General features: G+C 48.6%; 1 protein-coding gene across 1 annotated transcript; it reads right to left on the bottom strand.

The window, feature by feature from the left end:
• Positions 1 to 45,618: 45,618 nt before the first annotated feature.
• LOC147121258 (chitin synthase chs-1-like) lies at positions 45,619 to 140,734 on the bottom strand. Its single transcript, XM_085977741.1, is given in 10 exon segments — positions 45,619 to 45,709; positions 47,075 to 47,456; positions 49,924 to 50,106; positions 74,269 to 74,553; positions 121,141 to 121,341; positions 130,102 to 130,243; positions 131,535 to 131,639; positions 138,830 to 138,864; positions 138,867 to 139,009; positions 140,637 to 140,734. Coding segments are annotated over 10 exon segments (1,665 nt in total).
• Positions 140,735 to 144,179: the final 3,445 nt, after the last annotated feature.

The following is a 144,179-nucleotide window of genomic DNA, read 5'->3' as shown; positions in this document are numbered from 1 at the left end:
CAACAGGCCACCACACTGGCCAAGCTATTCGACCATGGGAGGCAGTGCACACAACAACAGGCCACCACACTGGCCAAGCTATTCGACCATGGGAGGCAGTGCACACAACAACAGGCCACCACACTGGCCAAGCTATTCGACCATGGGAGGCAGTGCACACAACAACAGGCCACCACACTGGCCAAGCTGTTCCACCATGGGAGGCAGTGCACACAACAACAGGCCACCACAATGTACTTAGAGGCCGTCCTTTCTCTTGCAGGCCAAGATGGCCCGGAACTTGAAGAGCCAGAATGTCACCGGGGGAGGCCGTGCCCAGTTCCAGGAGCTCAGTGAGCTGGAGGAGAGCGTGGCTCGACTCATGCGTGGCCGGGTGACTGGCCCTGTTGCCATTGGAGATGCCGACCCTGTGCTGCGACCCAATGGTAAGGACATGACCGTTTGGACCTCTCTTGTTCCCCTAGCGCATCAGATCTACATCCTTTGCCACTGTCCGACCAATGCGCTGAATGCCACCACTCATGCCTCCCTCGCTGACGCCCTGTCCTCACTCTAAAGCTACTCTTGTGCCTTCCTGCTTTCAGCTGGTGAGGAGGAGGTCCTTGAAGCTGAGAGTGCCAGTCCCTCGGAAGAGGAGGACGACGAGGACCAACAGGAAGGCGGCACATCGGGCGAAACCTCATCCGCGCCAGGGGATGGCAATGGAGGGGAGATGTCTTGCCTGGAGGAGAGCCAGGGGGAAGTGCTGCAGGGGGGTGTAGTTCCTGGGCCCAGTGGCGTCCAGGCACGTGGGAAGGGTCGGGCAGAACGGCGGCCTTCTCCCCAGAGGGGGCAAGTGTTGCAGGGGAGGCCAGTTCCTGGGCCCAGTGGCGTCCAGGCACGTGGGAAGGGTCGGGCAGAACGGCGGCCTTCTCCCCAGAGGGGGCAAGTGTTGCAGGGGAGGCCAGTTCCTGGGCCCAGTGGCATCCAGGCACGTGGGAAGGGTCGGGCAGAACGGCGGCCTTCTCCCCAGAGGAGGCAAGTGTTGCAGGGGAGGCCAGTTCCTGGGCCCAGTGGCGTCCAGGCACGTGGGAAGTGTCGGGCAGAACGGCAGCCTTCTCCCCAGAGGGAGAGTCCGGCCTCCAGTCCGGAGACGGTCCTCGCCCAGGAGGTGCGCCTCCTAGATGTAATGCCCGCGGATTCTGAGCGCCGCCACAAGGAGTTCATGGGGGTTGTGGGACAGTTGCCTCAGGCCATTGAGTCCCTGGCTCATAATGTGGCCGCTTTCGGGGACTCACAGGCCAGGGGTGTCGAACAACTCGCGGCAGCACAGGCCAGGGGTGTCGACCAACTCGTGGCAGCACAGGAAAGGGGTGTCCAGTAACTTGCGGCAGCGCAGGACGCGAGTCGCGAGTTCATGAGTGGTGCCGTGCAGACACTCACTGATCTGATGCGGGCACAGACCAGGGCAGTTCGGGCACTCACTTCTGCCACACTCGCTGTGTCGCGGAAGCATCGCCAGGGCACCCGCCGCCCTGCTACAGCACAGCGGTCTGGCCTCCACCAGATTGCTGCGCTTGCTGCACTGCCAGCCCGGCCGAGTGCCAGTGTCTCTGGCGACCAGCGAGCGCCTGGCATCAGCCAGCTTGCCCCCATTGCTGCAGCCGCCACTGCAACTCCCCCAGCCAAGGTGCGACGAGCTGCTGCAGAGACTGATGCTGCCCAGCCACAGCTGCAGCAGTCAGCAGCCGGCCCCTCCAGGGCCAGTCCTCGTCTAGGCCGACCCCCAAGGGCATCTGCCGTCACGCATTCTGCCCCTCAGGAGCCTTCCCCCAGCCTTGCAACACCCACAGGGCCCAGGTTGAGGCGGAGCAACAGGTCGGGCAGGGGCCGCACAAGGCTGCACAAGGACTCGCCCTCTCGGCACACCCAGTAGAGTGTGTTGGCAACGTTTTTTTTTATATGGGGGTGTTTGTGTTGTGGGGGGGGCTTATTTTGGTAAGGCCGAGGATGAAGGCCAATTGGATGGGCAAGTTTTGTTATTCCTCCCCAGGTTGTGGGAGTGAGATATTTTTGTGACTGTTTTTTGGGGGTCTTGTCTGTTTTTCTGTTTCATGTGGGAAGGGCCCTGAGTTTGTTAAATAAAGCTTTTTATTTATTCAGCTTGTCCAGGTGTCATGTTTCCAGTGGTTGTTGCGTTAAGCGGCTGAGGGCTTGCGGAGCGGCTGCATTCAGGTGCGTTCATTGCCACAAGCCATTCCCTGACAGGGGGCCTAGAAGTGTCGTTCAATAAGCCGCCGGCGGACGGCCCTTGGACCTTGTGGCTCCCTCCTGGGCTGGTACTCCTCCTCCTCCTCCTCCTCCTCCTCCTCCTCCTCCTCATGGTCCTCCTGCTCGTCCTCCTGAGGTGGTGGTCCAACGTGAGGTGGCAATGCCTGAGTCCTGCGGATAGCCAGGTTGTGCAGCATGCAGCAAACGACGACGAACTGGGAGACTCTATCCGGCGAATACTGTAGAGATCCGCCGGAGCGATCCAGGCAGCGGAACCGTTGCTTGAGGATGCCAATCGTTTGCTCTATGATGTTCCTTGTGGCTTGATGGCTTTCGTTGTATGCCTCCTCCGCAGGGGTCCTGGGCGCGTGGAGCGGGGTCATGAGCCATGTACACAAAGGGTAGCCCTTGTCCCCAATAAGCCATCCCCTTGGTGGAGGCTGTGCCTTGAACATGTCAGCCACAGTAGTCTGGCGCAGGATAAATGCATCGTGGCTGCTTTCTGGAAAGCGGGCATTGACAGCTAGGATGCGCTGCCTGTGGTCACACACCAGCTGTACATTGAGGGAATGGTAGCCCTTCCGGTTGCGGTAATTCTCGGCATTGTCGATAGGTGCCCGCATAGCCACATGCGTGCAGTCAATGGCACCCTGCACCATGGGGAGGTCCGCGATCCTGCCAAATCCGACTGCACGCTGCTCCTGCCTCTCTAGGGTCATGGGGAAGGAGATGAATTGGTGTCTCCTCGTGAAAAGGGCATCGGTGACCTGCCGGATGCAGCGATGCGCGGCGAACTGGGAGATGTTCGCTATGTCCCCAGCAGCGGCTTGGAAGGAGCCGCTTGCATAAAAGTTCAGAGCCACCGTGACCTTCACTTCCACCGAGAGAGACGTCCTGCACATCAGCTGTGGACGCAGATCTCTGTGAAGCAGCTGGCAGATCTCTGCAACCACCTCCCTTCTGAAGCGCAGCCTCTTAACACAATGCGCGGCAGTCATGGTGAGATAGGACACCTGCTGCCGGTATTCCCTGAGTGGGTAAGGCCTACGTTGCCGACGCCTGATGGCCCCTCTGCGTCTAGGCATGGCTGGCCCTCTCACACAGCGTCTGCGAGCCCTTCGCACATAATGCTGGAACTGAGGGTTGGAACCCCATACAGCCCCCATAATAAACTTGCAAACAGTTAAATCACAATGATTCAAATTTCCAAGCTCTGGCCAGAAGCCAAAAATACCTCTCCTATGTTGTCCCAAATCAGTAAGCTCTGTTCCTTGGTCTCTGTCCAGAAATCCAAAGCACTGAAGTCATTGCAGCAAAATGGCTGGGCTTTATAGGTCAGTGTAAGTGCCCTTTAATTAGCGCTCCCCGAGGCCCACAGGGCCTCTGTTGCGTTCCACTTCACAGTTCTTAACAGCGCCACGCCCACATTGGCCGGGCGCCACTGAATTTCCGGTTTGGGGCGCACAAACAGCGTTGCACGACGAAATGACGTCATAAGCTGCGCGCGCAGCTGAGCGGGCGCAAACACTTTGCGCCGGCGCTAAATGTCAACTGAAGTTGGGCGTAGGCGCAGATCGTTCTGCACCCGGGCGCTAAGTGCCTAGCGCTGCAAATCTACCCCTCTTATGGCGTTAGCGGCTGGCGAACACAACTGAATTTCTAGGCCTTTGAGTTTTGTGCACCAGGACCCCCAGATTCCTTTGTACTTCAGTACTTTCCAGTTTCTTGCCATTAAGATAATAACTTGCTCTACGATTTTTCCTGCCAAAGTGCATAACCTCACACTTTCCAGTATTGTATTCCATCTGCCAAATCTCTGCCCAGTTACTTAGCCTGTCTATGTCCCCTTGCAGGTTTTTTATGTCCTCCTCACTCACTACTTTCCCTCCCATCTTAGTATCATCTGCAAACTTTGATATGTTACACTTGGTCCCCTCCTCCAAATCGTTAATATAGATTGTAAAGAGTTGGGGACCCAGCACCGACCCCTGCGGAACACCACAAGTTACTGATTGCCATTCTGAGAATGAACCATTTATCCCAACTCTCTGCCTTCTGTTAGATAGCCAATCCTCTATCCATGCCAGAATATTACCCCCAATCCCGTGATTTTTTATCTTAAGCAATAATCTTTTGTGTGGCACCTTGTCAAATGCCTTTTGGAAGTCTAAATACACTACATCCACTGGTTCCCCTTTATCCACCCGATATGTTACTTCCTCAAAGAACTCCAGCAAATTTGTCAAACATGACTTCCCCTTCATAAAACCATGCTGATTTTGTCCTATTAAATGATGATCATCCAAATGTCCTGTTACTGTCTCCTTAATAATGGACTCCAAAGTTTTACCTACCACAGATGTTAGGCTAACTGGTCTATAGTTTCCAGCCTTCTGTCTACTGCCCTTTTTAAATAAGGGTGTTACATTAGCAGTTTTCCAGTCTGCCGGGACCTTTCCTGAGTCCAGGGAGTTTTGGAAAATTATTACCAATACATCCACAATCCCTACCGCCACTTCCCTCAAGACCCTAGGATGTAAGCCATCAGGTCCAGGTGATTTATCCGCCTTGAGTCCCATTATTTTACCGAGTACCACTTCCTTAGTGATTTTGATCGTGTTTAGCTCCTCTCCCGCTATAGCCCCCTGTTTGTCCAGTGTTGGGATATTCTTAGTGTCCTCTACTGTAAAGACTGATACAAAATATTCATTCTGTGTTTTTGCCAGCTCCATATTTCCCACCATTAATTTCCCAGTCTCATCCTCTAAGGGACCAACATTTACTTTAGCCACCCTTTTTCTTTTTATATAACTATAAAAACTCTTACTATCTGTTTTTATATCTTTTGCTAATTTACTTTCATAATCTATCTTCCCTTTCTTAATCAATCTTTTTGTTATTTTTTGCTGTCTTTTAAAGTTTTCCCAATCCTCTATCCTCCCACTAGATTTGGCTACCTTATATGCCCTTGTTTTTAGTCGAATGCTATCCTTAATTTCTTTACTTAGCCATGGATGGCTGTCTTTTCTTTTACACCCTTTTCTTCTCAGTGGAATATATATTTTTTGGAAGTTGTAAAATAACTCCTTAAATGTACACCACTGATCATGTATCATCTTGCCCTTTAATCTATCTTCCCAATCCACTCTACTCAATTCCGCTCTCATACCTTCATAGTCTCCTTTATTCAAGCTTAGCACACTTGTTTGAGATGCAACCTTCTCACCCTCTAATTGAATATGGAATTCAACCATGTTATGGTCACTCATTCCAAGGGGATCCTTTACTAGGACATTTTTAATTAATCTTGTCTCGTTACACAGGACCAGATCTAAGGTTGCTTGCCCCCTGGTCGGTTCAGTAACATACTGCTCAAGAAACCCATCCCTCATCCACTCAATGAACTCATCCTCAAGGCAGCCCTGCCCAATTTGATTTGTCCAATTAATATGATAGTTAAAATCCCCCATAATTATAGATGTTCCCTTATTACAAGCCTCAACTATTTCCTGATTGATACTCCGTCCAACAGAGTTGCAACTGTTCGGAGGCCTATAGACTACGCCCACTAGTGTTTTTTTCCCCTTATTATTCCTTACCTCCACCCAAACTGTTTCATTATCCTGATCTTTTGACCCAATATCATTTCTCTGTATTACAGTGATTCCTTCCTTTATTAACATAGCCACCCCACCTCCCCTTCCTTCCTGCCTGTCCTTCCTGATCGTTAAATAACCTGGTATGTTTAATTCCCAGGCATTGTCACCCTGCAGCCATGTTTCTGTAATGGCCACAAGATCATACCCATATGTAGTTATTTGTGCCATTAACTCGTCTATTTTGTTATGAATGCTACGTGCATTCAGATAGAGAACTTTCTCATATGTTTTGTGACACTTAGTTCCTGCTTTTGCCCTTTTCATTACTTTACCTTTTACTCCATACCTTCTGCCCCTTCCTGACACACTCTGGTTTTTAATTTCCCCACTGCTACCTAAGTCTATGACCTTCTCTGTTGTCATTTTTATTATTTGCTCTCTAGGAACCAAAATGGAGGATCACCAGACTATCTGGGTCATGCTCAAGATAGACGGAGTCCAAGTGAAAATGGAATTGGACACAGGATCAGCCCTAACAGTCATAAACCAAAGGGACTACAAGCGGCTATTCTCACATATACCCTTGAAAGCTACAGAGATTGTCTTGAAGACGTACACGGGGCAAAAAGTCTACCCCAAAGGAAAAATAAGGGTGAACGTGATATACAAAGGCCAGGAAATACCAAAAATTGACCTATATGTATTGCCAGATGGAGGACCACCACTACTAGGGCGTGAATAGATCCGGAAGATACAATTTAATTGGCATTCCATACAAGCACTGAAGGTTGAGGCCAAAAAGGATGACGACGTCACACCTGGACGACTGTCAAAAATGCTAACTGATGCACAAGAAGTGTTCCAGGAGGGATTTGGAACACTAAAAGGCATAACAGCGATGATTAAAATAGAGGAAATTCAAGCCCAAAGTTTTTTAAGGCCAGACTGGTGCCTTATGCGATCCGACCAGCCGTCGAAGCAGAGCTGGAAGGTTTGGAACATTCAGGAGTACTGTCCAAAATGGACTGGAGTGAGTGGGCTACACCCGTCATTCCTGTAATGAAGAGGTCGTTGAGTAATACGCCTGGGGAACCAAAGAAGGTCCGCATCTGTGGGGACTTTAAGGTGACAGTGAACCCAGTCCTTCACAGGTACAATATCCGCTTCCACGGATTGAAGATATTTTCGCCTCGCTTTCTGGAGGTAAACGCTTCACTAAGATTGATCTGGCCCAGGCGTACCTGCAAATGGAGGTAGAAGAAGCCTCGAAACAATACCTCACGATCAACACTCATAAAGGTCTCTACCAATACAACCGGCTGGTGTTCGGGGTATCATCGACTCCGGCTATTTGGCAAAGGGCAATGGATCAAGTCCTGCAAGGGATTTCAGGGACCCAGTGTTATTTGGATGACATCCTGGTCACGGGCGAAAATGACAGTGATCACCTCGCCAACCTGGAGAAGGTGCTCACTAGATTAAAGGAATATAGGCTACGAGCTAATCGCCACAAGTGTGAGTTTTTCCAGAAGCAGATCTCGTATTGCGGCCATGTTGTTGATGAAGAGGGGTTACATAAGTCCCCTGAAAAGATTGAGGCAGTAGTCAAGGCTCCAGCACCGGAAAATGTGTCACAACTGAGGTCGTTCCTCGGGCTGGTGAACTACTACCATAAGTTCTTACCAAATTTGTCTACAGTATTACACCCACTGAACACCCTACTGCAACAGGGGGTACCATGGAAGTGGAATGACGAATGTAAATGAGCTTTCCAGAAGTGCAAAGTATTGATCACATCAAAAGAGGTGTTGTCCCATTTCAACCCAGCACTACCAATTCGGTTGGCGTGTGATGCATCACCCTATGGTACTGGAGCGGTGCTGTCGCACAAATTCCCAGACGGGTTGGAGAGGCCAGTAGCCTTTGCGTCTCGGTCACTAACCTCAGCCGAGCGCAACTACGCCCAGATTGACAGGGAGGCCCTCAGCCTAGTATGGGGAGTAAAAAAATTCAACCACTATCTGCATGGGCAGAAGTTCACCTTGCTGACTGACCACCAACCACTTATTTCCATCTTTAATCCAAAGAAGGGCGTTCCGGTGATGACTGCACAACGGCTACAAAGATGGTCCCTTTTTCTAGGGGCGCACCAATATGAAATAGAGTATAAGGGCACAAAACAGCATGGCAACGCTGATGGGCTATCACGCCTGCCACTGCCTACTGTGGAGGAAACGCCAGCACTGGACCCTATCGAAATATTTTATTCGTCGATAATTGAACGCTTGCCAGTAACTAACGCGGATATAGAGAAGGAGACCCGAAATGATCCGACACTGTCTCGGGTATATGATTTGACGGTGAAGGGATGGCCAACACATGGCGACTCACTGTTGCCAGCATTCTCATCCAGAAGAGAACAGCTGTCAGTATGCCAGGGGACAGTGATGTGTGGATCCCGAGTGGTAATTCCACCCAAGTTAAGGGAGAGAGTGCTCAATGAGCTTCACGAAGGCCATCTGGGAGGGGTGAAAATGAAAAGCCTTGCTAGGGCTTATGTGTGGTGGCCGGGGATCGATCAACAAATCGAGGACCTAACAAAGAGCTGCTCAGGATGCCAGAAGGTCCAAAATGCACCACCACATGCCCCTCTACACCCATGGGAGTGGCCCTCCTCTCCATGGCAACAGGTACATATTGATTTTGCTGGTCCATTCATGGACTCAATGTTCTTAATAGCAGTGGATGCGCACTCGAAATGGCCTGAGGTGATCAAAATGTCCTCCACCACTACAGAGAAAACGATTGCAGTCCTACGGACCATATTTGCCAGGAACGGCTTGCCAGAGCAGATTTGCTCTGATAACGGACCACAGTTTGTGTCCGAAGAGTTTCGGAAATTTATGAGAAGGAATGGGGTAAGACATTACACATCCGCCCCGTATCATCCAGCCACAAATGGATTGGCTGAGAGGCTCGTACAAACCTTTAAAAAGGCAATAAGGGCCATGTGCGATGATGACATTCCACTACAGCATAAGGTGGACAATTTCCTGTTAGCCTACAGAAATGCGACACATGCAGTTACCAACCAGACCCCGGCCATGATGTTCTTTAACCGAAGGTTGAGATCTCGTCTGGATTTGCTCAGGCCAAATGTGCGAAGAAATGTTGAGGATAAGCAATTCCAGCACATCAATGAGAAGCCGACAAGGAGCTTCAATGTAGGACAACCAGTCTTGGCCCGCGACTACCGAACAGAGAAATGGCAACCCGGAACGATATGCAGATGGCAGGGGCCACTAATGTACACAGTGGATGTCGGGGAGAACATTGTGAGATGCCACGTCGACCAGATCCTAGCGTCACAGGAACGAGTCAACCCCATGTCTCGCGTACCTGGGGATGAACCCAACATACCGGTAGCATCTACCCCAGAAACAGTAGCAGCAGAAACTGATGAACTAACCGACGAAAGGGGGCCAGAATCGCCTCCGCACCAAGAACAAGACACTCAGGAAAGGCGCTATCCAGAAAGGATCAGGAAGCCGCCCCAAAGACTGAATCTATAAATGGGCTATTTCAGTTAAATGTGCATGTTAAAGTGTTAACTGTTATTTGAATGTTATGGGTACTGTTAATCTAAAAGGGGAGGAATTGTAGTGTATGTACCTTTAAGAGAGAACTACTTTTACGGCTCCTGTATACTGTAGTACCGGCAGTGACCACACCTGTATATAAGCCTTGAGCAGGCATCTGTACTGTTAGTCTTTAGACTACCCTCCTCCAGTAAACACCTGTTGATTGTTAATCTACAGCCTCCGTCTAGTTATTGAAGAACACCATACCTTAAGATTTACGGATTCAACACAAAGTAAGTACTGTATGAAGTTTCCATCACCCTCAATGTGATCCCCATTGCCTTTCCTCACCAGCACTCAGCTTTAGCAATATCTTCCTGCACATCCCACTAGACACTCATATCCATGCACCCTTCCCCATTCCCTCTCTCTCTCTGCTCACATTCACAGAACTATTCCATCATGCAGCCCTCACACTCCCTCTCACTCTCACGGTGGCATAGTGGTTAGCACTGTTGCCTCACAGCACCAGGGACCCGGGTTCGAATCCGGCCTCGGGTGACTGTCTGTGTGGAGTTTGCACATTCTCCCCGTGTTTGCGTGGGTTTTCTCCGGGTGCTCCGACTTCCTCCCACAGTCCAAAGATGTGCGGGTTAGATTGATTGGCTATGATAAATTGACCCTTAGTGTTAGGGGGATTAAATACGTGGGGTTATGTGTTGGTGTTGGTGTAGGGGTTACGGGGATCGGGTGGGATATGTGTCGGTGCAGGCTCGATGGGCCGAAATGGCCTCTATCTGCACTGTGGGGTTTCTGTGATTCTGTGACTACACACAGGGGGGGCCCTTGGTCTTGCAACCTGACTCAATCTTTGTCCCCTTCTAAGTATCTATGCTATGCAATCTCTGCACTCACTCCTTCATTCTCACTCAACCTCCACTTGTCTCCCTCATTGCAGGAAAAAAGAGCTCACAACAGGGAGAGCAAGCCAGGACAGGAGGAGGGCCGCCCTCATTAGCCCAGCTCACCCCCTGGGAGGAAGGCTTCCTGGAGATTGCCGGGGCTGACCGAGATGTGGAAGTTGGGGAAGGACAGAAAGGAGCATCCCCGCAAGCTGGTGACAGAATAGTTTTTCCTCTCTCTCATTGGCATTGCATGAGTCGCTGATAATGATTCTGAAGCTACATCATATGGGCTTATGATCATCTGCAAAATGAATGTGCATGTAACCTTGGCATCACATCTCTAACTTTTTCCTTGACTCCCCCCCCAGGACCATCGAGAGCCCCCGTCCCCACTGTGCAGGAGGAAGAGCCTGAGCAGCCAGACTCCTCAGAGGAATCTGCGACCTTTGAGGGCACAGCGTCAGCAGAAATAAGCGCAGCCAGCACCAGCGCAGACACTCACACCTCGGTGGGACCTTTGGGACATAGAGTAGAGTTGTCAACTGGTGTATCACAGCTCACAAGTGAGCATCAGCAGATTGTGCAGACAGGGACAGCAGTGGAGAGTCCTCGTCAGAGGGCGCAGGTCTCTGCCAGCTCGGCTCAGCTGCATGTCGACCCTCTGCCTCTGGGTCCATCCGTAAGATGAGAGGTGATGGAACTCCATGCACAGATGCAGGAGTCTCTGGCAGGTTTTGTCTCCAGGGTCGCTGCAAGTGTGGAGCGAATGGAGGAGTCCATAGCGAACATGAGCAGAGCCTTTGTGGAGTCAGTGGCGCATGAACGCATCAACACGGAAAGGATGGCTACCTATGTGGAAATGATTGCTGCCTCCGTGGTAAGGCTGGCTACAGTAGAGGAGAGGAGGGCTACTGCCATGGAGGAGGTTAGTCGCCAGGGTATGGAAAACATGGTGAGTGTTCAGAATAGAATGACATCTCTTGAGTAGTGATGGGCATCTATTGAGCAGAGAAACCAGACCTTCATGGAAGTCCTTCTGAGTAGGACTGCCATTGTAGATACGGGTCCCCGTGGCCCCCCTGATGTGCAGCAAGCTGCTCTCAAGCCACTTGCAGGCACTGAGGGGGACCTGACCCATGCGAGGGAGGTTGGTGGCAGACCTCAAGGAAGTGGGGGTTCCTCTCCAAGCGCTCACACTTCCATGCCACTGCCGAGCCCTCGGTCAGAGCCCCGCCAGAGTCCACACCCAACAGAGATAGAGGTCTCAACCCCTCCACAGCCGCAGGAGCAGCAGACTGCTGGCGAGCCCTCACAGGCTCGCCACCCCAGAGGACGCCTGCCAAAGTTGTCGAGACAGGAGCAGCAGGAAAGTGAGCAAGGGGCCTCCACATCTGTTGAAGCCACAGGGGAACCATTATGTAGGAACACGTGTAAGGGGAAAATAAACCACAAATAGTCACAAGGGTAGTCACTTGGGTGAAATGCTATGTATTTTGAAAAAATTCCATCAGTTTGTTTTTCATAAAAATTCTGATGGCAACTTCTGCAGTTGTGGCGTGTGTCATTTCGTGAATGGGGCTGGAGTTCCTCTAATGCCAAGAGGGGAAGGAAAAAAAGGCCTCCCATGCTTCTGGTGGATGCCTCAGTTGAGGAAGCGCTGAGTGAGGGTGGCGAGAGGGGTCTCGCAGGAGGTCACACTGGAGAAGTGTGTGAGGCTCCAACCTTCCACAGGTGTGGTTAGGCCTGGTAAAAGTTCCCCCAGACCTGAGACAACAAAGTCCTGCCACCTGCAAATGATGGCTGATCAAATCTCTCTCCTCTTTAATGTTGGACCTGCAGCTGATAGTCAGCAAGCCAATAGTGTTCACGCCAGGTTTCACAGGCGTGATCCCTACCAGGCGTGTTTTACGTGGGAAAAGGGTTAAACAGTCAAGCGCCTGTTAAAATGGGATTATAAAGGCCAATGTGTGCTGTTTAAGGGCCCTAAAGACCCTGTTGCAGGCGGGACTGATTCGGGTCCATCAGACACACCTAGGTTAAAATGACGTGGAGGCGGGAACAAGGCGGGAGGGGTCCCGACCCCCAGGTTTTGCGATTTTAACCCCCCACACGCCTAAAAGCCTGCCTGTCGGCTGCGTTAAAATCGAGCCTGGTGTATCTGTTAGTAAAAGATGAAATCAGAGCTCTCAGTAACCTGGACATCTAATCGGTTAATGGCATTGTAGTTGGTTACACTGCTGGTAAAACACATATAAATGCTAACAGAAACACTATCATACCTCTTCCATTACATCTTCAGTGAAATATGTACATGGCATTCATTGTGTTTGTTAATTCAGGGATCCAACCTGGAAAATATAACAGTAACAGAAAAAGCTTCCATGACTTCTGCACATTCTAGATGACTTGTTCCAGGTATGGTAACCTTGTTTGCTACCCACAGGATTACTAGGAATATCTTGTCTATGCTATAGAATGACTCATCAATGGAAGGCTTTGACATCCATTGCCTACAGACTTGAGTTGGTGATTAATCAGCTGAAACATGAGAACTTCGTAATAGACTTTAGTACTTAATTTAATTAGCGTCGTAAATCTTGAAAAAGGTGTGGTAATATAAAAACTCGCAGGAAATGTGTTTAAAATCAATGGCCTAGAAATTCGGTGGGGTTAGCGCCCAATTAGAGGCGTTAGAGGGTCTTGCGCCGGAATTATAGCTGGTAACGAAATTGCGTTGGGCCCTACCATCGGCGTTAGCCGGTAGCGCTGCGCCGGCACCGATGACGTCATCGGTGTGCGCAGCGTCCCGGTTGCCGTGGTAACCCGGCCCCAAGCCCAAATTCAGTTGCGGCCGCCTCGCCCGTGACAGCCGCAACCAACAATTGTTGAAAGGGATGTTACACACCTTTGCGCCGGCGCATAAAGGTGGAGCGGCGGCCGGCCGCTTTCCCGGCGGCCGCCTGCCCGCACCTCCCTCCCCGGACTCCTCCACCACCCCCCCGCGGCACTGATGTGTGTGGCCCGCGAGCCCGGCTCTTCCCCGAGGTGCCGGGCTCATTTGTCGGGCCAATCGACCGGCCAGCGGTCGGCTGCAGGCAGCTCCTCCTTAACAGAAGGAGGAGGCCTGCAGTGCCCCAGCCTGCCGCACCGCCTCGGGTGCCGCAGCGGGGGATTAGCGCCTCAAAACTGCACTGAACGCCCATAGTGAGGCGCAAAAACCCTCCATTAGCGCCCGCCGCCGTCTGGGCCCGGGGCAACCGAATTTTCGTCGGGCGCAGCGGCATTAACGCCGGCGCAAAATTTCGGGCGCTAAAGCCCTGGCGGACCCACAACCGAACTTCTAGGCCAATGTCTGTGGTCTGGTCAAAGTGGCCTTAAATTCAGAAATAGTCGCCATAATATACAAGTGCAACTTAGCTCATTAAAGGGCAGCTTATCGGTGATAGATGTTTGCCCAACATATATGAGATTATTCTCACTACCAGGTGTGGTAAACCACTTTTATCGTTCACTATCGTTACACTATGGTTATCACTGTTTATATCGTTACACTATGGTTATCACTGTTATATCGTTACACTATGGTTATCACTGTTTACACTGTTGTATCACTACACAAGGTCACCTCTTGTCACGCTGTTATACCTGGGCTGACCACAGCTGACTCCGCCCATGGCTCCGCCTGCTTGCCCAGGTATAAAGGTGGTCGACTGGCTGGTATTCCTCCTTGTTGGACCCGATCACCCACGAGGGTGGGCTCTGTCATTTAGCCAATAAAAACCTATAGTTACTATCTTAACTCGTCGCTTTTCATTGGATGAATTGATAGGTATATCAATTTTATTGGCTAAATTTTGAAATGAGTGGACCGGAGCAGCCAAACGACCAGCCAAATGGCCAGCTACAACAGCCACAGCAGCCGGCCTGGCTGCGAGCCCTCCGACCGCCGTACTTGGATCTAAACCCACAGGCAGCGAACTCAGCCCTCGACTTCAAACACTGGCTGAGCTGTTTCGAATCCTACCTGGGAGAATCCGGCGTGCCTCCGGGATCCAAACTAAGAGTTCTGACCGCCCAAGTGAGCCCTAAAGTATTTGCATTCATCCAGGACCTTACTACATACGAGGACGCCCTCAATCTGCTGAAAGAGCAGTACCGGAGCCCGGTAAATTCTATGTATGCCAGACATCTCCTAAGATCCCGCTCGCAACAGCCAGGAGAGTCTGTAGATGAATTTTTACGGGCGCTACAAACACTCGGCAGGGACTGTGACTTTAAAGCTGTAACGGCGGCAGAAAATACTGAAGGGAATATCCACGATGCCTTCGTGAAAGGCCTTCAGTCCGACTACTCACGGCAAAGACTGCTCGAATCAAAGGACCTCGACCTGAATACAACTGCAGCCCTCGCTCGCTCTCTGGAAGTGGCCCATCGGGACCTCGAGGCGTATTCCAGGTACTGTGCTGCGCGACCCTGGGACTCGGGCCCGACTCCGGCCGCAATACCCCTCGCACCGCCGCCTCTGGGACGTACCTCAGCATCGGCGTCCCAGAACCGATCGGGACCGCCACCCCCGGTACCGGCTGCGACATCAGAGCCCCGCGATCGGGCCGCCGGCTGCTTCTTCTGTGGCCAGGCGAAACACCCGAGGACGCGCTGCCCTGCAAGAAACGCGAACTGCTCCGATTGCCATAAGAAAGGCCACTTCGCAAAGGCCTGCAGGGGGAGAGCCACAGACGCCAGCAGTGCCTCATGTGAGTTGTGGGGGCGGCCATCTTTCATCAAGGCCACAGATGCCAGTATCCCCTCGTGTGAGTCGTGGGGCGGCCATCTTTGATCAAGGCCACCAACGCCAGCAGGGCCTCATGTGAGTTGTGGGGGCGGCCATCTTCTCCGCCATTTTATTCAATGTCGTGGGCGCCGCCATTTTGTCCACCACACTCGTCCGCCACCTTGTCTCCAGACCCGACCACCGCCTCACCCGCAGACTACAGCAGCTCGCTCAGCCATACACTAGCCTCCGTCACACTGGACCAAGCTCGCCCGCATCACCTGTCCAAGTCCATGATGGACATCAAAGTAAACGGCCACGCCACGACCTGCCTGTTCGACAGCGGAAGCACGGAGAGTTTCATCCATCCAGACACGGTGAGCCACTACTCTCTCACTGTCCGGCCAACGTGCAACCGGATCTCGATGGCGTCGAGGTCCCATTCTACAGACATCAGCGGCTACTGTGTTGTGACCCTGTCGGTTAGGGGCACGGAGTATAAAAATTTTAAACTCCTCGTCCTGCCCCAGCTCTGCGCTGCCATCCTACTAGGGCTGGACTTCCAATCCCACCTTCAAAGTGTCACTTTGGCATACGGTGGACCCCTCCCCCCACTCACAGTCGACAACCAGCAGCCTTTAAACCGCCCACCGCGTACCACCTGCGGCCTATCCACCCTCAAGGTCCCGCCCCCCTCCCTGTTCGCTAACCTCACCCGCGACTGTAAACCCGTTGCCACCAAGAGCAGGCGGTACAGCGCCGGGGACAGAGCTTTTATTAGCTCTGAGGAGCAGCGTCTCCTGAAGGAGGGCATCATCGAGAGGAGCAACAGCCCCTGGCGTGCCCAGGTCGTAGTCGTTAAGACCGGCAATAAAAACCGCCTGGTCATCGACTACAGCCAAACCATAAACCGGTACACCCAGCTGGACGCATACCCCCTTCCCCGCATATCTGATATGGTCAATCAGATTGCACAGTACCGGGTATTCTCCACCATCGACCTTAAGTCGGCCTATCACCAACTCCCTATCTGCCCTGAGGACCGCCAGTATACCGCCTTCGAGGCGAATGGCCGCCTCTACCACTTCCTTAGGGTTCCCTTCGGCGTCACCAACGGGGTTTCGGTCTTCCAAAGGGAGATGGACCGGATGGTTGACCAGAACGGGCTGCAGGCCACGTTCCCTTATCTAGATAACGTCACCATCTGCGGCCGCGACCGGCAGGACCACGATGTTAATCTGGAGAAATTCCTCCGTACGGCCGAACGGCTGAACCTCACTTACAATAAGGAGAAATGTGTGTTTAACACCTCGCGTCTTGCCATCCTTGGCTGCGTAGTAGAGAGCGGAGTCATCGGCCCCAACCCCGAAAGAATGCGCCCCCTCATGGAGCTTCCCCTCCCCCACTGTCCAAAGGCACTGAAGAGAACCCTGGGGCTCTTCGCTTACTATGCCCAATGGGTGCCGAATTATGCGGACAAAGCCAGACCCCTCATGAAGTCCACCTCCTTCCCCCTGACGGCAGAAGCGTGCGCAGCCTTCTGCCTCATAAAGTGAGACATTGCTAAGGCCACAATGCACGCGGTAGATGAGTCTATCCCTTTCCAAGTGGAGAGCGATGCATCCGACTTCGCCCTAGCTGCAACCCTTAACCAGGCAGGGAGACCTGTGGCCTTCTTCTCAAGGACCCTCCAGGGCCCTGAGATCCGACACTCTTCGGTCGAGAAGGAGGCCCAGGCGATTGTGGAGGCAGTACGACGCTGGAGGCATTACCTGGCAGGCAAACGATTTACCCTCCTCACCGACCAGCGTTCGGTCGCTTTTATGTTTAATAACAAGCTGAGGGGCAAAATCAAGAACGACAAGATCTTGAGGTGGAGAATCGAGCTCTCCACCTATGATTATGATATCTTGTACCGGCCTGGTAAACTGAACGAACCCCCAGATGCTCTATCACAAAGTACATGCGCCAACGCGCAAATTGATAGACTGCAGACCCTCCACAACGACCTCTGCCACCCCGGGGTCACCAGACTTTACCACTTCATTAAGGCCCGCAACCTGCCGTACCCCATCGAGGAGGTCAGGACCATGACCAGGAACTGCCAAACCTGTGCCGAATGCAAACCGCATTTCTTTAGGCCGGACAGAGCAAGCCTGATCAAGGCCACCCGCCCCTTCGAGCGCTTGCGCATCGATTTTAAGGGGCCCCTCCCGTCCTCTGACCGTAATGTGTACTTCCTCAACATCATTGATGAGTACTCCCGTTTCCCCTTTGCCTTCCCCTGCCCAGACATGACCAGTACCACGGTCATCAAATGCCTGAACGACCTCTTCGCCTTGTTCGGGTTCCCGAACTATATACATAGCGACCGGGGCTCATCCTTCATGAGCGAGGAACTTCGCCAGTTCCTACTAGCGAGAGGCATTGCTGCAAGCAGGACCACCAGCTACAACCCCCGAGGGAACGGCCAGGTGGAAAGAGAGAACGCGACTGTCTGGAAGGCCGTTCTCTTAGCCTTAAAGTCTAAGGGCCTGCCAACCTCTCGCTGGCAGGAAGTCCTCCCGGCAGCGCTGCATTCCATCTGGTCACTGCTTTGCACGGCCATTAACGCCACCCCCCATGAATGAATGTTTGTTTTCCCCAGGAAGTCGACTACGGGAACCTCGCTACCAACATGGCTGACTTCTCCGGGGCCCGTCTTTCTGCGAAAGCACGTGAGGGCCCATAAAATGGACCCCCTGGTCGAGAGGGTGGACCTCCTGCACGCCAACCCCCAGTACGCCTATGTGGCATACCCAGACGGGCGGGAGGACACAGTCTCCTTACGAGACCTTGCACCCTCGGGCACCCCTGAGACACCACCGTTACCCCCCACCACCCCCACAAATCCAGCCCAGGTAGACGGCATGCCGGAACCCCACGAGCCTTCGCCGACCACGCAGACACCAGCATTAACATCGGATACTGCATCACCGCCACCGCTGCTGCGCCGATCAGAAAGACTTACGAGACCTCCGGACAGACTGACATACCCGAACTGGTAGTACACTTCACCCCACCGGACTCAAATCTAAACAAGGGGTGAATGTGGTAAACCACTTTTATCGTTCACTATCGTTACACTATGGTTATCACTGTTTATATCGTTACACTATGGTTATCACTGTTTACACTGTTGTATCACTACACAAAGTCACCTCTTGTCACGCTGTTATACCTGGGCTGACCACAGCTGACTCCGCCCATGGCTCCGCCTGCTTGCCCAGGTATAAAGGTGGTCGACTGGCTGGTATTCCTCCTTGTTGGAACCGATCATCCACGAGGGTGGGCTCTGTCATTTCGCCAATAAAAACCTATAGTTACTATCTTAACTCGTCGCTTTTCATTGGATGAATTGATAGGTATATCACCAGGTCAGTTAGAAGTGCTAAAAATATTTAATGTGTGCTTTACTCAGTGTTCCAGAGGTGGATCTTCTTCTTTGATTGTATCTGTCTTTGTACTGGGAAAGTGGGAGAATGTGTTAATCGAAAATATTTGTAACAAAACAGCTAACTGCAGGCATCATGGTGTTTGACTTATCCTATTTATGTGATTCAATATAAAACATAAGTGTAATGATCAATTACATGTCATTCTATAGTGGACACTAGGTGGAGCCGTAGAGCTGTGTAGAGCTGTATATAAGACTACACTACCCAGCTGTATATATATTAAGACTACATTAACCATGAGGCACTAGGCTACCCACAAGGCAGTAGTCAAGATGGAAGCCTCTACAGATACTGTACCTAGTCCACAAGTGCAATAAAGTAACTAGCAAAAGCTAGCTGTGTTCATAATAAGAATGTTTATTTATTAATGAACATAAGATTGTACCAGGGTGGTGAAGATCTGCTGAAAATTGTGAAAAGCGACATGGAGAATTTGAAGCCACCAGAGCGTTTGAAACTCACAGAAAAAATCGACTACAATTGGCAGACTTTTAAACAACAATTCGAACTCTACATTGCAGCCATTGGATTCGGTACGAAGCCAGATGCAAGGAAGATAGCGTTGCTGCTCATGGTTGCAGGCCCACAGGTGATAGAGGTATTTAATACATTTGTATTTAATCCAGCGGAGAACAGAGAAAAATTAGAAGATGTGCTAAAAAAAATTGATGCACATTGCTCTCCCAAAAAGAATGAGACGTATGAAAGATACAACTTCCGTTCTCGGACACAGCAACAAAATGAGACTTTTGATAGCTTTATAACTGATCTGAAACTGAAAGCACAGACATGTAATTTCTCTGAGCTCAAAGCATCCATGATTCATGACCAGATTGTGTTTGGTATTCATGATAAAGTCAGGGAACGTCTGTTGAGAGAAACCGAACTAAATTTGGAAAATGCGGTGAAAATATGCCAAGCCAGCGAGCGAGCTCGAAAGCACGCGAAGACTTTCAGTGAAATCAATAATGATGCGATTGTAATGAGTGATAATGCTGCTGTCGGTGCTGTGTCCTACAAGGGGAAGAAACGTGGGCAGAACAGAAATGAAAAGCAATCGGAGGATGACATTTTTAATTGTAAACGCTGTGGTTACAAACACCAGTTAAGACAATGCCCAGCGTTTGGAAAAATGTGCACAAAGTGTAATGGAAATAATCACTTTGCCAAACAATGGTTTCCAAAAGTACAAACTAAGAAAGGGCAACAAGTTAATGTAATTGAGGACACTGATTTAAGTGAGACATTTTTTGTAGGAATGGTGTCATGTGACAATATCAAAAAGGATACAGAAAATGTGCAGCCCTCAGAAATGGACAATGCTGAACATAAAGTTAATGCAGTAAAAGAGGACAAATGGATGATCCCACTGCAGTTAAATGGAGCATTAGTTACCTTGAAACTAGACACTGGGGCAAAAGCAAACTTAATCAGTATGAGTGACATTAACAATATGAAAGAAAAGCCCAAAATACAGGAAAAGTCAGTACTACTGAAGGACTATAATGGACAAAAAATAGATAGCTTAGGTGTATGCAGACTTAAAGTGACAGTCAAAGACAAAGTGCATCATCTCATGTTTTCTGTTGTGGCTGAAAGACTTGATTCACTACTGGGTGACAAAGCTTGTGAAGACTTAGAACTGGTCAAGAGAGTCTACCGTATAAACTGTGCCATAAGCAGACCAGATGACTCGGTGGATTCTGTAGTGAATAATTTCCAGGATGTGTTCAAAGGATTTGGAGTTCTATCATTCACTTGCAAGATCCAGCTAAAGGAGAATGCTCAGCCAGTGGTACATGCTCCACGAAGAGTTCCAGCACTCCTGCGTGACCGGCTCAAGAATGAACTGGACAGAATGACCACACTAGGAGTCATCAGGAAAGTCAAAGAGCCAACAGACTGGGTTAACTCCATGGTATGTGTAAAGAAAAAGAACAACGATCTAAGAATATGCATGGATCCAAAGGACTTAAATGCAAACATAAAACGTGAACACTACCAGATTCCCAAGCGAGAAGAAATCACCAGTGAAATGTCAGAAGCTCGATGCCTCACAAGGATTTTTGCAACTAAAACTGGATGAAGAGAGCACCAAATACTGTACCTTCAACACACCATTTGGCAGGTATTGTTTCCTCAGAATGCCTTTCGGGATAATATCTGCATCTGAAATCTTTCATAGAGCGATGGAACACATAATTGAAGGTCTGGAAGGAGTTTGGGTCTATGTTGATGACATCATCATCTGGGGCTCCACACTGAAAGAACACAATGAGAGACTGACTAAAGTGCTACAGAGCATACGCCGGAATGGACTGAAGCTCAACAAAGCCAAGTGTCAGTTTGGCGTCCAGGAGGTCACTTTCCTAGAAGATAATCTATCTGGTAAAGGAATAGAGCCAGATATGGAAAAAGTAAACGCCATACTCAAAATGCCCCGACCCACTGACAAAAAAGGAGTGCTACGCATCATGGGGATGATAAACTTCATTGGAAAGTTCATTCCTAACTTGTCAGCCAAGACAGCCTGTCTGCGAGACCTGCTACATAAAACAAATGAGTTTGCATGGACAGAAAGACATGAACAAGACTGGATAAACCTCAAAACAGTGCTGACAACCACACCTGTACTCAGCTTCTTTGACCCAACAAAAAGAATCAAAGTGTCAACGGATGCATCAAAAGATGGCCTAGGTGCGGTCTTGCTACAAGCAGAGGGTGAAGATTGGAAGCCTGTTGCCTATGCCTCCAGGTCTATGACTGATACTGAGTGTCGATACGCCCAGATTGAAAAGGAATGTCTAGGCTTGGTAGTTGGACTAGAAAAGTTTCATGGCTACATATATGGACTTCCTGTTAAGTCCGTGAATGATTGAGACATGGACTAGCAGGAGAGAAAACAAAACGATCTTTACTGGTGGAAGGCATAAACAAATCTAACAAAACAGAGGCTCTCTAGCGCCTTTTATACAGGGGTGGTCACTGCCGGTACTGCAGTCTGAGACCAGTTATTCTCTTAAAGGTACATACACAACAATTCCTCCCCTTTTAGATAAACAGTACATAACATTCATTTAACAACTAATGATAACGAATTACAATCACAATTACTGTTGCTAGATACATTGGTTAAGTTTAAGCAATTATAAGTTCAGTCTTTGAGGAGGCTTCCTGATTCTGTCTGGATAACGCCTCTTTTGGGTATCAGGTTCTTCTGGCAATGTTGAGTCGGAATCAATGTCGTTGTTTGGTTCATCTGCTTCCAATATTACCGGTTCTGCGGTAGTTGCAATTGGAACGTCGATTTCATTACCAGGTGTATCAGATCGTGGTGTGGAGTTGACGTTTTCCAGTGACTCTAGAACCTGGTCAACATGGCATCTTACAATGCTCTCCCCAACGTCCACGGTATACATGAGAGGTCCTTGTCGTGTACAAATCGTTCCTGGCTGCCATTTCTCAGTGCGGTAGTCCCGGGCCAAAACTGGTTGACCTATCTTAAAACTCCTGGTCGGCCTTTCATTCATATTCTGAAACTGCCTGTTCTCCACATCTCTTCAGACGTTTGGCTTAACCAAATCCAAGCGGCATCATAGTCTTCGATTGAAGAATATCATGGCTGGAGTTTGGTTGGTAACCGCATGTGTCGCATTCCGGTAGGCAAGCAAGAAGTTGTCCACCTTGTGTTGTCGGGGTATATCTTCATTACACATTGCCTTGATAGCCTTCTTGAATGTTTGGACAAACCTCTCGGCCAATCCATTAGTGGCTGGATGATATGGGGCAGGTGTGTAATGCTTAACACCATTGTTCTTTAAGAACCTCCGGAACTCTTCAAACACAAACTGTGGTCCATTGTCAGAGCAAATCTGTTCAGGCAGCCCATTTCTGGCGAATATGGTTCGTAAAACTGTGATAGTTTTTTCCATGGTGGTTGAGGACATTTTTATTACCTCTGGCCACTTTGAATGTGCATCCACCGCAATTAAAAACATCGAGTCCATAAATGGACCAGCAAAATCAATATGCACCCTTTGCCATGGAGATGAGGGCCACTCCTATGGATGCAGAGGAGCTTGTGGTGGGGCGTTTTGGACCTTCTGGCATCCTATACAGCTCTTGGTCATCTCTTCGATTTCTCTATCGATTCCCGGCCACCACACAAACGCTCTGGCTAAGCTCTTCATTTTTACCCCACCCAGATGACCCTCATGAAGCTCATTGAGCACTCTATCCGTCAACTTAGGTGGAATTACTACTCTGGATCCACACATCAAAGTTCCTCTGCACACTGACAGCTGTTCTCTTCTCGGCAAGAATGCTGGCAGCAGTGGTTCGCCATGTGCTGGCCATCTCTTCACCGTTAAATCATAGACCCGTGATAGTGTCGGGTCATTCCGTGTTTCCTTTTCTATGTTTGCATTCGTCACAGGGAGACATTCGACTATGGTCGAGTGGAATAACTCCATTGGATCCACTGCAAGGTCTTCTTCTTCCACCGTCGGCAACGGTAGACGTGACAATCCATCAGCATTTCCATGCTGTTTAGTTCCTTTGTACTCGATGTCATATTGGTGTGCCCTAGGAAAAGGGACCATCTCTGCAGCCGTTGTGCTGTCATTATCGGTACGCCCTTCTGAGGGTTGAAAATAGAGACAAGAGGTTGATGATCGGTTAGTAGAGTAAATCTTTGACCGTGCAGATAGTGACTGAACTTCTTCACCCCCCACATTAGGCTGAGGGCCTCTCTGTCAATCTGGGCGTAGTTACGCTCGGCAGAAGTTAACGAGCGTGACGCAAAAGCTATCGGCCTCTCCAAACCATCAAGGAATTTATGTGACATTACCGCCCCAATGCCGTAGGGAGACGCATCACACGCCAGCCTGATTGGGAGTGCTGGGTTGTAGTGAGCCAATACTTCCTTTGAAGTGATTAAGTCCTTACTCTTCTGAAAAGCACGTTTACAATCATCGCTCCATTTCCATGCTACCCCCATTCGTAGCAGGGCGTTCAGCGGGTGCAGAATTGTCGACAAATTCGGCAAAAACTTATGATAGTAATTCACCAACCCGAGGAATGACCTCAGTTGCGACACATTTTCAGGCGCTGGGGCCTTAACAACCGCTTCAATTTTGTCAGGGGACTTATGTAACCCCTCTTCATCAATCACGTGGCCACAATCCGATATCTGTTTCTTAAAAAATTCGCACTTGGGGCGGTTGGCTCGCAGTCCATGTTCCCGTAGTCTAGTGAGCACCTGTTCTAGGTTGTTAAGGTGTTCACTGTCATCTTCACCTGTTACAAGGATGTCGTCCAAGTAACACTGAGTCCCCGGAATCCCTTGCAGGACTTGTTCCATCGCTCTTTGCCATATCGCCGGAGCCGATGCTACTCCGAATATCAATCGATGATGCTGGTAAAGACCTTTGTGAGTGTTTATCGTGAGATACTTCCTAGAGGACTCTTCAACCTCCATCTGCAAATATGCTTGTGCTAGGTCAGTTTTTGTAAAACGCTTCCCTCCAGACAGCAAGATGAAGATGTCTTCTATCCTTGGAAGAGGATATTGTACTGTGTGAAGGACAGGGTTCACCGTCACCTTGAAATCCCCACAGATGCGAATCTTCCTTGGCTCTCCGGACTTATTGCTTAACGTTTTCTTCATGATAGGAACGATGGGTGTCGCCCACTCGCTCCAGTCGACCTTAGACAACACGCCCGCGTTCTCCAGATTCTCCAGCTCTGCCTCGACGGCTGGGCGAATTACATATGGTACCGGTCTTGCTTTGAAAAACTTGGGAACTGCACTCTCTTCTATTTTTATCGAGGCGATTACGCCTTTAAGCGTGCCCAGTTCTTGTTGAAATACCTCTTTGGCGTTAGCTAAGATTGTTGACAATCGTCCAGGAGTGACGTCTTCATCTTTTTTACCGTCCACCGTCATTGCATGAATGGAATGCCAATCTAACTTTATCTTCCTGATCCATTCCCGTCCCAATAACGGTGGTCCACCATTTGGCAGTATGTAGAGATACAATTTCCGTATTTTCTTGCCATTGTATTCGACAGGCACCCTTATTTTTCCTCTGGGGTATACTTTTTGCCCCGTATACATCGTCAAGATGATGGATGTCTCTCTCAAGGGTATGTGTGAAAATAGCCGCTCGTAGTCTCGTCGATTCATGACGGTTAGCGCTGATCCTGTATCCAATTCCATTTTAACTTGGGACCCTGCTATCGTGAGGGTGACCCAAATGGTTCGGTGATCCCCTTTTGCGAATACATTGTGAAGTTTGAGACAGCTTAATCTCCTGTTCTCAGATTCACTATCGCTCATCTGGTCTTTGGAACTACTGTCCGTCACCTTTTGTACTTTCTTCTACGGTTCCTTAGTAGCCTTTTTGTTGTCGCTGGTCTTCTTCCCAGACCTACAAACTCGTGCAATGTGTCCAATCTTCCTGCATTGTCTGCATATTTTGTCTTTGGACCAGCAGTCCTTCTGGTCATGGTTAGTTCTGCCGCAGCGATAACATTTTGCAAATCCCCGTGTCATTTCGTGGGTGCCGTATTCCTGTGGTTTTTGTTGAATTTCTGCAGCTCCCCTGGCTGCTGCTTCATACGATACTGCCACGCTGAAAGCCTTATCTAGCGTCAGCTCTTTTTCTGAGAGTAACTTCTTCTGTGTTCCTTCACTCAGGAGTCCACAGACAAATTTGTCCCGTAGGGTATCTGCCAGTCCTGCTCCGAACTGGCAGTGCTTTGATAGCTTGCGTAGTTCCGTAAGATACTCAGCATTGCTCTCATCTTTGTGCTGAGTTCTCCTGTGGAATTTAAATCTTTCTGCTATCAACAGCGGTGCAGGGTTTAAGTGCTCCTGTAGAACAGCAACAATTTTGTTAAAACTCTTCGCCTTCGGTTTGGCTGGAGTAATCAGATCCCGCAATAGGCCGTACGTTCTAGCGCCCATTAAGTTTAGCGATATTGATGCCTTTTTCCCCTCCGCTATTTCATTTGCCTCGAAATATACCTCGACTCTTTCCACATACGTGATCCAGTCCTCTAATGTATTATCAAAAGCAGTGATACAGCCAGTCTTCGGCATCTTGCAAATCTAAAATGGCACCTCCCGCGCTTTGCCTTCTTCCCCGCTGTTGTTAGCGCTGCTTTCCATGGTTTCTTGCGCGTATTCTTTTTCTTTTATTATTTTCCCGTCGTGGAGCGGACCCTCTGGGACACTTCCCTCCCTCTTCTGAGGTCCGAACGCTGCCCAGCTTCGAAACACCGGCCGCGCCCTGTATGCTCCACCCTCTCTCTCTCTCCTCGCTGCCCGGCCCCGTTGAAAGGCCACCCGATCGAGCTTCAGCCCGCCGCAGCCCAGGAAGGATCAGAGCACTACCTGCCACCAGCCCGATTAGCTGGGAAACCACGGACCGAGGAACCCAGCCTGGCTCTGGACAGTCTCTCCTGCAAAGCCTTGAACCCGATGATTGACGGTCGACGCCCGTTCCTCGAGTTTCAATGGACTCTTTTTTTTTTTCTTCCGACCTTCAACAATGTCGTCGGAGCTGCTGCCGAGTTGCAGGTAAGTACGTTTCTTACTCGTCGCCAGTGTTAAGTCCGTGAATGATTGAGACACGGACTAGCAGGAAAGAAAACAAAACGATCTTTACTGGTGGAAGGCATAAACGAATCTAACAAAACAGGGGCTCTCTAGCGCCTTTTATACAGGGGTGGTCACTGCCGGTACTGCAGTCTGAGACCAGTTATTCTCTTAAAGGTACATACACAAAACTTCCCACCTTCACAGTTGAGACAGACCACAGCCCTCTGGTTGCCATCATAAAAAAAAACCTGAATGAGATGTCTCCAAGGATTCAACGACTCATGATGAAGCTGCAAAGATATGACTTTGAACTGATCTACACACCAGGCAAACACATAGTGTTAGCAGATGCACTATCCCGAGCACCCACAATGAGTCATGTGAGCTCTACTGAGGAAGACGTGTATGTTCATGTGAGTATGGTCACTGCTGCGCTGCCCATGTCAGACACAAAATCAAAGCAAATAGCAGAAGAAACAGTAAAAGATACAGTATTACAAACAGTAATAGAGAACATTCATCATGGTTGGCCAAAAGGTTCCTGTCCAAAATATTTTCACATAAGGTCAGAATTGAGTGTCGCAAGTGGACTATTACTAAAACAGAACAGAATAGTAATTCCACAGGCTCTACGTCAAGACATGCTCAAAAGGATTCATGAGGGACACCTCGGAATTGAAAAATGCAAAAGGAGAGCAAGAGACACTGTTTATTGGCCTGGCATAAATAAGGACATTGAGAACATGATAGGCAAATGTGAGACATGTCAGAAACACCAAAACAAAGAAGCAAAGGAACCAATGATAGTAGCTGACATACCAACAGCAGCATGGCAAAAGGTTGGTATGGACCTTTTTCATTTAAATGGTAAAGACTATCTAATAGTGATTGACTACTATTCTAACTATCCTGAGATGACGCTGCTCTCAAGCACCACAGCAAGCAGTGTCATAATGCATGTGAAATCCATCTTCGCCAGACATGGAATTCCCAGGATTGCCATTAGCGACAATGGTCCGTGCTCCAACTGTAAGGAGTGGCAACAGTTTGCAGCACATTATGACTTTCAGCACATCACATCCAGTCCTTTGTATGCTCAGTCAAATGGTAAGGCAGAGAAAGGTGTTCAAGTTCTCAAGCAGCTACTGAAGAAAGCGACAGAAAGCAAGTCTGATCCTTATCTTGCCCTGCTGAGCTACCGAGCCTCACCTTTAGACTGTGGTTCTTCACCTGCTGAACTACTAATGGGTCGCAAGTTGCGCACCATGCTACCCTGCTGTGCAAAAGAACAGCAAAGTGAGGAACTGAGACAGAGACTTCAACTGTTAAAGCTGAATCAGAAATCATACTATGACAAGTCATCCAAAACTCTAAAACCATTGACAAGGGATGATGTTGTCAGGATTGAGGATCCAGATGCATGGAACAGGAAAGCTACAGTTCTTGAGGAACTGGGACCAAGGTCATACACTGTTAGAACTGAGAAAGGACAGATTCTCAGGAGGAACCGCCGTTCCCTCCTAAAAACACAAGAGACTATTCAAGACCAGATTGATGACAATGCCGCAATTGCATCTTGTCATTCACCGCCAGAACAATCTCATGAAGACACATCAGACTTACCCGTGTTGAGAAGATCCACACGTGAAGTAAAAGAGCCTGATAGACTTAATCTTTGAGTACAATGTAAAGCTTTGAAAATGTGTTGACTGTTTTGAAAATGTTTGTTTATAGAGCACTAACAAAAGTGTTACTGATATTATCTTTATTGTTTTCTTGAAAGTTGATTGATATTGATTTTGTTAAACCTCAAAGAAAGGGGGATGTAATGATCAATAACATGTCATTCTATAGTGGACACTAGGTGGAGCCATAGAGCTGTGTAGAGCTGTATATAAGACTACACTACCCAGCTGTATATATATTAAGACTACATTACCCATGAGGCACTAGGCTATCCACAAGGCAGTCGTCAAGATGGAAGCCTCTACAGATACTGTACCTAGTCCACATGTGCTCAATAAAGTAACTAGCAAAAGCTAGCTGTGTTCATAATAAGAATGTTTATTTATTAATGAACATAAGAATAAGTGGGGGTAATTTTAACTTTGTGCGATAGTGTAAAACGGACACTATTGGATCGGCTGCCCATTATACATCTCTCCCGGTTTTCATTATATTATGTGGGCAGGGACCGAGGTGGACAGGAAGCCATCTGGCCGTCCACATTGTGAGGAGATTCGGTCTCCTTGCAGGGGCCCCATCAGTCTCCTGGTCGGTGGGAACGCGATTTCAGATGGCAAAACTTTTCCGTCAGGAACCCAAATGTAAGGTCCATGGCAATCAGTTAAGTGTTATGTGGGGGGGGAGTCGGGTGGGGCATCACGGTCGGGAGAGGGAAGCCCAGGGCATCGGTATCAGAGGAGTAAATAGTTCCGGCTGGGCGGTCAAGGTTACAATTGGCCCTATAGGCAAGAGCCACAAATAATCACAGGGATAGAGAACACCATAAATACACAGCGATATAGAGTGCCATGATGTACTCAAGGATAGAGAGAGATAGGGCTGGATTTTAATTCAGGGGCGGGTTGGGGTCGTGTAATCCGCATTTCGTGTTATCCACACAAATCTAAATCGATTTGGGAGATTGATGCGAATTTAACTTAATTGGCCAATTGAGTTCCAGCGTGTGGGAACCCATGGCAAATGAGTTTTTCCAGTCTGAAAGTCACTTCTGATGATGTCATCATTGCTGCTCCATTTAAGGTCCGCAACAAGCCTTGCTTCTTCTGCAGACTGCCAACCTTTTGGCCTTTGCTGCTACAGGGAGCTGGAGGCAGAATGGCCAGTGAAAAACCTAGGTCTGCTCCAAGGTTTGACGACGTTGCCCTGCAGGCTCTGGTTGAGGGAGCAAGAGCTCATAAGGAGGTGCTCTTCCCTTCATCAAGGAGGAAGAAGCCTCCCCAGCAGACCAAGGCTGTGTGGCTGCAAGTGGCTGAGGAGGTCAACTCCTTATCGGTAACCTGCAGAACAGGAATACAGTGCAGGAAGCGATTTCATGACCTTCTGCGCACTGGAAAAGTGAGTGTGAATTTCCCATCACCCTCAATCTGATCCCCATTGCCATTCCTCACCAGCACTCAGCTTTAGCAATCTCTTCCTTCACATCCCACTTGACACTGACATCCATGCACCCTTACCCATTCCCTTTCTCTCTATGGTCACATTCACCGAACTATTCGACTATGCAGCCCTCACACTCCCTATCTCTGTGATGCTATGAAAACAACTGACAACACACAGGGAGGGCCCTTGGTCTTGCCACCTCACTCCATCTTTGTCTCCTTCTAAGTATCTATGCTATGGAATTTCTACACTCACTCCTTCATTCTCACTCGACCTCCACTTGTCTCCCTCATTGCAGAAAAAGAGAGCTCACAATAAGCGAGAGAGTGAGGACAGGAGGAGGGCCAACCTCAGTAGCCCACCTCACCCCCTGGGAGGAGGCGGTCCTGGAGATCGTAGGAGTGGAGGACGATGCACAAGTTGGGGATGGACAGAGGGGTGCATCACAGCAAGCTGGTGACAGAATACTTTTCCATCTCTCTCATTGACATTGCATGAGTCGCTGATAATGATTCTGAAGCTCTAACAGATGGACTAATGATCATCTGCAATGTGCATGTGACCTTGGCACCCCATCTCTGACTCTTTCCTTTACTCCCCCACAGGACCATCGCAAGCACCCGTCCCCACTAGCCAGGAGGAAGAGCCTGAACATCAAGGGCAGGATTTTCATTGTGCCGTGGAGTCGGGATTGGAGGCCTTGGGGAGGGGTGTTAAAATCTCGAAATCAGGGGTCCCGACCCCTTCCCGCACCCAAACCCGCCTCCATGCCAGTGTCAAAGAAGGTGGGTACCCGCCCTGCACTGGGACCCGTCTACCCGAGGTGGGAAGTGATTAGTGCCAATTAACTGCCTGTTAATTCTAACAGGACTAGACAGACTAGATGCAGGAAGGATGTTCCCGATGGTCGGGGAGTCGAGAACCAGGGGTCACAGTCTAAGGATAAGGGGTAAGCCATTTAGGACAGAAATGAGGAGGAATTTCTTCACCCAGAGAGTGGTGAACCTGTGGAATTCTCTGCCACAGAAGGCAGTTGAGGCCAATTCATTAAATATATTCAAGAAGGAGTTAGATATATTTCTTAAGGCTAAAGGGATCAAGGGATATGGGGAGAAGGCAGGGACAGGGTACTGAGTTTGGATGATCCGCCATGATCTCATTGAATGGCGGAGCAGGCTCGAGGGGCCGAATGGCCTACTCCTGCTCCTATCTTCTATGTTTCTTCTATGTTAACAGGTAGTTAACAGGCAGTTTTTAGCCGAATCCCTATTTTTGATGTTGAAGTGTGGGATTCCCGACAGCTCCAAACCACGCCAAGTTAGAGGAGGCGGGCCGTCGGGTTGAAGGACTTGGAGGGGTCGAGATGTCAGTGTTCAGGTGAGTGATGTGTGCATGAGTGCAAAGGTAAGTGTGTTTGGTGTGTCTAAAGTGATTAAATAAGTTTTACATACCTTTTCTTACCTTTTCAGCCTTCCTTCCTTTAGGTTCCGGGAGTCCCTCATCTCATCGGCACAGAAAGCAGAATGGCTGCAAACTGTCAAAAGTGACAGCCTTCAGCTTTCTGTGCAGGAGAGATTTCTAACTGAGTCTGTGGAGAAGGACTCAGGTTAGAAGTAAGAGTGTCAGTGTTTCACAGTTTCAAACAGCTGTGAAACACTGATATTTCATCTGTCAAGAGCTCTTGACAGATGAAATTCAGTCTGTGACGTCACCTGTTGCCAGGTGGCCCTTAATTGGCCTGCTGAGCCCGCTGGGCGGGCTCAACAAGGTCAATCAAGTTATCATTGCGTGAATTGGCCGCATCTCGATGGAGGCGGGACTAAAACCCTGAAAGTTGTAGTCCCGCCTCCAACCCGACTACTGAGTTAAATTTCTGCCCCAAGGCTCCTCAGAGGAAGCTGCAACCTCTGAGGGCGCAGCATAAGCAGAATACAGCACACCCAGCACCAGCGCAGACACTCACACCTCGGTGGGACCTTCGGGACATAGAATATTGTTGTCACCTGGTGTATCACAGCTCACAAGTGAGCATCAGCAGATTGTGGAGACAGGGACAGCAATGGAGAGTCCTAGTCGGAGGGCACAGGACTCTGCCAACTCGGCTCAGCTGCATGTCGACCCTCTGCCTCTGGGGCCATCCATAATATCAGCGGTGCTGGAACTCCAGGAACAGATGCTGCAGTCTCTGGCAGGTTTTGTCTCCAGGGCCACTGAGTGTGGAGCAAATGGAGGAGTCCATAGCAAACATGAGCAGAGCCTTTGTGGAGTCATTGGCGCATGAACGCATCACCATGGAAAGGATGGCAACCTCCATGGAGGTGATAAGTCGCCAGAGTGCAGAAAACATGAATGAATAGAATGACATCTCTGGAGGAGTGATGGCCATCTATTGAACAGAGAAACCAGACCTTCATGGAAGTCCTTCTGAGTAGGACTGCCAGTGCAGATACGGGTCCCCATGGCCCCCCTGAGGTGCAGCAAGCGCTGAGGGGGACCTGACCCATGAGAGGGAAGTTGGTGGCAGACATCAAGGAAGTGGGGCTCCTCTCCAAGCGCTCACACTTCCATGCCACTGCAGAGCCCTGTGGCTTTTGTAATCTATGCCTCTATTTAAAAAGCACAGAATCCCAAACGCTTTATTAACTGCTTTGTTAACCTGTCCAGCCACTTTCAAAGATTTGTGCACAAACACCCCCCAGGTCTCTGTGTTCTTGCACCCCCTTTAAAATTGTACCATTTAGTATGTATGGTCTCTCCTCATTCTTCCTACCAAAATGTATCACCTCACACTCTGCATTGCATTTCATCTGTCATGTGTCTGCCCATTCCACCAGCCTGTCTATGTCTTCTTGATGTCTTTTGTGATCTTCCTCACTGTTTACTACACTTCCAAGTTTCATGTCATCTGCAAATTATGAAATTGTGCCCTGTACCCCCAACTCCAAGTCATAAATGTACATCAAAAACAGCAGAGGTCCTAGTATTGAACTTGGGGAAGGCCAGTTGTTGTGTCTCCTTGTGTTCTATTACTATGTAATACAGACACTTTTAACTCATTTAGTTTAGGACTTTCATTCTGTTGTATTTTTGCTTTTATGATGTTGCTGCCGCATGGTGCGGAGTGATACAAGATGTCCGACCTAGCACTGCGCACTGCATTTCACAGTGTGCCACATAGCAATATAAATACACTAGCCAAAGTAGTTCCATATAACGATGTAACAAGTAGTTCCATTTAACGATGTAATAATATAACGATGTAACATCCATCTTTCTCAAAAACTAAAACATGAAATTTAATTTAATTTTAAAAATATTATATCTAAACTATTATTATCAAATACAAAGAATCGTGAGTTTTCTTATTCACGATATCGCTCAGGTGGTTGAATGTTGTCCCTCCATCTTGTGGATTTGATGGTGACCACTCCTCTCTGCGGTGTTTTGGTGTGTTCCGCTCTTCTTGTTGTTGTTGCTGTCGCACTTGGAGTTGGAGTGTGCATGCTCGCGGTTGTTTGATTTGTGGCGCTTGTTTCTGGCATTGTACTGCTTGTGGTAGCTGGTGTTGTCAATGTTGCTGATGTTGTCTGCTGCTTAACCAGTTCAGGTGAAGGTCTGATGTGGCGTCTGTTCCGTCTGTATTGGTTACCAGGTTCGGTCACTACGAAGTAGGATCTTGGAATATCAGCTTTTCCAATGACCTTGGCTGGATTCCAGGTTTTCAACACCGGGTCTTGCACTTGCACTGATTGCCCATTCAGCAATTCTGGTAGCATCTTTGCATGTTTGTTGTAATGTTTGCTCCCTATGACTTGTGCTTCTGCCAGCTTCCATCTGAAGTCCTCCTGGTCCTGGGGAGGATGTATTTTTGCTGGTAGGGTGGTCTTAAACTTCTTCCCATTCAGCAATTCCACAGGTGATTTCATGTCTGCTTTCAGTGGTGTTGATCTGAGTGATAGGAGGGCAAGGTCTTTGTAGTGTATGTACTTTGAAGAAGGAACTATATTCTGCAGCCCCTGTATACTGCAGTACCAGTAGTGACCACCCCTGTATATAACCCTGTGTAGTAACTTTGTATAGTAGTTCCAGTTTTGTCTCCACTCAGTAAACACCTGTTATAACCTACTCCTGCAGTCCGTGTCTCAATTACTCACGGACGTAACACTGGCGACGAACAGATCCGACCTTACCTACAGTTCTGCACCACCTCATGGGGATCCATCCCTGAAGCGAAGTTGTTAGAGGTCGAGGCCAGAAGGAAGAAAAAAAAACAAACAGAAGAAATGGGCGTTGACCGTGGGCAACCACCTCTGATTCATCGAATTCGATGATTTGCAGGAGAGGCTGTCGAGAGCGGGGCTTGGTTATCCTGTCTATGGTGTTCCAGCTAATCGGACTGGTGGCAGGTAGTACACTGATCCTTCCTGGGCTGCGGCGGGCTAGAGCTCGATCGGGTGGCTTTTCAACGGGGCCGAGCAGCGTTGTCGGGAAGAGGAGAGAGAGAGAGAGGGTGGAGCACACAGGGCGCGGCCGGTGCTACGAAGCCGGACAGCATACAGACCCGAGAAGAGGGAGGAAAGTGTCCCGTAGGGTTTGCTCTGACGACGGGAACAGTAATTAAAATAAAAGAAATTAGAAGCGCAGAAAGCCGCGAGGAGCTGCAGTTTGCCACGGGGACCGCGGAGAGCGGCGTTAGCAGCAGCGCGGGGGGGGAAGTGCGAGAAGACCATAGGGCATCGCCATCAAGGCATAAAAATGACAGCAACAGCACTAGCAGCAGCGGAGAAGACAGAAAGCACGGGAGGCGCCATCTTAATCCAGCGGGGAAGAAGGCAAAGCGTGGGAGGCGCCATTTTGTTCAATCGGGGAAGAAGGCAAAGCGCGGGAGGCGCCATCGTAGATCTCCAAGATGCCGAAGACTGGCAATATCACTGCCTTTGATAATGCAATAGAAGACTGGACCACGTATGTGGAAAGAGCCGAAGTATATTGCAAGGCAAATGAAGTAGCCGATGAGAAAAAGGCATCGGTACTACTAAACTTAATGGGCGCAAGAACGTACGGCCTATTGCGGAACCTGATCACTCCAGCCAAACCGATGGTGAAGAGTTTTAATGAAATTGTTGATATCCTACAGGAACACCTAAATCCTACACCGCTGCTGATAGCAGAAAGGTTTAAATTCCACAAGAGAAATCAGCATAAAGATGAGAGCAATGCTGATTACCTTACGGAACTACGCAAGCTATCAATGCACTGCCAGTTCGGAGCAGGACTGGCAGATACCCTATGGGACAAATTTGTCTGTGGACTCCTGAGTGAAGGAACCCAGAAAAGGTTACTCTCAGAGAAAGAGCTGACGCTAGATAAGGCTTTCAGCGTGGCAGTATCGTACAAAGCAGCAGCAAGGGGAGCTGTGGAAATACAGCAAAAGCCACAGGAATATGGCACCCATGAAATGACATGGGGATTTGAAAAATGTTATCGCTGCGGCAGAACAACCCATGACCAGAAGGACTGCTGGTCCAAGGACAAAATATGCAGGCAATGCGGGAAGATGGGACACATTGCACGAGTTTGCAGGTCCGGGAAGAAGACTAACGACAACAAAAAGGCTACTAAGGAACAGTACAGGAAAGTACAAAAGATGACGGACAGTAGTTCCGAAGACCAGAAGAGCGATAGTGAATCCGGGAACAAGAGACTAAGCTGTCTCAAACTTCACAACGTAATCGCAAAAGAGGATCACCGAACCATTTGGGTCACCCTCACGATAGCAGGGTCCCAAGTCAAAATGGAATTGGATACAGGATCAGCCCTGACCGTCATGAATCGACAAGACTACGAGCGGCTATTCTCACACATACCCTTGAAAGACACATCCATTGTCTTGAAGACGTATACAGGGCAGAAAGTATACCCCAGAGGGAAAATAAGGGTGCCTGTCGAATACAACGGCAAGGATATACAGAAATTGTATCTGTACATACTGCAAGATGGTGGACCACCGTTATTGGGATGTGAATGGATCAGAAAGATAAGTTTAGACTGGCACTCCATTCAGGCACTGACTGTGGCTGGTAAAAAGGATGACGACGTCACACCTGGACGATTGTCAAAAATCTTAGCTAACGCTAAAGAGGTATTTCAACAAGAACTGGGAACTCTTAAAGGCGTAACCGCCTCGATAAAAATAGAAGAGAATGCAATTCCCAAGTTTTTCAAAGCAGGACCGGTACCGTATGCAATTCGCCCAGCCATCGAGGCAGAGCTGGAGAATCTGGAGAATGCAGGCATGTTATCTAAGGCAGACTGGAGCATGTGGGCGACACCCATCATTCCTGTCATGAAGAAAACGTTAAACAATAAGTCTGAGGAGCCAAGGAAGGTTCGCATCTGTGGGGACTTCAAGGTGACGGTGAACCCAGTCCTTCACACAGTACAGTATCCTCTCCCGAGGATAGAAGATATTTTTGCCTCACTATCTGGAGGGAAGCGTTTTACAAAAATTGACCTAGCACAAGCATATTTGCAGATGGAGCTTGAAGAATCCTCTAGGAAGTATCTCACGATAAACACTCACAACGGTCTTTACCAGTATAATCAACTGGTATTCGGAGTAGCATCAGCTCCGGCGATATGGTAAAGAGCGATGGAACAAGTCCTGCAAGGGATTCCGGGGACTCAGTGTTACTTGGACGACATCCTAGTGACAGGTGAAAATGACAGTGAACACCTTGCCAACCTAGAGCAGGTGCTCACTAGACAAAGAGAACATGGGCTACGAGCCAATCGCCCCAAGTGCGAGTTTTTTAAGAAACAGATATCGTATTGTGGCCATGTGATTGATGAAGAGGGGTTACATAAGTCCCCTGACAAAATTGAAGCGGTAGTTAAGGCTCCAGCACCTGAAAATGTGTCGCAACTGAGGTCATTCCTCGGATTGGTGAATTACTACCATAAGTTTTTGCCGAATTTGTCCACAATTCTGCACCAACTGAACGCCCTACTACAAACTGGAGTAGCATGGAAATGGAGCGATGAATGTAAGCGGGCCTTTCAGAAGAGTAAAGACCTAACCACTTCAAGAGAAGTATTGGCTCACTACAACCCATCACTACCGATAAGACTGGCATGTGATGCGTCTCCCTACGGCCTTGGAGCGGTACTGTCACATAAATTCCTTGATGGTTCAGAGAGGCCAATAGCTTTTGCGTCGCGCTCGTTAACTTCAGCCGAGCGTAACTACGCCCAGATTGACAGAGAGGCCCTCAGCCTGGTGTGGGGAGTGAAGAAGTTCAATCACTACCTGCACGGTCAGAAATTTACTCTACTAACTGATCATCAACCTCTTGTCTCCATTTTCAACCCTCAGAAGGGCGTCCCGATAATGACAGCACAACGGCTACAGAGGTGGTCCCTTTTCCTAGGGGCACACCAATATGACATCGAGTACAAAGGAACTAAACAGCATGGGAATGCTGATGGATTGTCGTGCCTACCGTTGCCGACGGTGGAAGAAGCACCTGCAGTGGATCCTGTGGAGATATTCCACTCGACCATAGTCGAATGTCTACCTGTGACGAATGTAAATATAGAAAAGGAAACACGAAATGACCCGACACTCTCCAGGGTCTATGATTTAATGGTGAAGGGATGGCCAGCACATGGCGAACCACTGTTGCCAGCATTCTCGCCGAGAAGAGAACAGCTGTCAGTGTGCCGAGGAACCTTGATGTGTGGATCCAGAGTAGTAATTCCACCCAAATTGAAGGATAGAGTGCTCCATGAGCTTCATGAGGGTCATCTGGGAGGGGTAAAAATGAAGAACTTAGCTGGAGCGTTTGTGTGGTGGCCGGGAATCGATAGAGAAATCAAAGAAATGACCAAGAGCTGTACAGGATGCCAGAAGGTCCAAAACGCCCCACCACAAGCCCCTCTACATCCATGGGAGTGGCCCTCATCTCCATGGCAAAGGGTGCACATTGATTTTGCTGGTCCATTTATGGACTCGATGTTTTTAATTGCGGTGGATGCACATTCAAAGTGGCCAGAGGTAATAAAAATGTCCTCAACCACCACAGAAAAAACTATCACAGTCTTACGAACCATATTCGCTAGAAATGGGCTGCCTGAACAGATTTGCTCCGACAATGGACCACAGTTTGTGTCTGAAGAGTTCCGGAGGTTCTTAAAGAACAATGGTGTTAAGCATTACACATCCACCCCATATCATCCAGCCACCAATGGATTGGCTGAGAGGTTCGTTCAAACATTCAAGAAGACTATTAAGGCAATGGGTAATGAAGACATACCCCTGCAACACAAGGTGGATAACTTCTTGTTTGCCTACCGGAATGCGACACATGCGGTTACCAACCAAACTCCAGCCATGATGTTCTTCAATCAAAGACTATGATGCCGCTTGGATTTGGTTAAGCCAAACATCAGAAGAGATGTGGAGAACAGGCAGTTTCAGAATATGAATGAAAGACCGACCAGGAGTTTTAAGATAGGTCAACCAGTTTTGGCCCAGGACTACCGCACAGAGAAATGGCAGCCAGGAACGTTCTGCACACAGCAAGGACCTCTAATGTATACCGTGGACGTTGGAGAGAGCATTGTAAGACGCCATGCTGACCAGATTCTAGAGTCACTGGAAAACGTCAAATCCACACCACGATCCGATACACCTGGCGATGAAACCGAAGTACCAATTGCATCTACCTCAGAATCGGTGATATTGGAAGCAGACGAACCAAACAACGACGTTGATCCCGAATCAACTTTGCCAGAAGAACCTGATACCCCAAAGAGGTGTTCTCCAGACAGAATCAGGAAGCCTCCTCAAAGACTGAATTTATAATTGCTTAACTTCAGCTAATGTGTATAGCAACTGTAATTGTAAATATGTTATTTAATTATTAATCGAATGTTATGTACTGTTTAGCTAAAAGGGGAGGAATTGTAGTGTATGTACTTTGAAGAAGGAACTATATTCTGCAGCCCCTGTATACTGCAGTACCAGTAGTGACCACCCCTGTATATAAGCCTGTGTAGTAACTTTGTATAGTAGTTCCAGTTTTGTCTCCTTTCAGTAAACACCTGTTATAACCAACTTCTGCAGTCCGTGTCTCAATGACACACGGACGTAACAGTCTTGGTCTTCCCCCATCTCACTGCTTTTGATGAGAGCTCTCTTGACAGTCTGGATCTGTCTTTCGATGAATCTGTGTCCCCTTGGGAAATGTCGGGGTGAGGTTACTATTTTGAACCCATACTTTTCTGCCAGAGCTCTGAATTCACTCGATGTGAACTGGGTTCCATTGTCACAGATTACCTTTTCCGGGATTCCTTGTTCAGCAAACAAGCTCTTTGCAATTTTGGTGGTAGTTGTGGCTCTCAGATCTTTCATCCTTCTCATAAAAGGAAACTTGGAATAGTAATCTGTCACTATGAAATACCATTCTTGATTGCACATAAAGAGATCTGCCCCAACAGTGTGCCTTGTTCTTGATGGTATTTCACTTGATATCATCTCCTCTTTCTGTTGTGTATTTCTGGCATATACCACATGCAGAAACCATCTGTTCGATATTTTTGTACATGCCTATCCAGTATACAGCTGATCTGGCTCTCAGCTTGCATTTCTCCATTCCCATGTGGCCTTCGTGTATTAGATGGAGAAGTTCTGCCTGCATCATCTTTGGCACGATGATCCTCAATCCAGCAAGGAGAATACCGTCTTCTATTGCGATGTCGTCTCTAATCGTCCAGTATTGATGAATTGTCGCCTGTACTTGCTGGATTCTCTCCGGCCACCCCTGTATCACTTGTTGTGTGAGTAGTTGCAATTCCTCATCTTTGCAAGTCTCATCTCTGATTTGACTGAGCTTTGTAGGGGTAACATTCACTAGGTGGTGGATTTTTACTGTTAGACCCTCCACCCCATGTTTCTCATATGGTGACAATCGAGACAACGCATCTGCTAGCACCATTTCCTTTCCTGGCTTATATTTATGCGTGAAGTCGTAGCTTTGGAGCCTTAGGAGTAGTCTTTGCAGTCTTGTAGGTGCTTTGCACAGATTCTTCTTGTAGATCTGTTCTCGTGGACGATGGTCACTCTCTATTGTAAACTGTCTTCCATACAGGTATGTATGGAATTTCTCGCATCCATACACTACTGCTAATAGTTCTCTTTCTATGTTGGCGTATCTCGTCTCGGCTGACGTCAAGGCCATTGATGCGAAAGCTATTGGGTTTCCTTCCTGCACAAGAGCTGCCCCTAGTCCTCTGGTAGAAGCGTCTACTTGTAGAGTGACTGGTTTTCTTCTGTCATAATATGACAGACTTGTTTCTTTGCACAACAATTCTTTAAGTTGTTTGAAATGTCTTTCATGTGATTCAGACCACTGGTATTTGGCGTCTTCTTTCATTAGCTCTCTGAGATTTGTTGTATGTTCCGACATGTTTGGGATGAAAGAACTCATGTATTGGACCAAGCCGAGGTAACTCCTCAGCTCTTTCTTATCTTTGGGTGGTTTCATTTCAGCAATTGCCGCAATCTTCTCAGGACTTGGCTTGACTCCCTCTGGTGTGTAAACCATACCGAAGAATTGGCATTCCTTGACTTTAACTATGCACTTATCGGCATTTAACTTGATGCCAGCCTTCCTGGTACGCTCCATGGTAGGTGCATATCATGGTCTCTTTCATCTGCTCCATAGATCTGAATATCATCAGCTATTCCTATAGCTCCTCCACAGCCTCTGTATGTCTCGTCTACTTTCTGTTGAAAGATATCTTGACTGACCTTTAGCCCGAATGGTAGCCGCAGGAATTTGTAACGCCCAAATGGTGTGTTGAATGTTGTCAGTGTTGTTGATTCCTCATCCAACTTCACGTTCCAATATCCATTTCTGGCATCTAGTTTTGAGAAAACCTTGGCTCCTGCCAGTGATGGCGTAATCTCCTCTAGCGTTGGGGTGGGATAGTGGTCCCTCTTTATCGCCTGGTTTAGATCTTTGGGGTCCAAACATATTCTGAGACGCCCGTTTTGCTTTTCTCGTACCACAATTGAGTTTACCCAGTCTGTGGGTTCAGTGCCCTTTATGATCACTCCCTTTTCTTCCATCTCTTTTAGCTCTCTTTCAAGCTTTGTCTTCAGCTCGATGGGTATTTTTTGTGGAGCATGGATAACGGGCTTTACCTCTGGATCGATGGTGATGTGGTATTGGAAATCTCCGAAACATCCCACTGTATCGTCAAAACATTCCAGATACATGTCTACCAAGTCTTTTTTACTCTTGATTTGTGGGCGATTCTCCAGCGGGGTGTTGCTGTCTATCCTCAGTGACGTTTCCGTCAGCTCGTAATTCACTGAGATCAATCTCAACTTCTCGCAGCTGTTTAATTCCAGGATCGCTGGCCCCTCAGTGTCGGTGACATAGAACATGCAGTTGATGTTCTTTCTTTTATGTGTCCCTTTGACAAAGGTTGTTCCGAGTTGTTTAATCTCACTCCCCCCGTTTGCTGTCAGCGTGACCTTACTTGCCTTTAAACAACCCTTTTTCGGGTAGCCATCTTCTCAAGTTTTCGGGAAAGATCTGCTGGTACAGCCTGAATGGGAGAATGTTGCTCTGAGCCCCTGTGTCCAGCTTCAACTTTAAGTTGATGGTTGTGGGCTGACCTTTGACCCTCTTTTCGATTTGGATGATGGTGTGCAATTCTCTCTTCGGAGTATTTTCCACTCTGGACATCTCGTGAAGCTGTACCTTTATGGTTTTGATGTTTAGTGTATTGTCAAGACCATAATCATCATCATCCTGTTCATTCATGGCATGGGTATTATGTTTCTTTCTCTGGTTCTGCTGTCCGCCTTTGTTTTTGATGTATGTTCCTTCTTTCTTCGTTCTACACCTCTTTTCCCAGTGGTTTAGTTTGCCATATGCTGGACATTTCCTCCTGTCTGTATAATCATGCGGTCTTCCACAGTTTCTGCACGTGTTTCTCCCGTTGTCATGTGCATGTCTTTGTGTGTTGTACTTTTCTCTCACTGTATCCACTCTGTTGTCCATCTCAGAAGCCGTCCGCATGTCAGCCGTTTGAGAAATCAGCGTTCTCATTTGCTGCTTCATGGCTTCATGAGCTCTCGCAGTATCTATAGCCTCTGTTATTTCGAGCTTTTCTTTCCCTATCAGGGCTTTTTGTACCTCTGCATGCGCTGACCCCCATATCAGCTAGTTCACAAGCCTTTCCTCCATTTCCTTAAATGCACACTTGCTGGCTTCATTTCTCAGCCTTGTCAGGAAATTGTCAGCTGTTTCACCGGGTTTCTGTCTTAGACTCTGGAATTTGTATCTGTGTATACGGTGATTGGATTTAGGCTCTAGATGGTTGCTGAATTTCTCAAAGATTGTCGCAGGGTTTTCCTTTTCCTCTTCAGTCAAACTCCAGCTATTATACAAATCTAGACCTTTTTCTCCTGTCCACAATAGAATGTAACTAACCTTTTCTTCATTGGCAGTACCCTTCAGGAAGCTTTTGAATGTAAGGTCACATTTCTGTTTGAACTTGTGGAATGCCTCTACTATATCGTCGGCTTCCCAGTTCATGAGGGGTTGCATTTGTGCAGTCAGTGCAGCGGCAGCCACCATCTTAGTTGCCCATACGATTCATGCTCAATCACCACAGACACCGACACTCACGATCAGCTCATATATTCACTTTTTGTCTTATTCGTAGTTCGTATGGCACAAGATATACCGCTGCCACCATGTTGTGTCTCCTTGTGTTCTTATTACTATGTAATACAGACACTTTTAACTCATTTAGTTTACGACTTTCATTCTGTTGTATTCTTGCTTTTATGATGTTGCTGCCGCATGGTGCGGTGTGATACAAGATGTCCAACCTTGCACTGCGCACTGCATTTCACAGTGTGCCACATAGCAATATAAATACACTAACCAAAGTAGTTCCATTTAACAATGTAATAATATAACGATGTAACACCACTGTATTACTCCCTCCAATCCAAAAAACAGCTATTCACCACAACTCTGTTTTCTATCCCTTAGCCAATTTTGTATCCATGCTGCTGCTGCCCCTTTTATTGCATATGCCTCAATTTTCCTAACAAGCCAAATATGTGGTACTTTATCAAAAGCCTTTTGAAAGTCCACATACAAACATAAACTGCACTGTCCTCATCCACCCTCTCTGTTACCTTATCAAAAAACTCAATCAAGTTAGTTAATCATGATTTGCCCTTAAATCTGTGCTGGATCCTTATTAGTCCATGCTTGTCCAAGTGGTTGTTAAGGAAGATGGTTGTGGTGGTTGGAGGTCAACCATCACAGCCCCAGGACATCGCTGTAGGAGTTCCTCAGGGCAGTGTCCTAGGCCCAACCATCTTCAGCTGCTTCATCAATGACCTTCCCTCCAACATAAGGTCAGAAATGGGGATGTTCACTGATGACTGCACAGTGTTCAGTGCCATTCACAACTCCTTAGATAATGAAGCAGTCCATGCCCACATGCAACAAGACCTGGACGACATTCAGGCTTGGGCTGATAAGTGGCAGGTAACATTCACGCCACACAAGTGCCAGGCAATGACTATCTCCAACAAGCGAGAGTCTATCCACCGCCTCTTGACATTCAACGGCATTATCATCACCAAATCCCCCACCATCAACATCCTGGGGGTCACCATTGACCAGAAACTTAACTGGACCAGCCACATATATACTGTGGCAACAAGAGCAGGTCAGAGGCTGGGTATTTTGTGGCGAGTGTCTCACCTCCTGACTCCCCAAAGCCTTTCCACCATCTACAAAGCACAAGTAAGGAGTGTGATGGAATATTCTCCACTTGCTTGGATGAGCGCAGCTCCAACAACACTCAAGAAGCTTGACACCATCCAGGACAAAGTAGCCCGCTTGATTGGCACCCCATCCACCACCCTAAACATTCAGTCTCTCCACCACCGGCGTACCATGGCTGCAGTGTGTACCATCTACAAGATGCACTGCAGCAACTCGCCAAGGCTTCTTCGGCAGCACCTCCCAAACCCACAACCTCTTCCACCTAGAAGGATAAGGGCAGCAGGTGCATGGGCACACCACCACCTCCAAATTCCCCTCCAAGTCACACTCCATCCTGACTTGGAAGTATATCACCATTCCTTCATCATCGCTGGGTCAAAATCCTAGAACTCCCTCTCTAACAGTACTGTGGGAGTACCTTCACCACACGGACTGTAGCGGTTCAAGAAGGTGGATCACCACCACCTTCTCGGGGGCAATTGGGGATGGGCAATAAATGCTGGCCTTGCCAGCGACACCCACATCCCATGAAAGAATATATTTTTTAAAATTCTCCCGGATTATTGTTTCTAAAAGCTCCCCCACCACCGATGTTAAACCGAGTGGCCTATAATTGTCAGTTTTATCCTTCACCCCTTTATTGAACAAGGGTGTAACATTTGCAGTCCTCCAGTCCTTTGGCACCACCCCATATCTGAGGAAGATTGTGGCCAGCACCTCTGCAATTTCTACCCTTACTTCCCTCAGTAACCGAGGATGCATCCCATCTGGACCGGGTAACTTATCCACTTTAATTATTGCTGGCCTTTCCAGTACCTTCTCTTTATTTATTTTTAGCTCATCCATTATCCCAGCAACCTCCACACGACTGCAGTGGTTCAAGAAGACGGCTCACCACCACCTTCTCGAGGGCAATTGGGGATGAGCAATAAATGCTGGCCTTGCCAACGACGCCCACATCTCAGGAACGAATATAAAAAATAATACCGATCAAGAAAATTCTCCTGAACACACTTAAGAAATTTCTCCCCTTCTCTGCCCTTAACACAAACACTGCCCCATTCAATATTGAGATAGTTAAAATCTCCCATTATCACTACTCTATGTTCTTGCACCTCTCAGTAACTTCTTTGCAAATCTGCTCCTCTATCTCCTTTCCACTATTTGGTGGCCTATAAAATACACCAAGTAGCGCAATAGCTCTTTTATTATTTCTCATCTCCAACCAAATAGATTCTGTCTCTTTTTAGCACTGTAATATTTTCCTTAATCAAAACTGCTACTCCTTTTTTCTTTTCCCTACCAGGAATATTAAGCATCCAATCCTCTCCTTTTTTGAGCCTGGTCTCAGTTATTGCCACTACATCACATTCCCAGGTGGCTATTTGTGCTGGCAGCTCACCAACCTTATTTACCATGCTCTCCAAACCTAACTTAGACCTCTCTCTATTTTCTATGATCCCACCTAATTCTGTATTATTTCTAACTCTAACTGTCTCTCCCAGACCTCTGTGCACCTTGTTTCTACTTTTTAATACTACATCCTGGTGCCCATCCCCCTGGCGAATTAATTTAACCCCCCTCCTCACAGCTCTAGTTAACCGGATATTGGACCCAGCTTTGGTCAGGTGCAACCTGTCCATCTTAAACAGGTCCATCCTGGCACAGAACAGGTCCCAATGCCCCAGGACTCTGAAACCCTTCCTCCTGCACTATATCTCTAGCCATGCATTAACCTGCCATATCCTCCTATTTCTATTCTCACTAGTGTGGGGGTAATCCAGAGATTACTACTTTTGAGGTCCTGCTTTTTAACTTCCTCCCTCGCTCCTTAAGCTCTGACTGCAGGAACTCAACTCTCTTCCTCCCTATGTTGTTGGTTCCGACATGGTCCATGACTTCTGGCTCTTCCTCTTTGCCCCGCAGAATGTTCTGCACCCTCTCCATGATGTCCGTGAAGTATGATTATTACTGGTGCTATTACAGGAAACTTTGTGCTATCCGGCACCGACGGGACCAAGCTGTTGCCGTTCCCTCAAAACTGCCGGACAAACCAGCGTTAATGTTGAAGCATACGGAGGTTTTCATCTCCGTATCTGGCAACAAACACTGTTGCTTAGCAACAGCTTCTAAACAGTCGGCCGTACCTTGGAAGCATCTCTGTCGCTTAGCAACAGCTTCAGAGAGACTTTGCAGAGCCTGACTGTTGGAAAAAAAAGCCACGAGAAGAAAAAAAACCTAACAAAACGGCTCCTGATTTTTGCCGGTGGCTCGAGCTTGCCGGACATTTAGCCTCCGGAACACAAAGTTTCCTGTAGTAAACATTCCAGCTGATTTTATGCTAAAATAGAGCACCTTGAGCAGATGAATCAATTTTGCAGTGTCCAGTGGTTTAATTAGACCAGTTCCTAATTCCAATGTAAAACATATTGTAATATTCATTGTTACTTTTAATCATTTCGGAATTGTGCAATCGGTGACCAAATAATTTTGACCATGGAATATGCAGCCCCGAATATAAAACTGCTTTGAGCTGAGAGCTTCTCTAAAATATGAAGTTACAGTAAAACATAATGGGGCTCATATTCAGACTGTTAGGTAGTTTTATCCCCACTTACAGCTATGCTGGAAATAGCAGTTCAGGTGTTTAAAGCTATTCTGGGCAACATAAATTATATTTGTAAATGTTGACATAGATTTAATGTTGCCAATTGTTTTATGCTGGGGCCCAAAATCTCTAATTGAGACAATTAATTAGGGGGATGATGACAGGAAATATATTTTAAGAGAAGAATTACTTGTGAGGATTTCTTTTAACCATATAGTGTCAGTGGTTACACCTCTGAGTCAGAAGGTTGCAGGTTCAAGCCCCACTCCAGCGGCCTGAGCACATAATCCAGGCTGACATTCAGGGCAGTGCTGTGGGAGTGCTGTAATGTTGGAGGCAACGTTCCCTCTAAGCTGTTCAGCCACGTGGCTGTGCAGCTGTCTGCCGGTCCCGCGCAGCCCGGTATTAGCTTTTCCAATGTGAAATTTTGCAGATGTGCGAAATTCTGAATGGGCCACGCAGCCTGTTAAAGGGGCTGCGCACCCAAAAAAGAATTAGGGGGAACATCGGATGGAGGTACTGTTTTTCGGATGAGATGTTAAACCAAGGCTAAATGCAAATTCTTTCTTTTTATGAACCCTTGAAATGCCGCTGACAAGTTATATCATCTGGACACCATTGTGCTGCTGAGGTCACCAGCAAGACTACTCATGGTGCTGTGTTACTCCCTTGTGATGCATGAAAATCAAGCTTAAAGTTGGCCTGGTTGTGTCACAGATTGGACTATGTGTCTCAAACCATACACTCATGAACCTCAAATGGCAAAAAAAGACCATCAAAGCTGGTGTTCAGCCAATCAGAAGTGAGGTTTTACAATGTATATCCCACGACCAAAATAGATGGTGTGGGCCTTGAGGTAGAGAAAGCAACTATGGAAGGAGGTCATAGTTCAATTGGGGAAAAAAATAGTAATTAGAGTCAGAGTCCTTCTCAATAAAGTAAAAAGAAAAGCTAAATAATAAAACTAGTAGAAAGGGAGAAAGATGGGGAAGAAGAAAGATTGGAAGGCATGGCAATGTCTATTTTTTTCTCCATTTCTTGCCTCTCCCAGGAGATTACATGTCTGTGGGGCCTGGGAGGGGGAATGGAGAGAGGAAGTGTTTAGTCATGATGCTCCAGCCACCATGAGTGTGGGGCAGGCTTAATTGACCACCTGGTCTTTTCCTGCCCGTCAACTTTATATGTTCGTATTGGCATTCTAAGGATTCAATCGTAAGGGACTTAGGATGCTTAAACGGCCTGATCAATAAACAACAATGTCTCCACATGAAATATAATAAAAAGTATATCAATAATAAGTACCTTTCTCGAGTTTCCTGGAAAACAGATTCAGTAGGTTTCTGGACAGCTCGTTTATGAACTAATATACAATGAATATACCAGGAGTAGTATTTCCACTGCTTATGGATTATTTCTTTAATTGTTGAGCCATTGTCTTCTGCATCTTCACTTTGGGTCTTTACTACAGACTCTCTTGTGCCCCAAGAAGTGACATTCATGTTTACAAATGTATAAATAGAGAGGATAAGTGAGCCACAGGGGATACATATCAAGTAGAGTGGACCATATGCCATAAGCAAGAACTCATTGGGGCGCAGTGGTGCAGTGATAAAATAAACAAGAACCATCGATGTAATAAAAATACCAGTTGGCGAGAAAATTGTTCCTGCCGCAACTATTGTACCTATAAAAGCAAAAATAGGTTTATGTTAAATAAAAGTAATTTTGACGTAAAGGAATAACCAGTTGAAAAGGTAACTACACAGCAACATGCAGATTCAAATGGAGATAATTTTAACCACAAGAAATGCTTGGGTTGGAGTTGGGTCCAACCCACCCACTTCCGGTTTTAATGGAGGCGAGACAGGGGGCGGGCAACCAACCCGCTCCCAGGAAGTGGGTTGACCATTAAGCTGCGTGCCTCGTATTTAAACTGTTTTCCAGGTTTAACCCTGGCCGGCTGGGTTTCCTGGGCCTTGGGAAATCTGGTAGCTGAGGGGAGGCGAGGACTGCTTCATGGAAAAGGTAAGTGCCTTTACTGCACTACTTGTGGGCCAGGAGGATCAGGAGTGCATACTCCCAGCAAACCAAGCTTACCTCCTTCCCTGCTCGCCATCCAAAGACGCCCCGTGATCGGACCTCCAGGGTCAGGAATCGGACATGTCCCCGGGATCAGACCCTGCCCCCTCACCGGGATCCAATCCACCGTCGGGATCGGGATCAGACCCACCCCCCCATGACCTTCCGACGCAGAATTCAGTGTGCTACCACTGAGCCAAGGCTAATCCCACTGCCTTGCCTTCTTCCCATATCTCTGTATCTTTCTCTGCTTCAATTATTTATCTACTTTTCCCTTGATAGTTCTAATGGTCTCTGCCTCTACCATTCACTGTGGCAAAGCATTCCACACCCCTACAACAGCATTTCTCCAAACCTCACTCATCACTCACTTAATGACAATCTTAAATCGATGACTTCCCAACTAGAGGAAGTAGTCTTTCCCTATTCACTCTGTCAAAACGTTCACACTTTTTAAAACTTCTAGTAAATCTCCTGTTTGTCTTCTCGGCTCATGCGGAAAAAGTTTCAGTATCTCAAGTCTCTCATAGTTTCCCATTCTTGTATCATCTTGGTGAATCTACGCTGTATGCTCTCTAAGGCTTTAATGTGCTTTCTATAATGGGGCATCCAACATTGCACACAGTACTCTTATTGTGACCGAACCATGGGCTTGTACAAATTTATCATAACTGCTTTGCTCTCCTACTGCTGTATTTGTACAAAGGCTTAATGTGTTTGTATAACATTACTTTGGCCACTATGTTAATGGGGCCATTAATTGTTTTGAAATCCTGGAATCACAGGGCTGAACTTGCTGGGATCCCCTCCAAATGTGCAGTGGAGCAGGACTTCCAGCCACCGACTGCTGAGGATGTCGACCCCATCCCAAATTCCAGGCAGAGTCATCCCTAATATCCGGGGTGAGCAAGCATGCGCCTATAGAGGTGCCTGCCATGAAGAAGTGCCGGGATATTGGAGCAGTACACTGGAGTCATAGGCCCCTAATGGAGCAAAGTTAAAAAAATTTAAAGTTTTATTCCCCCAAAGAAAAACAAAACCAACATACTGAGATGATTTATCTCCTCTGGGATCGATTACCATTGCTCCTTAAGATCTCTGGGGCCCTCAGCTGGCCAAATATGATACCCACACGGTCTCAGTAGGCATGGCTTCTGCTAGGCCTAAGGAGGGCATGCTGGGCAGACATCTGAGGGTAGCCCAGAAACACCCACAGACATGCCCCCAAAGCTAACTGCAGATATAGGGGGCAGGCATGAGAATTGCTCGTCACACCCTACTATTCCAGATGACCTTAAATGGGGCAGAAATTCATAAGATCTAGGTCCAACTCCAAATTCCTGCTCCCCGCCCCACAAGCGCGCCTCCTGAGCTACGTCAACCTGCACCATAGAAATTTCAGCATGAAGGATCAATTCAGCCCATCTTGCCTGTGTTGGTGCTAACTCCACATTGGAGCTCTCTACTCTCGTCCAATTACCTTGCACTTTCCCCAGATGCTTTGATTTTCATTTTATTCAAGTGTTTATCTAATTCTTTCTTGAATGCTGTAAATGTCTGAGCTCCATTGGTCACTTGCATTTCACACTCGAATTACCCTTGCAAGAAAAAAAATCTACTGACCCTCATCCCTTTGTGTTCCTTACACTAGCCCTAATTTGATGTCCTCTTGTTACCGAGTGTATTAAAAGCATGAAAAGATCTTCAGACGTGGTTGCAGATATACTCAAAATTTGGCATATATGTCACTTATAAGATTAGATTTCTCTGTTAGCAAGGTAGTGCAGTAGAGCTTTTTGGAGCTCCCACATTCTACATTACAAGTTGTAGGACTATTGTCAGAGTGTTCTCACATTCTGAGATCCTGATCTCGGCATGCTTTCTGGGGAGATGAAAAGCAAAGATAAACTGCTGTTAAGTTGACTAAGCAAGCAGCCATTTGAGATTATTGAAATCCATGAGATTTGGTATTTATAGAACTTTTCTGACTGACTTAAAGGCACAAGATTAAATGATTTTTTGGAAATAAAATGGGAATTGAAGGGAAAATTGCATTTAAGTTGCACACTCACCAATTATGGTGAAAAACGCTGCAGTCATTAGAAAGGCGTACATCAAGCTTAGAAATGCTCCCACAATGATCTGTGTGTCTGGCTTCGCCATGTAGCAGATAATTAGGTAGCATATAGGAATGATGACTATTGAAAATATCAAAGCACCAATAGGATTCCAGTGAAATACAAAAGTCATGACAGCTGCAGAGTCAAACAGGAAGAATTACTGAGTGTTGGGAAAACATTTTAAAGCAATTTCTCCTCAGTGTTGGAATCGACACAGACCCATTTATTTGCCTTTGTACACTTGGCTTTTTCATCCCTAACCTGCCCTTTATATGCACATATATATACATCATAATATATGGCCTTGATTGCTGCACAGTTTCAGCCGTATGATGCACACATTGGATAGTCAGTGTGAATGTACAAAATAGAATAGACATAGAAGGTAATAATTTCTCCATCCCATTCTTCCTTTGTGTGCATTGTGTTTTTGGTTTATACTCAGAAGAACCCAGGTCTAATGTGTGCCCTGTTTTTAAACCCAGGCACATTTGTTGAACTGGCAGGTTCCTATTTAGACTGAGAAGATGTTGAACAAATCTACATCTGATCTTTGTGATATTTAATTTAAAAAGTCATAACAAAATGATTTTAACAACAATATTTTTCATAAGTCATGGAAGAAAAACTTTAAAGAATTATTAATCCAAAACCAATTAATTTTGAAAAGTATATAGAATATTGTCTGAATTCTAAAACTAAAATGAAAATCCATCCATCTGCATAATTTTATAAAATTAACAAAAAAAGCTAAACCTCTCATGCTATATTAAACAATAATGTATTTCACATAATTTACTAATTCTTTAATCAACCTTTAAATTGTGACTTTCATTCTGTGGGCTTTTCTAGGGGATGATCTATGACTAAGTGAATAATCCATTGATGATCTTTCTGTAGATGTTTCAGGGTAAGCTGCCTTCATTTAGGTGGGTCCTGATAGAGAAAGCCGAACCACCTCCACTTGACATTCAATGGCATTACCATCACCGAGTCCATCACCATCAATATCCCAGTGGTGACCATTGACTAGAAACTCAACTGGAGCAGCTACGTAAATGTCGTGACTATGAGTGGGGCAGGGGATCGGTAGTCTGCAACGGGTGGCTCACCTGCTGATATTTCAATGTCTATCCACCAATTATAAGGCTCAAGCTGCACTTCACCAGTTGTTGAGAAGCAGCTGTCAAGGGGTAAGAATAGCCTAGGCTCTTTGGATGTTCCTCTACTGCTCCATAATGCACTGAAACACCTGCCTTGGTACAGTAGGGATGTAGGCTCATATCGTTCATTAACATATATTTAAAGACCAGACAGAAGATAGTTGTTTCAGACAATATCAACACATCACAGGTAATTCTGTCATATTGTGCTATAAGCAACCCATCGAATATTTACCTTCTAAAATTAGTAGCTTGCTGCATTTTTGACAGCTTAGAACTACCAAGATACCATAAATTGAGACCTCTCTTCAACAAAAATAAAACCCATGTCAGTGTTATTGCTAGGATTTCAGTAAAGCATAATGAGGAGTATGTGAAATGCTCATACTGTGTCCTCTTGAACTGTGAAAAACACGAGCAATTATAGCTTTTGTCCTTCCAAACTTGGGTTGTGTCCGTGGAGGTCATTTTGAGGCACACAATATTAGTGTGAAGTGTTGGTTCCAGGTTTATTATTAGAGTCAGTCGAAAAACTTGCATTTATGCAGGAACTTATCGCATTTCTCAGAAGCATCTAAAAAGTGCTTCATGCACAATGAGTTACTCTCAGAGTGCAAATGCAGCAACCATTTGGCACATAGCAAGATCCCACAAGCCGTAGTGAGGTGAATGCTCAGCCAGTAAGGTACTGTCTAAAGGAGGAATTTTGGTCAGGGCTTTCAGCTCTTCCTCAATTAGTGCCATGGGATCGATGACATCTAAACAAAGGAGAGCACTTCCAACAATGCCACACTCCTTCACTATTGACCTGGAATATCATCTAAGATTATGGCCCTGATATTTATGGAGAGACTGGGCGGGTGCGGGGGTGAGGGAAATCTGCTGAGGCCAAGGACGCGTTGATCCAGCCGAATTTAATGGCAGAACCTCAATATTTTTCTTCCGTGTCATGCCCGGCAGCCAGCCAAATTGACAGGCTGGCCGACTACCGGGCAGGAAAAACATCTGCAGGAGGCAGTAGCCAGGGACCTTTGTGTTAGATCCGTGTATCTTGATGTTAGGTTTCCTTCAATAATGAGACGAGACTGCAGGGAACAATCAACAGGTGTTTACTGGATGAAGGTTACTGTAAAACTAACTGTACAGATCCCTACTCTGGGTTTATATACAGGTGTGGTCACTGCCGGTACTACAGTATACAGGAGCTGTAAAAAGTAGTTCTCCCCTTAAAGGTACATACACTACAATTCCTCCCCTTTTAGATTAACAGTACCATAACATTCATTTAACAATTAAATATCAACTAATTACAATTAACACTTTTAACATGCAACATTAACTGAAAATAGTCTATTTATAAATTCAGTCTTTGGGGAGGCTTTCTGATCCTTTCTGGATAGCGCCTTTCCCAAGTGTCTTGCTCTTGGTGTGGAGGTGATTCTGGCCCCCTGTCGTCAGTTGGTTCATCAGCTTCCGATGCCACTGTTTCTGGGGTAGATGCTACCAGTATGTCGGGTTCATCACCAGGTACGTATGGGCGAGACATGGGGTTGACTCGTTCCTGTGAGTCTAGGATCTGGTCAACATGGCATCTCACAATGTTCTCCCCAACATCCACTGTGTACATTAGTGGCCCCTGCCGTGTGCATATCGTTCCTGGTTGCCATTTCTCTGTTCGGTAGCCACGGGCCAAGACTGGTTGCCCTACATTGAAGCTCCTTGTCGGCTTCTCATTGATGTGCTGGAATTGCTTATTCTCAACATCTCTTCGTACATTTGGTCTGAGCAAATCCATACGAGATCTCAACCTTCGGTTAAAGAACATCATGGCCGGGGTCTGGTTGGTGACTGCATGTGTCGCATTTCTGTAGGCTAACAGGAAATTGTCCACCTTATGCTGCAGTGGAATGTCGTCATTGCACATGGCCCTTATTGCTTTCTTAAAGGTTTGTACGAACCTCTCAGCCAATCCATTTGTGGCTGGATGATACGGGGTGGATGTGTAATGCCTTACCCCATTCCTCTTCATAAATCTTCGAAACTCCTCGGACACAAACTATGGTCCGTTATCAGAGCAAATCTGCTCTGACAAGCCGTTCCTGGCAAATATGGTCCGTAGGACTGCAATAGATTTCTCCGTGGTGGTGGAGGACATTTTGATCACCTCAGGCCATTTCGAGTGCGCATCCATGGCTATTAAAAACATTGAGTCCATGAATGGACCAGCAAAATCAATATGCACCCGTTGCCATGGAGATGAGGGCCACTCCCATGGGTGTAGAGGGGCATGTGGTGGTGCATTTTGGACCTTCTGGCATCCTGAGCAGCTCTTTGTCAGGTCCTCGATTTGCTGATCGATCCCCGGCCACAACACATAAGCCCTAGCAAGGCTTTTCATTTTCACCCCTCCCAGATGGCTTTCGTGAAGCTCATTGAGCACTCTCTCCCTTAACTTGGGTGGAATTACCACTCGGGACCCACACATCAAGGTCCCCTGGCATACTGACAGCTGTTCTCTTCTGGATGAGAATTGTAGTGTCCGTGTGTAGATAAAGACACTGAAGACAGGAGTTGGTTCATAGGTATTTACTAAGCAAGTCTGGGGGTGGGGGTGGGGGTGGGGGTGGGGGTGGGGGTGGGGGTGGGGGTGGGGGTGGGGGTGGGGGTGGGGGTGGGGGTGGGGGGGGTTTCTAAAGGATATACACAATACACAGGCTTATATAGCCCAAGTGGCAATTACCGGCATTACGCACACCTGGGGCTCTTAAAGGCACATACACCATAATTGCTCTTAAAGGCACATACACCACAATTCCTCCCCTTCTAGCTAACTAGTACATCATATTTTAAGTAATTATTAATTACATGTTATATGCAAAATAATATACATTGCTGTATTAATTAATTATAAGTTAGTCTCTCAGGAGGCTTCCTGACTCAGTCCGGATAACACCTCGGGGGTGTAGTAGTTTCTGGTGGTGTAGTAGGTTCTTCTGGCAAGGCTGATTCGGCTTGAAGGCCAGTGTCGGGTTCATCGGGCTCCAGTATCACCGGATCGGAGGTAGATATGGGTATCTCTACTTCATCGTTAGATGTATAGAGTGGTGGTGTAGGTTGTCCCTTTTCGGATGACTTGATGATTTGGTCAGCATGGCGCCTTATTATGCTGTCTCCGATGTCCACGGTATACATCAGTGGTCCTAATCGTGTGCAGATAGTTCCAGGCTGCCATTTCTCGGTACGGTAGTCCCGGGCCAAAACCGGTTGGCCTATCTGGAAGGCCCTAGTTGGCCTTTCATTCATGCCCTGAAACTGCCGGTTCTCCACGTCCCTTCGGATGTTGGGCTTGACCAAATCCAGCCGGCATCTTAGGTTTCTATTGTAGAACATCATGGCGGGAGTTTGGTTAGTAACCATATGCGTTGCATTCCTATATGCAAATAAGAAGTTATCCACCTTGTGCTGAAGTTTTATGTCTTCATTACCCATGGCCTTGATGGCCTTCTTGAAGGTCTGGACAAACCTTTCAGCCAATCCATTGGTGGCGGGATGGTATGGGGCGGACGTGTAGTGCTTTACCCCATTGTTCTTTAAGAACTTTCTGAATTCTTCGGACACAAATTGCGGTCCATTATCACAACATATCTGCTCCGGCAGCCCATTCCTGGCAAATATGGTCCTTAATACTGTGATGGTTTTTTCCGTGGTGGTGGAGGACATCTTTATTACCTCCGGCCACTTGGAGTGTGCATCAACTGCGATTAAGAACATTGAGTCCATAAATGGACCAGCAAAGTCGATGTGCACCCTTTGCCAGGGAGATGAGGGCCACTCCCATGGATGTAGAGGGGCCTGTGGCGGAGCATTTTGGACCTTCTGGCATCCTAGGCAGCTCTTGGTCATGTCTTCGATGTCTCCATCGATACCTGGCCACCATACAAACGCCCTAGCTAGGTTCTTCATTTTCACTCCACCCAGATGCCTCTCGTGAAGCTCCTTTAGCACTTTATCCTGGAGTTTGGGTGGAATCACCACTCTGGATCCACACATCAAGGTTCCTCGGCACACTGACAGCTGTTCTCTTCTTTGCGAGAATGCTGGCAACAGTGGTTCGCTGTGTGCTGGCCATCCCTTCACTGTTAAATCGTAGACCCGTGAGAGAGTAGGGTCATTTCTTGTCTCCCTTTCAATGGCAGAATTTGTCACCGGTAGACATTCCACTATGGTAGAGTGGAATATCTCTACTGGGTCTACTGTAGGTGCCTCTTCTATCGTTGGCAACGGTAGGCGTGATAAACCGTCAGCATTCCCGTGCTGTTTTGACCCTTTGTATTCAATGTTGTATTGGTGTGCCCCTAGAAAAAGGGACCACCTCTGTAGTCTTTGTGCCGTCATAATGGGGACACCTTTTTTAGGGTTGAATATGGAGATGAGGGGTTGATGGTCAGTCAGCAAGGTAAATTTTTGTCCGTGTAGGTAATGGTTGAATTTCTTCACTCCCCATACCAGGCTGAGTGCTTCCCTGTCTATCTGGGCATAGTTACGCTCAGCTGAGTTCAATGAGCGTGACGCAAAAGCTATCGGCCGTTCCGAGCCATCAGGGAATCTATGGGACAATACCGCTCCTATGCCGTAAGGGGATGCATCGCACGCCAGTCTGATTGGTAGTGATGGGTTGTAATGAGCCAAAATTTTCTCGGATGTGATTAAGTCTTTACATTTATGGAAGGCACGTTTACAGTCTTCGTTCCATTTCCAAATCACTCCTGTCTGTAGAAGATCATTAAGAGGGTGTAGAATAGTTGATAAGTTCGGTAAAAATTTATGATAGTAATTTATTAATCCCAGGAATGACCTTAATTGTGAAACATTTTCAGGTGCTGGGGCTTTTATAACTGCTTCAATTTTTTCAGGTGACTTATGCAACCCTTCCTTATTAATTATTTGGCCACAATATGATATCTGATTTTGGAAAAATTCGCACTTGGGGCGATTTGCTCGTAGGCCCCGTTCTTTCAGCCTAGTGAGCACCTTCTCCAAATTGGCAAGGTGCTCGTTGTCGTTTTCTCCTGTTATAAGGATGTCGTCTAGGTAGCATTGAGTCCCCGGAATCCCTTGCAGGACTTGCTCCATAGCTCTTTGCCAGATAGCTGGAGCTGATGCTATTCCAAAAACCAGTCAATTGTACTGGTACAGGCCTTTGTGTGTGTTTATTGTGAGATACTTTTTAGAGGTCTCCTCAACCTCCATCTGTAGATATGCTTGTGCCAAGTCAATTTTTGTGAAACGTTTCCCTCCAGATAGTGAGGCGAAAATATCTTCTATCCTCGGAACTGTACCGTGTGAAGGACCGGGTTTACAGTCACCTTGAAGTCCCCACAGATGCGAATTTTTTTTCTGTTCCTGTGGTAAACCACTGTTATTGTATATTGTTACCTCTGGGTGGCGCTGTGTACCAAGGCATGCCTCAGCTGACTCCGCCCACATGACCAGGTATAAAGGTGGGGGTTTCACCGACTCACTTCCTTCTTGGAACCAGCCACCCACGAGAGGCATGCTCTGTTCTCTATTTAATAAAAGCCTTTTCATCACCTTCCTGATTCATCGTCTTTTATGGAGTAATTGATAAGCGTATCAATTTTATTAACTAGAAGTAAAATGGCGACACCTGAACAGCAACAACAGCAGGCGTTGCTGCGAGCCCTCAGACCGGCATGCCTGGACCTCGACCCTCAAGCAGCGGGTTCATCAACCAATTTCGAACACTGGCTGAGCTGCTTTGAATCCTTCCTAGGAGCCTCCGCCGTGACATCGGAGGAGAACAAACTAAAAGTTTTGACCGTCCAGGTGAGCCCTCAAGTATATACGCTCATCCGGGACGCTACTACGTACACGGCGGCCCTTGAACTACTAAAAGGGCAATACACGCGCTGAGTGAACACGATTTACGCCAGACACCTCTTGGGATCCCGCAGGCAGCAACCGGGGGAATCGGTAGAGGCATTTTTACAGGCGTTACAGACACTCTGCAGAGACTGCGACTGTAAGGAGGTAACGGCTGCGGGGCACGCGGAGGGACTTACTTGTGATGCCTTCGTCAGGGGCCTCCAGTCCGACTACTCCCGGCAGAGACTGCTCGAAAGCAAGGAGCTCGACCTGAAGACGGCCGTAGCCCTTGCGCTCTCGCTAGATGTGGCCCACCGAAACCTCGAAGCATACTCACGTAACGGCGCCGCGCCATGGCCATCGCGACCGTGGGACATGGGACCGCCGCCCCCGGCACCAACTGCTGCAGCGATGTCCCGAAATCAACTGGGACAGCCGCCCCCGGTAAGAACCGCAGCGATGCCCCGTAACCAGGCCCAAAAATGCTATTTCTGTGGCCAGTTAAAACACCCTAGAGCGCACTGCCCGGCTAAGACCGCTACCTGCTCGGGCTGCGGGAAGAAAGGCCATGGTCCATCTCCCTTTGGAAGACCGAAACCCCGTTGGTGACGCCGAAGGGAACCCTAAGGAAGTGGTAGAGGCGGCCGTTCGCCTCGAAGGCAGTATACTGGCGGTCCTCATGGCGGATGGGGAGCTGGTGGTATGCTGACTTAAGGTCAATGGTGGAGAATACTTTGTATTGCGCAATCTGGTTGACCATATCAGATATGCGAGGAAGGGGGTATGCGTCCAGCTGAGTGTACCGGTTTATGGTTTGGCTGTAGTCAATGACCAGGCGGCGTTTATCAGTGGTTTTAACGACTACAACCTGGGCTCGCCAGGGGCTAGTGCTCCCTTCGATAATGCCCTCCTTCAAGAGCCGCTCCACCTCAGAGCTAATGAAAGCTCTGTCCCCGACGCTGTACCGCCTGCTCTTGGTAGCGATGGGTTTACAGTCATGGGTGAGGTTAGCGAACAAGGGAGGGGGGGACTTTTAGTGTGGAAAGGCTGCAGGTGGTTTGCTGCGGGCGATTTAAAAGGTGTTGGTTGCAGACTGTGAGTGGGGGGAGGGGTCCACAGTATGCTAATGTGACACTTTTAAGGTGGCACTGAAAATCCAACCCTAGCAGCACGGCAGCGCAGAGACGGGGCAGGACTAGAAGTTTAAAATTTTTATATTCTGTGCCCCCAACCGAAAGGGTCACCACACAGTAGCCGCCGACGTCCATTGAATGGGACTTGGACACCATAGAAATCCGATGGCGCGTCGGCAGGACCGTGAGGGAGTGGCTACGTACCGTGTCTGGGTGAATAAAACTCTCTGTGCTCCCGCTGTCGATTAGGCAAGTGGTGGCGCGGCCGTTTACCGTGATATCCATCATGGAGCTGGATAGATGATGAGGGAGGTATTGCTACGAGCAGAACCACCAGCTACAACCCCCGGGGGAACGGCCAGGTGGAAAGAGAGAACGCGACGGTTTGGAAGGCCGTCCTCTTAGCCTTAAAATCTAAGGGCCTTCCGACCTCTCGCTTGCAGGAGGTCCTCCCTGCGGCGCTCCACTCCATCCGGTCACTGCTTTGTACTGCCACTAATGCCACCCCTCATGAGCAAATGTTCATTTTCCCCAGGAAGTCCACATCGGGAACCTCGCTACCGGCATGGCTGACTTCTCCTGGGCCCATCCTACTGCGGAGGCACGTAAGGACCCATAAAACGGACCCCCTGGTCGAGAGGGTGCACCTCCTACATGCCAACCCCCAGTATGCCTGGGTGACATACCCAGACGGGCGGGAGGACACGGTCTCCATACGAGATCTCGCACCCTCGGGTACCCCTGAACTACCACCGTTATCCCCCACCACCCCTCCCAATCCAACCCCTGTAGACAACATGCCGGAGCCCCAGGACCCTTCGTTGACCACCCAGACACCAGATCCGACGTTGGATGCTGCAACGCCGCCGCCACCACGACGATCAGGACGTCAGACAAGGCCTCCTGATAGACTTAACTACACGAACTTGTAGTACCCTTCACCCCGCCGGACTTAATTTTAAACAAGGGGTGAATGTGGTAAACCACTGTTATTGCATATTGTTACCTCTGGGTGGCGCTGTGTACCAAGGCATGCCTCAGCTGACTCCGCCCACATGACCAGGTATAAAGGTGGGGGTTTCGCCGACTCACTTCCTTCTTGGAACCAGCCACCCACGAGAGGCATGCTCTGTTCTCTAGTTAATAAAAGCCTTTTCACCACCTTCCTGATTCATCGTCTTTTATGGAGTAATTGATAAGCGTATCAATTTTATTAACTAGAAGTAAAATGGCGACACCTGAACAGCAACAACAGCAGGCGTTGCTGCGAGCCCTCAGACCGGCATGCCTGGACCTCGACCCTCAAGCAGCGGGTTCATCAACCAATTTCGAACACTGGCTGAGCTGCTTTGAATCCTTCCTAGGAGCCTCCGCCGTGACATCGGAGGAGAACAAACTAAAAGTTTTGACCGTCCAGGTGAGCCCTCAAGTATATACGCTCATCCGGGACGCTACTACGTACACGGCGGCCCTTGAACTACTAAAAGGGCAATACACGCGCTGAGTGAACACGATTTACGCCAGACACCTCTTGGGATCCCGCAGGCAGCAACCGGGGGAATCGGTAGAGGCATTTTTACAGGCGTTACAGACACTCTGCAGAGACTGCGACTGTAAGGAGGTAACGGCTGCGGGGCACGCGGAGGGACTTACTTGTGATGCCTTCGTCAGGGGCCTCCAGTCCGACTACTCCCGGCAGAGACTGCTCGAAAGCAAGGAGCTCGACCTGAAGACGGCCGTAGCCCTTGCGCTCTCGCTAGATGCGGCCCACCGAAACCTCGAAGCATACTCACGTAACGGCGCCGCGCCATGGCCATCGCGACCGTGGGACATGGGACCGCCGCCCCCGGCACCAACTGCTGCAGCGATGTCCCGAAATCAACTGGGACAGCCGCCCCCGGTAAGAACCGCAGCGATGCCCCGTAACCAGGCCCAAAAATGCTATTTCTGTGGCCAGTTAAAACACCCTAGAGCGCACTGCCCGGCTAAGACCGCTACCTGCTCGGGCTGCGGGAAGAAAGGCCATGGTCCATCTCCCTTTGGAAGACCGAAACCCCGTTGGTGACGCCGAAGGGAACCCTAAGGAAGTGGTAGAAGCGGCCGTTCGCCTCGAAGGCAGTATACTGGCGGTCCTCATGGCGGATGGGGAGCTGGTGGTATGCTGACTTAAGGTCAATGGTGGAGAATACTTTGTATTGCGCAATCTGGTTGACCATATCAGATATGCGAGGAAGGGGGTATGCGTCCAGCTGAGTGTACCGGTTTATGGTTTGGCTGTAGTCAATGACCAGGCGGCGTTTATCAGTGGTTTTAACGACTACAACCTGGGCTCGCCAGGGGCTAGTGCTCCCTTCGATAATGCCCTCCTTCAAGAGCCGCTCCACCTCAGAGCTAATGAAAGCTCTGTCCCCGGCGCTGTACCACCTGCTCTTGGTAGCGATGGGTTTACAGTCATGGGTGAGGTTAGCGAACAAGGGAGGGGGGGGACTTTTAGTGTGGAAAGGCTGCAGGTGGTTTGCTGCGGGCGATTTAAAAGGTGTTGGTTGCAGACTGTGAGTGGGGGGAGGGGTCCACAGTATGCTAATGTGACACTTTTAAGGTGGCACTGAAAATCCAACCCTAGCAGCACGGCAGCGCAGAGACGGGGCAGGACTAGAAGTTTAAAATTTTTATATTCTGTGCCCCCAACCGAAAGGGTCACCACACAGTAGCCGCCGACGTCCATTGAATGGGACTTGGACGCCATAGAAATCCGATGGCGCGTCGGCAGGACCGTGAGGGAGTGGCTACGTACCGTGTCTGGGTGAATAAAACTCTCTGTGCTCCCGCTGTCGATTAGGCAAGTGGTGGCGCGGCCGTTTACCGTGATATCCATCATGGAGCTGGATAGATGATGAGGGAGGTATTGCTACGAGCAGAACCACCAGCTACAACCCCCGGGGGAACGGCCAGGTGGAAAGAGAGAACGCGACGGTTTGGAAGGCCGTCCTCTTAGCCTTAAAATCTAAGGGCCTTCCGACCTCTCGCTTGCAGGAGGTCCTCCCTGCGGCGCTCCACTCCATCCGGTCACTGCTTTGTACTGCCACTAATGCCACCCCTCATGAGCAAATGTTCGTTTTCCCCAGGAAGTCCACATCGGGAACCTCGCTACCGGCATGGCTGACTTCTCCTGGGCCCATCCTACTGCGGAGGCACGTAAGGACCCATAAAACGGACCCCCTGGTCGAGAGGGTGCACCTCCTACATGCCAACCCCCAGTATGCCTGGGTGACATACCCAGACGGGCGGGAGGACACGGTCTCCATACGAGATCTCGCACCCTCGGGTACCCCTGAACTACCACCGTTATCCCCCACCACCCCTCCCAATCCAACCCCTGTAGACGACATGCCGGAGCCCCAGGACCCTTCGTTGACCACCCAGACACCAGATCCGACGTTGGATGCTGCAACGCCGCCGCCACCACGACGATCAGGACGTCAGACAAGGCCTCCTGATAGACTTAACTACACGAACTTGTAGTACCCTTCACCCCGCCGGACTTAATTTTAAACAAGGGGTGAATGTGGTAAACCACTGTTATTGCATATTGTTACCTCTGGGTGGCGCTGTGTACCAAGGCATGCCTCAGCTGACTCCGCCCACATGACCAGGTATAAAGGTGGGGGTTTCGCCGACTCACTTCCTTCTTGGAACCAGCCACCCACGAGAGGCATGCTCTGTTCTCTAGTTAATAAAAGCCTTTTCACCACCTTCCTGATTCATCGTCTTTTATGGAGTAATTGATAAGCGTATCAGTTCCTCAGAGTTATTTTTCAATGTTTTTTTCATGACTGGAACGATGGGTGTTGCCCATTCGCTCCAATCTATTTTGGATAATACGCCTGCCTTTTCCAAATTCTTCAGCTCTGCCTCGACTGCCGGATGTATTGCGTATGGCACCGGTCTTGCCTTAAAATTTTTTGGAATTGCTGTATCTTCCACTTTTATTGAGGCGGTGATGCCTTTCAAGGTTCCTAGTTTCTCTTGAAACACTTCTTTGGCGTTGGCCAAGATGTCTTTTAATCGTTCAGGTATGATGTCTTCATTGTTTTTTTCCTTACTGGTCACCGTCAGTGCCTGAATGGAGTGCCAGTCTAAACGTATCTTCCTTATCCATTCACGTCCCAACAACGGTGGACCACCATCTTGTAGAATGTATAAATACAACTTTTGTATTTCTTTGCCGTTGTATACCACAGGCACCCTTATTTTTCCTTTGGGGTAGACTTTCTGCCCCGTATATGTTTTTAAGATAATGGATGTGTCTTTTAGAGGTATATGCGGAAATAGCCTCTCATAATCTCATCGATTTATTACGGTTAGAGCTGATCCTGTATCTAGCTCCATTTTAACTGGGGACCTGCTATTGTGAGGGTAACCCAAATGGTTTGGTAATCCTCTTTGGCAAGTACATTATGTAATTTGAGACAGCTTAGTCTCTTGTTTCCGGAGTCGCTATCGCTATTCTGGTCTTCGGAGCTATTGTCCGTCATCATTTGTACCTTCCTGTACTTTTCTTTATTGATTTTTTGTTTTCTGTCAGTGGATTTATTTTGTCCAGATTGGCATACCCGTGCAATGTGTCCAATCTTACCACATTGCCTGCATGCTTTGCCCTTGAACCAGCAGTCCCTCTGCTTATGGGTGGATCTGCCGCAGCGATAACATCTTCCGAACTCCTGTGTCATTTTATGGGTGCCGAAGTCCTGTGTCTCTTGTATCTCTGCAGCTCCTTTTGCTGCTGCTTCGTATGATACAGCCATACTGAAAGCTTTGTCCAATGTTAAATCTTTTTCAGAAAGCAGTCTTTTTTTGTGTTCCTTCACTTAAGAGACCGCAAACAAATTTGTCTTGAAGATAATCCGATAGTCCGGCTCCGAATTGGCAGTACTTTGATAGCTTTCTTAATTCGTTTAGGTAATCAGCGTTACTTTCATTCTTGTGTTGATTTCTCTTGAAGAACTTGAATCGTTCCGCTATCACCAGCGGTGTTGGGTTTAAATGCTCCTGCAGGGTATCAACAATTTCTTTAAAAGTCTTGTCCTTTGGTTTGGCTGGAGTGATTAAATTTCGTAACAGCCCGTATGTCTTCGCGCCCATTAAGTTCAGAAGTACTGAAGCTTTTTTTTCATCTGTTATTCCATTTGCAGTGCAATAAACCTCTACTCTTTCCACGTATGTGGTCCAATCTTCTATTTCGCCATCAAAAGCCGCCATATTACCAGATTTAGGCATTTCAGAAAAGATATGGTGCTTCCCGCGCTTTTTTAAAAAATTTTCTCTCTGTAGCAACGATATGGCGCTTCCCGCGCTTTCCCGCCGCTGCTACCGATAACAACGCTGTTTTACTGTGGTTTCCGTTTATTCACTGTTGGCGACTCGTTCCCGACGGAGGTCTAAACGCTGACCTGCTTGCCGCGCCGGCCGTCTCTTGAGTGCACCCTCCCAGTCCGTTATTGCTTGCCTCCGATTTCGCTGCCTGTCTCGGCTGTAGAGCCCGCCGCTGGAGCTCCAGCCTGACGCCCAGGAAGGATTAGCGCAGTACCTGTCACCAGCTTGGCCAGCTGGTGAAACCACAGTTTCTCTTACTTCCTTGAGTCTTCTGGTGGAATCGATGTCCTTGAGGTGCTGCCGAATTGCAGGTAAGTCCGTTTCCACTTCGTCGCCACTGTAGTGTCCGTGTGTAGACAAAGACACTGAAGACAGGAGTTGGTTCATAGGTATTTACTAAGCAAGTCTGGGGGGGGTTTCTAAAGGATATACACAATAAACAGGCTTATATAGCCCAAGTGGCAATTACCGGCATTACGCACACCTGGGGCTCTTAAAGGCACATACACCATAATTGCTCTTAAAGGCACATACACCACAAGAATGCTGGCAACAGTGAGTCACCATGTGTTGGCCATCTCTTCACCGTCAATTCATATACCCGAGACAGTGTCGGGTCATTTCGGGTCTCCTTCTCTATATCAGCGTTAGTTACAGGCAAGTGTTCAATTATAGTCGAATGAAATATTTCGACAGGGTCCACTGCTGGTGCTTCCTCCGCAGTAGGCAGTGGCAGGCGTGATAGCCCATTAGGGTTTCCATGCTGTTTCGTGCCCTTATACTCAATTTCATATTGGTTCGCCCCTAGAAAAAGGGACCATCTTTGTAGCCGTTGCGCAGACATCACCGGAACGCCCTTCTTTGGATTAAAGATGGAGAGAAGTGGTTGGTGGTCAGTCAGTAAGGTGAACTTCTGCCCGTGCAGATAGTGGTTGAACTTTTTCACTCCCCACACTAGGCTGAGGGCCTCCCTGTCAATCTGGGCGTAGTTACGCTCGGCTGAGGTTAGTGATCATGACGCAAAGGCTATTGGCCTCTCTGAGCCGTCCGAGAATTTGTGCGACAGCACCGCTCCAATGCCATAGGGTGATGCATCACACGCCAACCGAATTGATAGTGCTGGGTTGAAATGAGCCAACACCTCTTTTGATGTGATCAATTCTTTGCTCTTCTGGAAAGCTCGTTTACATTCGTCATTCCACTTCCATGGTACCCCCGTTTGCAGTAGGGTGTTCAGTGGGTGCAGTACGGTAGACAAATTTGGCAAGAACTTATGGTAGTAGTTCACCAGCCCGAGGAACGACCTCAGTAGTGACACATTTGCTGGTGCTGGAGCCATGACTACTGCCTCAATCTTTTCAGGGGACTTATGTAACCCCTCTTCATCAATAACGTGGCCACAGTACGAGATCTGCTTCTGGAAAAACTCGCATTTGTGGCGATTAGCTTGGAGCCCATATTCCTTCAATCTAGTGAGCACCTGCTCCAGGTTGGCGAGGTGATCACTGTCATTTTCGCCAGTGACCAGGATATCATCCAAATAACACTGGGTCCCTGGAATCCCTTGCAGGACTTGATCCATTGCCCTTTGCCAAATAGCCGGAGCTGATGCTACCCCGAACACCAGCTGATTGTATTGGTAGAGACCTTTATGAGTGTTGATCGTGAGGTACTGTTTCGAGGCTTCTTCTACCTCCATTTGCAGGTACGCCTGGGCCAGATCAATCTTAGTGAAGCATTTCCCTCCAGATAGCGAGGCGAAAATATCTTCAATCCGCGGAAGCGGATATTGTACCGTGTGAACGACTGGGTTCACTGTCACCTTAAAGTCCCCACAGATGCGAACCTTCTTTGGTTCCCCAGGCGTATTACTCAATGACCTCTTCATTACAGGAACGATGGGTGTAGCCCGCTCGCTCCAGTCCACTTTGGACAGTACTCCTGAACGTTCCAAACCTTCCAGCTCTGCTTCGACGGCTGGGCGGATCGCATAAGGCACCGGTCTGGCCTTAAAAAACTTTGGGCTTGCATTTTCCTCTATTTTGATCATCGCTGTTATGCCTTTTCGTGTTCCGAGTCCCTCCTGGAACACTTCTTGTGCATCAGTTAGCATTTTTGACAGTCGTCCCGGTGTGACGTCGTCATCCTTTTTGGCATCTACAGTCAGTGCTTGTATGGAATGCCAATCTATCTGTATCTTCCGGATCCATTCACGTCCTAGTAGTGGTGGTCCTCCCTCTGGTAATACATATAGGTCCATTTTTGGGGTTTCCTTGCCGTTATATATAACGTTCACCCTTATTTTTCCTTTGGGGTAGACTTTTTGCCCCGTGTACGTCTTCAAGACGATCTCTGTATCTCTCAAGGGTATATGTGAGAATAGCCGCTTGTAGTCCCTTTGGTTTATGACTGTTAGGGCTGATCCTGTGTCCAATTCCATTTTCTCTTGGACTCCGGCTATCTTGAGCGTGACCCAGATAGTTTGGTGATCCTCCATTTTGATCACATTATGTAGTTTCAGACAACCCAGCTCCTTGCTTCCGGAGTCTGTATCCCTTTTCTGTTCATCTGAACTACTCTCCGTCACCTTATGTACCTTCTTGTACTGCTCCTGTGGAGATTTCTTGCTGCTGGTTTTCTTTTCTGACCTGCAGACTCTTGCTATGTGTCCTACTTTTCCACACTGTCTGCACACTTGGTCCTTGAACCAGCAATCCTTATGGTCGTGTGTTGTTCTGCCGCAGCGATAGCACTTCACTGTTCCGTTTGACATTTCATTTGTGCCATATTCTTGCGGTATCCGTTGTATCACTGCCGCACCCCGTGCTGCTGCTTCGTGTGATACTGCCATGCTGAAAGCCTTGTCCAGCGTAAGATCCTTTTCTGATAGAAGCCGTTTCTGGTTTCCTTCACTTTGAAGCCCACACACGAACTTGTCCCTCAAAGTATCTGCTAGTCCCGTTCCAAACTGGCAGTGTTTCGCTAGCTTGCGCAGTTCCGTTAAATACTCAGCTTTACTTTCATCTTTATGCTGGTTCCTTTTGTGAAACTTAAATCTTTCTGCTATCAGCAGCGGTGTGGGGTTTAAGTGGTCCTGTAGGATTGACACTATGTTTTCAAAATTCTTTTCTGCTGGTTTCTCTGGGGTTACTAGGTTTCGCAGTAAGCCATACGTTTTTGCACCCATTGAATTCAACAATACCAGCGCTTTCTTGTCATCTGGCACTTCATTCGCCTTGCAGTATACTTCAATGCGTTCGACATATGTCGTCCAATCTTCGACTTCATTATCGAACGCTGTGATACTGCCACTCTTCGGCATTTTTGGGTGTGGTTAGACTGGCTCAAAATGGCATCTCCCGCGCTCTCCCTACTTCTCCGCTGCGTCTCAAAATGGCGTCTCCCGCGCTCTCCCTTCTTCTCCGCTGCGGCTTGGCCCTTCAACACCGGCTGCACTCTGCGCGTTTTCCTGCGCGCCTCTCTCTCTTGTTGCCGCTGCTCGGCCCTTGAACACCGGCTGCACTCTGTGCGCTCTACCCTCTTCTCCCGTCGACGCCGCTCGGTCCTGAACACCGGCTGCACCCTGTGTGCTCTACCCTCTCTCTTCTCCCGTCGATGCTGCTCGGCCTTTTCTGTGCCGTTGGTCAGCTCTAGCCGCCGCTGTCCGGGAAGGGTCTGCACCGTACCTGCTGCCAGCCCATTTAGCTGGACCACCGTGACTGGAGAACCAAGCCCAGCTCTCAACAGCCTCCCCTGCGATGCTCAAATCTCCGCTGGATGGTCGACGCCCGTGCTTCTGGACTCGGCCTTCTTCTTTCACTGTTCTCCAGGAGCGAATCCCTGGGAGGTGATGCAGAGTTGCAGGTAGGTTTGAATCGTCTCATTGCCACTGTTAGATCCGTGTATCTTGATGTTAGGTTTCCTTCAATAATGAGACAAGAGACTGCAGGGAACAATCAACAGGTGTTTACTGGATGAGGGTTACTCTAAAACAGCTGTACACATCCCTACTCAGGGTTTATATACAGGTGTGGTCACTGCCGGTACTACAGTATACAGGAGCTGTAAGAAGTAGTTCTCCCCTTAAAGGTACATACACTACACTTTGGGGACGGTAATCATGATCGTAGGGCAGGCTTCAGTTGGGGGGGGGGTCAGCAGATCCCAGGGCAGACGTCAATGGGGAGTGTCGACAGATTGCGGGGCAGGTTTCAGTTGGGTGGTCAACCAATATAACAGGCCATTAAGAATCTCGCACATTAAAGCATATTGGCTTAAGTTCAGTTTTTCCTGTAACATATTGGTGCCAACTTCATAGGATCATAGACTGGTTACAGCATGGAAGAAGGCCATTTGGCCCGTCAAGCCCATGCTGGCTCTCTGCAAGAGCACTTCAGCTAGTCCCACTCCCCACCCTTTCCCTGTAGCCCTGCAAATTTTTTTCCTTCAGATACTTATCCAACGTCCTTTTGAAAGCAGTGATTGAGTCTGCCTCCACCACCCTTTCAGGCATTGCAATCCAGATCCTAACCACTCACTGAGTAAAAGAGTTTTACCCCGTGTCACCTTTGGTTCTTCTGTCAATCACCTTAAATCTGTGTCCTCTGGTTCTCGATCCTTCTGCCAAGAACCAACTGATGGCATTTTTACAATATACACATTTCACCCAAGTGATCCCAAGAAAGCTGCCCAACATCCAAATGTGTCTGCTAACCAAGTTGCACACCAGTTGCTCCTAAATGGAAAAATCAACAAGAAACAACCAAGAGCACAACTAGATAGGAAGAAGTACAGCGATGATCCTGGCTTCACTAGACCATTCACCATGGAAGAGGTGGAAACTGGTACATCTAATTATTATGTCCGTGAATGATTGAGACACGGACAGCAGGAGTTGAACAAAACAAGTCTTTACTGAATGAAGTCAATCGGGAAACTGAAACTACAGAGGCTCACTAGCGCCTTTTATACAGGGGTGGTCACTGCCGGTACTGCTGTCTGAGACCAGTTATTCTCTTAAAGGTACATACACAACACTAATCTAAAACACGGGAAAGCAATTGGTCTTGACAACATAGCAACGGAGCAGATAAAGCATTTTGGACAGCAAGCAAAGAAGTGGCTCCTACAATTGTTCAACCACTGTCTGGCAACACACAAGCCACCTAATATCTGGCAGAAGGCACATGTAATAGCACTATTAAAGCCTGGAAAAGATCCCTCAGATCTTAAGAGTTTTCGGCCAATTTCACTGCTTTGCCACACCTATAAGCTGTTTGAACGCCTGATACTCAATAGGATAGCACCAACTGTAGATGAGAAGATCATTCCAGAGCAAGCAGGTTTCCGCCCCGGCAAATCAACAACAAGCCAACTGCTCAGCCTCACACAACACATCGAAGATGGTTTTGAGCAATGGATGGTAACAGGTGCTGTTTTTGTAGACCTGTCAGCAGCATACGATACAGTGAACCATAGACGTCTCCTCTGCAAGATTCTAGAGATGACAAAAGACATTCACTTAACAGAGCTGTTAGAACCGGCGATTCTGAAGCATGCTTTCTATGTTGAACTAGGTGGGAAGTGCAGCAGGTGGCGTATTCAGAAGAATGGTCTTCCTCAGGGAAGCGTGCTTGCACCGCTGCTGTACAACATCTACACGAATGACCAACCTATAGACGGTGTCACACGCCGTTTTATATATGCTGATGACTTATGTATCACTGCCCAAAGCACTGATTTTAACACTGTGGAGAAAACGCTTTCTGAGGCCTTGGAGGGACTAAAATCCTACTACAGGTAGACTACCTTTTATCCGAACTTCCGAAAACCGAAACCTTCTAAAAACCGAAGGTTTTTTCGTTCAGCGTAAGTTGTGCGCACGACATGACCAGAGTGGCGCACGACTTGCGCTGAGCAGAGGGTCAGCGTAAGTCGTGCGCACGACCCCCACCCCCCCCGCCGACCCCGACCCCCGCCGACCCCGACCCCCCGCCGACCCCCCCGCCGACCCTGACCCCCGCCGACCCACCCCCGACAAATTTCCCAGTCTTATAAAATACCTTCCGAAATCCGAAATTTTCCGAAAACCGAAACACGGCTGGTCCCGAGGTTTTCGGATAAAGGATAGTCTACCTGTATGAAGAAAACCACCTTCGCGCAAACCCATCAAAGACGCAAGTTTGTGCATTCCACCTCAGAAACTGTGAAGCCAAACGCCAGTTGAAAGTAACCTGGTGTGGAGCAACACTGACGCATTGCGAGCACCCGATCTACTTAGGAGTCACCCTTGACCGATGCCTCACCTGCAAGAACCACATCGAGACGACAAAGGCAAAAGTGAGCGCACGAAACAACATCCTGAATAAGCTCACTAACACAAGATGGGGAGCAAGCCCGAAAACATTGCGAACCAGTGCACTTGCTCTTTGCTATTCCACTGCCGAATACGCCTGCCCTGCATGGGAAAGGTCTACTCATGCCAAGAAGATGGATGCCGTTCTGAATGCAAGCTGCCGATTTATCACAGGTTGCTTAAAACCAACAAACACCAATAGCCTATATATCCTGGCGAGTATCGCTCCCCCTGATATAAGAAGAATGGTAGCCAGCAAGAAAGAGCGACTCCGTCAAACATCAGATGAGAGGCACCCTCTGCATTGTCATACACCTACACCAGGCTGCCTAAAGTCAAGGAAGAGCTTCATGAATAGTGTTGTTCCATTACAATCAACCTCATCTGAAGCCCGCATCACCTTGTGGAAAGACCGGCTCGCCAGTCTTGAACAACCCCCAGCGATGGAAATTTTACCTGATGAAAGCCTTCCCCCAGGAGCTAATTGCAACTGGGCAATCTGGAAGTGCCTTAACAGACTTAGGACCGGTGTAGGTTGCTCAAAGGTGCCACTAAACAAATGGGGATATACAACCAGCCCGACAACTTGTGAATGTGGAACTGAGGCACAGACTATGCAAACCTCTCCTGCAATGCCCATCATTAGAGGAACCCTGCACTGTTGCAGATCTTGCCGAATCCAACAACAAGGCGCAAAAATGTGTCCAGTTCTGGCTGGGCTATGTATAGACTGTCCGTGGACACGATAAGAAGAAGACCCAAGTGACTACCCTTGTGACTACTTGTGCTTTATTTTCCGCTTATGCGTGCTCCTACGTAATGGTTCCCCTGTGGCTTCAGCAGATGTGGAGGCCCCTTGCTCACTTTCCTGCTGCTCCTGTCTCGGCACCTTTGGCGGGCGTCCTCTGGGGTGGTGAGCCTGTGAGGGCTCATCAGCAGTCTGCTGCTCCTGCAGCTGTGCAGGGGTTGAGACCTCTATCTCACTTGTGTGTGGACACCGGCGGGGCTCTGACCAAGGGCTCTGCAGTGGCATGGAAGTGTGAGCGCTTGGTGAGGAACCCCCACTTCCTTGAGGCCTGCCACCAACCTCCCTCTCATGGGTCAGCTCCCCCTCCGCGCCTGCAAGTGGCTTGAGAGCACCTTGCTGCACATCAGGGGGGCCATGGGGACCCATATCTGCAATGGCAGTCCTACTCAGAAGGACTTCCATGAAGGTCTGGTTTCTCTGTTCAATAGATGCCCATCACTCCTCCAGAGATGTCATTCTATTCGGAACACTCACCATGTTTTCCATACCCTGGCGACTAACCTCCTTCATGGCCGTAGCCCTCCTCTCCTCTACCGTAGCCAGCCTTACCACAGAGGCAGCAATCATTTCCACGTAGGTAGCCATCCTTTCCGTGTTGATGTGTTCATGCGCCAATGACTCCACAAAGGCTCTGCTCATGTTCGCAATGGACTCCTCCATTCGCTCCACACTCACAGCGGCCCTGGAGACAAAACCTGCCAGAGACTCCTGCATCTGTGCATGGAGTTCCATCACCTCTGATCTTATGGATGGACCCAGAAGCAAAGGGTCGACATGCAGCTGAGCCGAGCTGGCAGTCCTGTGCCCTCCAACGAGGACTCTCCACTGCTGTCCCTGTCTCCACAATCTGCTGATGCTCACTTGTGAGCTGTGATACACCAGGTGACAACACTACTCTATGTCCCGAAGGTCCCCCCGAGGTGTGAGTGTCTGCGCTGGTGCTGGGTGCGCCTATTTCTGCTGACGCTGCGCCCTCAGAGGTTGCAGATTCCTCTGAGGAGTCTGGAATCTCAGGCTCTTCCCCCTGCACAGTGGGGACGGGGGCTCTCGATGGTCCTGTGGGGGAGTCAAGGAAAAAGTTAGAGATGTGATGCCAAGGTTACATGCACATTGCATTTTGCAGATGATCATAAGTCCATATGATGTAACTTCAGAATCATTATCAGCGACTCATGCAATGTCAATGAGAGAGATGGAAAACTATTCTGTCACCAGCTTGCGGGGATGCACCTGTCTGTCCTTCCCCAACTTCCGCATCTGTATCAGCCCCGACAATCTCCAGGACGGCTTCCTCCCAGGGGGTGAGCTGGGCTAATGAGGGTGGTCCTCCTCCTGTCCTGGCTCGCTCTCTCCTGTTGTGAGCTCTCTTCTCCTGCAATGAGGGAGACAAGTGGAGGTTGAGTGAGAATGAAGGAGTGAGTGTAGAGATTGCATAGCATAGATACTTAGAAGGAGACAAAGATGCAGTGAGGTTGCAATACCAAGGGCCCTCCTTGTGTGTTGTCAGTTGTGTTCAAAGCATCAGAGTGAGAGGGAGTGTGAGGGCTGCATGTCCGAATAGTTAGGTGAATGTGAGCATAGAGAGAGAGGGAATGGCTAAGGGTGCATGGATGTGAGTGTCAAGTGGGATGTGGAGGAAGAGATTGCTAAAGCTGAGTGCTGGTGAGGAAAGGCAATGGGGATCAGATTCGGGGTGATGGAAACTTCATACTTACTTTTCCAGTGCGTTGAACGTCATAGAATCTTTTCCTGCACTGCATCCAGGTGCGCCGTGTGAGCCCCAAGGAGTTGACTTCCCCAGCCACCTGTAGCCACACAGCCTTGGTCTGACTGGGAGGCCTCTTCCTCCCTGAAGAAGGGAACAGGACCTCCCTGTGGGCCCTAGCCCCATCCAACAATGCCTGCAGTGATGCCTCATCAAATTTAGGCGCAGCTCTTGCCCTCCCACTGGCCATTGTTCCTGCAGGCTCCTGTGCCATCATAAGGGGAAAGCTTGGAAGCCTGCAGAGGAAGCAAGGCTTGCTGTGGACCTTAAATGCAGCAGAAATGATGACATCATCGGAGGGGACTTGCAGTCATGAAAAACCCATTTGCAAAGGCTTCCCACACGTTGGAAATCAATTGGCCAATTGAGTTAAAATTGCATCAATCTCACACATCCATTTAGATTCATGTGGTAATCGCGAAATTCGGGGAACCCGACAATTGCCCGTACCTGAGTTAAAATCGACCCCTTATATCCAGGAATATTTAATACCCTATCCTGCCCTTTTTAGAGCCCATTATTGCCACATCATATTCCCATGTGGCTATTTATGCCTGCAGATCACCAACCTTGTTTACTATGCTTCGTGCGTTCATATACATAACTTGTAAACCTATCTTAGACCATCCTGTGTTCTCTCATACCTATTTCTTACTTTAGTGCTATCCGTCGCTCCAAATCCTTTGTTTCTCCTTTCTAATGCTACATCCTGGTGCCCATCCCCCTGCCAACTTAGTTTAAACCCTCCCCAACAGCACTAGCAAACCTCCCTCTGTTGAGGTGCAACCTGTCCAGCCTGTACAGGTCCCACCATCCCCAGAACTAGCCCCAATGCCCAAGGAATTGGAAGCCCTCCCTCCTGCAACATCTCTCCAGTCACGCATTCATCTGCTCTATCCTCCTTTTTCTATACTCACTCACGCGTGGCACTGGGAGTAATCCAGAGATTACTACCTTTGAGGTCCTGCTTTTTAATCTCTTTCCTAGCTCCCTGAAATCTGCCTGCAGGACCTCATCCCTCTTTCTACCTATGTCGTTGGTACCGATATGGACCACGACCTCTGGCTGTTCACCCTCCCCCCTCAGAATGTTCTGCAGCCACTCAGTGACATCCTTAACCCTGGCACCAAGGGAGGCAATATACCATCCTGGAGCCACGTCTGCGGAAGCAGAAACACCTGCTTGCTCCCTTACTATCGAATCCCCTCCCACTATTGCTTTCCCTATCTTCCTCCTCCACCCCCCCCCCCACCCGCCCCTGTACAGCTGAGCCACCCATGGTGTCGTGGACTTGGTTCTGGCTGTACTCCCCAGAGGAACCATCGCCCTCACCAGTACTCAGAATAGAATACTGGTTGGAGAGCGAGATGCACTCAGGGGACTCCTGCACTATCTGCCTGGTCCTCCTCTTCTGTCTGGTGGTTACCCATTCCCTCTCTGCCTGCACATTCCTTAGCTGCGGGGTGACCACCTCTAGAAACGTGCTATCCTCAGCCTCGTGGATGCACCGCAGTGACGCCAGCTGCTGCTCAAGCTCTGAAACCCGGAGCTCGATCTCCTCCAGCTGATGACACTTCCTGCACATGTGGTTGTCCAGGACAAGGGAAGTGTCCTGGATTTCCCACATGGTACACGGTGCGCATTCCACGGGACTGAGCTGCCCTGCCATGCCTTTATTTATTCGACTATTAAATAACCTTACAGAAACTTAAGACTAAGATGTACCTAATTCAAGTTATTAATATAATATAACTTGCTAAAAAAATCAACTTGTGACAACATTGTATGATACAAATTAAAGGGATAACACTTACCAGCTACCATCAAACAAATTGTAGATGGCCCTATAACAGTTGCTATCATATAGACGATTTGATAGAAGAGAAATAGTTTTGAAATACATGGGTTTTTTCTTGATGTTTGCAATCCATTTCCTAACAGGTCAATGGTATTTGCTATTTTTGATGGATCCCAGTGTCGGCGTTGATTGAAGAACTCCTTGAATTCTTGAGGGGCATTGGTGTATGAGTCTGATCCTGCACAGTATTCGATATGCCAACCTTGCTGCAGCAGCAAGAGGCAAAGCCACCTGTCTTCACCTGTAAGGCACATTCAAGTCACATGATGATAACAGTGAAGAACAAACTAGAGCTGGTAAGAAAGAACTTGCATTTATATAGCGCATTTCTCAATCTCAGGATGTCTCAATGTGCTTAACAGCCAAGGAAGTACTTTTGAAGTGTAGTCATTGTTATCATATCGGAAAGCGGCAACCAAATTGTGCACAGCAAGATCCCATAAATAGCAATGAGGTAATGACTGGATAGTTTGTTTTTGTTGCTGGCTGAGATATAATTATTGGCCAGGACACCAGGAAGAACAGCCCTGCTTTTTTTCAAATAGTATTATAAGATCCTTTACATCCACCTGAGAGGGCAGACAAGACCTTGGTTTAAAATCTCATTCGACAGACACACCTCCAGCAGTGTAACATTCCCTCAGTGCTGCACTGGAATGTCAGCCTGGATTATGTGGAGGGGGCTTGAACCCATGACCTTCTGACTCCGGGGTGAGAGTGCTACTACTGAGCCAAGGACAACACATCGACTGTCAGGAGTGACAATAAGAACAATAGATTCTCACATCTTGGAAGGTTTTGCTGAAGCTAAGATTTAGGAGCCTTTTTTGTGGGTCTGGATTCAGTTCCAGATTATGTCCAAAAGTTTTTTTTTCATTTCCCCCAATGTTCAATGTGTCATTGAAAGCAGTGACACATGCTGGGGAATGGACTCATGGGTGTCAGCGGCCCTTTAGTACCTTGCTTTAGTGTCTGTCCTTCGTATGTGAGCCTAGACAGTGATCTGTGGCAGGCTCTTGGAACTCACTCCTGTCCTCATTTGACATTCATATTGGTGCATTTTGCAGCACAGGATAGTAATCAGAAGCTTCTCTCTAACCCAAGGACAATTAGCCTCATTCTAGTGCCTCACTGCCACCTTGTCTGAGATACACTGGCCACAATATTTTTGGGGAGGGAGCGGGTGAGTGTGGTTGCAGGGGAAAAACACGGAACGCGGAGGTACAACCGGATTTAACGGTAGTACCCCATTATCAGTTTTTAATTTTGGACGCAAATTGGGCTCAAAATTGCGCTTTTCTTTGCTCAAGTTACCGCTCAAACACATTTGCATATCGCTGAACGTAAAATCTTTCATGAACCAGCGCAATTGGGCAGTGTCTTCAAACATAATTTTTTTTAAAAATTTGCATTAAAAATACTCCTTGATATATTTCAGAGTGGTAACTTGTTGCAGTTTGATTAATACAGCTGAAAATTAGTTTATCACAAAAATAAGTATTTTTAATCAGAGTGTCTAGTCCACCACCTGTGAGTAACCTGGTTTTAAATAAAAGAAAATGACTTTAAAAAACTATTCAGAACCATTTACTAGTTACATTGGTGTGTAGTAGTCACTTTCTTAGTAAATTAAATAAATAATATTTAAAAGCTTTTGAAAGGTACCTATTTGTGCGCTCATGCCTAAAAAAACAGCTTAATTAAAAGAGCCTCTTGGAAGGCCCGCAAACAGCTGCAATTAGCAAAAACTCTCCATGGAGATTACATCGATCCGGGGGCATTGCCAGTTTTGTGGGGGGCTGATGTCATGTTTTTTAAACCAGAGCAATAGATCATAGAAACTCTATTTGCGCTGAACATAATTTGCGCTTGAAATCCTTAGATCTTTTGCGCTCGTTTGGCCAATTTTGGGCGAATGGCACTGGAACTACTAGTGCAACCTAGTGGAAACTCCAGGCTAAGGTGTGGAAAGTCGCAGACAATGTGTGGAAGGTCACAGACAATGTGTGGAAGGTCACAGACAATGTGTGGAAGGTCACAGACAATGTGTGGAAGGTCGCCGACAATGTGTGGAAGGTCGCCGACAATGTGTGGAAGGTCACAGACAATGTGTGGAAGGTCACAGACAATGTGTGGAAGGTCACAGATAATGTGTGGAAGGTCACAGACAATCTGTGGAAGGTCACAGACAATGTGTGGAAGGTCACAGATAATGTGTGGAAGGTCGCCGACAATGTGTGGAAGGTCGCCGACAATGTGTGGAAGGTCGCCGACAATGTGTGGAAGGTCACAGACAATGGGCTGGATTTTGCTAGGGCCGGGGAGGCGGGATTGGAGGCGTGTGGGGGATAAAAATCACAAAACTGGCGTGCGGGCCCAAACCCGCCTCCATCCCGCCTCCACGCAATTTTCCTAAATACGTGTCTGCTGGTCCCGACTCCGTCCCGCCTCCAGGAGGCGGGATAGGCCCTTAAGGCCCTTAACAAGCCCTCAATTGGCTCTATAATCCCATTTTCCTAACCACTTGCAAGTTTACTCATTTTCCCACGTGAAACACGCCTGGTGGGAAACACACATCTGAAACCTGGCGGGAGCACAACTGGCTTGCGGAGTAGCAGCTGCAGCTCAACCATTAAATGGCAGATTTGAACAGGCTTTAATTGCAGGTGGCATAACTTTGCTCTCTCAGGTCTGGGGGATCTTTCAGAAGGCATACCCACAGCTCTGGAAGTTTGCAACCTGACAACCATCTCCAGTGTGACCTCCTGGGAAACCCCTCTCGCCACCTTCACTGAGCGCTTCCTCAACTGAGGCATCTACCAGAAGCATGGGAGCCATTTTTGTCCTGCCCTTCTGGATATTACATGAGGCCGCCCAACAGCAGCAGCAACAACAGTTGCGCCAAGCTGCTGCTGCCCCACCTGAGGATGCACAGGCCAGAAGGGGCCAGCGCATGGAAGGCCGTCGGCGCAGGAGATACCCCCCAAACAGGGTCTACAGACGCAGGGTCAGCTACCTAACATGTCTGAGCAGCAGTGCCAAAGGCGGCTCCGACTTTCGTGAGAGATAGTGGCTGACATCTGCGCAATGCTGCAGCAAGACCTGGAGCCCAGAGGAGCAGCTGGACACCCCTTATCAGTGGCCGTCAAAGTCACCATCGCACTCAACTTTTTTGCCTCAGGCTCATTCCAGGGATCAGCAGCAGACATCAGCGGCATCTCCCAGGCGGCCGCACACACCTGCATCAAGCGGGTAACCGATGCCCTCTTTGCCATCGCGCACAATCACATCCATTTCACCAAGGATCGAGCAAGTGTCATGGCGAGAGCGGTTGGATTTGCTAATCTTGCAGGCTTTCCAAGGGTGCAGGGCATCGTTGATTGCACACATGTGGCCCTTAAGGCTCTCCATCGCAATCCTGGTATTTTTGTCAACCACAAGGGCTTCCACTCCCTCAACGTTCAGCTGGTGTGTGACCACAAGAAGGAAATTTTGCATGTTTGTGCCAAGTGCCCTGGCAGTTGCCATGACTCCTTCATACTGCGCCAGTCTACTGTGCCTCCGCTATTCAGTCCGCCACACCAACTTAACGGATGGCTACTTGGAGACAAGGGCTATCCCTTGAGGACGTGGCTATTGACGCCGCTGAGGAGCCCATCCAACGCAGCTGAGAAGAACTACAACTCCAGCCACCTTTCCACCAGAGCCATGATCGAGCAGACCATTGGTCTGCTGAAGATGCGCTTCAGATGCCTGGATAGATCAGGTGGAGCCCTGCAATACTCAGCAGCCAGGGTCTCCAGAATCGTTGTGGTTTGCTGTGTGCTTCACAACATGGCACAGCGTCGTGGCCTGCAGATGGCCGAGGACCAAGTGGCTCCTGACATATCCTCCTCAGATGAGGAGGAGGAGGAGGGGGAGGAGGAGAGCGAAGACGAACATCTTGCAGAGGCTCATCAACCAGCGGCAGCAGTGCGCGAGAACATTGGTGGCCGACATGCAAGGAACACGCTCATATTGGGCAGATTTGCTGAGCCTCGCCCATGAGGGACTATTGCCTCGCATCCTTTTACCTGAGCACTGACAATAGCCAGGAACCAGCTGACTTCTAGCGATGTGACCACCATACTGACCTCAAAGTGAAAGTCCCATTCGCGAAATGACACACGCCACAACTACAGCAGTAGCCAACAGATGATTTATTAACATTATTCTGATGGCTTTCAACCATAACACATTAAATTCCACCCAAGTGACTACCCTTGTGACTATTTGTGCAGTTTCTCTTACGCGTGCTCCTACGTAGTGGTTCCCCAGTGGCATCAGCAGATGTGGAGGCCCCTTGCTCACTTCCTTGCTGCTCCTGTCTGGACACCTTTGGCAGGCGTCCTCTGGGGTTGCGAGCCTGTAAGGGCTGCGCAACAGTCTGCTGCTCCTGCGGCTGTGCAGGGGTTGAGACGCCAATCTCACTTGGGTGCTGACTCAGGTGGGGCTCTGACCGAGGACTTGTCAGTGGCATGGAAGTTTGAGCGCTTGGAGAGGAGCCCCCACCTCCTTGTTCTCTGCCACCATCATCCCTCTCATGGGTCAGGTCCCCCTCAGCGCTTGCAAGTGGCGAGAGAGCACCTTGCTGCACATCAGGGGAGCCATGGGGACCCGTGTCGGGACTGGCAGTCCTTCTCAGAGGGACTGCCATGAAGGTCTGGTTTCTCTGTTCAATAGCTGCCCATCGCTCCTCCAGAGATGTCAGTCTAGTCTGAACACTCACCATGTTTTCAACACTCGCGCGACTTATCTCCTCCATGGCCGTAGCCAGCCTTTCCACGGAGGTTGCCATCCTTTCCGTGGTAATGCGTTGATGCGCCAATGACTCCACAAAGGCTCTGCTCATGTTAGCGACGGACTCCTCCATTCGCTCCACACTCGCAGCAACCCTGGAGACAAAGCCTGCCAGAGACTCCTGCATATTTTCCTGGAGTGCCATCACCGCTGATACTGTGGATGGACCCAGAGGCAGAGGGTCGACATGCAGCTGAGCCGAGCTGGGAGAGTGCTGCGCCCTCCGACTAGGACTCTCCACTGCTGTCCCTGTCTCCACCATCTGGTGAGGCTCACTTGTGAGCTGTGATACACCAGGTGACAACACTACTCTATGTCCCGAAGGTCCCACCGAGGTGTGAGTGTCTGCGCTGGTGCTGGGTGCGTTGCCTTCTGCTGACGCTGCGCCCTCAGAGGTTGCAGCTTCCTCTGAGGAGTCTGGATGCTGAGGCTGAACCTCCTCCTGCGTCCTGGAGACGGGAGCTTGCGATGGTCCTGTGGGGGAGTAAAGGAAAGTGTCAGAGATGAGAGGCCAGGGTTACCTGCACAGTGCTTATTGCAGATGATCAGAGGTCCATCTGCTAGAGCTTCCAATTCATTATCAGCGAGTCATGCAATGCAATTGAGAGAGTTGGAAAACTCTTCTGTCACCAGCTTGCTCTGCTGCACCGGTCTCTCCGTCCCCCACTTGTGTGTCGTCCTGGATGCCGACGATCTCCAGGATCGCCTCCTCCCATGGGGTCAGCTGGGCTAAGGAGGCTGCCCCTCCCCCTGTCCTGGCTCGCTCTTTTCGGTTGTGAGCTCTCTTTTCCTGCAATGGGGGAGACAAGTGGAGTTTGAGCGAGAATGAAGGAGTGAGTGTAGAGAATCGATGGCATAGATGCTTAGAAGGAGAGAAAGATGGAGTGAGATGGCAAGACCAAGGGCCCTCCCTATGTGATGTAATTTGTTTTCATAGCATGACAGTGATAGGGAGTGTGAGGGCTGCATAGTCCATTAGTTAGGTGAATGTGACCATAGAGAGAGAGGGAGTGGGAAAGGGTGCATGGATGTCAGTGTCAAGTGGGATGTGGAGGAAGAGATTGGTAAAGCTGAGAGCTGGTGAGGAAAGGCAATGGGGATCAGATTAAGAGTGATGGGAACATCATACTCACTTTTCCAGTGTGCAGAAGGTCATGGAAGCGTTTCCGACACTGGATCCATGTTCTGCTGGTATTCGAGCTGGCGTTCACCTGCTCTGCCACCCTCAGCCACACAGCCTTGGTTTGCTGGGGTGGCTTCTTCCTCCCCGAGGAGGGGAAGAGCACCTCCCTGCTCTCTGTCGCTCCCTCCACCAACGCCTGGAGGGCTGCCTCGTCAAATCTGGGGGATGCCTTACTCCGATGTGTCGCCATGATTGATGATGGTAGCAGCAGCTGCCAGGGCCAGAAGCTTGGCAGTCTGCTGAAGTGAGCAAGGCTTGTGGAAGCCCTTAAATGAAGCAGCGGTGATGATGTCATCGGAGGCGAGCTTCCCACCTGAAAAGCTCACTGGCTAGGGGTTCCCACACGTGGGGAATCAATTGGGCTATAAAATCAAAATTGCATCAATTTCCCACATCGTTCAGGATTCGTGTGGGAAACACGAAATGTGGGGAACACGACCCCAACCCGCCCCCGTAGCAAAATCCAGCCCAATGTGTGGAAGGTCACAGACAATGTGTGGAAGGTCACAGACAATGTGTGGAAGGTCGCCGACAATGTGTGGAAGGTCACAGACAATGTGTGGTAGGTCACAGACAATGGCCCCAATTTTCTGGCCGCCATCGGGCGGCTTTTCATGCGGCCGGGGGCTGAAAATCGGCGAAAAAGCGGGTCGGGACCCCTCCCCCGCCTGATTCCCCACCCCGTCTGACTTTCGGACTGCCGTTTCCCCGCACCCCGCTTCAGTCCCGGCCGCCGCTGGCGGGACTGGTTGTCAGCGCACTAATTATCAATAATTACCTCGTTGAGGTAGATTTTCCGGGGCCGTTGCGACTTTGGGGCTTTCCCCATATGAAACCCGCCTGCGGGGAACCCCGCTGCTGAGAGCTGGCGTGAAGCTTGCCGGCTTGCTAGCTGTCAGCTGCAGGTCAATGGAGAAGCTGCAATTTAAAGGGACAGCACTTGTATGTTGAAGGACCTTGTTGCTGAAGGCTTGGGGCTACTTCTTCAAGGCTTAGGCACAGCTGTGGAAGGTTGGAGCCTCACACACTTCTCCAATGCGATCTCCTGGGAAGCCCCTCTCGCCACCCTCACTCAGCGCGTCCTCAGCGGAGGCATCTGCAAGAAGCATGGGACGCCTTTTTTTCCTTCCCTTCTTGCCATTACATGATCTCCAGCAGCAGAGGTGGCAGCAGCAGAACCAGGAACAGCAGGACGAGCACCAGGAGCACCAGGCTGCTGCTCACTCACCTGAAGCTGCACAGGCCAGAAGGGGCCAGCGCTTGGAAGTGGCTTGAGAGCACCTTGCTGCGCTTTAGGGGGCCATGGGGACCCGTTTCTGCACTGGCAGTCCTACTCAGAAGGACTTCCATGAAGATCTGGTTTCTTTGTTCAACAGATGGCCAACGCTCCTCAAGAGATGTCATTCTCTTATGAGCACTCACCATGTTTTCCGTACCCTGGCGAGTTATCTCCTCCATGGAGGTTGCCAACCTTTCCATGGTGATGCGTTCATGTGCCAATGACTCCAAAAAGGCTCTGCTCATGGTCGCTATGGACTCCTCCATTCGCTCCACACTCGCAGCGACCCTGGAGACAAAACCTGCCAGAGACTCCTGCATCTGTGCATGGAGATCCATCACCTCTTCTCTTGCGGCTGGACCCAGCGGCAAAGGGTCGACATGCAGCGCAGCTGAGCTGAGCTGGCAGAGTCCTGCGCCCTCCGACGAGGACTCTCCACTGCTGTCCCTGTCTCCAGAATCTGCTGAGGCTCACTTGTGAGCTGTGAAACAGCAGGTGACTACACTACTCTATGTCCCTAAGGTCCCCCCGAGGTGTGAGTGTCTGCGCTGGTGCTGGGTGCACTTACTTCTGCTGACACTGCGCCCTCAGAGGTTGAAGCTTCCTCTGAGGAGTCTGGCTGCACAGCCTCTTCCTCCTCCACAGTGAGGACAGGGGCTCTGGATGGTCCTGTGTGGGAGTAAAGGAAGGAGATAGAGATGTAATGCCAAGGTTCTTCTGGTGACTCCCAGCGAGTTGGCATCTGCTGACACCTGCATCCATGCAGCATTGGTCTCAGTGGGAGGCCTCTTCCTCCCTGACCTAGGGAAGAGGACCTCCCTGTGGGCCCTAACCCCATCCAATAATGCCTGTAGTGAAGCCTCGTCGAATTTGGAGGCATCTCGGGGTCTGGCACTGCCCACAGCTGCTGCAGGCTCCTCTGCCATCCTGTATGGTTCATTTGGAAGCCTTCAGAGGATGCAGTGCTTGCTATGGACCTTGAAAGCACCACGAATGATGACATCACACTGTGGGGATTTCTGACTCAAATTGGACAATTAGCAATGCTTCCCACATGCTGGGAATTAATTGGCCACTTGAGGGAAAATTGCGTGGAGCTGGCTGACACTTTTCTATGTGTGTCAGAAACCCCACATTCGGGGAAATCCGACCATTTCCCACACAAGCCGAAAATCGGGGCCAATATGTGGAAGGTTACAAACAATGCGTGGAAGGTCACAGACAATGCGTGGAAGGTCACAGACAATGCGTGGAAGGTCACAGACAATGCGTGGAAGGTTGCAGACAATGGGTCGATTTTCATTGACCCGTGGAGTCGGGATTGGAGACGTGCGGGGGGTTAAAGTCCCGAATTCAGAGGTCCCGACACCATCCCGCCCCCCAACCCGCCTCCATGTAAGTTTCAAAGGAGGCGGGTACCCGCCCCACACTGGGACCCGCCTACCCGATGCGGGAAGGGATTAGTGCCAATTAACTGCCTGTCGGGCTGTCGGGTTGAAGGACTTGGAGTGGTTGAGATGTCGGTGTTCAGGTGAGTGATGGGTGCATGAGTGCAAAGGTAAGTGTGTTTGGTGTGTCTAAAGTGTGTAAAGAAGTTTAAATTACCTGTACTTACCTTTTCAGCCTTCCTTCCTCTAGGTTTCGGGAGTCCATCATCTAATCGGCACAGAAAGCAGAATGGCTGCGAACTGTCAAAAGTGACAGCCTGCAGCTTTCTGTGCTGGTGAGATTTCTAACTGAGTCTGTGTAGAAGGACTCAGGTTAGAAGTCAGACTGTCAGTGTTTGACAGCTTCAAACAGCTGTGAAACACTGATATTTCATCTGTCAAAACATCTTGACAGATGAAATTTCAGTCTTTGACATCACTTGTTGCTGGGTGGTCCTTAATTGGCCTGCTGAGCCTGCTGGGTGGGCTCAATAAGGTCAATCAAGTTAAAATCGCGTGGATTGGCCGCATCTCAATGGAGGCGGGGCTACAACCCTGAAAGTTGTAGTCCTGCCTCCTTCCTGACTTTTGAATGAAAATCACCCCCAATGTGTGGAAGGTTGCAGACAATGGGCTCGATTTTCATTGAGCCGTGAAGTCAGGCGTGGCGACGTTAAAATAGCAAAAACTGGCGGGCAGGACCCCCCCCGCCTGGTTCCCGACTCCGAGCAATTTTAACTCAGGCGAGTCTGATGGTCCCGACTCCGTCCCGCATCCAACAGGCGGGACTGGTCTTTAAGGCCCTTAATAACCACTAAATGGCCTCTATAATCCTATTTTGAAAGGCCCTTGCGAATTTAACTCTTTTCCCACATGAAACACGCCTGGTGGGAAACACGAATGTGAAACCTGGCGGGAGCACTATTGGATTGCTGACTATCAACTGCAGGTCAACCATTATAGAGGAGATTTGATCAGCCATGATTTGCAGGTGGCAGGACTTAGTGGTCTCAGGTCTGGGGCAACTTTTAGAAGGCTTAACCACGCCTGTGGAAAGTTGGAGCCTCACACCCATCTCCAGTGTGACCTCCTGGGAAACCTCTTTCGCCACCTTCACTCAGCGCTTCCTCAACGGAGGCTTATACCAGAAGCATGGGAGCCATTTATTTCCTTCCCATCTGGGCATTAGAGGAGCTCGAGCACCAGCCGCAGCAGCAGCAGAACCAGGAACAACAGCAGCACCAGCAACAGCAGCAGCAGCAGGAGCGCCAGGCTGCTGCTCACCCACCTGAAGCTGCACAGGCCAGAAGGGGCCAGCGCCTGGAAGTGGCTGGAGAGCACCTTGCTGCACATCAGGGGGGCCATGGGGACCCGTATCTAACAAGATATAACATAACATGGGCCAGAAATTCGCGGCCAAAGGCGTGAGTGCGCTCGGGGTACTCACGCATCTGGCCGTTGGAAATGCCGGCGTTCAGCATGAACAGCGCATGCGGGGAACGCCGGCATTTCCAGACCTCGAGCGCGTGCGACTGCACAGGCAGCGCTTGCGCAGTGAACTTCGTAGATTTCATTCATGAAATCCGTGAGGGTAAGTCCTCAGAATTTACACTTGAGAAAAGCAAGTGTAAAGTGATTCATTGGCTGCGGAGGAAGAAACATTTTATCGTGGAGCTTCTGAAATGCAATATTTTTGTTTGGGAAAGGGAGGGAAGTTATTTTAAGAAATTTTAAGTAAGTTTTAAAGTTAATTTTTTTTAAAAGGGTTTTCAGAACGGTAGGTAGAAGGAGCAATTGTGGCTGTGTGAATGGAATGTGAGAATGAGTTATGTATGTATGTCCACATATATTCCTTTACGTATATGTATGTATATGTTTTATATTCCTTTACTAATGTGTATGAATGTATGTTTTTAATTATGATTTTCCAATAAGTTACTTTCTCTGAAAGTCATAATTAAATAATACATTCATACACATAAGTAAAGGATTATATACATAACACGCAAAGGAATATATACAGACATGCATACTTTCAGAAGCTCCAGGATAATAAATATCTTCCTCCACAGCCTCTGGAGCAACTGTACCCATGCTTTTTTCATGTGTAACTTGTAATGACTTGACCTCACTGAAAGCATTAATGAAAGCGGCGAATTATACTGCGCACGCGCTGCCTGTGCAGTCGCACGCGTTCTGCCTCTGAACCCCTTCGTTCAGAGGACAGGAAATGCCGGTTTTCCCCACATGCACTGTGCATGCTGAAAACCGGCATTTCATCCAGCCAGATGCGTAAGTACCCCGACCGTACTCGCGCATTTGGAAGGGAATTACTGGGCCAACATTTTACATGTCAATAAAATGAAAAATTTAACAATTGCACGACTTGCCCCCTCGCATCTGCGACTGAGGGTCCAAGGAGGTGCATTGCGCAAGAGGTCATCATCGTACGTATCCTCACACTGTTCCCTTTGGGGAACTGTATGAAGTGGTGGAAGGATTTATGGCCGTGATTAACGCTCATTCCGTGACCGTAACCACCTTTGAACCAGCCATTAGGGTGGTTAGTCCTATGGCGGGAGGGTTTTACGGGCTCCCACAACCCATCTGAGGGGGGGGGGGCCACCAACACCCACGGACGCAAGTATCCCGCTGGATGTCCACCCAGAATTTAAAGTTGGAACTCCGACTCCACTTGCCGGGACTGTCTGGAGTGGGGTTCAAAACCCTACTCCTTCTGGCCCAGCGGCGGGGATGCTTACTGCTACGCAAAAGGCCCACTCCGCACAAAAGGTGACACCCATACGTTTCCTGCGCCCTTTCCCTCCCCGTGACTGGAGCCCTATGCTGCCATTTCACGTTGCTAATCGGATTGGGCCTTTGTCATAGCGGTAGGATCCCCGCCGCTGGGCCAGATCAGGGTAGGGTTTCGAACCCCGCTCCAGACAGTCCCGGCAAGTGGAGTCGGAGCTCCGGCTCTAAATTCTGGGTTGACATCCAGTGGGATATTTGCGTCCGTGGTTGTGGGTGGCCCCCCTCCTTGTATAGCTTGTGGGAGCCCGTAAAACCCTCCCGCCATAGGACTAACCGCCCTAATGCCTGGTTCAAAGATGGTTACGGTCACGGAATGAGCGTTAATCATGGCCATAAATCCTTCCACCACTTCATACAGTTCCCCAAAGGGAACAGTGTGAAGACACGTATGACGACGACATTGCTAAATAAATAAATGGAATTTAAAAAATTCTTTTAGGGCTTTTAAAAGTCTTTAAATTGCTTTAATTCTGTTTAAAACTACTTCAGATTACTCAAAATAATGTAAACATTTAAAAAAGTTTATAAAAGTTACCAAAATCTTAAAAAAACTTCCAAAAACCTATTTAAACTGCTGCTTTGCATGTAAAAATGGTTAGCAGCTTGACAGAAACATTGGGGGCGTGTCCAGTGAAACTGAGACCTCAAGGGGCGTGTCTCACTTGCACTGCACGCTCCTGGCTTCGCGCTGGCTGCACTCCTGGGCGGCGTGACGTCATACGCTGCCCGGGATTCTTCTTCTGGAAACATCAATTCCAGGCGTCCCTGGAGCTGATCGGCAGTAGCGCGGGGTAAGTGTAAATACGGGGCTTGCACGCGCTGCAAGCCCCGTTCTGGAATTTCTGGGCCAACATAAGAAGTAGGAGCAGGAGTAGGCCATACGGCCCCTTGGGCCTGCTCCGCCATTCAATAGGATCATGGATGATCCGAACCTAGACTTACGTCCACTTCCCTGCCCGCTCACCGTAACCCCTAATTCCCTTATCAGCTAGGAAACTGTCTATCTCCGTTTTAAATTTATTTAATGTCGCAGCTTCCACAGCTCTCTGAGGTAGAAAATGTAATGTGTATATACCTTTAAGGGGGGGAACTACTTTTTACAGCTCATGTATACTGTAGTACCGGCAGTGACCACACCTGTATATAGCACTGAGTAGTAATCTGTACAGTCAGTTCAACTGTGAGCCACGTTGAGTAAACACCTGTTGTACCGTTTCTGCTGCAGTCTGTATCTTATTATACCCAGGCACAACAGAAAATTCCATAGATTTACTACCCTCTGAGTGAAGAAGTTTCTCCTCATCTCAGTTTTGAAAGGGCAGCCCCTTATTCTAAGATTATGCCCCCTAATTCTAGTCTCACCCATCAGTGGAAACATCCTCACCGCATCCACCCGATCAAGCCCCCTCACAATCTTATATGTTTTGATAAGATCGCCTCTCATTCTTCTGAATTCCAATGAGTAGAGGCCCAACCTACTCAACCTTTCCTCACAAGTCAACCCCCTCATCACTGGAATCAACCGAGTGAACCTTCTCTGAACTGCCTCGAGAGCAAGTTTATCTTTTCTAAAATATGGAAACCAAAACTGTACGCAGTATTCCAGCTGTGGCCTCACCAGTACACTGTATAACTGAAGCAAGACTTCCCTGCTTTTATACTCCATCCCCCTTGCAATAAAAACCAAGATTCCATTGGCCTTCCTGATCACCTGCTGTACCTGCATACTAACCTTTTGTGTTTCATGCACCAGGACCTCCAGATCCCTTTGTACTGCAGCACTTTGCAGTTTCTCTCCATTTAGATAATAACTTGCTCTTTGATTTTTTCTGCCAAAGTGCATAACCTCACACTTTCCAACATTATATTCCATCTGCCAAATTTCTGCCCACTCAGCCTGTCTATGTCCTTTTACAGGTTTTTTTATGTCCTCCTCACTCATTGCTTTCCCTCCCATCTTTGTATCGTCGGCAAACTTGGATATGTTGCACTCGGTCCCTTCCTCCAAATCATTAATATAGATTGTAAAGAGTTGGGGTCCCAGCACTGACCCCTGCGGAACACCACTAGTCACTGATTGCCAACCCGAGAATGAACCATTTATCCCAACTCTCTGTTTTCTGTTAGATAGCCAATCTTCCACCCATGCAAATATATTACCCCCAATCCCATGATTTTTTATCTTGTGCAGTAATCTTTTGTGTGGCACCTTGTCAAATGCCTTTTGGAAGTCCAAATACACCACATCCACTGCTTCCCTTTTATCCACCCTGTTTGTTACGTCCTCAAAGAATTCGAGCAAATTTGTCAAACATGACTTCCCCTTCATAAAACCATGCTGACTCTGTCCGATTAAATTACGCTTATCCAAATGTCCTGTTACTGCTTCCTTAATAATGGACTCCAACATTTTACCAACCACAGATGTTAGGCTAACTGGTCTATAGTTTCCAGCCTTTTGTCTACTTCCCTTTTTAAATAAGGGCGTTACATTCGCAGTTTTCCAATCTGCTGGGACCTTTCCTGAATCCAGGGAGTTCTGGAAAATTACCACCAATGCATCCGCAATCCTCACCGCCACTTCTCTCAAGACCCTAGGATGTAAGCCATCAGGTCCAGGGGATTTATCCGCCTTTAGTCCCATTATCTTACCGAGTACCACCTCCTTAGTGATTTTAATCGTGTTTAGCTCCTCCCCAGTATAGCCCCCTGTTTGTCCAGTGTTGGGATATTTTTTGTGTCCTCTACTGTAAAGACTGATACAAAATATTTGTTCAGCGTTTTTGCCATCTCCATGTTCCCCACCACTAATTTCCCGTTCTCGTCCTCTAAGGGACCAACATTTACTTTAGCCACCCTTTTTCTTTTTATATAACTGTAGAAACTCTTGCTATCTGTTTTTATATTTTTTGCTAGTTTACTTTCATAATCTATCTTCCCTTTCTTAATTAATCTTTTAGTTATTCTTTGCTGGCTTTTAAATACTTCCCAATCTTCTATCCTCCCACTAGATTTGGCTACTTTATATGCCCTTATTTTCAGTTGGATACTATCCTTTATTACTTTACTTAGCCACGGATGGCTGCCATTTCTTTTACACCCCTTTTTCCTCTGTGGAATATATTTTTCTTGAAAGTTGTGAAATATCTCCTTGAATGTACACCACTGCTCATGTACCGTCTTACACTTTAATCTATTTTCCCAGTCCACTTTAGTCAACTTTGCTCTCATACCTTTATAGTCTCCTTTATTTAAGCTTAGTATGCTGGTTTGAGATCCAACTCTCTCACCCTCCAACTGAATTTGGAACTCAACCATGTTATGGTCACTCATTCCAAGGGGATCCTTTACTAGGACATTTTTTATTAATCCTGTCTCATTACACAGGACCAGATTTAAGATTGCCTGCCCCCTGGTTGGTTCAGTAACATACTGCTCAAGGAACCCGTCCCTAATGCACTCTATGAACTCTTCCTCAAGGCTGCCCTGCCCAATTTGATTTGTCCAGTCCATATGAAAGTTAAAATCCCCCATGATTATAGCTGTTCCCTTATTACAAGCCCCAACTATTTCCTGATTTATACTCCGACCAACAGAGTTGCAACTGTTAGGAGGCCTATAGACTACGCCCACTAGTGACTTTTTCCCCTTATTATTCCTTATCTCCACCCAAACTGTTTCACTATCCTAATCCTTTGACCCAATATCATTTCTCACTATTGCAGTGATTCCATCCTTTATTAACATAGCCACCCCACCTCCCTTTCCTTCCTGTCTGTCCTTCCTAATTGTCAAATACCCCTGGATGTTTAGTTCCCAGTCAAGGTCACCTTGCAGCCATGTTTCTGTAATGGCCTCCAGATCATACCCACGTGTAGTTATTTGTACCGTCAACTCGTCTATTTTGTTACGAATGCTGCGTGCATTCAGATAAAGAACTTTTAAATATGTTTTCTGACAATTTATTCCTGCTTTTACCCCCTTTACTACTTTACCTTTATCTTTATACATTCTGTCCCTTCCTGACATGCTCTGGTTTTTAATTCCCCCACTGCTACCTTGCTCTATTGCCTTCTCCGCTGACATTTTTATTTTTTGCTCTCTTGAAACCTCCCCCCCACTAATTAGTTTAAAGCCCTCTCTACAGCCCTAGTTATTCGATTCGCCAGGATTCTAGTCCCAGCACTGGCCAAGTGAAGTCCATCCCAACGGAACAGCTCTCTACTGTCCCAGTACTGGTGCCAGTGTCCCAAGAAGCAAAACCCATTTCTCCCACACCAGTCTTTGAGCCACGCATTTAACTCTCTGATTTTATTTACCCTAGCCAAATTTGCACGTGGCTCAGGTAGTAATCCAGAGATTATTACCCTTGTTTTTTAATTTGGCCCCTAGCTGCTCATACTCCCTCAGCAGAACCTCTTTCCTTGCCCTATCTATGTCGTTGGTACCAACATGGACCACGACAACTGGATCTTCCCCCTCCCACTCCAAGTTTCTCTCCAGCCCAGAGGAGATGTCCTTAACCCTGGCACCGGGCAGGCAACACAGCCTTCGGGACTCTCCCTCTCGGCTGCAAAGAACCCTATGTATCCCCCTAATGATACTATCCCCTACCACTACAACATTTCTTTTTACTCCCCCCACTTGAATGGCCCCTCGTTCCACGGTGCTGTGGCCAGGTTGCTCATCCTCCCTGCAGTCCCCGTTCCCGTCCCCACAGGGAGTAAGAGCCTCGAACCTGTTGGACAAGAGCAAGGGCTGCGGCTCCTCCAACACTACCTCCTGGATCCCCGTACCTGCCTCACTCATAGTCACACCCTCCTGTCCCTGACCATGGAGTACATCTGAATTAGTTAATCTAATTGGTGTATCCTACTCAGAAGGACTTCCATGAAGGTCTGGTTTCTCTGTTCAATAGATGCCCATCGCTCCTCACGAGATGTCATTCTATTCTGAACAATGACCATGTTTTCCATACCATGGATGCCGTAGCCATCCTCTCCTCTACTGTAGCCATCCTCTCCTTTATGGTAGCCAGCCTTACCATGGAGGTAGCAATCCTTTCCACGGAGGTAGCCATCCTTTCCGTGGTGATGCGTTCATGCGCCAATGACTCCACAAAGGCTCTGCTCATGTTTGCTATGGACTCCTCCATTTGCTCCACACTCGCAGTGACCCTGGAGACAACACCTGCCAGAGACTCCTGCATCTGTGCCTGGAGTTCCATCACCACTGATCTTATGGATGGACCCAGAGGCAGAGGGTCGACATACAGCTGAGCCGAGCTAGCAGAGTCCTGCGCCCTCTGACTAGCACTCTCCACTGCTGACCCTGTCTCCACAATATGCTGATGCTCACTTGTGAGCTGTTATACACCAGGCGACAACACTACTCTATGTCCCGAAAGTCCCACCGAGGTGAGTGTCTGCGCTGGTGCTGGGTGCGCTGAATTCTGCTGATGCTGCGCCCTCAGAGGCTGCAGCTTCCTCTGAGGAGTCAGGCTGCTCAGCCTCTTCTTCCTGGCTTGGGGTACGGATGCTTGTGATGGTCCTGTGGGGGAGTAAAGGAAAGAGTCAAAGGCTACATGCACACAGCTTTTTGCAGATGCTCATAAGTCCATCTGTTACAGCTTCACAATCATTATCAGTGACTCATGCAATGTCAAAGATAGATTTGGGAAACTTTTCTGTCACCAGCTTGCTGTGTTACACCCGTCTGTCCGTCCCCCATGCGCAAATCATCCTCTATTCCCAATTTCTAGGACGGCCTCTTCCCAGGTAGTCAGGTGGGCTATTAAGGCTGTCCCTCCTCCTGTCCTGGCTCGCTCTCTTTTGTTGTTAGCTCTCTTTTCCTGCAATGAGGGAGACAAGTGGAGGTTGAATGAGAATGAAGGAGTGAGTGTAGAGATTGCATAGCATAGATACTTAGAAGGAGACAATGATGGAGTGAGATTGCAAGACCAAAGGCCCTCCCTGTGTGTTGTCAGTTGTGTTCAAAGCATCAGAGTGATAGGGAGTGTGAGGGCTGCATGGTGGAATAGTTATGTGAATGTGAGCATAGAGAGAGAGGGAATGGGTAAGGGTGCATGGATGTCAGTGTCAAGTGGGATGTGGAGGAAGAGATTGCTAAAGCTGAGTGTTGGTGAGGAACGGCAATGGGGATCAGATTGAGGGTGATGGGAAATTCATATTCACTTTTCCAGTGCGCTGAATGTCATGAAATCTTTTCCTGCACTGTATCCAGGTTCTGCGGGTGACTCCCAAGGAGTTGACCTCCTCAGCCACCTGCATCCACACTGCCTTGGTCTGTGTGGGAGGCCTCTTCCTCCCTGATGAAGGGAAGAGCACCTCCCTGTTGGCCCTAGCCCCATCCACTAATGCCTGCAGTGCCACCTCGTCAAAGCGAGGAGCTGATCTGGCCCTCCCACTTGTCATATTTGCTGCAGTTCCCTCACACTGCACAGTCAAGAAGCTTGGCAGTCTGCAGAAGAAGCAAGGCATGCTGTGGACCTTAAATGCAGCAGCAATGATGACGTCATCGGAGGGGACTTTCGGTCATGAAAAACCCATTTGCAAAGGCTTCCCACACGTTGGAAATCAATTGGCCAATTCAGTTAAAATTGTATCAATCTCCCACATCCATTTAGATTCGTGTGGGAAACACGAAATTCGGATGACACGACACCATCCCGCACCTGAGTTAAACCCCCCCCCCCAATGTGTGGAAGGTTGCAGACAATGTGTGGAAGGTTGCTGACAATGTGTGGAAGGTTGCTGACAATGTGTGGAAGGTTACAAACAATGTGTGGAAGGTTGCAGACAATGTGTGGAAGGTTGCAGACAATGTGTGGAAGGTTACAGACATTGGCCTAGAAATTCAGTGGCCTGCGCCACCAGTTTGCACCCAAAGAGGGCACTCAGTGGCTTTAGCGCCACTGGCCACACCTACCGCGATATTTAGCGGGGCGCTAATGGCGGCGTTAGCCTGTAGCGCTGCGCCGCCACCGATGACGTCATCGGTGTGCGTAGTGCCCCGCTCCCGCCCCGATGACCATATTTGGTCGCGCCCGCCTCTTCAGCGCCGGCCGCAAATAGCGACCAGTTCACAGGGGCCTACCTGTGGCGGTAGTGGCGCTAGTTAAGGTGGAGGTGCGGCCGGCCGCTTTTTTGGCGGCCGCCTGCCAGCACCTCCGTCCCGGGCTTCCTAAAAACCGCCCCCCCCCCGCGGCATTGCCGGCTGTTTCCCGAGAGCCCGGCACTTCTCCTTGGTGCCGGGCTCATTTGCCGGCACTCGCAAGCGGGGATCGCGCTGTTGCAGGCACCTCCCCCTTAACAGTGGGAGGAAGGCCTGTAGTACCGCAGCGTGCCGTGCCGCAGCGCGTGGTGCTGCGGCCCTTAGCACGCCGATATTCAGTTTCAGCGCCCCAAGCGGGGCGCGGGAAGCCTCGATTAGCGGCCCGCTTCCATTTGGGGCACAGAAACTGAATATCCGGATGGCGCAAGTGGCTCCGCTCGCAGCGGTAATTCCGGCGTCCAGGCGAGCTTGGCGCCCCAAACGGCGCCCAACTGAATTTTTAGCCCAATGTGTGGAAGTTTGCAGACAATGTGTGGAAGGTTACAGAAAATATTGGCCTCGATTTTCTTTGGGCCGTTGTTGTATCCGTGTGTTAATGGAGACACGGAATGCAGGAGTTGGCTTCACAGGTGTTTACTGAACAAAGTCTGGAGGTGAACTAACAGATACAAGACACTATACAGGCTTATATAGCCCGAGTGGCCATTACCGGCATTACAGTACACAGGGGGCTCTTAAAGGCACATACACCACAATTCCTCCCCTTTTAGACAACCAGTACATAACATTTTAAGTAATCATTAATTAACATGTTACAAGAACAATAATCTACACATTTGCTGCAGTTAATCAATTATAAGTCAGTCTCTCTGGAGGCTTCCTGACTCGGTCCGGATAACGCCTCGGTGGTGTAGTAGTTTTTGTTGGTATAGTAGGTTCTTTTGGCAAGGTCGATTCGGCTTGAATGCCAGTGTCGGGTTCATCTGGTTCCAGTATCACCGGATCGGAGGTAGATACTATGGGTATCTCTGCTTCCTCATTAGGCGTATAGAGTTGTGGTGTAGGTTGTCCCTTTTCGGATGACTCTATGATCTGGTCAGCATGGCGCCTTATTATGCTTTCTCCAATGTCCACGGTATACATCAACGGTCCTAGTCGTGTGCAAATAGTTCCAGGCTGCCATTTCTCGGTACGGTAGTCCCGGGCCAAAACTTGTTGACCTATCTGGAAGGTTCTAGTTGGCCTTTCATTCATGCCTTGAAATTGCCAGTTCTTCACGTCCCTTCTGATGTTTGGCTTGATCAAATCCAGCTGGCATCTTAGGCTTCTATTGAAGAACATCATGGCGGGAGTTTGGTTTGTAACCACATGTGTTGCATTCCTGTATGCAAACAAGAAGTTATCTACCTTATGCTGTAGATTTATGTCTTCATTACCCATGGCCTTTATGGCCTTCTTGAAGGTCTGGACAAACCTTTCAGCCAATCCATTGGTGGCGGGATGGTATGGGGCGGACGTGTAGTGCTTAACCCCATTGTTTTTAAGAACTTCCTGAATTTTTCGGACACAAATTGCGGTCCATTATCAGAACAGATCTGTTCAGGCAGCCCATTCCTGGCAAACATGGTCCTTAATACTGTGATGGTTTTTTCCGTGGTGGTGGAGGACACCTTTATTACCTCCGGCCACTTGGAGTGTGCATCAACCGCGATTAAGAATATTGAGTCCATAAATGGACCAGCAAAGTCGATGTGTACCCTTTGCCATGGAGATGAGGGCCACTCCCATGGATGTAGAGGGGCTTGTGGTGGGGCGTTTTGGACCTTCTGGCATCCTAGGCAGCTCTTGGTCATTTCTTCGATGTCTTCATCGATACCTGGCCACCACACAAACGCTCTGGCTAGGTTCTTCACTTTCACTCCACCCAGATGCCCCTTGTGAAGTTCCTTTAGCACTTTATCCTGGAGTTTGGGTGGAATCACCACTCTGGATCCACACATCAAGGTTCCTCGGCACACTGACAGCTGTTCTCTTCTTTGCGAGAATGCTGGCAACAGTGGTTCGCCATGTGCTGGCCATCCCTTCACCGTTAAATCGTAGACTCGTGAGAGAGTCGGGTCATTTCTCGTTTCCTTTTCAATGGCAGAATTTGTTACTGGTAGACATTCCACTATGGTTGAGTGGAACATCTCCACGGGGTCCACTGTAGGTGCCTCTTCTACCGTTGGCAACGGTAGGCGCGATAACCCGTCAGCATTCCCATGCTGTTTTGATCCTTTGTATTCTATGTCATATTGGTGTGCACCTAGGAAAAGGGACCACCTCTGTAGCCTTTGCGCTGTCATGATGGGAACACGCTTTTTAGGGTTGAATATGGAGACGAGGGGTTGATGGTCAGTCAACAAGGTAAATTTTTGTCTGTGTAGGTAATGGTTGAATTTCTTCACTCCCCATACCAGGCTGAGTGCTTCCCTGTCGATCTGGGCATAGTTACGCTCAGCTGAGTTCAATGAGCGTGACGCAAAAGCTATCGGCCGCTCCAAGCCATCAGGGAATCTATGCGATAATACCGCTCCTACGCCGTAAGGGGATGCATCGCACACCAGTCTGATTGGCAGTGATGGGTTGTAATGAGCCAAAACTTCCTTGGACGTGATCAAGCCTTTGCATTTATGGAAGGCACGTTTACAGTCTTCGTTCCATTTCCAAATTACTCCCGTTTGTAGCAGTTCATTAAGAGGGTGCAGAAGAGTTGACAAGTTCGGTAAAAATTTATGATAGTAATTTATTAATCCCAGGAATGACCTTAATTGTGAGACATTTTCAGGTGCTGGGGCTTTTATGACCACTTCAATTTTTTCAGGTGACTTATGCAACCCTTCCTCGTTAATTATGTGGCCACAATATGATATTTGTTTCTGGAAATATTCACACTTGGGGCGATTTGCTCATAGGCCCCGTTCTCTCAACCTAGTGAGCACCTGCTCCAAATTGACAAGGTGCTCGTTGTCGTTTTCTCCTGTTACAAGGATGTCGTCTAGGTAGCATTGTGTCCCTGGAATCCCTTGGAGGACTTGCTCCATAGCTCTTTGCCAGATAGCTGGAGCTGATGCTACTCCGAAAACCAGTCGATTGTACTGGTACAGGCCTTTGTGTATATTTATCGTGAGATACTTTTTAGAGGCCTCTTCAACCTCCATCTGTAGATATGCCTGTGCCAAGTCAATTTTGGTGAAACGTTTCCCTCCGGATAGTGAGGCGAAAATATCTTCTATCCTCGGAAGAGGATACTGTACCGTGTGAAGGACCGGGTTTACAGCCACCTTGAAGTCCCCACAGATGCGAATTTTTCTCTGTTCTTCAGGTTTATCATTATTCAACGTTTTCTTCATGACCGGGACGATGGGTGTTGCCCACTCGCTCCAATCTATCTTGGATAATACACCTGCCTTTTCCAAATTCTCCAGCTCTGCCTCGACTGCTGGACGAATTGCGTATGGCACCGGCCTTGCCTTAAAGAACTTGGGAATTGCCGCATCTTCCACTTTTATTGAGGCGGTGACGCCTTTCAAGATTCCTAGTTCCTGTTGAAACACTTCCTTGGCGTTGGCCAAGATGTCTTTTAATCGTTCAGGTGTGACGTCATCATCATTTTTTTTCTTACTGGTCACCGTCAGTGCCTGAATGGAGTGCCAGTCTAAACGTATCTTCCTGATCCATTCACGTCCCAACAGCGGTGGACCATCATCTTGCAGAACGTATAAATACAACTTCTGTATTTCCTTGCCATTGTATACAACAGGCACCCTTATTTTCCCTTTGGGGTATACTTTCTGCCCCGTATATGTTTTCAAGATAATGGATGTGTCTTTCAAAGGTATATGCGGAAATAGCCGCTCGTAATCCCGTCGACTTATGACGGTCAGAGCTGATCCTGTATCTAGCTCCATTTTAACTGGGGACCCCGCTATCGTGAGGGTAACCCAAATGGTCTGGTAATCTTCTTTGGCAATTACATTATGTAATTTGAGACAGCTTAGTCTCTTGTTTCCGGAGTCGCTATCGCTCTTCTGGTCTTCGGAGCTACTGTCCGTCATCATTTGTACCTTTCTGTACTTTTCCTCATTGATTTTTTTCCTGTCCGTGGATTTTTTGTTTCCAGATCGGCATACACGTGCAATGTGTCCAATCTTTCCGCATTGCCTGCATGCTTTGTCCTTGAACCAGCAGTCCCTCTGGTCATGGGTGGATCTGCCGCAGCGATAACATCTCTCTCAACCCTGTGTCATTTCATGGGTGCCGAAGTCCTGTGGCTTTTGCTGTATCTCTGCAGCTCCTCTTGCGGCTGCTTCGTATGATACAGCCACACTGAAAGCCTTGTCCAGTGTCAAATCTTTCTCAGAAAGTAGCCTTTTCTGTGTTCCTTCACTTAGGAGACCGCAGACGAATTTGTCTCGAAGAGAATCTGCCAGTCCTGCCCCGAATTGGCAGTGCTTTGACAGTTTCCTTAATTTGGTGAGGTAATCAGCGTTACTTTCATTCTTGTGCTGATTCCTCCTGAAGAATTTGAATCGTTCCGCTATCAGCAGCGGTGTTGGGTTTAAGTGCTCCTGTAGGGTATCAACAATCTCCTTAAAATTTTTGTCCTTCGGTTTGGCTGGAGTGATTAAGTTTCGTAACAGCCCATATGTCCTTGCGCCCATTAGATTTAGAAGTACTGATGCCTTTTTATCATCCTCTATTTCATTTGCTGTGCAATATACCTCCACTCTTTCCACATATGTGGTCCAATCCTCTATATCGCTATCGAAAGCAGTAATATTGCCAGTTTTAGGCATCTTGAAAAAAAATGGCGCCTCCCGCGCTTTCCTTTCTTACCCGCTAAAAAAAAATGGCGCCTCCCGCGCTTTCCTGCTGCTGCTGACAACGCTGTTCCCCACGGTTTTTATTTACATAGGTATTTTTAATAGGTGGAAACTCGTTCCCGCCGGACTCTCTGGGACTTTTCCCTCCCTCTGCTTGGTCCGAACGCCGAACTGCTTTGCAGCGCCGGCCGTCTCCCGAGTGCTCCATCCTCTGTCTCTGTTTGCCTCCGCCTTCGCTGCTCGGCCCCGCTGCAGAGCCAGCCGATGGAGCCCCAGCCCGCCGCCCAGGAAGGATTATTGCAGTACCTGCCACCTACTCGGCTAGCTGGTGAAACCACAGGTTTTTTTTTTCTTTCTTGTTTTTCTTTGACTTTCGTCTGAGGAATCGATCTCCTTGAGGTGCTGCCGAATTGCAGGTAAGTCCGTTTCCAATTCGTCGCCACTGTTGTATCCGTGTGTTAATGGAGACACGGAATGCAGGAGTTGGCTTCACAGGTGTTTACTGAACAAAGTCTGGAGGTGAACTAACAGATACAAGACACTATACAGGCTTATATAGCCCGAGTGGCCATTACCGGCATTATAGTACACAGGGGGCTCTTAAAGGCACATACACCACAGCTGTGAGACGGACTTTTAGGCATGTGGGGGGTTAAAATTGCAAAACCTAGGGGTCGCAAACCCCCCCGCCTGGTTCCCGCCTCCACGCCATTTTAACGTAGGTGTGTCTGATTGACCCGAATCAGTCCTGTCTGCAACAGGCGGGACTGGTCTTTAGGGCCCTTAAACAGCACTGATTGGCCTTTATAATCCCATTTTAACAGGCCCTTGCCTGTTTAACCCTTTTCCCACACAAAACACGCCTGGTGGGGATGACGCCTGTGAAACTTGGCATGAACACTATTGGCTTGCTGACTATCAGCTGCAGGTCCAACATTAAAGAGGATATTTGATCAGTCATCATTTGCAGGTGGCAGGACTTTGTTGTCTCAGGTCTGGGGGAATTTTTAGAAGGCATAACCATAGCTGTGGAAGTTTGTAGCCTGACACCCATCTCCAGTGTGACCTCCTGTGAGACCCCTCTCGCCACCCTCACTCAGCGCTTCCTCAACTGAGGCACCTATCAGAAGCATGGGAGGCCGTTTTTTCCTTCCCCTCTTGGCATTAGAGGACCTCTAGCCCCATTCGCGAAATGACACGCGCCACAACTGCAGAAGTTGCCATCAGAAATTTTATTAGCAATAACCAACTGATGGCATTTTTAAAATAAACACAACATTTCAACCAAGTGACTACCCTTGTGACTATTTGTGCTTTATTTTCCTCTTACGCGTGCGCCTACGTAGTGGTTCCCCTGTGGCTTCAGCAGATGTGGAGGCCCCTTGCTCACTTTCCTGCTGCTCTTGTCTCGACACCTTTGGCGGGCATCCTCTGGGATGGCGAGCCTGTGAGGGCTCGCTAGCAGTCTGCTGCTCCTGCGGCTGTGCAGGGGTTGAGACCTCTATCTCCATTGGGTGTGTACTCCGGCGGGACTCTAACCGAGGGCTCTGCAGTGGCATGGAAGTGTCAGCGCTTGGAGAGGAGCCCCCACTTCCTTGAGGCCTGCCACCAACCTCCCTCTCATGGGTCAGGTCCCCCTCAGTGCCTTCAAGTGGCTTGAGAGCACCTTGCTGCACATCAGGGGGGCCATGGGGACCCATATCTGCAATGGCAGTCCTACTCAGAAGGACTTCCATGAAGGTCTGGTTTCCCTGTTCAATAGATGCCCATCGCTCCTCAAGAGATGTCATTCTATTCTGAACACTCACCATGTTTTCCATACCCTGGCGACTAACCTCCTCCATGGCCATAGCCCTCCTCTCCTCTACCGTAGCCAGCCTTACCACGGAGGCAGCAATGATTTCCACGTAGGTAGCCATCCTTTCCGCGTTCATGCGTTCATGCGCCATTGACTCCACAAAGGCTCTGCTCATGTTCACAATGGACTCCTCCATTCGCTCCACACTCACAGCAACCCTGGAGACAAAACCTGACAGAGACTCTTGCATCTGTGCCTGGAGTTCCATCACCTCTGATCTTACGGATGGACCCAGAGGCAGAGGGTCGACATGCAGCTGAGCCGAGCTGGCAGAGTCCTCCGCCCTCCAACGAGGACTCTCCACTGCTGCCCCTGTCTCCACAATCTGCTGATGCTCACTTGTGAGCTGTGATACACCAGGTGACAACACTACTCTATGTCCCGAAAGTCCCACCGAGGTGTGAGTGTCTGCGCTGGTGCTGGGTGCGCTTATTTCTGATGACGCTGCGCCCTCAGAGGTTGCAGATTGCTCTGAGGAGCCCGGCTGCTCAGGCTCTTCCTCCTGCACCGTGGGGACAGGGGCTCTCGATGGTCCTGTGGGGGAGTCAAGGAAAACGTTAGAGATGTGATGGCAAGGTTACATGCACATTGCATTTTGCAGATGATCATAAGTCCTTATGATGTAGCTTCAGAATCATTATCAGCGACTCATGCAATGCCAATGAGAGAGATGGAAAACTATTCTGCCACCAGCTTGCGGGGATGCTCCTGCCTGTCCTTCCCCAACGTCCACATCTCGGTCAGCCCCGGCAATCTCCAGTACGCCTTCCTCCCAAGGGGTGAGCTGGGCTAATGAGGGCGGCCTACCTCCTGTCCTGGCTCGCGCTCTCCTGTTGTGAGCTTTCTTTTCCTGCAATGAGGGAGACAAGCGGAGGTTGAGTGAGAATGAAGGAGTGAGTGCAGAGATTGCATAGCATAGATACTTAGAAGGAGACAAAGATGGAGTGAGGTTGCAATACCAAGGGCCCTCCTTGTGTGTTGTCAGTTGTGTTCAAAGCATCAGAGTGAGAGGGAGTGTGAAGGCTGCATTGTGGCATCGTTCTGTGAATGTGAGCATAGAGAGAGAGGGAATGGGTAAGGGTGCATGGATGTGAGTGTCTAGTTGGATGTGCAGGAAGAGACTGCTGAAGCTGAGTGCTGGTGAGGAAAGGCAATGGGGATCAGATTGAAGGTGATGGAAACATCATACAGTACTTACTTTTCCAGTGTGAAGAAGGTCATGGAATCTTTTCCTGCACTGCAACCACGTTCTTCGTGTTAGCCCCAAGGAGTTGGCTTGAAATGCCACCTCTAGCCACACAGCCTTGGTCTGGCTGGGAGGCCTCTTCCTCCCTGAAGAAGGGAAGAGAACCTCCCTGTGGGCCCTAGCACCATCCAATGATGCCTGTAGTGAAGCCTCATCAAACTTGGGCGCAGATCTGGCCCTCCCGCTGGCCGTTCCTCCTGCAGGCTCCTGTGCCATCTTAATGTTGAAGGTTGGAAGCCTGCAGAGGAAGCAAGGCTTGCTGTGAACCTTAAAAGCAGCAGCAATGGTAACATCATATTCTGCGACTTTCTGACTGGAAATACTCAATTGCCAAGGCTTCCCACACGCTGGAAATCAACTGGCCAATTGTGTTAAATTTGCATCAATCTCACAGACCCATTTACAGTCGTGTCAGAATCACTAAATTCGGGGAAACCGCCAATTCCCCGCACCTGAACTAAAATTGATCCCAGTGTGTGGAAGGTTGCAGCCAATGTGTGGCAGGTTGCAGCCAATGTGTGGAAGGTTACAGACAATGTGTGGAAGGTTACAGACAATGTGTGGAAGGTTACAGACAATGTGTGGAAGGTTACAGACAATGTGTGGAAGGTTACAGACAATGTGTGGAAGGTTACAGCCAATGTGTGGAAGGTTGCAGACAATGTGTGGAAGGTTGCAGACAATGTGTGGAAGGTTACAGACAATGTGTGGAAGGTTGCAGACAATGTGTGGAAGGTTACAGACAATGTGTGGAAGGTTACAGACAATGTGTGGAAGGTTGCAGACAATGTGTGGAAGGTTGCAGCCAATGTGTGGAAGGTTGCAGACAATGTGTGGAAGGTTACAGACAATGTGTGGAAGGTCACAGACAATGTGTGGAAGGTTACAGACAATATGTGGAAGGTTACAGACAATGTGTGGAAGGTTACAGACAATGTGTGGAAGGTTACAGACAATGTGTGGAAGGTTGCAGACAATGTGTGGAAGGTTGCAGCCAATGTGTGGAAGGTTGCAGCCAATGTGTGGAAGGTTACAGACAATGTGTGGAAGGTTACAGACAATGTGTGGAAGGTTACAGACAACGTGTGGAAGGTTGCAGACAATGTGTGGCAGGTTACAGACAATGTGTGGAAGGTTGCAGACAATGTGTGGAAGGTTACAGACAATGTGTGGAAGGTCACAGACAATGTGTGGAAGGTTACAGACAATGTGTGGAAGGTTACAGACAATGTGTGGCAGGTTACAGACAATGTGTGGAAGGTCACAGACAATGTGTGGAAGGTTACAGACAATGTGTGGCAGGTTACAGACAATGTGTGGAAGGTCACAGACAATGTGTGGAAGGTTACAGACAATGTGTGGAAGGTTACAGACAATGTGTGGAAGGTCACATACAATGTGTGGAAGGTTGCAGACAATGTGTGGAAGGTTGCAGACAATGTGTGGAAGGTTACAGACAATGTGTGGAAGGTTGCAGACAATGTGTGGAAGGTTACAGACAATGTGTGGAAGGTTGCAGACAATGTGTGGAAGGTTACAGACAATGTGTGGAAGGTTACAGACAATGTGTGGAAGGTTACAGACAATGTGTGGAAGGTTGCAGACAATGTGTGGAAGGTTACAGACAATGTGTGGAAGGTTGCAGACAATGTGTGGAAGGTTACAAACAATGTGTGGAAGGTTACAGACAATGTGTGGAAGGTTACAGACAATGTGTGGAAGGTTACAAACAATGTGTGGAAGGTTACAGACAATGTGTGGAAGGTTACAAACAATGTGTGGAATGTGACAGACAATGTGTGGAAGGTTACAGACAATGTGTGGAAGGTTACAAACAATGTGTGGAAGGTTACAGACAATGTGTGGAATGTTACAGACAATGTGTGGAAGGTTACAGACAATGTGTGGAAGGTTACAGACAATGTGTGGAATGTTACAGACAATGTGTGGAATGTTACAGACAATGTGTGGAAGGTTACAGACAATGTGTGGAATGTTACAGACAATGTGTGGAAGGTTACAAACAATGTGTGGAAGGTTACAGACAATGTGTGGAATGTTACAGACAATGTGTGGAAGGTTGCAGACAATGTGTGGAAGGTTGCAGACAATGTGTGGAATGTTACAGACAATGTGTGGAAGGTTACAGACAATGTGTGGAATGTGACAGACAATGTGTGGAAGGTTGCAGACAATGTGTGGAAGGTTGCAGACAATGTGTGGAAGGTTACAGACAATGTGTGGAAGGTTGCAGACAATGTGTGGAATGTTACAGACAATGTGTGGAAGGTTACAGACAATGTGTGGAATGTGACAGACAATGTGTGGAAGGTTGCAGACAATGTGTGGAAGGTTGCAGACAATGTGTGGAAGGTTACAGACAATGTGTGGAAGGTTGCAGATAATGTGTGGAATGTAACAAGATAGACAAAATAATGGCACAAATCGAGACAAATGGGCTTGATCTAATAGCCATTACAGAGACATGGTTGCAAGGTGGTCAAGGTTGGGAACTAAATTTCAGGGTACTTGACATTTCGAAAAGACAGGCAGAATGGAAAAGGAGGGGGAGTAGCCCTGATAATAAAGGATGACATAAGGACATTCGCGAGAAAGGATCTCGGCTTGGAAGATCAGGAAGTAGAATCAGTATGGGTGGAGATAAGGAATAACAGGGGGCAGGAAACACTGGTAGGAGTAGTATATAGGCCTCCTAACAGTAGCTATACCGTTGGACAGAATATTAATCGAGAAATAGTAGGAGATTGCAACAAAGGTAATGCAATAATCTTGGGGGACTTTAATCTTCATATAGACTGGACAAATCAAATTGGCAAAGGTAGTCTGGAGGACGAGTTAATAGAATGCATTCAGGGCAGTTTCCTAGAACAATATGTCATGGAACCAACCAGGGAACAGGCTATTTTAGATCTTGTATTGTGTAATGAGACAGGGTTAATTAGCAATCACATAGTAAAGGATCCTCTGGGGCAGAGTGATCAAAATATAATAGAATTTCACGTTAACTTTGTGAGTGACTTGCCTAAATTAGAGTCTTAAACTTAAATAAAGCCAATAAAGGGGCGAGTTGGCTAAGGTAGATTGGAAAAATAGATTAAAGGGTATGGCAGTAGCTAAGCAGTGGCTAGCATTTAAAGAACTATTTCATAATTCACAACAAAAATACATTCCATTGAGAAACAAAAACTTCACAGGAAAAATGATCCAACTTTGGCTAACTAAAGAAGTTAAGGATAGCATTAGATTGAAAGAAGAAGCATATAATATTGCAAAGAATAATAGTATGCCTGAGGATTGGGAGAGTTTCAGAAACCAGCAAAGGTTGACCAAAAATTGATAAAAAGTGAAAAAATAGAATGAGAGAAAATTAGCAAGAAATATAAAAGCAGATTGTTAGAACTTCAACAAGTATGTATAAAGGAAAAGAGTTGCAAAAGTAAATGTTGGTCCCTTAGAGGCTGAGACAGGAGAAATTATTATGGGGAATAAGGAAATGGCAGAAACGTTAAACAAATATTTTGTATCTGTTTTCACAGTAGAAGACACAAGAAGCATACCAAAAATGGTGGGGAACCAAGGGTTTAATGAGGGTGAGGAACTTAACGTAATTAATATAAGTAGAGAAAAAGTACTAGAGAAACTAACGGGACTAAAAGCTGACAAATCCCCTGGACCTGTCAGCCTATATCCTAGAGTTCTAAAAGAGGTGGCTGATGAGATAGTGGATGCATTGATTTTCATCTTCCAAAATGCCCTAGATTCTGAAATTGTCCCAGCGGATTGGAAGGACGCAAATGTAACGTTATTCAAGAAAGGAGGGAGAGAATAAACAGGGAACTACAGGCCAGTTAGCCTGACATCAGTTGTCAGGAAAATGCTGGAATCCATTGTTAAGGAAGTGGCAACAGGGCACTTAGAAAATCATAACATGATTAGGCGGAGTCAACATGGTTTTATGAAAAGGAAATCGTGTTTGACAAATTTATTAGTGTTTTTTGAGGATGTAACTAGCAGGATAGATAAAGGGGAACCAGTGGATGTAGTATATTTAGATTTCCAAAAGGCATTCGATAAGGAGCCATGTAAAAGATTGTTACACAAGATTAGGGCACATGGGGTTGGGGGTAATATAGTAGCATGCATAAGGATTGGTTAACGGACAGAAAACAGAGAATTGGGATAAACGGATCTTTTTCAGGTTGGCAGGCTGTAACTAGTGGGGTGCCGCAAGGATCAGTGTTGGGGCCTCAGATATTTACAATCTAAATTAATGACTTAGATGAAGAGACCGAGTGTAATGTATCCAAGTTTGCTGATGATACAAAGCTAGGTGGGCCAGTAAGCCGTGAGGAGAACACAAAAAGTCTGCAAAGGGATATCGATAGACTAATTGAGTGGGCAGTAAGGTGGCAGATGGAGTATAATGTAGGGAAATGTGAGGTTATTCACTTTGGTAGGAAGAATAGAAAAACAGAATATTTTTTAAATGGTGAAAAACTTTCAAATGTTGGTGTTCAGGGAGATTTGGGTGCTCATGTGCAAGAAACACAGAAAGCTAGCATACAGGTACAGCAAGCAATAAGGAAGGCAGATGGCATGTTGGCTTTTATTGCAAGGGGGTTGGAGTATAAGAGTAAGGAAGTCTTGCTACAGTTGTACAGGACCTTGGTGAGACCACACCTGGAGTACTGTGCACAATTTTGGTCTCCTTATCTAAGGAAGGATATACTTGCCTTGGAGGCGGTGCAACAAAGGTTCACTAGATTGATTCCTGGGATGAGAGGGCTGTCCTATGATGAGAGATTGTGTAGAATGGGCCTATACTCTCTGGAGTTTAGAAGAATGAGAGGTGATCTCATTGAAACATACAAGATTCTGAAGGGGATTGACAGGGTAGATGCAAAGTTGTTTCCCCTGGCTGGACTGTCTCGAACTAGGGGGCATAGTCTCAGGATAAGGGGTAGGTCATTTAAGACTGAGATGAGGAAGAATTTCTTCACTCAGGGGGTTGTGAATCTTTGGAATTCTCTACCCCAGAGGGCTGTGAATGCTAAGTCTTTGAATATATCCAAGGCTGAGATAGATAGATTTTTGGACTCTAGGGGCTGGATTTTACTGACTGAAATGATTTGGGGGCGGGACTGCTGCCTTCTGGATTCTAGTCCCGCCCCCAGTGACGTCCAGTGCACAGACACTATTTTCCCTTGATTGGCCTTGTTAAGCCCGCCCTGCAGGCTTGCTGGCCAATTAAGGGAAAGCTGGTGTCAGATGACGTCAGTTGATGACGCTTCATCTGCTGGTTTTCTTAAAGACACATGGACCATATATTTTTGATGGATGATTTGACAGTGTTTGACAGTATTGAGGTGCTGTCAAACACTAACAATCACTGTACAAAGGTGAGCCCTTGCACCCAGACTCTCCAGTGACTCTCTCCTTAGGATAAAACAGATGGCAACTGCAGGTGAGGGTACAGAATCGATCTGTCACTTCTCCCAATGAGGTGAGGGCACACAAACACTTCAAAGCTTATCACCTACTTGTAAAGTCCGCGCCTCAATAATACACAGACTACGGGAGAACAATTAAACAGGTATTTTACTGAACAGAGGGTACTCTTTTTGTTCGTACCAAAAAAAAAACAAATTAACTGTAAACAAAAGTTCAACTAAAACTTAACAAATCATATTAAAATTTGGTTATCCGGGTTGATGATGCACTCCAGTCCCCGCGGCGCCCGCCGGTCGCGGAAATGCAGGCGGCCTGGGAGTCCATGAACCTACTTAAAACCTTATTGCACGGGACCGCTCCGTGCAACACCCTCCAGGCCAAGTCCCCGATGGAACAAGGGAGGACTCCCGCATAGAGAGCCCGCCATTGGGGACCTCCGCCACCGCCAGTCGGCAAGACGCCACGCCAAGGCGTGTCCGGACGGTAGACGAAGATGGCAAAGTGGAGAGTGTGCAGGAGCAGCCCGTACAGGAAACCCCTCCACGCGGAATGAAAAGGCACGGAGGGTATTTCCTCAAGATGGCTCAAGTTGTGAGGCGCCGGTTCCCGAGGGGAGTTTCGGGGCCGGGCGCCGATGAGGAATTCCGTCTGAACGGGGGTAAGCTCGGACGGGATCGCCCCATATGCTTGAGCCGCCTCGATACACCTAGTGGAGTCGGGGCCCAGTGCCGCTTTCACCGATTCGATGGCTTCGACCGCGAGCCGACATTGGTCCAGGACAGGCGCCGCGCCAGCTCCTCCGGCGCCATCCAGCCTGCTCCTCTGCCATCGAGCAGGTCCCCGACTCTGGTCACCTTGCCAGGCACAGCCCTGCCCTCCGTCAGCCGCCCGAAACCGCGTTCGTGGAGGTGCGGATTCCTGAGCAGCGGCTCCCGAAGGGGGAGAGCTCCGCCTGGAAGCGACGTAGTTCCAAACCCATAGTAGTTCCTGGTAGAAGACAGGCAGCTCCTGCAGGCCGGCACGCCTGCCGCCCACTTTCGCGAACAGGAGCTGCGTGTCGGAATTGAGGCCGTGCAGCTGGCGGAAGAAAAACGTCGCCAGCGCACACCATCTCGGAGGATTCTCGACGTACAGGTATCTCTGCAGCGTCTGAAGACGGAAAGTCGCAGCCTGGGTGCGAAGGCACACCAGCGCCTGACCGCCCTCCCTAAGCGAGAGACACAGAACTGCGGCAGAGACCCAGTGCTTCCTTTTGTCCCAGAAGAAGTCGATGAGCTTCTTCTGCATCTTGGCGACAAACGCAGGGGGAGGGATCAAAGTGACCAACCGGTACCACAACATGGCGGCCACCAGCTGGTTTATGACCAGCGCTCAACCCCTGTAGGACAACACTCGGCGCAGTCCTGTCCAGCGTCCTAGGTGAGCGGTGACTTTGGCCTCCAGCTCTTGCCAGTTCGCCGGCCAGGCGTCCTCGGCAGGGCTAAGGTAGACTCCCAAATAGAGGAGGTGCATGGTGCTCCAGGCGAAAGGCCTGAACTCCTCCGGCAGGGAGTCCACCCGCCACTGACCCATCAGGAGTCCGGAACATTTCTCCCAGTTGATCTTGGCGGAGGATACGTCCGAGTAAATCTGCTGGCATTCCCGCATCCTCCGCAAGTCAGCGGGATCCGTGACCGTGAGGAGCACGTCATCGGTGTAAGCCGAGAGGACCACCTCCACGCCCGGCCCTTGCAGAGCCAGTCCCGTCAACCTCTTCCGCAAGAGGCGCAGGAATGGCTCCACGCAAACGGCGTATAACTGACCGGACGTGGGGCATCCCTGACGCACCCCCCTCCCGAAGCGAAGGGGCGCCGTCAAGGACCCGTTAACTTTAATCAGACACTCCGCGGCAGCGTACAGAAGTCGGATCCGGGCGACGAAATGCGTCCCGAACCCGAAGAGATACTCGTGATCCATCCTGTCGAACGCCTTCTCCTGATCCAGGGAAAGGAAGGCAACCGACAGACCAGCCCTCTGGGAGTGGTGGACCAGGTCCCGGACCAGATGGATGTTATCGTGGATGGTCCGGCCCGGGACCGTGTAGGACTGGTCGGGGTGGATCATGTGGGCCAGCACGGTGCCAAGGCGAGCAGACATGGCCCTGGCAAAGATTTTATAGTCCGTGCTGAGGAGGGAGACCGGGCGCCAGTTCTTAAGGAGGCGGAGATCACCCTTCTAAGGCAGCAGGACAATGACCGCTCTGTGCCAAGAGAGGGGCATCTCCCCAGTCGCCAAACTTTCCCCCAGGACCCGCGCGTAGTCGCCCCCCAAGATGTCCCAGAATGCCCTGTGGAACTCCACGGTCAGCCCATCCAGCCCCGGGGACTTTTCCCTAGAGAGCTGGCGGAGGGCGCCGGTCAGCTCTGCCAGGCTTAGCGGAGCGTCCAATTTTTCGGCGCCCTCCGGGCTGACCTTCGGCAGGTCCTCCCAAAAAATTCTGCGCGCATCCTCGCTGGACGGATCCGGAGAGAACAGAGCCCCGTAGTAGGCGCGGGTCTCCGCGCTGATTCCCTCCGGATCCGAGACCAGAGATCCGTCGTCAGCCAGCAGCCCCAAGAGCTGCTTACGGACCCCCCGTCTTTTTTCCAGTGAGTAGAAGAAGGGGGAGCCGCGGTCCAGGTCCCGCAGGAGCTGGATCCGCGACCTCACCTACGCGCCTCGGGACCCGACGAGCTGCAGGTCCTTCAGCGCGCCCTTCTTCTCTTCGTACACCTTCCGCAGGGCCGGGTCCTCGACGACCTGACCGAGACGGGACTCCAGGTCGAGCACCTCCTTCTCCAACCGCCCGACCCGGGCCTCCCGCCTCTTGGTCGACCCCTTCGCGTACTCCTGACAGAAGAGATGGATGTGAGCCTTGCCCACATCCCACCATAGCCTCAAGGAGGGGAAGCCCCCCCACTTCCTTCTCCAGTCGGCCCAGAACAGATGAAACGAATCCCGGAACCGCGCGTCCTCCAGCAGCAGGTTGTTAAAATGCCAGTACGCGAACCCCCCCCCGCGCGCGCAGCGGAGCGAGCTCTGCCCACACCAGGTGGTGGTCCGTGCATGGCACCGGCCGCATGGAAGCCGCTGGAACGCAGGAGACGTACGCCCGGGAAATGTAAAGGCGGTCAATTCTGGACTTCCTCCCCCAGACCTCACGCTAGTGAAGGCGCTGGAGTCGGGGTGGAGATTTCGCCAGACGTCCACCAAGTCGAAGGACCCAACCAGGTCCCTCAACTTCTCCTTCGCCACCGGGCTTCGCGGGGACCCGAACGATCCCTCGCCTCGAGGGTGCATTTAAAATCCCCCCCGAGGATGACACACTCGCCCACGTCGACGGAGCCCAACAGAGCGGACACTTCTTCGAAGAAGCGCACTTGCTGCGCACCGGTCTGAGGGGCGTACACGTTTACTAGATGGAGCGGCACGCCCCCCAGGCGAACGGTGACCTGGAGCAAGCGGCCCGGCACGTGCTCCTTGACCCCCAAGATCTCCGGCTGAAAATGTGGGGCCAGCAAGATAGCCACCCCGCTGGAATTGTTGGAGAGGTGACTCATGCTGACCCCTCCTTGCCACTCCAGGAGCCACGTGGCTTCATCTCCCGGAACGGTGTGGGTTTCTTGCAGGAAGCACACCGCATACTTCCCGTCCCGAAGGACCGAGAAGTTATTGAATCTGCGGCGCGCCTCCCTGCTGCCGTTGATGTTGAGGCTGGCTATGGTTATCTTCATGTCAGAAGCATAGTGCAACCTCTACCTACACCTAACGGGGGGAGGAAGCGCAGCCGCTGGTCAGCCGCCACTTCCTCAGCAGCCCAGTGAGAAACGTTGTGAGCCGACGCAGCTCGAGCGGGTTCACACCCTCGTCCTTAACGGCGGCGCGGACGGATACGATGAGCAGCGCCAGCTCCGACCACCTGTCGAGGGCCAGCCGGACCTTATTGCACTGACCCAGGCACGTGGCCATAAAATCCCGGAGTTCCCTTACGGGAATGAGGGGAGACTCGGCAAGGGGCACGAGGTCATCCATCGCCTCGTTGGCGCTGGAGTCCGAATCGTCCTCCGTGCCCATCACCGAGTCCCCATCCTCCTCCAGGGGGTCGTCACCAGCGGCCGACCCGTCCGCCGCGCAGTGCGAAGCGAACGGCTCGGCCGCGCCAGCCAGCCCCGCCTCCGCCCGGATCCCACCCCCAGGATCGGCGGCAGAGGATTTCTCCCTGGGCTCCTCTAGGGGTGCTGGGCCAGAAGACGGCGGCGGTTCAGAGCTCCCCTCCACCTCAGACGCCGGAACGACCGGAGAAACCGGGGAGAGAACAATTCCCAGCTCCTCCAGTACGTCCGGCACCAGAGACGCAGCCATGGGGCCATCCTCCTCCCCGCCACCAACCTCCGACCCAGCGGATGGGGGGTTTTGAATTAAAAGCTCTACCAGGACGAGCAGCCCCTGGGAGATGTCCGGGTCACATTGGGCGAGCTCATTATCCTCGAGCTCCCCCGACCCAGACCCCAGGCCGCCCGACCCGGCGAGGGGTAACAGCACCGATAGAAGGTCAATTTCAATTACCGCCGCGGGTTGTTCCGCGACCCCCCCCCACGGGCAGGGCCTCGTCCCCATCCCCGGGAGGCACGCGTCGGACAGACACATCTGCCTCAGCCTCCCGAGGGACAGGCGACCCCTGCCGATCGCTGGTGATGACGACAGCGGGAGGGGGGGGGCGCAGTACCTGCGGCGGGCAACGACTCCCCCTGCTCGGAGGGACCTTCCTCCTCCCGGTCCTCCTCCTCTTCCAGGGGGTCGCGCCTTCTTTTTAGCACGGAGGGAGCGAGGGAGACCTCCATGACTGCAGAGGCCTCCGCCTCAGCTCCCTCCGGCGGAGCAGGTTTGTTGGGCTCCTCGGGCCCGAGCCCGGCCGCAGGTAATGGCGTTTCCGCTATGGCGGTTGCTGCCACAGGCTTGGGCAGGAGGCCCCTCCCACTCGCATCTGCCCCGATTAACTCCGCGAGGAGCGCGGGTGTAATGGGCTCAAGGGGCAAGGGCTGGCCATCCACGGGGGGACCCGCGCTAAGGTGTTTATTTTTCCGCCGCGCCTTCTTTCCAGCCAGACACGCTCCCTCCCCCCCACCGGAGGCCTTGGTGGCATCGGCCCCCGACGTCGACCACACATCAGACGTTCCCGACGCGCGGGCAGATCCGGGGGGAGGAGCGTCGGCGGCGCCAGCCTCGGCCGCACGAGATGATTTGGCGGTCTTGGAGGCGGGGCAGTTTTTCCGGATGTGCCCCACCTCCTTGCAGGCGTGGCACCGCACACCGTCCGACGTCCAGAAGACGCGATAGGCGGTCCCCTCGTGGTGGACGACGAATGCCCCGTCAGTGTCCTCCTCCCGCGCCAGCTGGATGAACAGCTGGCGCCGGAAGGAGAAGACGTGGCGAAGGCTGGCCTCCCGGAAGCCGAGCGGGATGGGTGTGATCCCCGACCTCACCTCCCCAAGTTGACGTAGATGGGGAAGGAGGAGCTCACCAGGAACATAGGGCGGGACATTCGAAATAACCACCCTCTGCGTGGTGGCCTCGAGGGGGTCCACCGGCAGGAAGGTCCCGCCCACGGTGAGCCCCTTGGTGACAGCCAGGGACACCGCCCGCTCCAACCCCAGGAAGAACACAGCCTTCCCATACATTTTTGAGGCCACGACGATGGCTGAGGGGCCGACAACCCCAGCCATGGCTTTAACGCAGGCCTCAATGGTGTAGCTCTTCACCCCAAGTTTTTTTGTTATTAGTCTGAATGGTGACGGGGCAGCAGAAGCAGTGGGAGCAGCTGTGGCTGTGGCTGCCACTCCCGCATACGTCTTGGCTGGCCCCGTCACTGGCGAAGATGCAGTCGCCATTCTGGGGTGTTTTCTAAAAAAGGGCTACACTCACCCCAAGTCACAGGCCTGAAGGTGTTAATGTGGCCTCAGGTATTTTTTTTGGTCCTCAATTGAGCAGAGGGAGCTGTTTAAATTGAAGGCACACCTCTCCCCCTTATTGATTGAAATTGGGAGAGGGGCCTTCTCCCCTCTGCTCAATAGGCAATTAATAATTAAAGATGAAATGAGGTGCCTCAGAGAGAAAGGCAGAGAAAGACAAAGAGAGAGAGAGATGGGGGGGTGGGAAGGAGGGAGGCCGCAAAGGCAGGGTCGCCACTCAGGATGGTGGGTGGGTGGGTGTCGGCAGGGGTGCACTCTCCGATTAAAAATTAAAGTCTTTGAAGGTGGTCTTCTAGCAGGGGGAGAAGATGTCTTCACTTGGGAAAGCTGGAGACGCCCCAGGCTCAGTCCCACACCAGGTCTTAACGATGTACAATTGGGCTGATCACCTAGGCAGCTCCAGCTATCCCAGGTCAGGCAATAGGAAGGGGTGCTTAATTAGTGGTGTGTGTGGCCTAGTGTTTTACAAGAGCCACACACACACCCCTTGATGATCCGGCCCTTTTTTCTTCTTTTCCCCCCCCCACCTAAAATACAAAGTCTTTGGGAGAGTGCACCAAATAACACCCACCTGAAAGATGCTGTTGTCCTTCCCTCCTTCCAAACAGTTGGTAGTTGTTGGTTGTTTCTCTCCCCTCTCTCCTGGAATGGAGGCCAATTTGGGGAGGCAGTAATGGGAAAGGCCTCTCCCCTGGTTGGTGTTGTTGCTGGCCTCCCTTCTCCTTCTCCTCCTCTGCCCTCTCTCTCCAGGCACCTCAGTTGCTGTGATGATGATGGAGGTGGAGGTGGAGGTGGAGGTGGTGGTGGTCTAACAATATCCTCCTCTTCCTGGTCAGGAGACCACCACTTTACACTCTCCACTCTCCACTCTCCTGGTTTGTCTGCTCCTTCTCCTCCTGCTGACTGAGGCAGCTGCACAGGCAGGAAATGCTGAAACAGAGGGTAACGTCAGACTGAAGTACAGAAGCCTGCTAGGGCCTTTTATACAGGGGTGGTCACTGCCGGTACTGCAGTATAAAATCAGTTCTTCTCTTAAAGGTACATACACAACAATTCCTCCCCTTTTAGATAAACAGTACATAACATTCATTTAACAACTAAATAATAACTAATTACAATTACAATTTTCTCGGTACTATATACAGCAACTGAAATAATCATTTATAAGTTCAGTCTTTGAGGAGGCTTCCTAATCCTGACTGGATAGCGCCTTTCTCGAGTATCCTGTTCTTGCGGTGGAGTCGATTCTGGCTCATTGTCATTGATTGGTTCGTCAGCTTCCAATACCACTGCTTCTGAGGTAGACGCAATCTGTACTTCGGGCTCGTTACCAGGTGCACATGCTCATGGTATAGGTTTGGCTTGTTCCCGTGACTCTAGAATCTGGTCAGCATGGCGTCTCACGATGCTCTCTCCAACGTCCACTGTGTACATTAGTGGTCCCTGCTGTGTGCATATCGTCCTGGCTGCCATTTTTCTGTTCAGTAGTCGCGGGCCAAGACTGGTTGTCCTATCTTGAAGCTCCTGGTTGGCTTCTCGTTGATGTGCTGGAATTGCTTATCCTCAACATCTCGTCTTATGTTTGGTTTGAGCAAATCCAGGCGACATCTTAGCCTTCGGTTGAAGAACATTATGTCTGGAGCTTGGTTGGTGACTGCATGTGTCGCATTCCGGTAAGCAAACAAGAAATGATCTACCTTGTGTTGTAGTGGAATGTCGTCGTTATACATCGCCTTTATTGCCTTTTTAAAGGTCTGAACAAACCTCTCAGCCAATCCATTTGTGGCTGGATGATATGGGGCAGATGTGTAATGTTTCACCCCATTATTCCTCAGAAACCTCCGGAAATCCTCGGACACAAACTGTGGCCCATTGTCGGAGCAAATAAGTTCTGGCAAGCCATTCCTGGCGAAGATGGTCCATAGGATTGCAATAGTTTTCTCCGTGGTGGTGGAGGACATTTTGATGACCTCTGGCCATTTCGAATGGGCGTCCACAGTGATTAGAAACATTGAGTCCATAAATGGACCAGCAAAATCAATGTGTACCTGTTGCCATGGAGATGAGGGCCACTCCCATGGGTGTAGAGGGGCCTGTGGTGGTGCATTTTGGACTTTCTGGCATCCTGAGCAGCTCTTGGTCAGGTCCTCGATTTGTTTATCGATTCCCAGCCACCACACATAAGCCCTGGCTAGGCTTTTCATTTTTACCCCTCCCAGATGACCTTCATGAAGCTCATTGAGCACTCTGTCTCTCAACTTGGGTGGAATTACCACTTGGGATCCACACATCAAGGTCCCCCAGCACACTGACAGCTGTTCTCTCCTTGGCGAGAATGCTGGCAACAGTGAGTCGCCATGTGCTGGCCATCCCTTCACCGTCAAATCATAGACCCGAGAGAGTGTCGGGTCATTTTGGGTTTCCTTCTCTATACTTGAGTTTGTAACAGGCAGACATTCGACTATGGTCGCATGGAATATCTCAACAGGGTCCACTGCAGGTGCTTCCTCTACCGTAGGCAACGGTAGGCGCGACAGCCCATCAGCGTTTCCATGCTGCTTCGTACCCTTGTATTCTATGTCGTACTGATGTGCCCCTAGAAAAAGTGACCATCTTTGCAGCCGTTGCGCCGTCATCACCGGAACGCCCTTCTTGGGTTAAAAATGGAGACCAGGGGCTGATGATCAGTCAGTAGGGTGAATTTCTGCCCGTGCAGATAGTGATTGAACTTCTTCACCCCCCACACCAGGCTGAGGGCCTCCCTGTCAATCTGGGCGTAAATACGCTCGGCTGAGGTTAAGGAGCGCGACGCAAAGGCTATTGGCCTCTCTGAACCATCAAGGAATTTGTGTGACAGCACCGCTCCGATGCCGTAGGGAGATGCATCACATGCTAACCGAATCGGTAGTGTTGGGTTGTAGTGGGCCAATACTTCTTTTGAAGTGATTAGGCATTTACATTTCTGAAAGGCACGCTTACACTCATCACTCCATTTCCATGTTACTCCAGTTTGCAGCAGGGCGTTCAGTGGGTGCAGAATTGTAGATAAATTCAGCAAGAACTTATGGTAGTAGTTCACCAGCCCGAGAAACGACCTCAGTTGCGACACATTTTCCGGTGCTGGAGCCTTGACTACAGCCTCAATCTTGTCTGGCGACTTATGCAACCCTTCTTCATCAATCATGTGGCCACAATACGAGATTTGTCTCCTGAAGAACTCGCATTTGGGGCGGTTGGCTCGTAGCCCATATTGCTGCAATCTAGTGAGCACCTGCTCCAGGTTGGCAAGGTGTTCACTGTCATTTTCGCCCGTCACCAGGATGTCATCCAAATAACACTGGGTCCCAGGGATCCCTTGCAGGACTTGTTCCATTGCCCTCTGCCAAATAGCCGGGGCTGATGCTACCCCGAATACCAGTCGATTGTACTGGTAAAGGCCTTTGTGAGTGTTTATCGTGAGGTATTTCCTAGATGCTTCTTCCACCTCCATTTGTAGATACGCTTGGGCCAGATCAATCTTCGTAAAGCATTTCCCTCCAGATAGTGAGGTGAAAATATCTTCTGTCCATGGAAGTGGATATTGTACTGTGTGCAGGACTGGGTTCACAGTTACCTTGAAGTCCCTACAGATGCGAACCTTCTTCGGCTCCCCAGGCGTGCTGCTCAATGATTTCTTCATTACAGGAACGATGGGTGTGGCCCAGTCGCTCCAATCCACCTTGGACAGCACACCCGAATGCTCCAGACTCTCCAGTTCTGCTTCGACGGCTGGGCGGATCGCGTACGGCACTGGTCTGGCCTTAAAAAATTTTGGGTTTGCGTTATCTTTGATTTTTATCATTGCCTTTACTCCTTTTAGAGTCCCAAGTCCTTGTTGGAACACCTCTTTCGCGTCAGTTAGAATTTGTGACAGACGTCCAGGTGCGACGTCATCATCCTTTTTGTCAGTCACAGTTAGAGCCTGAATGGAATGCCAATCCAATTGTATTTTTCGGATCCATTCACGTCCCAATAATGGTGGTCCTCTATCTTGTAGTATATATAGATACAGTTTCTGTGTTTCCTTGCCGTTATATTTAACTGGCACCCTTATTTTTCCTCTGGGGTAGACTTTTTGCCCCGTGTATGTCTTCAACACAATGGACGTGTTCTTGAAGGGTATGTGTGAGAATAGCCGCTCATAGTCTCGTCGATTCATGACAGTTAGGGCTGATCCTGTATCCAATTCCATCTTTACTTGGGACCTTGCTATCATGAGAGTGACCCAAATGGTTCGGTGATCCTCCTTTGCGATCACGTTGTGTAACTTTAGACAACTTAATCTCCTGCTCCTGGAGTCGTTATCACTCTCCTGATCTTCCGAACTACTGTCTGTCATTTTTTTTACTTTCTTGTACTTTTCCTTAGTAGTTCTTGTAGTGTTGGTTTTCTTTCCCGACCTGCAGACTCTTGCTATATGTCCCATTTTCCCGCATTGCCTGCATACTTTGTCCTTAAACCAGCAGTCCTTCTGATCATGGGTTGTTCTGCCGCAGCGATAGCACTTTTCTGCTCCATACGCCATTTCGTTAGCGCTGTATTCTTGTGGTTTCTGTTGTATTTCTGCAGCTCCCCGTGCTGCTGCTTCGTAGGATACTGCCACGCTGAAAGCCTGTTCTAGCGTCAGGTCCTTTTCCGAAAGTAGTCGTTTCTGGGTTCCTTCACTCTGGAGCCCGCAGACACACTTATCCCGTAAAGTGTCTGCCAGTCCTGCTCCGAACTGGCAGTGCTTTGAGAACTTGCGTAGTTCCGTAAGATAGTCAGCATTGCTCTCATCTTTGTGCTGGTTTCTTTTATGGAACTTGAATCTTTCTGCTATCAGCAGTGGTGTAGGGTTTAGGTGTTCCTGTAAGATATTAACAATCTCCTCAAAACTTTTCTCCATTGGTTTAGCTGGGGTAATTAAATTCCGCAATAGCCTGTACGTTCTCGCACCCATCAAATTTAATAATACAGCGCCTTCTTTCCATCGGCCACCTCATTTGCCTTGCAGTACACTTCAATTCTTTCCACATACGTGGTCCAGTCTTCTACCTCGTTGTCGAAAGCAGTGATACTGCCACTTTTCGGCATCTTGGGTGATTTAAAATGGCGCCTCCCGTGCTTTTTCTTCTTCCCCAATGGAATAAAATGGCGCCTCCCGCGCTTTTCCTTCTTCCCCAATGGAATAAAATGGCGCCTCCCGCACTTTTGCTTCTTCCCCTTGCTGCCACGCTGCTCCTAGCGTTCTACAGGGTAATGGCAGCGACCCGCGGCTTCGGCACGTCTCACTTTTCCTTCCCCTCGTTTATTTTCTCTCCGCTGCCCGGTTCTTGAGCACCGACCGCGCCCTGTGCGCTCCACCCTCTCTCTCTTTCCTCCCGGCGACGCTGCGCGGCCCCTTTTGCAGAGCTGCTCGATCGAGCTCGAGCCCGCCACAGTCCGGAAGGGTCAGCGCACTACCTGCTACCAGCACGATTTGCTGGAACACCTTGACTGGGGAGCTAAGCTCAGCTCTCCACAGCCTCTCCCGCAATTCTCCGAACACCGATGGATCCTTGTGCGGTTGCCCGCGGTCAACGCCCGTTGCTCTGACTTCGACCTCCAAGAAACTTCTTCTCAGGGAAAGGTCCCCGTGAGGTGATGCAGTACTGCAGGTGAGTTCGAACTTGCTCGTCGCCACTGTAAAGTCTGCGCCTCAATAATACACGGACTTCGGGAGAACAATTAAACAGGTATTTTACTGAACAGAGGGTAACGTCAGATGTACAGAAGCCTGCTAGGGCCTTTTATACAGGGGTGGTCACTGCCGGTACTGCAGTATAAAATCAGTTCTTCTCTTAAAGGTACATACACAACACTACTGAAAATCTAAACACATTAAAAATGACTTTTCCAACATTTCCTTACCTCTGATACTCACCAGTGTCCCATTGCATCGTTCACACCACTTCCGCAGCTGTCATCTATACACAAACATAACAACAGACCCACAGCATGCCTCACTTACCCTGACGGGGTTCCCCGACATCGGGAAGCCTGCAGCAGAAGTCGCAAAATGGGAAAAAGCCTCTTCTATAATCCTCTTCCTGCCGCTAAGATTCGGGTCCCTGCGCAAATCGAAGACCTGACTCCTGGGAAGATTGGTTGGAGGTGGGTTGGGAGCGGGTTTGGGACCCACTCCCATTCTTTTTGATTTTTCCAGCAGTCCCGCCTCCAAACACGCCTCATCAGGGCTGGTAATATCCAGCCCTAGGGGTATCGAGGGATATGGAGATCGGGCTGGAAAGTGGAGTTGAGGTCGATGATCAGCCATGATTTTATTGAATGGCGGAGCAGGTTCGAGGGGCCGGATGGCCTACTCCTGCTCTTACTTCTTATGTTCTTATATAACAGACAATGTGTGGAAGGTTGCAGAGAATGTGTGGAAGGTTATAGACAATGTGTGAAATGTTACAAACAATGTGTAGAAGGTTACAGGCAATGTGCGGAATGTTACAGACAATTTGTGGAAGGTTACAAACAATGTGTAGAAGGTTACAGACAATGTGCGGAATGTTACAGACAATGTGTGGAAGGTTACAGACAATGTGTGGAAGGTTGCAGACAATGTGTGGAAGGTTACAGACAATGTGTGGAAGGTTACAGACAATGTGTGGAATGTTACAGACAATGTGTGGAATGTTACAGACAATGTGTGGAAGGTTGCAGACAATGGGCTGGATTTTCCAAGCCCCGAGGAGGTGGGCATGGAGGTGGGACTGCTGGTAAAGTAGCAGAAAGTGGGGGCAGATGGCAAACCCACCCCCATCCCACCTCCATGCCCTTTTGCCAGGAGGCGGCAAGATGTGCTGCTTTGGCTCCCATCTTCTGGAGCGGGAAAGGCATTAAATACTTTTAACTGCCTGTTAACAGGTAGTTAACATGCAGAAAAAATAATTAGTGCCATTTTACCTTCACAGGTGAAGGCTTCCCGACCTCGGAGAACTCCGTCGGGTTGGAGGAGACGTGAAGGAGGTCTGTGGCGGTCGGAGGCACCTGGAAGTAAGATGTAGAGGTGAGTGATAGGTGCAAGTGTGGAGTGGAAAGTATGTAAGGTGAGTGATAAGTGTAAAAGAATGTTCACTTACCTTGTTTTCTTCCTACAGCCTTCAGCCACGCTGGATTGGGAGAGCCGACATCTTCATTGTCGATTTCACAGACTGGCTTTTGGATCCTCCGAAACAACAGCCACCTGAAATCGACAAAGTTGAAAGGTTTGATGAGTCCTGAACACAAGGACTCATCAATCTACAGAGAATGTCAGTGTTTTACAGCTTCACAGAGCTGTCAAACGCTGACATTTCTTCTTCCAAGAAGTTTTGACAGATAACACGTCTGACGTTGACGTGATCTGTGAGTGATTTCCTTCCTAATTGGCCTGCTGAGCCCGCAGGGCAGGCTTAACCAGGTCAATCAGGGGAAAATCCCTCTGGTTGGTCAGACGAGGATAGAGGTGGGACATTGACACGCAAAGCAGCAGTCCCATCTCCAGCTCGTCTCCATTGAGAAAATCCAGCCCAAAGTGTGGAAGGTCGCAGACATTGTGTGGAATGTCACAGACAATGTGTGGAATGTCACAGACAATGTGTGGAATGTCACAGACAATGTGTGGAATGTCGCAGACAATGTGTGGAAGGTCGCAGACAATGTGTGGAAGGTCGCAGACAATGTGTGGAAGGTCGCAGACATTGTGTGGAATGTCACAGACAATGTGTGGAATGTCACAGACAATGTGTGGAATGTCACAGACAATGTGTGGAATGTCGCAGACAATGTGTGGAAGGTCGCAGACAATGTGTGGAAGGTCGCAGACAATGTGTGGAAGGTCGCAGACAATGTGTGGAATGTTACAAACAATGGCAGGAATTTTAACTTTTTGACGCTCTGGGAATGAGGGGGCCCAGCAGCGGGCAGGGAACCTGGAAGCCTGGGTTTCCCCGCACAACATGGAGGGGGATGGCCTGATCCCATGGGAGTCCAATCCCAAGGGGGGTCCAATCCCGGGGGTGGGGGGAGGTCGATCCTGGGGGGTTGTCCGAGCCCCGATCCCAGGAGGATGTCCGGTCCCTGGGGGTGATGTTTGTATTGGAGGGGTCTGATGGGTGAGCTTGGGACACCTACCTTCTCCCCAAAGCTGTCCTCGCCTCGCTGCAGCTGTTGGGTTTCCCGAGGCCCAGGAAACCCGGTCTGCCACAGTTAAATCTGAGGTTTCCAGCCTCAATAACATTTTTTAAATGCCAACCCACCTCCTGGGAATATTTATCCTCCACCCACACCCACTCCCACCTGCTCACCCATGTTAAAATTCCCACCAATGTGTGGAAGGTTACAGACAATGCCCTGAGAGACCAAAAGAGTCATAAACTACCAAGGACAGTCACTACAAGTATAATAAGGAGTAAATCAAGGTTGCATATGCAAGTAGGTCTGTCTGCATATGGACTCATCGCTCGTTTGACATTTTAAAAGCCTTAAGAGAAGTAATAGGACATTGTAGGAGGATGATGGAGCTGCAAATAGACCTTGGGTGTCACTCTCTTTAATTAACTGCTCCTTCAGAGTTTCCCGGTGACTCAGCCAGTTTGATGAGCCTGCCAGAACAATAAGCTGACAAAATGTAGGTAGAAGCACATGTGCCTCTGACGCAAGAGATGTAGGAGGTTAAAAAATACTGCTTCGAGTTAGCTATTAAATACAGACTGTTGGTGAGAACATTTATCTTACCTTGATCATACTGTAAGTGGTCCAGTGCTTTCATGGGCTTTATTGTATACCTTTTCAATACGTTATCATCCATTAGCACTGCTGCCCTGAACAAACTGAAGCATCCTGGACTGCACAGTACGCACCCTAACACGTGTTCAGCTGTCTTCTGTAGCCAGTGACCAACGGCATATTCAAACTTCTGGTACCAAACCATTGGACCTAAGACATGTAAAAAGAAAAAAACAGTGTTATATATAAGGTCTGAATTAACCTTTATGGTGCCATCCATTTTGTCGAGACAAGTTGTGGCCAGTGTTTGTAAAACACAAATACAGTGTGCATTGCTGTAGTAAAATAGGGGTGAAAGTATTAGAAGTTGAATCTTATTGTGAAGATTTTATGAAGAACGTGTTCTTGGTGGTGAAGATATAGGCCACCAAACTGTAAATAAACAAAAGCATACTTTGTAACAATAAAACTCCAGTCCACAGTCAATCATACGTAAAATATTTTTTATTAAAGATAACACAAGGGGAATGGCTTCTTTTCCTTACTGGTCTGTTATGTAGACCAAGGCAGGTAGATGGAATTAAGATAAAGATCAGCCATGATCTAATTGAATGGCAGAACAGGATCGAGGGGCTGAATGGCCTACTACTGTTCCTCTGTCTGACCATTCACCTCCAAGGAAATGTTGCAGTATTTTAAATAGGAATTACCAACCACCCTTTCTAGCAAATGATCTGCACCTGCGCCCTTCTTAATTAATTATGCTCCAGATTTCAGTTTTAGCTCTGGACAGTGGTACAAAAACATTTTTTTTTTTTTTTTTTTAATCCAGACAGTATCATTTGGTGGATTCATCTGGCTCAGTGCAAGTAGCTATCTTGCAGATATCTTGAAATGTTAACTTACCTGAAGTTAGTTGTCACTATTCATGTAGCATTAGAGATACTTTGGTTGTAATTTTCATGCTGCCGTGCGTGCGGGATTGGAGGCGGGTCGGGAGTAAAATGCACAATAAATGGGAGCGGGTCGGGAACATGCCGTTATTCCGCCTCCTCATGCCTTTAACTCGGGCGCGTTTGCCAGCGCGGCACGGACCCGAACGGGCGACCTAGTTTACCTTATTAAAACCTTGTTGTCAGACCCTTAACAGTGCTTTTAACCAGATCTTTTGAATTTCACTGCATGACCACGGGAATCACACAGCTCGGGAACCATGTCTGTCAGCTTGAGGTGAAAGTTCAGTGGCCATTGATCGAGGCCATTACTGCAGCGCATGGAAAGGACAATAAATACTGCCACATGACACCTGCTTACTTGCCTAAGGGAAAGGCTCTTGCTGAGTACATTTTGAGCACATATTTAGGTCTCTACAATTTGCAAGTCTTTTCTGCAAATTCGGAAGCCACTCTCGCCTCATTGCTACTACCTATCACACCACTGACAGATTGGTCCGCTGATCTCAACTTGACCTGCCATCTATTACATCAGCATGTGTGCCATTTATACTGTCTCACCCTGGTCCTCAGAATCGGACCAGGATGAGCCCCAACACCAGCAGCAGCAGGCACACCAGCAGCGCCAATAACTTTCTCCGCAATGACCTGAGGCTCCACAGGACAGAGGGCATCAGCGCAGAACTGCACCGCGCCGGAGGTGATACCCCCAACTCAGGGTATACAGGCAGAGGATGAGCTTCCTCAACATGACTGAGCAGCAGTGCCAAAGGAGGATCAGGCTATCACGCCAGGCTATCGCAGACATTTGCAGCTTACAGGAACCAGACCTGCAGCCCAGAGGACCTGGTGGACATGCCTTACCAGTGGCTGTCAAGGTCACCAGTGCCATCAACCTCTTTGCCTCAGGCTCCTTACAGTGATCTGTAACAGACATTTGCGGCATCTTGCAGTCGGCCGCCCACAAATGCATCAGCCAATTATATCAACTTTGCCACTGATGAAGCCAGTGTTATTGAGCGGGCGCTGGGCTTTGCAGCTCTGGCTGGCTTCCCATGGGTGCTGGACGTCATCGACTGCACACATGTGGCCATCAGGGCACCCCATCATCACCCAGGAGTCTTTGTCAACTGCAAGGGCTTCCACTCCCTCAATGTGCAGCTCATCTGCAACCATAGGAAGATCATCATGCATGTGTGCGCCAATTTCCCTGACAGCTCTCATGACTCTTTCGTCCTGTGCCAGTTCACCCTCCCCCAGCTCTTCGCAAGCCAAACATACTTACCGGCTGGCTGCTTGGAGACAAAGGCTATCCACTGAAGATGTGGCTCAACACGTCAACATGAATGTGGCTGTCTGATATTTAATTCTGTCACCAGGTAGCTGGGAGGCCCCGATCTCCCCATCTCCAATGGTCAGGCATGCCAAAACTCCATTGATTTCCAGTGCCACCTCCTCTGCACTTGTTCGCTGTGAGGTGGCTGAAGGGCCACCTCCCATTCTCTGCCTCTCCCTCATGTTCTGTGCTCTCTTCTCCTGTAAGAAGAGTGAGTGAGAGTTATGGCATGTGTTGGATGGATGGATGGAGAGCATTTGTTGAGGGTGACTATGAGGGAGAGGCATGACATTGCATAAGGATGAGCATGAGTGTCAGTGGTGGATGGTCAGATGGAGATGTGAGGAAGCGCATAGACAGAGAGGAATGGGTGCACCTGCAAGGTAAGTTGGTGTGAGGAGTGATGTACTGCAGTAGGTTTCAGAAGGCAGAGTGAGGGGGTTGGGGTGACACCCATATCCAGATGTAGGTGAATGTAACATTCCTCTCACCTTTCCTGCCCTGCTTAGGTCATTAAACCGCTTCCTACATTGTATCCATGAGCATGACACCACTGACCTCTTGTACCACCTCCAACCATGCCTTCTTGGTGTCCCCAGCCGGCTTCTTCCTCCCGTTGCTAGGGAACAGTATATCCCTCCAGGTCCTCACAGCCCCCGGCAGCACATTCAGGGAGCCTTCATTGAATCGAGGCACAGCCTTTGTCCTTCTGGATTCCATTCTTGCACTTTCTGCCTTTTGGCTCCTTCAAATTGCATGTTTGGAATGCCCCTTTAAATACTGAAGTTGAAATCGCGTCATGCAGGACGTCATCACACTTGCGCATGTTAATTAGTTGGGGAAGTCATATGGTAATATGGTGGTTGGGTTAAAAAGCCACTCACAGACATGCTGCACCTACCTCCGGGTTTCCCGCACGCTCCCGGACCACCCCCCCCCGCACCACCGCTCCTAGCGTGTTGCGAACTAAAATCCAGCCCAAACTTCAGCTGAGGCCTAACCAATGATTTATAAAGGTTTAGCATAACTTCCTTGCTTAGGGCTGGATTTTCATTGGGCTGTGGAGTCGGGGTTTAAAATCCTGAAATCGGGGGTCCCGACCCCATCCCGCACCCAACCCGCCTCCATGCCAGTTTCAAAGGAGGCGGGTACCCGCCCCGCACTGGGAGCTGCCTCCCCGAGGTGGGAAGAGGATTAGTGCCAATTAACTGCCTGTTAACAGGTAGTTAACAGGCAGTTTTTGTTAAGTCTGTGAATTATTTAGTTAATTAAGACACAGACTAATGAGTAACAATAAAAACAGGTCTTTACTGGTTGGAGGTAGGGACTATACGTAGGTCTTTACTTCATGCCCACAGGCGGGAACTGAGGGGAGATCAGTACCCACAGTACTATTTATACCCCTATGGCCAGGAGTGGTACTGCGTATCACTACGCCCTACAAGTAGTGCAGTCCTGTCCATAGGTTTAAAGTAGCACACATATTACATACACAACATTCCTCCCTTCTTAGCTTTACAGTCATCTCCCCATTTAACATAACGTAATAACATATATACATATATAACTTCAGGTTTACATAACAGAATAACATAGATACATAGATAACTTCATGTCAAAACAAATCACAGATTCAGTCTCTGCGGAAAACAGTTCACAGATTCAATCTCTGCGGAAAATAGTTCACAGATTCAGTCTCTGTGGTGTAGTCGGTTCACGTTGCTGGAGTGACTCATTCAATAGTCCTTCCATGGATTTAACAGCTTGAACTTCCGAACTGATTTGGCTCCGTTCGGAGGGACCACGTGTGTGATCTGGTAGGGGTGATAATGGTTCAGATGGTTATCATCTTCTGCTTCGTCTTTTCCTTTTCTGCTTCTTAGAGACTCTCTGGGCTCCCCTGTCAGCTGCCAGCTGTAGCACCACCATCTCCCTATGTTCCTTAGACTTTAAGTGATTCATCCTGATTTCTGCACTTTGGGAGTTTTCATCACAAGCTGGGCAGACCAGGTCACTATAATATTCAGTGTCACTCAATAGGTCATGGTAATATTCGGTGTCGTCCTGATCTGGGCCAGCGAGAGGGTCTTCTATTTCCTCCATACCCAGCTGGGCGTTAGCCAGCTTTTGTTCCAAGTCCAGACATCTTTCCTGAAGAGACTTCTTCATGCGTACCTCTTCATCCAGCTTTTTCTGGGCTTTCAGCAAGTCGTTTACTAATGACCTCATTTGAGATTTTACTACTTCAACTTCTTTTGGAGATTGATTGATCGGACTATTCAATCCCTCTACCGGAGCAGCTGTTTCAGCGGTCTGTTGTTCTACGTTGACGTGAGTCAGCGTACTTTTGGCATCCAAGGGCTGCTCTGTTGCAGTCATCTCAGTCTGTGTTGCCACCTCAGCTCTTCCAATAACCTTTGAGAGCTCCGAACCCCTTTCGTTTGAATATTGAAGTTCGTGTTCAAGTTTTTCCCATTTCAGAGTCCTGTCCTTCAGCATATGCAGGAGTTGGCTGACCGTTAACTCCTCTGACATCAGACGTTTTGTGTGCTCCTGCTCCATTTGCTCCAGCAGCTGCTTCTGTTGTCTTTCCAGATGTTCCCACTCTATATCAAAGAACTCTTTCGTCGCATTCATCTCTTGCTCAAAACGGCGAATCATTTGTTCTAATTGCTGTTGCAGTTTGAAATAGAGTTGAGTTCGAGCCCGGTGTCCCTCAGAAATGTGCATGTCAGTAGACTGGACAGACTCAGAATTCTCTATCTCAGTGGAATTCTGTGCTGAAACTTTGTCTTTTGCACACGGGTTGGTCTTACCATCATCAGTTCCAGAATCTGGGTTGATTATGTTCACCGAGTTCTCACTCGTTATTGTTTGTAGGAAATGCCAGTCGATATTCATTTTCCTAATCCACTCCCGTCCTAGTAGTGGAGGACCTCCTTCAGATATCACATATAAGTCTATTATTTGACTTTCTTCGCCCTTGTGGACCACTGTGACCTCAATTTTCCCGATGGGGTACACTCTTTGCCCCGTGTATGTTTTCAATATGAGCTCCGTATCCTGTAGGGGAATATGTTGGAATAACCTTCCATAATCTTTCTTATTTATGACCGTCAATGCCGATCCAGTGTCCAATTCCAGTTTTACTTGGACTCCTTCTATCTGAAGAGTGACCCAAATTGTCTGGAGGTCTGCACCCTTACCAACGTTGAGTACCCTTAAGCTAGCCAGTTCAATACTGCTTAAGCCAGCCAGTTCATTACTGCTAGCGTCTGAATCGGACTCCTGTTCGGCCACCTTGTGTACTTTTGCGTATTTTCCTTGCGGTGACTTCTTGTTGCTGATCTTCTTCCCTGACCTGCATACTCTAGCTATGTGTCCAAGCCTACCACAAGTTCTACATTCTTGGTTTTTAAACCAACACTGGTTCTGATCATGCGTTGTCTTTCCACAACGATAACATTTGCCAGAACTCACACCCAATTTGTGTGCACTGAGCTCCAGTGACCGTAGCTGCATTGCTGCCGTGCCTCTCGCTGCGGCTTCGTGTGCTGCTGCCATAGTGACCGCCTTCTCAAGCGTCAGCTCATTCTCCTCGAGCAGTCGCTTTTGTGTATCCTGTTTAAATAAACCACACACAAATTTGTCTCGTAGTGCATCTGTCAGTCCCGTTCCAAACTGGCAATATTTCGCTAATTTACGCAATTCCAGCAAATATTCAGCATTGCTTTCATGCTGTAGCTGCCTTCTGTCGTAAAATTTTAATCGTTCCGCTAGCATCAGCGGCGTGGGGTTTAGATGATCTTTCAGGACAGTAACAATCTCATCGAACGTCTTATCCGCCGGTTCATCTGGTGATAACAGGTGTTTCAATTGCCCGTATGTCTTCGCACCCATTAAATTTAATAATGTTAGAGCTTTATCTTGGTCACGAATTTTATTGGCCTTACAATAATTTTTTACTCTTTCAACATATATGGCCCAATCTTCGAGGTCACTATCAAAGGTGCTAATATTCCCGTGTTTAGGCATTGTAGATTTGCAATTTCTCAGATTTTATTTTCTTTACTTGTTATCAAAGATGGCGGCTTCCCGCTCTTGCCATCGTCCTCTGCCCACAAAATGGCGGTTTTCCCGCGCTTGGCGGTCTTCACCCGTCCCCCGACGCCGTCTCCCTTCAGCCCCCGAGTGCGGCCCTTATCTTCGCCGCGATCGCCCGAGTGTGGCCCTTATCAGCGGATGCGATCGATGGCCTGGCTGCGCCTCGCACTCCAAAGCCCTTATCTCCTGATCGCGATCGATGGCCCGCGCTTTTCACCGCGGCTCTCGCGCCTTCAATTTCTGCAGCCGCTGCCCTTTCAGCCCGAGTGCGGCCCTTATCGGTGGTTGCGATCGATGGCCCGGCTGCGCCCCTCACTTCAAAGCGGCCCGGCCCTTATCTGCCGATCGCTATCGCCCTGTACCTCTGTCTTCCCCAGCCCTGTCTTCTACTCCGGTTCACAAGCTGATGGAGGCTTCAGGGTCCTAATGCCTGTCGCTTCCAGTGGGGTGGTGTGGTTTGAAACCTCTCTTCAACCGCCGTGGAATAACTGCCGCAGGGTAAGAACCTGACTCGTCGCCAGTGTTAAGTCTGTGAATTATTTAGTTAATTAAGACACAGACTAATGAGTAACAATAAAAACAGGTCTTTACTGGTTGGAGGTAGGGACTATACGTAGGTCTTTACTTCATGCCCACAGGCGGGAACTGAGGGGAGGTCAGTACCCACAGTACTATTTATACCCCTATGGCCAGGAGTGGTACTGCGTATCACTACGCCCTACAAGTAGTGCAGTCCTGTCCATAGGTTTAAAGTAGCACACATATTACATACACAACAGTTTTTAGCCTAATCCCTATTTTCATTGTTGAAATGTGGGATTCCCGACGGCTCCAAACCACGCCAAGTTAGCGAGGCGGGCCGTTGGGATGAAGGGCTTGGAGGGTTCGAGATGTCCAGTGTTCAGGTGAGTGATGGATGCATGAGTGCAGAGGTAAGTGTGTTTGGTCTGTGTAAAGTGTTTAAAGAAGTTTTATTAACCTTTACTTACCTTTACAGCCTTCCTTCCTTCAGGTCTCGGGAGTCCCTCATCTCACCGGCATAGAAAGCAGAATGGCCGCGATCTGTCAAAATCTGCAGCCTCTGCTTTCTGTCCTGGGGAGATCTCTAAATCATCCTGAGAGGAAGGAATTAACCTGGAGTACAGATTGTCAGTGTTTGACAGCTTCAAACAGCTGTGAAACGCTAATATTTCATCTGTCAAAAGGTCTTGACAGATGAAGTTTCAATCTGTGACGTCACCTGTTGCTGGGTGGCCCTTAATTGGCCTGCTGAGCCCACTGGGCAGGCTCAACAAGGTCAATCAAGTCTAAATCTCGTAGGTTGGCTAGAACTCGATGGAGGCGGGACTACAACCCCAAAAGTTGTAGTCCCACCTCCTCAATGAAAATCCAGCCCTATGCCTCTGTTTATAAAGCCAAGGATCCCGTATGCTTTTTTAACAGTCTTATTGACTTATCCTGCCACCTTCAAAGATTTGTGTATGTGAACCCCCAGATCCCTCAATTCCTGAACCTCCTTTAAAATTGTACCATTTACTTTATACAGCCTCTCATCATTCTTACTTCCAAAATGCATCAATTCACACTTCTCTGCATTACATTTTATCTGCCATTTGTCTGCCCATTTCACCAGACTATGCCCTCCTGAAGTCTGCTACTATCCTCTTCTCTGTTAACTACATTTCCAAGTTATGTGTCACTTGCAAACTTTGAAATTAGCAGACTCAGATCCTTTATCAGACCAATACACTTGCTGAGCATTGAAGTTTTCAGGACCCTTTTCATCAATTACAAATGCTCTACTATGAGCATAAATGGCAGGGATAGCGGCTCAGAATTCCAGAGGTTACTTTTCTTACCAGGGAGCAGATCATGCATATAACTAACGCTGCCCTCAAAAAAGGAAGTGACGATCATGCCTGAAAGAGAATCCTTATACAATGTTAAAGATTTTCTATTTGAAATTATCCGCATCCCCGGTCATATGTATATTCAAAGTGACATTCTTAGTATCAATCTTACACCAGAAGAAATATTGTACATAAAATAAAGCCTATAATTAGTTTCTTTTTAAAGCAATTTATATTGATATCGATATTGTAAACCTAGTTCATTGGGCTTTCCATTGGTCGGGATTGTTTTAATGATACAAAATATGGGAGGAGTACAGATGAAAGTGGTCCTAAATGAGCACTGCTTAAGAAACACTTTGGAGGTAATTTTATCCTAAACTGCCTGATGGGACACTGCTGGGATCAGATCTGCACCCGTTTTACACCCTGCCTGACTTGAAGTCAATGGAGAGTAAAATCAGACCTGATACCGTGAGTTTCCCATCTGGCTGGTTAGCTTAAAATGACCCCCTTTGTAAAATAAAACAAATATTTACCTAATGCTTAGTCCTTAATGCGATGGTTTTGACCCTTTTATTTTTAATAATTAGCTAGTGGATCATGTGCTATGAAGATATTTAAAAATATTTGGCTTCATAAGTGGCTCTGCAAATGAATAATTGAGCCTTAAAGGTCAGAAAAATCCTAGGTTCAATGCACAGTCCATGCTGATTTTGTTACCTACCAAGCCCAGTTGGGTGTATTCGACCACACGCAGCTCCTACTTCAGGGTATCTTCTAAGTCTGTCAATCAGCAGAGTTAGAGCGGATGGTTGGAATTCAGTGTCTCCATCCAGTGCCAAAATGTAGGTGTTTATTTTCTCTGTCTGTAAAATACAAAATGGATCAGCATTAATAAATCCAAATTTCCTCTCTTTTTTTCTCTCCCCTTTTCTGAAGGTTGTGCTCATACTGGGGTTCAATTCCATAGGCACCAGCAGAACCTCTGTTTTTCATCATGTGAGCCTAGCCTTGAGTTTTAATATTCTATGTCAGCTTGGGCTCAGTGGTAACACTCACAGCTCTGAGTCATATTCTCCATATACTTCAGCGCATAATCTAGACTGACACTTCAGTGAAGTACTGAGGGAGCACTGCACTATCAGAGGTGGCACCTTTCAGATGAAATGTTAAACCAAGGCCCCATCTGCCCTCTCAGGTGCTTATAAATAATTTCATGGTACTACATGAAGAAGAGCAGTGGAGTTCGCCCAGCATCCTGGACAACATTTATGCAGATACCATCAAAATCAGATTAATTGGGCATTTATCTCATTGCTGTTTGTGGGACCTTGCTGTACACAAAATGGCTGCTGCATTTTCTACATTACAACAGTGACTACACTTAAAGGCACTATATGGATCCAAATTCAATCTTTTCTATTCCAATAGGATTGTATCACCATCGAGCCCAATTCTATCTTTAGCCCATTAATCATGCACACTTTCAACCAGGGTAACTAAATAGATCTCGGGTGCAGGAACTCGTCCTGCTTCTTTCCCTCCCTAGCCTGCAGATGCTAAGACTAATTGTAGCACTTTCACTGTCACTGATAATGATTGATGAACTCAGCCCTGACCAAAGACCAAACCTTGAAGAATTGCTCACAGCATTACATTTATTATCTTTAGAAATAAGTTAATTGAGGGAGGACATGATTCAACTCCTTGAAGTGTTGGGATTCATAGACACTGTAGATGTAAGCAGCTATATAATTTGAAATGCGAGTGTAGATTTGGAAAACACAAATACAAGATTAACAAGTCTCAATTGAGATAATTTAGGAAGACAAATATCTAGTCAGAAATGTCACTGAAGCCTTGGGGATAAATATAGATGGATTTAATAATATTTCATGGAACATGATGCTTCCTATGCAGTTGTGACAGATCCTTAGTGGACAAATGAAAAGGAAATTTAACTTGTGGAGAGTCAGGTTTGAATAGTGGAGTTCTGGGGCTGGATCAATATGCTGGGGTCATACCATCGATCAAGTCTCAGACCGTCCTCCAGCTCCTCGCCTTCACACAGAGCGTTGACTTGTCTGGTGATTGGAGTGAGCTTCATCTTTTCAGATTTCATGTAAAATTATCACTCGGTCACCACATTTTTCTCACCTCTAAATATGTAAGAAGTTTGTCTTTGATTTCCGGATGCAGTTCTTTGGCTATAAAGTGCTTCCTGTATAGTTTCCACCCCAGCAGATAGTACATATACATCACCTAAATAGAAAATGTGCCAGTTAAAATAGGGACATGGTTGTAAATAGGCAAACAAATGTTTCTACTTGAGCATATACAGGAGTATCTGTCTATAATGTCTATCACTGCAACTGAATTCAAGACCTCTTCATAGCCGGGTCTCGACTCCTGACGACACTTTTACCAAAGTGCTCTTGTGTTTCCCTATGTAGTTTTAAACATTTTCCTCTCCCAACACCTAAAATACAGTCACATAATAAATCACAGCAACTTTGCAGCTTTGCTGCTGTTTTGCTTTTTAACAAAGGTTAACGCCTCCATTCAAAAGTAATGTCATGTGGATGCGCTAAGCAATTATGTGCTAATATTGCGCACAGAGGTTTTCGTCTTATAATATTCCTGTGCAGCGCCTTGGGACGTTTTACCACGTTAAAGGCGCGATATAAATACAAGTTGTTGTTGTTGCTGAGATACCCTTTAATAAGTATTGCTTTTTATGCGTTTCATAAGGGTTTACTGTTCAAATTAAAACAAAATATCACAGACAAAGGGAGATATTTGATTTTGAAGAAAATATGCACCCTTTTGCATTTTCAGAAGTAAATGACCAAAACGGGCCCTCTGTGTAATGCTTCATTCATTATAGATTTTACTTTGCAGTGTTCACAGTTTTTAATGTTACTCCTGTGAAAATGTCTTATTCCATTTTAAACTGGTGATCTGTGTAAGGCTTGCTCCATGGTACTTTTCAGTGTGAGGTGTTCACAGATGTGCCCGAAAGAAATTATAACATAATGGCCCTGAATTTATGATCGGTATGATGGCGAACTGTCAGAATACGCCGTCATACTGCCTTTGAAACTGACCGCAATTTCGGGATTTGCTCTCTCTAACTATTTTAAAAAGTTGGAAGCATGCAGAAATCCCAAAATTGCAGTCCATCAATGACAGCGGTGAAACTGGCTGCGCTGTGCACCCCGCTACCCCCACCCCCGCCACAGAGCCGGCAATCAGTGAAATCTCGTAAATCATTGAAACGGACGTAAACTTCGGCTCTTCCGCAGTGAGTACGCTGTTAAATTCCCCACTAAAAGTTAGACCCAAAGGGATTAGGTGTAACTAGGGTTTCAACAGTGCATTGACTGCTAAACAAAGGTTATGGGCCTGAAAAACGAATTTTAATGTTGCGCAGTGTCAAATTTGTCCATTTTAATAAAAATTCAAATTTTTAAGAAACTTTTTGAAAAAAAATGTTTAATTTTTTTAAAATTTGTGCATCTTTATTTCAGGCTTGCCTTTTCGCCATGTGAGAGCCCCAATCTTTCTTCTGCTCTCTCTAACTATTTTAAAAAGTTAGTATTTTAAGGGCTTACTCATTTTCTTGTTCACTGTCTGTGAGAATTCTGCCCTTTGATTGGCTGCTCAGGCAGGCTGTTGCTGTCACAGAAGTTTGAATAAGGGAATTCCCATTAAGTTCCGTTGAATTGAATTCAAGGTCGGAAAACCCAAAGTTCTCGACACAGGGATTGCGAGATCCTTGTGCGAAGCGTACTTTGGGCCCAGCAGCCAATGCCGTCGCTTCGTTGCTGACCACACATTCAGGGCCAATATATATTTTAAGCACACAACACTTCAGTGTATTCATATTGGATAAAAGAAAAGTAACTAAAAAATCCTATATTACTTTCCAACTTTTTCTAGTGAATGTATTTCTGAAGCATTGCCACAGGACGCAGGGAATTCTCCAACCAATCTACCCATTGCTTTGTTTCTCATTCTTCTTATTATCTGCCTGCTGTTCTCTCACTCTCTCTTTCTCTCTCATTCAACTGGCAGGGTAGTAGTGGTTGGCAGCAACAAAGTAGTTTTCTGGGCAGAATTTGAGGACCTGAGTTTGGTCAGCACTACCATATTATGTTGGTGTGAAGGTTACTGATTTGCTGGCCCAATATTACATTAGGGCATTGTGAGCCACCAAGAACCTTTCCAAAGGGGTCTCATGGCCATCTTTGAATGGAGCACTGAGCAATAAAGGAGTAAGGAAAATCCTGCTTTTGCCAGATTTTAAGGAAACCCCATTCAATTGGGATTCCATTACCAACCTGGGAGCCTTATCGTTGATTGGTGGTTTCTCAATCATCTATGATGTGCCTCAATGAATCCGAGACTCAACGTTAACGGAGCAAAGCAAGGCTTTTATTAACTCAGAAAGTAATACACAGTGGAGAAGTGTCTCTCATCCAGAGACCTGCTGTACTGCCTGTGAGACACGCTGGGGCCTGCTTAAGTAGGGGCCAGGTATGGGCGGAGCCCTACACACAATACAATACAGGTAAGGAAATGAAACTGAAACTAAACTCCCCTGCTTGTCACAGTCACAGGCACAATCAAACACAGAGAATACAGAGTGCCTGATGAATGGCATATTTCATCACATTCACCCCTTCTACAGATTTAGTCTGTTTGGGGGTTTGATAGTCCTCTGTGACCGAAGTAGCTGTTGTGGTGCCGCGGGTGTCGGCTGGGTGTCCCCGGTGGCCTCCTGGGTCTCTGCCGGTGGCACCGCCAGGGTTGTTGAAGGGGTAGTTGGTGGGGGCACCGTTGGTCGATGTTCTTCCGGGGGTGATGAAAGGATAGTGGGTGGGTAAGAGTTGCTGTGATCGTTGTTGCTGTTGTTGTCGTGGTTGTTGCCGTTACCGGCTGGGGCGACGTCTTTTATGGACACGATGTCCGCCCTTCCGTCGGCGTGCCGGACATACGCGTATTGGGGGTTGGCGTGGAGTAGGTGCACTGACTCCACGAGAGGGTCCGTCTTGTGGCCCCTCACATGCCTTCGTACAAATACCGGACCTGGGGTGGAGAGCCATGACGGCATGGATACGCCTGAGGTGGATTTCCGGGGAAAGACAAACATTCGTTCATGAGGCGTGGCATTAGTGGCAGTACACAATAGCGACCGTATCGAATGGAGCACATCTGGGAGGACTTCCTGCCAGCGGGAGATAGGGAGGCCCTTGGTCCTTAGAGCTAGAGTGACTGCTTTCCATACTGTCCCGTTCTCTCGCTCCACCTGGCCGTTACCCTGGGGGTTGTAGCTGGTGGTACGGCTCGTGGCGATCCCTCTGGACAGCATGTACTGGCGTAGCTCTTCACTCATGAAGGACGCCCGCCTATCCGTATGGATGTAGCTCGGCATACCGAACAGGCAGAACAGGCTGTTGAGGTATTTAATGACCGTGGCGCTGGTCATGTCTGGGCAGGGGAAGGCGAATGGGAAACGGGAGTATTCGTCCACAATGTTCAGGAAGTAAACATTGCGGTCGACTGACGGGAGGGGGCCCTTGAAGTCTAAGCTGAGCCGCTCAAAGGGCCGTGTAGCTTTGATTAAGTGGGCTCTATCTGGGCGGTAGAACCGAGGCTTGCACTCAGCGCAAGTGCGGCAGTTCCTGGTCAGAGACCGAACTTCCTCAATCGAGTAGGGTAAGTTGCGGGACTTTATGAAGTGGAACAGCCGTGTGACCCCTGGGTGGCAGAGGTCGTTGTGGAGGGTCTGTAGCCGATCCCCGGTGGCGCTGGCACACATCCCTCGTGAGAGGGCGTCGGGGGATTCGTTAAGGGCCCCTGGCCGGTAAATGATGTCATACTCGAAGGTGGAGAGCTCGATCCACCACCTGAGAATCTTATCATTTTTAATCTTCCCCTTCTGTTTATTATTAAACATAAACGCTACCGACCGCTGGTCGGTAAGTAGGGTGAAGCGTTTGCCGGCTAGGTAGTGGCGCCAGTGGCGCACTGCCTCCACGATGGCTTGGGCCTCCTTTTCCACGGAGGAGTGTCTGATCTCGGGCCCTTGGAGGGTCCTCGAGAAGAAAGCTACGGGCCGCCCCGCCTGGTTGAGGGTGGCCGCCAAGGCAAAGTCAGACGCATCACTTTCCACTTGAAAGGGAGTGTTCTCATCCACTGCCTGTAGCATGACCCGCTCAATATCCCGCTTAATACTTTTGAAGGCGGCGTGGGCCTCAGCAGAGAGCGGAAAAGAGGATGCTTTCAAGAGGGGGCGGGCTTTGTCGGAGTAGTTGGGGACCCATTGGGCATAATAAGAAACTAACCCCAGGCACCTTTTTAGGGCTTTGGGAGTGTTGGGCAGGGGCAGCTCCCATAGGGGGCGCAGTCGGTCGGGGTCTGGTCCGATTTCCCCATTCTCCACCACGCTGCCTAGTATGCAGAGGCGCATGGTGTTGAAAACGCACTTGTCCTCGTTGTAAGTGAGGTTGAGTTTCTTTGCGGTTTTCAGGAACCTCTCGAGGTTCGAGTCGTGATCCTGCTGGTTGTGACCGCAGATGGTGACGTTGTCGAGGTAGGGGAAGGTTGCCTGCAAGTTGCGGTCCATCTCCCTCTGGAAGACCGAGACCCCATTCGTCACCCCAAAGGGGACTCTGAGGAATTGGTAGAGGCGTCCATTCACCTCGAAGGCGGTGTACGGGCGGTCCTCTGGTCTGATAGGGAGCTGGTGGTACACTGACTTGAGGTCGATGGTGGAGAACACCCGGTATTGGGCAATTTGGTTCACCATTTCTGATATGCGGGGTAGCGGGTAGGCGTCTAGTTGGGTGTACATGTTGATCGTTTGGCTATAGTCGATCACCATCCGTTTCTTCTCGCTACCCCTCACCACCACCACTTGGGCGCGCCACGGGCTGTTGCTGCGTTCAATAACGCGCTCCCTCAGCAGCCTGTCCACCTCGGTCGCGATAAACCGCCTGTCCTCCCAGCTGTACCTCCTGCTTTTGGTCGCTATTGGCCGGCAGTTGGGAGTAAGGTTCGCGAATAGCAAAGGCGGCTTTACCTTCAGGGTAGCCAGACCGCACACTGTGAGGGGCGGCTGGGACCCACTGTAATTGAGCGTGATGCTTTGGTGGTGGCACTGGAAATCCAGGCCCAAGATCACGCTTGCACATAGACTCTTCATGATTAGTAATTTAAAATTATCGTATACAGTTCCGTTAACGGACAATTGTACCACGCAGTAACCCATAATGGTCGATGTCTGGGTTTTATCAGCCATAGAGATGGTGCCCCGAGCAGGGACCACCGTTAGAGAGAGTTGTTGTGCTAGTTCAGGGTGGATAAAACTCTCCGTGCTTCCACTGTCAATTAAACATTTAATCCCGCACCCGTTTACCTCAATGTCCACCATTGATTTGGATAGCGGGTGCGGGCTGGTCTGGTCCACTGTGACCGATGCCACTGTAGGGCCCTGATCAAGACAAGATGGCGTCCACGCTGTCTGCTCACAAGATGGCGGACCCCACGAGGTCGGGCAAGATGGCGTCCAAGATGGCCGCTCCCACGGCGCACACGCGGCGGTGCCGGGTTTTCCAGCGGGGTTCCCTCTGCACACCTTCCCGAAGTGCCCCTTCTTACCGCACTTAAAGCAGGTGGTGCCTTTCGCTGGGCACAGGTTTCTGGTGTGCTTCAGCTGCCTGCAGAAGTAGCAGTTGGGGCCCCGACGCGTCGCGGCTGTCGTAGGGCTTCTGGGGGGAGAGCGGGGCCCCGACGGTGTCGGGCTGCCGGGCGGGGAAGATGCCTTCCAAGATGGCGGCGCCCTTGGTGCACACGTGGCAGCGTGGGCGGCGCGGGCTGAAGAGTAGGCGTCCGAGTTTCTCTGGGCCACATCCAGGGATCGTGCTGTGTCCACAGCCTGTTTCAGGTCCAATCCCGTTTTTTCCAGTAGTCTCTGCCTGATGTAAGTGGAGCTGAGGCCTGTGATAAAGGCATCACGAACAAGCTCGTCAGTGTACACTGCGGCTTTTACATCTTGGCACTTGCAGTCTTTGCCAAGCGTTTTCAGGGTGACTAGGAACTCATCCAGCGATTCCCCAGGTCGCTGTGTGTGAGTAGCGAGCAGATGCCTAGCGTACACCTCGTTCGTAGGCTGCTGGTAATGCGCCTTTAGGATGTCGCAGGCGGCCGGGTACGTGTCGGCATCTTGGATGAGGGGGTAAACCCGGTGGCTTACCCAATTCCGCAGGATTCCGAGTTTCATACTTTCAGCGTCCGTAGCGTCTGTGATGGCTGCGGAATTGTCCAGGAAGAATTCCATACACTTAAACCAGTGTCCGAATCGTGCCGATGCGTCCGAAGCATACGGGTCCAAATCCAAACGTTCGGGTTTCAAGAGTTGATCCATTGCATTGAAAATTGAGTTAATAAAATTGATGTGCCTCAATGAATCCGAGACTCAACGTTAACGGAGCAAAGCAAGGCTTTTATTAACTCAGAAAGTAATACACAGTGGAGAAGTGTCCCTCATCCAGAGATCTGCTGTACTGCCTGTGAGACACGCTGGGGCCTGCTTAAGTAGGGGCCAGGTATGGGCGGAGCCCTACACACAATACAATACAGGTAAGGAAATGAAACTGAAACTAAACTCCCCTGCTTGTCACAGTCACAGGCACAATCAAACACAGAGAATACAGAGTGCCTGATGAATGGCATGTTTCATCACAATCTATTTAATACCAAGAATATCATTAGGTAGATTTAAAATGTTTTACACTGCCACAGCAACACCAGATATCACTGGTAAGGGAGGGGAATGATAAACTAATTTGATCTAAAAGACAGATTAACTGCGGAGTAAATTGTACCGATACACACACGGTATAAATGAAAATATTAAGTCGCACAAAAGTATTCATAACAAATGAGAAAGGAAGAGAAACAAATGAGAACACGATAGGTTAAAAATTAGGCAACCTCATCATTTTGATAATCTATCCTCTGGACTGACGCTCCAGTGTAGTACTGAAGGAGTGCTGCACTGTGGGTGGTGCTGTCTTTCAGATGGGACGTTAAACCGTCTACCTACTGATGATGGATGTAAAATATCTTATGGCTCCAACTGAAGAAGAACAGAGGAGGTTTCCTGATCTCCTGGCCAACATTTATCCCTCAACCAACATCACTAAATTAAATTATCCGGTCATTTAACTCATTGCTGTTTGTGGGACTTTGCTGTGCAGAAACTGGCTGCCATGTTTCCCGACAATAGAAGATTGACTACACTGCAAAAGTAGTAAATTGGTTATGAAGCACATTGGGACATCCTGCAAAGGTATAAGACACTATATATATATAAGTTCCTTATTTCCTTAAAGTAAATTTATGTTTCTTGAGCAACATTAACAGAAAACAGTTTTGCACCTAGCCTGTGACCATCTTTTACGATTTCGGATAAGCTGTTGTCTTTCAGGTGAACATGTAGGCCACTTCCACAAGGTAATATGTAAGAGAGTCTTCCGCCATAAGGAGTCGAGATCACTTTTGTTATTGAAGCCCCTTTTTCATTTACATCAGAAGAAACCATTGAACTGTGACCTTGAAAAATCCTATAACACAGAAGAACTTTGTTACTCATTTAATATTTGCCTGTAATAAACACCTTTGTTGGGGAATGACCAAGCGGCTGATTTCTTGTCTCGCAGTAATTTTTGTACCCATCTTGTTGCAATGTCGTTACCGGCAGACTACGGGTTAAGTGGTAATTGTGGAAATTGTGACATTGATTTAAGAAGGGGGAGCAATTCTCCTCCATGATCCTGTTTGAAATCAGATGAGACACCGTGGAGAATGTTCGATAATTCGGGCGGTGAGGCCTACCACCCGTTGCCTCCCCATCCAACTGGGTTTTCTTTGCCCTTGTCTCTGCTGGGAATGCTGCTGTCCTTCCCTTCCCTGCCTACCCCTTGTAAATTGTGGCAAGGGCAGAGGGTTCGTTCCTGGCAGATTTTCCTGCTGTCCACTGCACTTACCGTCCTTTCTCGGGGCTGCCATGGAGAGGTGGTGGCAGGCCCTGGGAAATGGTGGTAATTACTGTACCGGACTTCAAGGGTTAAGGTACGAGGAGAGATTACACAAACTTAGAAGGGTGTTCTGATCGAAGTTTTCATGATATTAAGGGGAACAGATAGGGTAGAAAGAGAAAGACTATGTCCACTGGTTGGGGATTCTAGGACTAGGGGGCATAGTCTAAAAATTAGAACCAGACCTTTCAGCAGTGAAATTAGGAAACACTTCCACACACAAAGGGTGGTAAATGTTTGGAACTCTCTTCCGCAAACAACAGTTGATGCTAGATCAATTGTTAATTTTAAATCTGAGATTGATAGCTTTTTGTTAACCAAAGGTATTAAGGGATATGGGGCAGAGGCAGGTATATGGAGTTAGATCACAGATCAGCCGTGATCTCATTGAATGGCAGGCAGGTTCGAGGGACTGAACGGCCTACTCCTGTTCCTATGTTCCTACCGAAATGGAGGGAGCAATTTGCTTTTGCTCCAGACAGCCCCGGATACTTAACCACTGAAGGCCTTGGTGTCAGCCGAGGCTTTCAGTAAGAGGCCTCATTCTGATCTTTGATGCGCTTCTGCCCCTTTAAGTCCCCTTGTCAGATCTTTAGGTGCTACAGCAGCGTCCCTGTGTGGAACTGCCGGAGTTTCCTGGCAACAGGCTGTTGATGGCGGGAATCCCACTAATGTCTAATGAGCTCCGACCCATGAAAATGGCTTTGGTTTGGGGTGGACCGGGAAGGGTGGGCAGGAGAACTGGCCCATCGAAACTCCAACCTAAGAGGAAAATCCAGGACAACATGTCGATAAATCTTTGATGCTAACAGAGTAACAACATAATTTTAGTCAATTATTGGGCTGGGGTCTGATCTAATTAATTTAAGTAAAGCCATTAATTATGAATGGTTATGTGGTGTAGTCAAGAAATTGTTCTGATGCCCAATCTTTTGGCGTGAGCACATTAAAATAATGCTGGCTGGAGCTTGCTGCAAACGTTTAAAGAACTCACACCAAGAGATCACTCATAACATTTCCCGTAAATCACTTTTGGACCAGGCCTTAATCTATCCCTGCAAACGAAAGTCAATCCAATTGGATAATTTATCTGGCTGTCACACCTACAGTATCACCATGGGTGACGGTAATGGATATTACTGTGTATACTTACCTTTCAGCCCTCTCAACACTAGGTGGTGTAACTGCCCTTGCAAGTTCTGTCTCGCGGGTCTCTTTCTCAAAGTGGCACTGCAAGTCATTTTTGTTCATTTTTAACCTTTGTTCCCTTCAAGTGAATTTTAAGTTTTAAATTATGTTATATTTCCTGCCGCTGCCGGGTAAGTTTTATTTCAATTTGTTTTAATTTAATTTATGTTTAAATTTACTCACCTGCTTATGCTCCCATAATACTTCTCTTCCTGGTTGCTTCCTCCCACCTTGGCCTGCCTGTCCTCACATGGCTCTCCCCTCGATCTTGGGCCGAATGCCACCTGCACACCTCTCTCCATTTGCACCTTTTGCTGCTACCCCACTGGGGCCACCTACGCTTCAGTCTCGGACCAATCGCTCACCAACTCCCCACCCCCCGCCCCCGCTTTCATTTGCCCTCCATCTCTCACATGCCCTCAGCCAGTCCTGTACTGCTCTTGCTCTTGTTTGACGTCTGACCACGGTTTTTTATCAGGAAACCGACAATTCTCACCTTGATCTATTTACGGCAGCCTGGAGACAACAGTGCAGTGAGGGGTAAGGGAGAACACAGGGGAGGGTAGTTCAAAGTGGACAGGCCAGAGGGGATGGGGAAGCAATGGAAATGAAGAGCTAGTAGGAAGAGAAAGACAGTGTTGGAACACAGGGGTAAGGGATGTAATGGAAGTGAGGAAGACGAGGGAAGCGAGAGGAAGGGAAGGGCACAGGAAGTGAGCTACTAAGGTCTGCAGGCTGCACTTCCCCTGCACTCACTACCAGCATTTAATCAGCTCATTTACCTGCATTTATTTATTTTGACAACTTTCCCACAGGGAAAAGTTTAGTTCCTGAGGGTAACTTGACTCTTGTGCAACCAAAGTAACTCAAGGGAAGAATTTGTTCATTTCTACAGTAATCGATCAAGCATTTGTTGAACACATCTGAAAGCGTGAATTTCAAGGATAATTAATAGCGCCATACCTGTAAGTTTCATCTACTGCTCTGATAAGTGACAGCGTATTCATTAAGAACCCTCTTCTTGGTGCGTGCTTCTTTATCTGTAACATTCCTGAATGCATCATCAAACATAATGTGAACTTCAAAATCAAAGCCGCCATCACTTTTGTTTGGAGTCCTCCTACGTTTTTCCTTGAATCTGTCCAGCCTGTTAGCAAATGAACAAATGCAGTCACAATAATGTCACCATCATCTGACCTCCATCGGCAGATTAAGAACAGGTCATCTTCAATAAACTGGAACTGTAAGTAACATGAGAACTGTGACTTCTGATGCATGTGGTGAATCTAGAGAATAGTAAATGTATGAAAGTACTAGTCAACCTCCCATGGCATTGCACACAGGGAGTCAAGATCATGTGCAGTCTTCAGGTCAAGTGTGCTTAGAAAGTAGGGGATAATTGGAACAGGATCAAGGGAGAACTGTGACACTGGAGACCAGAGAGGGGGAGGTGGAACAGGGTGCAGGGGAGGAGAAGGTTCAGCAGAGTTAAAGGCTGGAGGGGGAAAGGCACAGGAAGGATGGAGGGTTGGGAGGAAGTCAACTTGGGTGATGAGTCGGTCATGAAACGCTCTTGCTGCCAGTCGCTGTTGTTCTGCGGGTTGACCTTCATCACCAAGCTCCTCTTCACCGGATGCTGACAGGTCTGACTGATCCTCCATCATAAGTGGCTAGCCACCGTGCAAGGTGAAATTATATAGGACGCAACATGTCACCACCATTAACGACATTCTATGGGGGCTGAATTGGAGGGATCCCCCATACCTGTCCAGCTATCTGAAACCTTGTTTCAATATGCCAATCATACACTCTATATTGGCTCTTGCGCAGCTATGGCTCTGATTATATCTTTATTCCGCAGGTAAAGAAGGATGAAATCAGCCAGGTGGCAGGAGGGTATCCCGTACCCTTCAAAAGCCATCTACACACTGGGTGCTCCTGGTCGAACGGTGCTTGAATCGACAACTGCCTCAGTACAGAGGCATTATGGCACCTCCCCGGAAAGCACGCACATGTCTGCATCATGTACATGGCATGGTCACTTATCAGCTGCACATTAAGGGAATGAAACCCCCTTCGGTTGAAGTATGATGCCAGCTCGTGGGGAGTTTCCCCGATGGCTGCACGTGTGCAGTCTATTGCTGCTTGGACTTGGGGGAAGCCTGCTATGGCTGAAAAGCTAACACGCTGCTCATACTGACTCCTGCTGTCCATATGCAAGGAGAATGATGTGTTGGCCCTGCGACAAAAGGGCATCGATGACTGGTCTTATTTAGGAGTGTACAGTAGACTGGCTGATATGCACCATATTGCCTGCAGCCTGGAAGGAGCCTGAGGCGAAAGTGTTTAGAGCCATAGTCATCTTCCCAGCTGGAGGCAAGGCTTGTCTATTATGTCCGTGTATAATTGAGACACGGACTGCAGGAGTTGATTATAACAAGTCTTTACTGAATGGAGACAAGCTGGAAACTGAAACTACAGAAGCCTGCTAGGGCCTTTTATACAGGGGTGGTCACTGCCGGTACTGCAGTCTGAGACCAGTTATTCCCTTAAAGGTACATACAAAACAATTCCTCCCCTTGTAGATAAACAGTACATAACATTCATTTAACAACTAAATAATAACTAATTACAATTACAATTACGGTTGCTAGATACATTGGTTGAAGTTAAGCAATTATAAGTTCAGTCTTTGAGGAGGCTTCCTGATTCTGTCTGGATAACGCCTCTTTGGGACATCAGGTTCTTCTGGCAAGGTTGCGTCAGGATTAATGTCGTTGTTTGGTTCGTCTGCTTCCAATATCACCGATTCTGCGGTAGATGCAATTGGTACTTCGGTTTCATCGCCAGGTGTATCAGATCGTGGTGTGGAGTTGACGTTTTCCAGTGACTCTAGAATCTGGTCAGCATGGTGTCTTACAATGCTCTCTCCAACGTCCACGGTATACATTAGAGGTCCTTGCCGTGTACAGATCATTCCTGGCTGCCATTTCTCTGTGCGGTAGTCCCGGGCCAAAACTGGTTGACCTATCTTAAAACTCCTGGTCGGCCTTTCATTCATATTCTGAAACTGCCTGTTCTCCACATCTCTTCTGACGTTTGGCTTAACCAAATCCAAGCGGCATCGTAGTCTTCGATTGAAGAACATCATGGCTGGAGTTTGGTTGGTAACTGCATGTGTCGCATTCCGGTAGGCAAACAAGAAGTTATCCACCTTGTGTTGTAGGGGTATATCTTCATTACACATTGCCTTGATAGCCTTCTTGAATGTTTGAACAAACCTCTCGGCCAATCCATTAGTGGCTGGATGATATGGGGCGGATGTGTAATGCTTAACACCATTGTTCTTTAAGAACCTCCGGAACTCTTCAGACACAAACTGTGGTCCATTGTCAGAGCAAATCTGTTCAGGCAGCCCATTCCTGGCGAATATGGTTCGTAAGACTGTGATAGTTTTTTCTGTGGCGGTTGAGAACATTTTTATTACCTCTGGCCACTTTGAATGTGC

Source organism: Somniosus microcephalus, chromosome 3, assembly GCF_052327205.1.
Source record: "Somniosus microcephalus isolate GS21.2 chromosome 3, FLI_Smic_1.0, whole genome shotgun sequence".
In the NCBI taxonomy this organism is placed as follows: Eukaryota; Metazoa; Chordata; class Chondrichthyes; order Squaliformes; family Somniosidae; genus Somniosus; species Somniosus microcephalus.
This window is presented reverse-complemented; position numbering and strand designations above follow the sequence as displayed.